The sequence below is a fragment of the Lathamus discolor genome, chromosome 3 (assembly GCF_037157495.1).
Source record: "Lathamus discolor isolate bLatDis1 chromosome 3, bLatDis1.hap1, whole genome shotgun sequence".
Taxonomy (NCBI): Eukaryota; Metazoa; Chordata; class Aves; order Psittaciformes; family Psittacidae; genus Lathamus; species Lathamus discolor.
In genome coordinates this window covers 1,398,985-1,509,848 of record NC_088886.1, presented here as the reverse complement: position 1 = coordinate 1,509,848, position 110,864 = coordinate 1,398,985, and the positions used below count along the sequence as shown (strand labels likewise).

At 45.4% G+C, this 110,864-nt stretch overlaps 4 protein-coding genes across 7 annotated transcripts; 2 read left to right on the top strand and 2 right to left on the bottom strand.

The window, feature by feature from the left end:
• Nucleotides 1-1,665: 1,665 nt before the first annotated feature.
• LRRC40 (leucine rich repeat containing 40) lies at nucleotides 1,666-19,095 on the bottom strand. Its single transcript, XM_065673051.1, is given in 16 exon segments — nucleotides 1,666-2,368; nucleotides 3,163-3,348; nucleotides 4,125-4,202; nucleotides 5,397-5,507; nucleotides 7,691-7,798; nucleotides 8,689-8,797; nucleotides 10,349-10,394; nucleotides 12,820-12,910; nucleotides 13,191-13,363; nucleotides 14,954-15,096; nucleotides 15,902-16,025; nucleotides 16,451-16,580; nucleotides 17,471-17,544; nucleotides 18,049-18,230; nucleotides 18,829-18,982; nucleotides 18,985-19,095. Coding segments are annotated over 16 exon segments (1,911 nt in total). The 5' UTR covers nucleotides 19,081-19,095; the 3' UTR covers nucleotides 1,666-2,262.
• Nucleotides 19,096-20,955: 1,860 nt separating this feature from the next.
• Nucleotides 20,956-43,775, top strand: SRSF11 (serine and arginine rich splicing factor 11). 4 transcript variants are annotated; one of them, XM_065673041.1, is made up of 13 exons: nucleotides 20,956-21,016; nucleotides 21,156-21,293; nucleotides 29,294-29,427; nucleotides 33,413-33,522; nucleotides 35,495-35,587; nucleotides 36,886-36,935; nucleotides 38,038-38,165; nucleotides 39,143-39,224; nucleotides 40,358-40,489; nucleotides 41,032-41,121; nucleotides 41,686-41,781; nucleotides 42,231-42,369; nucleotides 42,482-43,775. In XM_065673041.1, the coding sequence occupies exons 2-13, from the start codon at nucleotides 21,166-21,168 to the stop codon at nucleotides 42,674-42,676; spliced, it is 1,377 nt and encodes a 458-aa protein (XP_065529113.1). In that variant the 5' UTR covers nucleotides 20,956-21,016; nucleotides 21,156-21,165; the 3' UTR covers nucleotides 42,677-43,775. The 4 variants fall into 4 exon arrangements, with proteins under 4 accessions (XP_065529113.1, XP_065529112.1, XP_065529114.1 ...); XM_065673040.1 differs by having other exon boundaries at nucleotides 42,479-43,775; XM_065673042.1 differs by lacking the exon at nucleotides 41,032-41,121 and having other exon boundaries at nucleotides 42,479-43,775.
• Nucleotides 43,776-46,112: 2,337 nt separating this feature from the next.
• On the bottom strand, nucleotides 46,113-78,119 carry ANKRD13C (ankyrin repeat domain 13C). Its single transcript, XM_065673038.1, has 14 exons — nucleotides 77,454-78,119; nucleotides 70,231-70,272; nucleotides 66,258-66,362; nucleotides 65,012-65,097; nucleotides 63,753-63,798; nucleotides 62,644-62,710; nucleotides 61,047-61,191; nucleotides 59,904-60,035; nucleotides 59,012-59,173; nucleotides 58,181-58,260; nucleotides 56,850-56,948; nucleotides 51,389-51,489; nucleotides 50,132-50,274; nucleotides 46,113-49,894 (listed from the first exon to the last, which is right to left on the bottom strand). Exons 1-13 carry the CDS (start codon nucleotides 77,803-77,805, stop codon nucleotides 50,144-50,146), a joined length of 1,548 nt encoding a protein of 515 aa, XP_065529110.1. The 5' UTR covers nucleotides 77,806-78,119; the 3' UTR covers nucleotides 46,113-49,894; nucleotides 50,132-50,143.
• Nucleotides 78,120-81,901: 3,782 nt separating this feature from the next.
• Nucleotides 81,902-98,498, top strand: CTH (cystathionine gamma-lyase). Its single transcript, XM_065673037.1, has 12 exons — nucleotides 81,902-82,137; nucleotides 83,977-84,058; nucleotides 84,575-84,670; nucleotides 87,816-87,925; nucleotides 88,721-88,852; nucleotides 91,344-91,401; nucleotides 92,345-92,422; nucleotides 93,432-93,584; nucleotides 93,785-93,906; nucleotides 95,480-95,532; nucleotides 96,806-96,944; nucleotides 97,768-98,498. Exons 1-12 carry the CDS (start codon nucleotides 81,976-81,978, stop codon nucleotides 97,786-97,788), a joined length of 1,206 nt encoding a protein of 401 aa, XP_065529109.1. The 5' UTR covers nucleotides 81,902-81,975; the 3' UTR covers nucleotides 97,789-98,498.
• The last annotated feature ends 12,366 nt before the right edge of the window (nucleotides 98,499-110,864 follow it).

Sequence of the window (110,864 nt, the reverse complement as noted above, 5' to 3'; positions counted from 1 at the left end):
ATCAGTGCAATCACTTCTCTGGTGGGTTAATTTGCACACGCCGGTTGTATCCACCCCGTCCCCCCCTCCATGTATGACACCCCCCGTAAGGTGCATATTGTGTTTCGAATGCATTTTGCAGATGCTGCTGTACATAGAACAACTACAGGGACTAAACCAATGCTGTGCAGTGTATAGCAGAGCCATTTTTCGGCTTTGGTGTACCCAACTTTTTCAGTATTTAAAGAAGTGTTTTGAATAACATTAAAAAGTCTCTTTATTGTATAAATAATAAAAATGTCACCTTATTGTAATTAAGCTTGTCATTTTTACTGCTGGAAGGGAGCTGAGTTCTCAGAGAAGGCTGTTGGGAGCGAGTTGTTTGGGGGTGACCCATCGCATGGCAGCCCTGTGCCTTCCCCCTCAGCCTCATCCACCAGCAAACCGAGTGGAGGCTGAGGGAGAGACTCTGCAATTACCAGAGCCTTGGAAATGGAGCAGCTCCCCTCGTCAGTCACAGCTGCAGGTGAGACATCAGATATGAAGAGGGGGCTGCTGCACGTGTGTGGAGCAGCTCAGCATTCACTGCTCTGTAGGTACAAATGCTGTAGGAGAGATGGGAGAACAAGAGAGGCATGAGGGTGGGAAAGCAGCTGCAGTTCCATCCCCCAAGTAACCACAGAGCATCTCCTGACATGTCTGAGCTCAAACCCACCATCATTCCTTCTGCACGCAACACTAGCGGGTATTTCTCACAGGAAACTCCTTCCTCTTCCCTCTCTGCAGCCTCCCAGCCCCTTTTGCTCTGGAGCAGGTCAGTACCTGCTGCAGGTCTCTGGCTCCAGCCATGCTGGCCTGGTCTGGTCCATCTCTACCAGCCACGGTCAGTGTAGCCATGCACAAGGTACATCAGACCCTCTCACTGAGGTGCTGTTAAACCTGAGGAGGATCAGGTCACTGTATTTTATGTTACCTCTGAACACATCCAAAACCTGGAAAGCTTAATGTTGAATGACGTTAATTCTGCTATTATAGAGAGGTTGGGTGGAGAAAGGAAAATGCTTCCATAACCTGCATTTTTCCCTTATAAACATGTACCACAGACAGCAACTCCATTCCACATCAGCCCTTCAGCCTTCATACAGCTGAAGAGAGAAGTGAGGTGTAATTCTGCTTCTAAAGCTTCACTTAAACACTTGTTCTTCATTGCACAAAAGTCAGCAGTTCGCAGTTAGAAGTAGTAGTCATCCACAGGGACAGCATTAAACAGTCTGCTGGCAGCAAAGGACAGGGCAGTACTGGGAAGACAGAGATGATGCTGCTCAAGTGTCAGCAGCAAAACAGGTACCTTGGCATCTACACCTGACATAGGGCAACACAGCCATGGGACAGGTGCCTCTTCCCCCTTGGTGAGCTCAGCCTGAGAAACAACCCCCCCCCTACAACAGCCCCTCTGGTACCTGCTGCCTCTTCCCATTCATCCGCCTGGAGCTGCCTGATGGAGAAGCAATGGATCTGCTGTCCCAGAACAAGCAGCCCTCCCACTGCCATTACTAACAGCCGTGATGCGTTACTGTCACCACTAAAGGTATTGCTTTCAGGACATGGAAGCACATTTAAAGAGAAAATGAAAGTATCTATCTGAACATTACCAGCTACACAACTTAATTACAGTATATACTCAAATTAAACCAAACCAAACAGCCACCAGGGAGTGTTTATTGGTCAGTGTAGCTACCACCATCGACCACAGTCTGCTTATGTTCAGGTATGGCACACACAGCCCACAGCACACCTCAAATATACCTTCACTGCATAGCTGCAGGGCTGAAGGCCTTTATCACATACAGATTCACCACTGAGGCAGCAACGGAGAGAGAGACTAAATACCTTGGGGGAGGTTATAAAATAGGCATACAAAAGCAAAGTGGTTACTTCTGGCTTTTGTTCAACTACTTGGATGTTGACAATTCCATTTAAAAATCAGCTTGATTGTAGAAAAAAAATTGTCACATTACTGAAGGCAGCTCGCAGTGGCATCCTTTATCACAAAAAGTGTAAACATGTGGTGTAGTACTTTAAAATGCACTCTTGAAACATGCAGCTCAAGGAGAAAAGAGTTCATAGACGGTTCCTGCTACAAATGCTTCCTGGCACAGGCAGGGTAACAGGGAATTGACAGAGGAGAAGGAAGGCAGGAAAACCCCATGGCATTTGGTCAGATAGGGCAGTGCTTCAGTTGCACTGGGATGGCCCAGGCTGGCCAGCGCCTGTGCTGGTGCATCAGGTGGGAATGCGGCTCCGCAGGTACTCCAGCACCGCGGCAGTTCCTTTGGCCAGGATGGCTGCCCGTGGCGTGCGGAAAGGATTGCCCTCCAGCAGGAGTGTCCTGGAACAACAGAGGGAAACCCAGCTACTGCTTGTACCAACACAGTCACACACTCCATATGGATCTGAAATGCTTTTGAAATTCTTAATTCCTCTTCTATAAAAATAATTTTAGTTCCTGCTTCCCTTGTTCACACTAACCCCCCTGGCAGTTTAAAGCCATTCCCCCTTGTCTTGTCCCTACAGACCCTTGTCCAAAGCCCATCTCCAGCTTTCTTGCTGGTCCCTTTAAGCACTGGGAGCCGCTATAAGGTCTCCCTTGAGACTTCTCTGAAGTCTCTCCAGTGTCCTTAAAGGGGGAAACCCCAAGGACCAGGATTGTGTTGTTCTGACAAGACAGACTGCTTACGCCTGTTATCTTTGAGGTGTATTATGCAGGGACATCCAGAGTCATGACTCTTCATATGTTATTCAGAGGCTATCATCCTGCCTCTTATACCAAGTTGTATACAGAGCTAAATGTATAGGCTGACAGTGCAGCAGCTCCCTGCCTGGCTGGTCTGTAGGTGCACCACCAGTGTGTCTCTACATAACCACCTTAGGCTCTAAGACGAGATTTGCACAGACCATCACACTCTTTCCATTGTCATTAAAATCATGACACAACTCCCCCCCTATTGAATAAACACGGAAGAAATTACACTGGTTTACAAGCGGTAAGAGAGCCCCTTTTTGTGCACTGAGACCTACACAATAATACACTGCCAATTAGTGCCTTTTCCTCTGATAACACATGCCCTGAAGAAATGGGTCAGAATCTGTTTCCTAAACCATGTCACCACCCACACAACACACCTCAGCATTTCACAGTTTCCAAGCTCTGGTGGCACCTGAAGGAGGTCATTATTCTGAAGGTCCAGTGTTCCCAGCTTGTCCATCTTCTGTAGCTGCAGAGGGTCTATGGCCCCAACCTGATTGTTAGCTAGCAGGATCGTCTCCAGCGCTGGGATGCGATATAGGACACTGGGAAATACTTTAAGTCTTCAAGAAGCAGAAGGAGGCAAAACAATGAAAGTCAGAAGTAGGGCATTAAAAATATTAGCAGCCTTTAAAATCAGACAGCATTGAAGGTTGGAACTAGATGATCTTGAGGTCCTTTCCAACCCTAACTATTCTATGATTCTATGATTCTATGAAATGGTTAAGGTTGCTCTGAAAGGAGACAGCATCCATTATCTTAGCTGGCACACAGGGAAAGAAGTCAGTGAAATGTGTGCAGTGGCAGCTCAGCACCTCTAACGGTGTCACAGGCCAACCGTGGTCACTGAGTAAGGTTGGTGTGCCTCACAGAACATGACCCAGGGGTGTACCACCATCAGGAGAACAGTCAGCTCCCTCCATCCTGCTGGGGCAGGGGCAGAGGGCTCCAGTCTAACCCAGCCCAGCCCTGTCTGGGTAGCAGCAGTGAAAGCAGATGCTCTCCAGAGCACCAGTCATCTGCTTCCTGCAGCCCATTCCCCTCCTGTTCCTCCATCCCAGGGTCCTGCTGTACTCTGGCTGCCAGAGAGCAGTCCAGTTGGGGTCTGTGGTGGGATGCACTGATCACAAGATTCTTTAATTCCTTTTTCAACCAAAAAATTTCTGTGACAGAAAGTTCCAAAACTACACTATCCATTGTGTAGAGAAGCAGATTCACTGCACCAGTTTTAACCCCACAGCCAATTGATCAAGTGCCCCCTCACATCACAGGAAAATCATATTCAATTCAGCCCACTTATTTTAGTTATTATATTAAAAAATATATAAATAGTTCTCACCTATTAAAAGAAAGATTTATTATTTGCAATCTTGTCAGTGCCTCCATTGCCTCAGGTAGAGATGTCAAGAAATTATTTCTGTGTATCAAATAAGGACAAACAATAATCACTAACTTCTACAAAGTTTTAGTTAAGGATCCACCAAGACAGAATGTGTACATTCCTCAGTGCCAACATAGGGTCTCATAAAGTGGTTAAGACCATGCCCAAGTACAGATGATTGCTAACACAAGTCAGGTTTCCGTTCTCATTCCTGTCAGTAGGAGACGCAAAGTCTATCCTCTAAATACTCCCAAGTATTTCAAAGCATCTAACAAACAGCTCCACAAAGCTGCCTGGCAAGTCTGCTCTGGGGGTTCAGAGGACAGCTGATGAAACTGCGCAGGTCCTGGTGCCAAAGTGAAGCAGCAGAATAATTCTAAACTGCTTCAAAATTCATTTACCCTGGTATCCCATTGCTGTAGCAATTTCTGGCTATGGTTACTATGGTGTTTTCCACAGCAGGAAGCCATTTGGAAGCTTCTTAAATACAAGGGGTTTGTAAGGATAAAGAAGGTCTGTCCTGAGTTTGACATCAAGAGCCATTCCAGGACAATAAAGACCACTCACTAAAAGATGCCCAAACGTAGACCTAAATTCCGAGACTTAAGACTCTCATCATAGCAGAGATGCTCCTGTCCCTTTGTCTTGGTGGCGCCTCACTCTCTCCAGGCACAGGCAGGATACATTATATTAGGCCAAAGCAAATGCCTGTCTCTGCAACTGAGCTTTGTGAAATACCAAAGGTAACAAACACCAATAAGCTAATCCTGGTGTCTGCACAAATGCAGTGAGCATTTTTCAGGAGTTAGAGAAGGTAAAATGACAGTAACTCTCTCTTGCAAACAAAGTACCCACAGCCAGCATGACAAGCTTTGTACCGTCACTGTCCTACTTCCCAGCTGCCCTCCAGGATTTCCTGGTGTGAGTTTCTTCTGTGGGGTGGTGGGGGCTGTTTTTAAATAGCAACTTCACATCTCTCAGAACTTTCTAATGACTGAAGCCAGACATTTCATCACAGCAAGGCTCAGAGCTTGTCCACTTGGGTTGTGTGGTTTTCTTTAACCAATGCCTAAATCTAGGCCACTTGATGCTTCCGATTTGCCAGGCACCCAATGCCGTGGAGGCAGTTCGGGATACGAAGAATTATTTCAGTACTGCTATAACAGATGGTTGTTTAAACAGGCATGAAAATGAGTTACCCAGAAAGGAAGTCCAACACACGTCACAAACCTGATATCCAAATGTGTCAATTTATGGAGCATGCAAAGCTCAGGGGAAATGGAGGAGATTTTATTGAAGGCCAGGCTGAGATCACAAACTGAGTCTTTCAGCTCCACAATCCTGAAACCAAATATGAGTATGTTTTTATTATGCAAGCTCAGGTTTGTATTCTATTGTCTAAGTTACTGAAAAAAACCCAAACCTTGAGGTATTCTACAACTCCAGGACACTCTGTGCTTCCTGACATTTCAGGAGCAATTCTCAGCGAAGACAATGGAACCTTCACCTGTGAAGGCTGCCTGTCCTGGAGCCTTCACTTGATGTGAAGACAGAGCTCATCTGAAGCTATCAGAACGGTAAATTTTCTCTCAGTGATAAACAGAGCAAATTTTATTACAAAAAACTACTGACTTCACTGCAGCTGAGAGGTACTGCAGAAGCCATGGCAGAGATGACCATCACTGCCATCTTCTGCCCTGGAAGTGTTTTAACCCATGTTCTTCAGCAGTCAAACAAACAAAATGAGATTGTTCTTTTAGAAGCATAGAATGGTTTGGGTTGGAAGGGACCTTAGAAAACACCTAGGTCTTTCTGTTCCACTCTTCTGCCATTACAAATCCCAGGAAACAGCATTTGCTGCTTCTTGTAAAAAGGTATTATATTCAGACGCTTTGGTGTACAGTATTTAACAGATCCAAAAGTCAGCTGCTGAATCCCTGTAACAACCTCCGCTTTAGCGCTAAACCCAGAAGATAATTAAATGAGAAAATACTCATCTCTCCCACCTGGATGCCACTGAATTCTCTGGCATCCAGCAGCTGCACACCCACACCTACCCCAGTGAACACAACAGCCTCCAGCACAGGGAAAAGTGTGGGACGCACAAGCACCACCTCACTAAATTGATTCTAGAAACTGAACTGAAAAGAGTTTTAACTGTGAGAATGAGATCGCATCTCTTCAAGTTCTATGTGCTAAAGGTTAAATGTGCAGCACACTTGTGTCCAAGAATGGAAATCAGTTCCACCCACAAATGTGTTGCTAGCCTAAAAAAAGTTTTCATGATTTTCTTGGGCTACCAGAGATGAAGTAACCTTCCTCCATAAACAAAAATGCTATTTATTCCCATTTGTGCCAAGAGAAACCTTTTCCCTGACTGTGATGACATAACAAGTGCAATAACACAGAATGCTGTGTGATGGGACACAAAACCTAACAAGAAGAAAGGCACAGAAACTGTTCAGGCATCCTTAAAAAAAACAACCAAACAAACAATTATGCTTCCTGAAGAAACTGAATTTAAATAGAACCCCAGGTACAGTACAGTTATTGCTCAGTAAGACCAATCAAACCCCACTTGCAACACTGTGTGCATTTCTGGTGTCCTCAACGTAAGAAGGACATGCAGCAGTCAGAGCAAGTCCAGAGAAGACCACAAGGATGATCAAGGGCTGGAGAACCTCCCATACCAAGACAGGCTGAAAACATTAGGGCTGTTCAGCCTGGAGAAGAGAAGCTGCGTAGACACCTCAGAGCAGCTTCCAGTGTCTGAAGGGGGCTACAAGGATTCTAGAAAGGGACTCTTCATTGGGGATTGTAGCAATAGGACAAGGGGTGATGGGTTCAAAATGAAACAAGGGAGACTGAGATGAGCTCTTAGGCAGAAGCTCTTCCCTGTGAAGGTGCTGAGGCGCTGGCACAGGGTGCCCAGAGAATCTGTGGCTGCCCCATCCCTGGCAGTGTTCAAGGCCAGGTTGGACAGAGGGGCTTGGAGCAAGCTGCTCTAGTGGCAGGTGTCCCTGTCCGTGGCAGGGGTTGGAACTAGATAAGCATTAAGGTTCCTTCCAACCCAAACCATTCTATGGCTCTATGACAAAGAAGTGGTGGATCCACACATATTATCTTCACATAGGAAAAAAACTGCTCCGTAGAGAAAACAATCCCCCAGTGTGGTTAAGCACCAGCACATTGTGAGAGGTCACATCCACCCCCCTCAATTCACCTCAATAATGCTTAGCAAAGCGAGATGAAAACCAGTATGCAATGAAAGCACCACTGAGTAGAACCAAGCTTCTTTTTACTGCCATCTTCCTGTCCATCAGTGACCCGCAGCATGCTACTCATACTAGAAACATGAGTATATTATCCAGCATCTCAATTATACTTTTGTTTGTGTGCCTGCGGGTCCACAAACAAATGCATAGCATGAAGCGTAAATACACTTGATGAGGAATACCACAGGATGCTGAGGAACAAAAGTAGGAAAGAAAGGCATGCAGAGAGAATAACCTTCACAACAGTACCTTGGAGGAACTTCACTCAGCTGGTTTTTGCTGAAGTTGACTGTGGTGACAGGATTGCTTCTGACTGCATTGAACATTTCATCAGGAATCACAGCTGCCTGTTTCTCACTGAACAATGGAAAGCATTTCGCTGAGTAACACAAACAAGTCAAATGTTTCCTGTTTATTAGCCAGACATTTTCATCTTTCAGAGGATGAATAGTAGAATAGATAAATATCTACAACCTGAAATTCTTGAAAAGCTGTTAATCAGAAAGCTACTAATCACTGTGCCATGTTATGGGGCATCTGGGTGACATATCATTTCACATTGGTGCACTGATCTGATACCATACTTAAGAAAAGTCAGTAAGAGCTGAGTTATGCCACTACCTCAACAAACCTGTGGATGCTGCATGTTGGGCCAGAAAGCATGGCAAGATTGGCATGAAACAGGCTTCCCCCTCTCAGCTAAGGAAACACCCCCAGCACAATGACAGGTAACTACTCACTGTGGGGCTCTTAAACATTTGTGGTGACCAAAGCCACACCAGCCCTTTCACCACTGAGGTCCCTGCCACGTCCAGCCTTCAGCAGCACTTTGCATTTCACTCAGCAGTTCTCAGCATATCAGGTTTTCTTCCCCCTTCCCAACCTAACAACTCACGTTGCTGGTTACATTTAAGAACTAACTGGAGAAACTCACGTACCACATGGTGTTCTGATACTTAATGGAAATTGCTAAGGAAGTTTAAAAGGTACTAAAAGCACCTGAAGGTATGAAGTGTTTCAGTGATTTAAAATTAATATTACTGTGGAATATTTGATAATACAAACAAATAATTAAAACTCTGCAATTCAAACCTGTCTATTCCTGAGCATACATATTGAAGTGAAAATTGCACAAATGCAGCAGGATTTGCACACAAGTTGATATATGTCATAAGGACTCAAAAAAAAGGAAAAAAATACAAGTGTTCTTATAACCTTAGAAATAGGCAGTATTTCAACACACATACCTGTATTCCAACAGTTTCAATGTGGTTATGGCGTGCATGTTAATCCTGGACTCACTTGGAAGTGTCATGGCTGTCACAGGAGGCTCCTCATTTGAGCTGGTTACATCATCTACAGGTAACAAACATGTACAGTCACACAGACTGCAGCCTGCAGGCAGATGTGGTGTCCTAGACAGAGAGTTTTCATGCCCCTAGTCACCTGCCACCACCCCTTTTAATTCTTCCTGTATTCCTGCTCAATTGGATATTAACTGATTCAGAATATTTCCAAGTATTTTCTAGTAAAGGTTCTCTGTAATCTCGGGTTTCTGGTTTGTTTGGTTTTTAGGAGGGGTGAGAAGGAGAGGGGTTGATGTGAATTTTAAAAGATAGGCCAGGGAGTAATGGAAATGCTACACTAGTAAAGAACTTGTGTAGGCAGCTGCCTCCATGGGGGAGGGAGCTAGAAGCAAACAGGGAATTTGGGCTAGAAATGATGATCTAGATCTACTGTCTCCAGAACAGCAAATCTGGCCACAACATTAATATTTATAAACCATCATCACACCCTCCTCTGTTACAATCACACAGAAAAGCCCCTGGTGTTGCAAGGGCTACTTGGAATATTTAAGAAATGCAGTTTAAATGTACTGGCTCTGCACACCTGAGGTGCGCCCTCACATCCTAGGGACTCACACGCGTAGTCAGGGTGAAGCGCAGCTGGAAGTCTAAACCAGTGATAAATCCAACTTCCACTAAAAGAAGTTGAACAAAACTCCTTGGAAACTGGCAGCAGTCACTAACAGGAGTCTACTAACAATTGTGCCTAACCACAACTAGTTGTCCTTTCACTAGGGAAGGTCAAAAGGGTCAAACCCAAGCTTTCTTCCCCCATTTAAACCTCTACAGAAACAGCACTCCTACTGTTTTAGCTCCAGCTTAGATGCCATAGCACACAGAATAAACTCATAAGCATTGCTGTTGAGCAGGACATCAGCTAATTTTATTACCCACAATTACATTATCTACTGTACTTCACCAGATAAGCTTCTGAGCATGTACTCTGGCATTCAATTAATTTTTGTCATGTTAATATGTCACATTTGCATGGAACCTGATGTTCTGAAGCAATTTTACATGCTGCAGTAGCCTAACTAATACTGCCATCCTCTGGCAGAGGGAGAGAAAACCCATTGAACCAAAAGGAAAATTCCCACGTACCATTTTCAATAAAGGCTGCTTGCATGAATTATCAAGGCCCTTTCTAAATTAAGAGGTTAAGCATATTTTGCCATTTAAGTGCAGCACAATCACTTCCATATGATATGACCCGTGAACTCAGTCGTTTTGCCTTATGTAAACTTGCCATCATGTTCAGAGACGAAATAAGAGAAGCTACTGGAATTCTGCATGTAAAATGCAAAAAGGAACCAGGGGAAAAAGACTAAACATTATTTTTCTAAATGATACTCCTCAACAATGAATGTCTGCCAGTCAGCATTATCTAATAAAGTAAAAGGAACAGCACAGAAATGTAAGAGCAAACTGCTGAGTAAAGAAAACTCAGAGTAATTGCAGGGTAACTGGAGAAACTTGGATTTAAACAGACACCCCCAGTAGGTTCTAATTCATTTTAATTTCTTAGATTCTCTTCAAAATGTAATGCAACAGAGCAACATACCTTGGATTTTGCTTCTCAGGTATTTCAGAAGCTCCTGGGTGCCTTTCTTCAAAATAAAGAAAAAAATAAAGTCAGGAAAGTCTTTGCCAGGCAGTGTCTATGTAGCTGTTCTGACAGTGAGTAATGACAATTCCAGTCACACATGTAGAGCCCACAGCACTGGTGACTAAAACCCACCTAATGCTTCCCACAGAAAATCCCTCTTCGCAGCAACTTTGAGCTTGCTTATTTACAAGTTTGGTTCCATACTCCAGCCTGACCTCAGGCTCCATAGTTTTAGCTCTGTGTCTGAAGCAGATAGGCAGTTCCAAGCGCAAGGAAAAATGTTCAAATGAACTTAATCTTACATTTACAAAGGTCTAGCATAATTGTGCTTTGGAGCAGACATGTAAAACTTCTCAGGGAAGCTGACTGTTCAGTGTTCTGCTAACTTTTTATGTCCAAAATGATAAATACTGGGAAAACACTGTGGCTGACATCATTTGCATAGATTTTTAACAGCTTAGCTCTCCAAAGGTTTGACTTTCAGTCCTCTCGTAACATCTTCTACTGGTCAAACACAGCTACTGGCTGCACAGTCTACTAGTAAGTAAGCATAACCTCCTCTAGCCCATTTGGTTTAGGATAAAGCTATGTTTTCCTTATGATTTTAAATGCTTTAAAACCAGGGACTGAACTAAACTGCTGAATACAAATTAACATATTCCCTTCTAGCTGACATCTGTGTTACATGCAGTAAGAGACTGGTTGATCTGAATGCAGAGGGAACAAAGAAAACGTGGAAGCTGGAAAGGAAGGAACTCTCACCTGGGATCTGATGAGATGACAGAAACAGGAGATAAAAGACTGAGAAAGAGAGACCTGAGGAGACCAGGAGTGACTGCAGACATGTACTGAGCAAGTAGAGGGAAGCCAGTATAGAAGAACCAGGAAGCTTTTAAGAAAAACCTGAAGGTCAAAGGGGAAGCTGAGTAACAGTCACATGGCTTGCACGGAGAGAAGAGTAGGTAAGACACAGCTCAACAGCCAGGTGATGGTAAGTTGTGCAAAAAGGAGAGACCAGAATTTAACAGAAACTGACTGGAAATGCACCAAGAAACAAGAATAAGTTTAGGACCAGAACAAGAAGCCTGAGAAACAGGGACTGATGAGCTGGAGCAGGGATGGACAAGAGGAGAATAGGTGCCTGCGAGACTGTTCTTACCCCTAGGCCCTGCCAATCCATAATCTCAGCATTTCCCTGCTTCTAAGTGCCTGTGGAACCGCACAAGCTTCAGCAATTACTCCTCTAAATCAAGTGTAAAAAATCTAGATAACCATTTAAAATTGCAGTTATATGAAATTACGGTGTTGGTAATGGATCAAGACAGTGCAAGTATAAAACACTGTGATGGAATCCATGTACCTCTCATTGCTACAAATCTGAAATACACACAGGAAGTTACACACATCTGTGCTCCTACATTTGAAAGACAGTAAACCCTTGGAAGCCATGGTACCAGAAGTTAAGTAACCAGGAATCCTAACTCACAATCCTTTGCACGTACATTTTAAGCCAACTTTGAACTCTGGAATCATGTATGACTTCATCCACTGAAGCCCTGCTCGTCAATTTAGTGCATACAGTGCTCAGTTAATCAGATACACGTTTTCTCTCTTCTGACAGATACTACAAAATTCCCTTTCAACAGTCTTCAGTGTTGCTTATTTTTAGAGAATCCCAAAGCTTTGTAAGCTTTTACTTTATAACACTGGTAAAACCACAGGAACATATGTAACTCCTATGAGAAGAGGGGCCTGCTGGGGAACAAAGAGGAAATTCTATAGCAGCACCAGTGCCTATGCTCCAGCCTCCCTCCTGCCCTATGTACTCGTTTCCTCATGCACATCTCACACCTTCACTCTCGGCTGGTTACCTACACAAAGAGCACAGGTCTGAGGTGCAGGTTATCCTAAACAAAAGGTAGTACATTAGATTGTCATTGCCCAAAATGCATCTGCCATCGAATACTTTGGAGATGGATTGTAGAATCTTAAATCAGGTGAGTAGGAGATGAAGAACAAACATCCACACTCCTCTAGGAAAAGCCTGATGTATAGTACTCACATAGCATTGCAAGGAACTGTGACTGCTGCAGATTAGGCAGGAGACAGCTGAACTATCCTTCTTTTCCCAGACATCCATTGTTTCATTTGCAATATATATTACAACTTCTGAGGCAAATCTGAAACAGGTCTTATGATGCAACAACCTCCTTTACTCCACAGTCCTCACAGTCTTACGCACTGCATCAGACTCCAGTGGAAACAGCACCCAAATCACAATATGCACAGACAAGAGGCGGATAAAAGTTTCAAAGGCTATGTGGAATCTGGATGTATTCTGATTGTTTCTAATGTTCTGGCTACACAACCAAGATAATGTACATAAGCAACAACACCAAACTTTATATGCTGTCTCTAGTGCTTACTTGCAGAAGGTCTCTTCGAATAGTCCTCAAAGGATTTCCTTCTAATGCCAGGAATTTCAACTGGGGAAGGTTCCCCAGTGTGTAAGGCAACCTGCAAATGGAAACATTTCAGAGCAGCCTCAAAACAATTTCTAAGAGGATTTGGCAATCGTCTGTCAGATGGCATGGTACTCTGAAGCTCAGGCTCAGGTAAAGAGATACAGAACATATAATTAATAAATTACACAACATAGAAAGGGCTCCTTCATTTTATGATCAAGTCCTTTTTTAATTACGTATCACAAAGTGCAATGCAGGAGCTACAGAATGAGCTGTCATCACATGTCATTAGCTGCGCCTCATCACAGCCACAATGCAGTTTTTAATATTACCTACTGATATCATTGTTGGAGAGGTCAAGTCGCTCCAGCTTCTGAAGCAGAGTGATTTCATCAGGAATTGATTTTATCTTGTTGTCTCTGAGTTCCAGTACAGAAAGGGAAATCAGATGCTTCAGATTCTCTGCATTTACTATTTCAATCTGATTTTCACCAGCATGCAATTCCTATGGAAACAAAGATCACCCACAATTATGTTACTCTATTAAAACTATAACTTACTGATCTCCTAAATCATGACATTGGCAAAAATATGCAGTGATGTGGAGAAAATTTAGATCTCAATTGCCTTTCATCTGCATATGAAATATCAAAGTCTCCAAAGATCCAGGCACACTAGTCTGAACTTAGCTTTTTGACACCACCCTGGAACCCCCAGCTTTGAGTTCCAAGCTAGGAATAAATTTGCTCCATCTTCAAGAACTTGACAATGCTTTTACTCAAGAAGCTTCTTAATTTCCAAGTTATTGGAAGTTGAGAGGGTAGCTCCCCTTCTCCCTATTGGAAATGTAATTGGAAATAATTTCGTTACAAAATGCTGAAAAAGCTTGGAATTTCAACTACTGAGTTCAGAGTTATGCACAACTAAAGCATGTGCACTCTGTGATTGACGTTGGCATTGGGAACAACGCAGTGGTATAGGCATTCACTTGGCCCATTCATTTTGCTGTTATTAGTTGAGTAACCAACTTCTGATGTTCTGAAACAGGCAATTTTCAATTTTAAACATACTGGGAATTAAGGCTGCAAAATATACGGAAGATCTGATTATCCTAAAAGGAGAAATAAAAAGTATACTTTCTCTGCAGTTACAAATGAAGAAAATGATTATGAACAAAGTAAATTTATCTAGAAAATGTTCCTAGAGAGAAAAAATAACTGTAGCAAGGCAACACTAGATCCAGTTTTCAGTCATTCCTCTTCTAAATATTTCTTTTCTTTCCCAAATCTGAAGAGTACTGCTGCAAATTTCTCTCCCACATGATCTCAGGATTGACCAATTGTCGTGGTTTAAACCCAACCACAAACCTCTTTTACTCACTCCCCCCCCCCTTCTTGCCCTCCCCCTGCTTCTGGAGGGACGGAGAGGAGAATCAAAAAGAATGCAACTCCCACGGGTTGAGATAAGAACAGCCCAGTAACTAAGGTATAACACAAATCACTACTGCTACCACCAACAATAATAGTGCTAAAGGAAATAACAAGAGGAAAGAATACAACACCAGCCGACCAATAACTCACCCCACTCCCCCCAGCCAAGCACCGACCGATACCTCCTCCAACCCTGCAGTCCCTCTACCCCTTCCGGGTCACTCCAAGTTACATCCTGGGCATGACGTGCTGTGGTATGGAATACCTCTTTGGCTAGTTTGGGTCAGGTGTCCTGTCTCTGCTTCCTCCCAGCCTCCCCTCCTCCCTGGCAGAGCATGAGGCTCAGAAAATCCTTGGCCAGACCAAACATTCGAGCAGCAACTGAAAACATTGGCATTATCAGCACTGTTCCAAGGCCAAAAGATCAAAACACAGCACTGTACTAGCTCCTAAGAAGGAGAAAAATGACTGCTGCTGCTCAACCCAGGACACCAATATGGACTATAAGAGTAACTGCAGATAGGGATGTATTTAACAGAGTTTTAAACATAACTTTTGATCACAGCACTTCACAAGAATTTATGTTTAAATTGTTATTTTAAGTTTACAGAAAATATAATATTTTCTGTACCAAAATACGTCATACCAACCATTTCAGACCTTACCTTCAGTAACTTGCAGGAGGGAAATTCTGGTAAGGAACGCAGTTTATTCTTTCTCAGATAAAGTTGTTCCAAAGATGCCATAGTTGCAAGTTTAGAAGGTACCGTTTCCAGGTAGTTTTTAGTACAATCCAGTTGTCTCAAGCCTACAGAAAGAAGTGTGCAGTGACAAACAGAAAAGTAACAGAACATAAAAATTGCATTGTATGGAAGCATAAATATCCTGGGGTTTAAAATAAGCAGAAGAACATTTTGCCAGACAGAATTTTGGAAGATATCAAATCAGTCAGCATCAATGTTTCTGAAACGAAGGCATCTGCTTTTCACTTATTCTTCACAGAACATTCTGGAATGCTTTCGGTGACACTGCCAAAACCTCACTGTTGTCAATAAAGGGTCTAAGCATTGCAGACCATCTCAGAAAGATCTGCAAGTCATTTCTACAGCACTTATAAAAGCTGCTCCTGTAAAGCTGCCTCAGCTATTAAAATTTGCATTTCATATCAACCACTACTCAGCTTGATATTTAACATTCAAATGTTACAAGTCAACTTTGTCACTCCAATTTATGTATTTTCCTCTCCAGTAATTTTAACTCTCTCTCATTTATGCCTTATTTTCCACTCAAACTATGCATTAGAGAAAAAAAAAAAGTCAGATTCCTTATTGCAGCCATAAGGCTAATAACCTCTAAGCAAAACTACATTAATCCTTATACTTTACACCTTTCTGATTATTCCACACCCCATTTATCAAGAAATACGAACCATAAGAGGACTCAACTTGAATATACAGTAGCTGTAGGTGACTTTTTTAAATCACTCTGAACTAATACTCTTGAGAACACAGTAACTCTTTAAGCACGTATTTCTTAAAACCTGAATAACATGCACTACATTTCTGAACACAAGTACAGAAAGGGCTGCATGGCATCTGGGGAAACTGATTTACTTTTCATGGCACTGAGGTCAGCAGGCAGGCTCTGGAGCTGGTTACAAGCCAGATTGAGTCGCACCAAGTTAACGAGCAGAGCAAAACTTGTTGGAATGTCCGTGAGATGGTTGTTGGACACATCCTGAAGATTAAAAAAAAAAAAGAGAGAAAGAGGCTAGAAATATAGTTGTTTAAAATATCCCATGAGTACGACTACTGCAAAGTTAATTACTGGCAGAACATTAAAATGAGACGGCTGACATCTTCAGGATCAACCTGGTAGGAATGTGAATAGAAGAAACAAGTCTCCTGTGACTAAGAGATCACAAAGGATTTGATTTTTCTTACAATATTTGGCAAACCAAGAGCAAAACTTGGTTTCAAACAAGGAAACAGCAAACCAACAACCCACCATGTAGTAACTGAAACTGACAACCTACGTAAGTCCTTAGAACATTCACAAAGTTCTGTTACCTTAGATATAGAGGGTTTTAATCAGCAGTAACAAAACGTGGGTAAATCAGCCCTTCTGCACAAATAAACATTTTTCAAAGAGTTGCAACTTACTAATTCCTCTAAACTGACAAGTTGGCCAAACCCATCTGGCAAGATGCTCAGCTCATTGTGGTGAAGAAGGAGGCTCTTCAAATGTGACAGCTGCAGCAGCTCTTCTGGGATACTTTTCAGTTTGTTGTGGCTAAACACAAAGGGAAAAGCAACTACTGAGTTTTCAGGAGGTAACTGGATACAGACACTCCTGTTACCTGATCCTACCATCACCGCTATCAGCAGGGTGATCTCAGGCACCCATGGCCTGTTGAAACACAAACTCTTCAGAGCCTAGAGCACAGAACATGGAGCACACCCAGCACGGGGAATTACGTGCTGGCACAGACTATTAATTCCATCCAGAGGGAGAAAGGCTTCTGCGACCCACTCCCACGCTGCAGCCTGCACTTGTACTTGCTGCTCAGGATACCATCACCTTGAAGAAAAAATCTGTCTCCTACAAATGCCACAGCCTGCCACAATGGATTAGTTTCCTGGAAGAAATTAATTCTGTTTATTTCTTCAAGAATCTCTTTTATCCTCATCTGAATTTGCTGTATCCCAGCAGGATCTTTGTTTGATGTATTTCACATACACAGAGGCAGCATACTCTCCTTCTCCTTGTGCACTAGTTTACAAAACTACTCCAGCAAACAGAAGATGATGAACTTTCCAGCATGAATGAGAAAAATACAATTCTTTACAATGTATATTTTTCATGACAAAAAGTATGTTTATACTCAAAGCTGCCAGAACAAAGCAAATGAATGCAGATACCGCTTTTCTGTGCTTATTCAAAATATCAGTTTTCACCCTCCAAGTGAGACCATGGCTTTGCATATCAGTGAAAATAACTTTAACAAACCTAAGGTTATCATTTTAGATCCAAAACTTACAATTCTCAATCTACTAATATTCTCTTGTTAAAAACCTGAAATCAGTATCTTAAAGAATACTTGATATCCTGCAATCTCTTATTCACCCTGTCAAAGTAACTGTGGAATTTCTCACATTCCAGTTTTATAACATGTAATTTACCTGACATCAAGTTTCTGAAGATTCTCTAACTGTCCTAAAGCAGAAGGCAGTGATGTCAGTTGATTATCATGCACCTGGAAAAGAAAGTTTTGAGCATACAGTTACTAATTTGTACTGTGTAGGTGTCCTTTCCCTACCCCAGAAACAAATCAAGCTAACCTAAACACAGAGTAATTTTAGAATCATAGAATAGTTAGGGTTGGAAAGGACCTCAAGATCATCTAGTTCCAACCCCCCTGCCATGGGCAGGGACACCTCACACTAAAAAAAGTGTACAGTAAAAGCTATGTGCATGCCTCAAAGCAAGTATCAACAGCAGCACTGCAACTGCCAAGTTGCAAAATTCTACTTAATAAAACACAGAGTAGATATGATCTTTCTACAGAACAGCACCCACTATCAGCGTATAAACTGATATGAGTGATCTGAAACAACCTTTTCTGTACCATGAGAATATACAAGTGCACTTCTACACATCCACTGCTGCAGGGAAATGAAAAACAAAGATCTAAGGCTCTGTTTACTCCCCCTTCTACAGGGAGAGCACAGTCCTACTGTAATGGTATCACTGTACTTACATCCAGAACAGTGAGTGCAGGCAGAAGTTTGACATCCTCTGAAAGACATTGCAGCTTGTTTGAGGCCAGTATCAGCTTGGTCAGATCTGTTTGCTCCCACCAGCGATCCGCAGCACCGAAAGAGAGATTCTGATGAGCTTCCTCTGGAGTATCCAAATTTATCCGCCACACATGCTGAGGCACTACACAGACAAACACACACGTGTCAACCGAAATCTTCAGGTGCTTACTCTCAAATTTACACCATTATAATGCTTTTCATACACACATATGGGCAACTGGGTTTCTACAGACATTTTTCCAGACCTGACAATAACAAGGTGATGCAAATCTGTCAGAAACAGCCAAAATTAAGTTCATCTGCAGACGGCAGGAAGCATTCATTGCTGTTGCTCCCTCTGTACCTTTCCTGTCCTGCCCGGATGGCACTGCCTAGCGTAAACCAAGGCACAGAAGGCACATAAGCCCGCGGGATCGCCCAGCACACAGAGCACATGATCCCACAGCTGCGGCTTTCGGAAGCGCCGAGGGCCCGGCCCAGGAGCAGCCACTCTCCCCTGGGCTCTCACCCCTCCGCAGCAGGCCCCGGACCCCCCGCAGCACCGCCGCCTGCAGTGAGACAGCAGCCCCGGCTCGGCGCGGCTGAGGTGCGGGACGGAGGGCTGGAATCGCCCGCTACAGGGAGAACAAGGAGCGGTGCGTTCCCGCCGCAAGCCGCTCCGCCGCTCCAGGCGGCAGCGGCGAGCTCCCCGCGGGACGAGCCCGGCTGCCCGCGCTCACCCTCACTGAGGTTCCGGCCCGACAGGTTCAGCTGCCCGCTCTTCCGAGCCGCCCGGATCAGACCCTGCGGCACGGCGGGGCCCGGCTCCGCCACCTCCCGCATGAACACAGAGCGGGGGTCCGCAGCCCGCGCTCTCCGCGCCGCCGCCATCCCTCGCCAGGGCCGCGCCGGCACCGCCCCAACGCCCGTGAGCAGGCGGGGCCGCGGCTCCGGCAGCCGCCCCGCGGTGTCCCGGCTCCGGGCGCCGCCATTTCCCTCCGGTAGCGCGGGTTCCGGGCACGGCACCGAAATGGTGCCGGACACGGAGCGGGGCCGGCCAGCGGGAGCTCAGCCCGTCCCGGGTCCAGAGCGCCGGCTGCCCCTAACCCCGCAGCCGGGCTGTGCCCCCGTGCGAGACCAGCGCCGCCATTTCCACACCAGGCTGGCCTCAGCGCTGCTCTGTGTGGTTTGCATCCTCCAAATCGACATGAAGTCCTGTCCCTAGCTCCTCCAACAAGTGGGATGACAGAGAAATCCCGTCCCCTCGACAGCAGTGATGTATATTGTACATCTGGTATAGTTAATGTACATACTAGGATCTTGAACATGGGTCAGCATGGCCTTCATTGACAATAAGGAGTTCATGAGTAAAACCAGGACTTGATTCTGTTTAAAAGATCAAAGGAGCACATCCAGGATGGATTATACCAAGAACGAGTTACCTGACAGCTGGGCAAAGTGACCGTTTGATTAACCAGCTTGGCAATGAAACTGACTTTTAAGGTGTCCTGAAGTGAACTGTCTTCATTATAATACTAAAAATCACACCCACAGGTCAAAAAAGACCCTGGCCCAGGTGAACACCCCGCCTCTGAGCTTATGCAGTGATTGGAAAGAGTAGCACAGCAAGTATTGTAATTATATGGCACTTTTATATCAACTTGCTGTTTTTCATTCCCCCTTTAGTCCACAGCTTGCAAACTAAATAGGAATATTAGAGTGAACAATCCTACCAATACTAGAGGTTAACAGGGACCAGTCTGCTGTTTATCCACAACTCAGAGCAGTATTTCCTGATTCCACCAGTTTCTCCTGGTGGGAAGGATGGGAAAGGACTGTCTCCGCCTCAATCACTAGCGAATTTAGCTGTGGCTCTTTTTACCTTTCACAAACACAAGGTTTGTGTTCCAAACATTTGTGTTTCAAACTAGCCTTTTTGAAAACAACTTCTACTAACAGTGCCAAACAAGTTGAAAGCAACTAGCTAAGGACTGAATATGTTAGATAAATAAGTATGTGACTCAAGAATCTGTCCTGCTAAAGGCACTAACACCTGAGGAAGGATTTTGGCATCATTGGCTTTCTACTGCTGCTCTTTAATTCCCTTTTTCTGTCTCCTCTCTCTTTCATCTGAGTATTAAAATAAAACAGCTGCAAATCCCAGAGTTTTGTATGAAGTCTTCAAGTAACCATCCCTGGCAGTGTTCAAGCCCCTGGAAGGGGCTTAGAGCAAGCTGCTGTGATGGACGGTGTCCCTGCCTGTGGCAGGGGTTGGAGCTGGATGAGCTTTAAGCTCCCTTCCAACCCAACCCATTCCATGGTTCTATGATTGTTTTATTTACAGTATATTGCCAGAGCAGAACACAGAGCACTCGGAGCACATTCATCTCAGTGAAGCCAGGCAACAAAACACCTATTCCATTCATCTCTATGTGAATACAATTCATGTACCGATTGACCTAGCCTGCCAAAGTCAGGTCAGTTTTCAGCTTACAGCTCTGAAGGAACAAGCGGCATTACCGAGCCCATCTGGAACACCTTGTACAGTGCACTGTTAGCAACACAGCAGCCTCCGAGACCCCCCAGCTCCTCTGAGGACTAACCAGGGGCGCTCTGGGAGCCGGGGAGCAGTCCGGATGAGCTGTTGTGCTACCGGCGCATGGGACGGGCGATGCTGAACGCTCCCTGTCCCCATAAGAGCCCAAAGAGCTCCATCAAAGCCGCTGAGGTAACAGCCTTTCCCGCCAGCCACCGCCACCGCTCCGCGCATGCGCCCTCCCGCCCCGCGCGCTCCCGAGGGAGGCCGGGGACACGCGCCTGCGCGGCTGCGCTGCGCACGGCGCGGGCCGGGGGGCAGTGCGCCTGCGCGGTGGGGCGTTGGGGGGGCAGAGGCGGTGCATTGTGGGATACTGCGGCCCAGGCAGGCTGGTGAGGCGGCGGCGGGTGCTGCGCGGCGGCGGCGGGGTCGGGCCGGGTCGGGTCGGGCTTGGGGCGCGGCAGCGGGCGGCTGCTCGGGCCTAACGCGCTCTTCCCCTTCCTCCTTTCCCCGTCCCCGCTGTGTCTGTAGCGGCGGCGCGATGGCTTCCAGCAGCGGCACCGACGTGATCCAGGTCACTAACGTCTCCCCCAGCGCCAGCTCCGAGCAGATGCGGACGCTCTTCGGCTTCCTCGGGAAGATCGAGGAGCTGCGCCTCTTTCCCCCCGAGTGAGTGCGGGCCTTCCCCTCCCTCCCTCCCTCCCTCCCTCTCTCCCCGGCGGGAGCAGGCCTCTTCCTCCGCCTCCCCGCGGCCTGGCCGCCGCCTCCGCCTTCCCCTCCCCCAGCGCAGGCCAGCGCCCGCCTCCCTTCCCCATGGCTGCCGGCCCGCGGGCGGACAGAGCCCGCCTCGGCTGGCGCCGCGGGCATCGCGGTGAGTGGAGCGGGGCGAGCCGCGGTCTCGCCCCCCTTCGGCTTGCGGGGCACTAGTAGGAGGTTGTGCTCTTACCACAGCTACGAGTATTCACCTGATGCGTTAGGTACGTGTGTGGGGTGAGGGCAGTACTTTACATATGTCATTCCAGGCGGGATTCTCCCTGCCACGTGCCCATTTCTATCTAGGAGCTGTTCTTTTCTTGGCCGGCCAGCTGACCCCTGCTGCCTGCTTAACTTCCACGACCGTTTATAGGCAGTTGGCCATAAACCTTCATTTTTAGATACAGAATTCTGTGCGAAGTGAGCAGGTATTCACTAATATACAAATAATGCAAATTTATTCATTAGGTGTTAACATTGGTTTTGGTCATGTGAGTTTCATGTGATTTACAGACCTTAATGTCATATGTTGGTCTTTTGCATATGTATTATGTCATGATGAGTGAGCATTGGGCGGAGAAAAATCAAACAAGGAAGCAGTCAGTTATTTTTAATACCCAAAACTATTTGGATTTTTTAGGGGGGGAGTGGGGGGGTGGAAGCTATTGCTAAGCTTTGTCTTCCTCATCACTGAGCTTCAATCCCTTCTAGCACAAGCCCAGGAAGGCGCACCCATCCTGCTAGCTGGTTATGTACGCACGTTTTGAAATGGCATTTCTGGTGGTGTGGCAGTTTTGCACTTTGGGTTGGATTTTGGTGGTTTCACATTGGAAATTGAACCATGGAAGGAAATGGAATGTATATGTGACTAAAATGGAGGGACACTTACAGGCATGAGAGCTGTGATACTAGCTGGGATAACTTAAATGGCAGAACTGTTAATGCTTGGCAGCCAGCAGAGTAATTAATCTTTAAACAGATGCAGTTACTTGATGTGCTGCTCTCTATTTTAAGGAATGTTGTTCTAGGTGGATTCTGTTTCTGAAATGTTGTAGTTGTAGATACATACTAATCAGTCTGTTAGAAGATTACTTTTGTGGTGTTGGAATGAAGTACGCTACAAAAAAATCCCCATATCCAAAGCTCTCCTCCTACCATCCCCCAGACTGTCTGTACATTCTTAGTCTGTCTCCTTTGCACGAATGAGTAATGAAATCCCAGCCCCATAGGGCCCTACTCAGTGCAAGCGATGGATCTGTCTTGGGCTGTGTACTGGAGAGAAGCCTGTGATGGATGGATGTGTTGTAGAGATGGGTTATGGGAAGAGAAGAGATGGCTATACCCCTGTAGCTGTAATGCTTGATACTAGCAGATACCAGTTTTTCGGCATACCTGCTGGTTTATATAGAAAAATACCAGCTGGCTGACTTATAGCTGTGTTAGTGAAGGTGGTTTGCTAAGGGAGAAAAGGCAATGAGATGCAAATAACTCCATTAAGCCAGGTGCCAGATACCGCAAATTGGGTGACCAAAAATTACTTGAAACATTTGGTCTTTTGTATTTCAAAGCCCTGAATGAGAGAGGAGGATGATACTTATTTGTCTTGTAGGGATATTGTGAAGATGTCTTAGTAAAGTTAGTACTGTGGAAAGCCACTGAATAACTCAATAAGGAGCAGGAAATACAGTGCAACTAAATAGGCCTTGCACAGAAGATGCAGAAAATACTGAATAGCTGTTGAAGTGAACATTATCATATATCTTCATTGCAGAATGTAGGTCTTGGTGGAAAAATAGCATTTTTGAAAACCGTATATAAAGGTTGTGCAGCTGATCCTGGACCAGGCACTTTTTTGGGACAGGGGTTAATTTTTAGCCTTGTTTTTGTAAGGAGGTTTTGTGTCATTTCCTTTGTATTGCTGTCCATACAGAGATATCAGGGGCACTTCTAGACCCGCTGTGGGTCTCCACTGAGGCGCTCAGGGATCCGAATTTGGGATGCTTTACAGTCTCTGATTTAATTTCATATTGAAGAGAGTTGCATTTTTAATAGTGGCAGGTTCTTTTATCTGTTTCTCCTAAAGCCTTTTTTATTCCTTCTCCTTTAAACTTCAGGTCCTGACAGTACCCTGCCCTTGGTGTTCATCTTTTTTTTTTTTTTTTTTTAGGGGGGGGGGCGGCGGGGAGTTACAGGATATAAATTATAATCTATAAATTCTCTCCATAGTCTGAATCTATGTCCCAGGTTATAGTGGGATTCTTCTTTGCCGCAGCGTTTCTGAGTAACCAGTGCTATTGCTTTACTTCTTTATTTGATCTTTCTCTTGGTCAGTCTGATTCTGCTGTCCTCTGTAGAAGTTCCTTATTCTCCTGGCCTTCCAGATCAGATATGACTTCCTGAGCTTGTCTACATTTCTCTTTCTCTTCCCTCATCCATCTCCTTATCCCAGTTTATTTAATCAGTTATTACACACTTTATGTACACCTCAGCTTCCTATCACACATTTAATCGACAACCAGCTCTGTGATTTCTTCCATTTTTCCTCCTCAAGACCTTTCTTCCCTCCATCTTCTGCTTTTTCCTGACTCAGTTGCCTGGTTTGTGTCCTTGTTGAGTTCCATATGGCTCATCTTCGTGGTAGGCGGAATGGAAAGTGGAAGGTATGGATTTTTGAGAGTGTGGGTTTTTTCCTCTTAAAGCAGTGTATGTATACACACGTATATATACATAAGCTGTTTTCTGTTTAGCATATTGTCCTGGTTTCAGCTGTAACAGTTATTTTTCTCCTTCCTAGTAGCTGGTGCAGTGCTGTGTTTTTGACTTCAGTTTGAGAGCAGTGCTGATGACACACTGATGTTTTAGTTGTTGCTCAGTAGCAGTTACCCTGACAAAAGGACTTTTCAGTCTCATGCTCTGCCAGTAAGGAGGGGCACAAGAAGCAGTGAGGAAGCAGAGACAGGACACCTCACCCAGACTACACAAAGGGGTATTCCATACCACAGCACATCATGCCTAGTATAGAAACTTGGTGGAGTCACCCAGAAGGGATTGCTGCTTGGATCAGGCTGGGTAGTGGTTGGTGGGTGGTAAGGAATTTTGTATTGTGCATCGCTTGTGGTTTTTGTTGGATTTTTTTTTCCCCTTATCATTGTTACTAGTAATAGTAGTTTTGCATTATACTTTAGTTATTGGACTGTTCTTATCTCAACCTGTGGGGTTCACATTCTTTCTGTTCTCCTCCCCATACAGCCCAGTCCACTAGACCACGTTGCTCCAAGCCTCATCCAACCGGGCCTTGAACGCTACTTAGAATCATAGAATAGTTAGGGTTGGAAAGGACCTCAAGATCATCCAGTTCCAACCCCCCTGCCATGGGCAGGGACACCTCACACTAAACCATTCCACCCAAGGCTTCATCCAACCTGGCCTTGAACACTGCCAGGGATGGAGCATTCACAACCTCCCTGGGCAACCCATTCCAGTGCCTCACCACCCTAACAGGAAAGAATTTCCTCCTTAGATCCAACCTAAACTTCCCCTGTTTAAGTTTTAACCCGTTACCCCTTGTCCTGTCACTACAGTCCCTGACGAAGAGTCCCTCCCCAGCATCCCTGTAGGCCCCCTTCAGGTACTGGAAGGCTGCTCTGAGGTCTCCACGCAGCCTTCTCTTTTCCAGGCTGAACAGCCCCAACTTCCTCAGCCTGTCTCCATACGGGAGGTGCTCCAGTCCCCTGATCATCCTTGTGGCCCTCCTCTGGACTTGTTCCAGCAGTTCCATGTCCTTTTTATGTTGAGGACACCAGAACTGCACACAATGCTCCAGGTGAGGTCTCACGAGAGCAGAGTAGAGGAAAGGGGCAGGATCACCTCCTTCGCCCTGCTGGTCACGCTCCTTTTGATGCAGCCCAGGATACGGTTGGCTTTCTGGGCTGCGAGCGCACACTGAAGCCGGCTCATGTTCATTTTCTCATCGACCAGCACCCCCAAGTTCTTCTTCGCAGGGCCGCTCTGAATCTCTTCTTTGCCCAATCTGTAGCTGTGCCTGGGATTGCTCCGACCCAGGTGTAGGACCTTGCTCTTGTCATGGTTGAACTTCATAAGGTTGGTATCAGCCCACCTCACAAGCGTGTCAAGGTCCCTCTGGATGGCATCCCTTCCCAAGATGTTTTGCCTTGTCTAAAACTGCTGATGAAAGCTATACGAGGACTCTTCTCAGAATACTGGCATTACTTGTAATTGCCACATGTAGTTAGTCTGCTGGGAAAAGGGGGACAATTTCTGTTGCCGAGTAAAGCACATGGGTTGGGGGTTTATTGGTTTCTGTGTTGCTTTTCATCCAATCAACATAGTGATATGGAAGAACATCTCTTGCATGTAGTATCTTTTCACTCTAGCCTGGTTCTAGCCTGATTTTATGTAAGTAATAGTGTGTATGTATTGGCTGAAATATCACTTAACCCAGGTTTAAGGAGCTGGCTGCAATAAGGGAAGTGAGTATTTTAGAGACTATAGGTCGAAGATCGGGCTTCCCTGTGTATCTGCTGTGTTTCAGCATTTCCTGTACTTCAGGCTTAGTACCTTGTTAAGACACCAACCCCAGTAAATCGTATGCCTTGGCATTCAAAGGCATGGTACCTGAGAGAGAATTACTCAATTTTTACTCTCTGGTGTATTAGAATAACGATGGCCTTTTTTTGGTAACTGCTGAGAACATTCTGTTCTGCTGAATTTCACTCAGCCACAGCTTGGATTTTTGAGTGACTGGAAATACATTTATAAAAATGAAATACAGTGATTTATATTAAATGTCAGGCTGCATAAGCATAGCCTTGTGTGTGTTCAGTTGGGTTCGTGTGTTCAGCTGGCTGCATAGGTTAGTACCTGGTAGTACTCATGTCTACAAACAGCATTTTTGTAAATGTAAATGTTGTAAATACTCTGTTACAACAGACATTTAAGAATGTTGAAAATATTGCGTATTGCATTTATGTAATAAATTGGGGGGTTAGACCTTAGATTAATACATAATTCAGACATATGGTAACTCCTTGATTTACTTTGCTTTCAGACTTTAATACTGTGGTTCTGTTAAACTCCTCTAATGCTTCTTTGGGTTTTATGCAGATGGTTAAGAAGAGGCACCATGTTGGCAAGCTGCTGTGTATTTGTGGATACAAAAGAGCTAAATGGTTTCCATTTGTCTCTCTTTGTGTCGTTTATCACTATAATGTTACTTTCCAGTATATTAAGTCTGCAAGATGTTGGATGAGATGGATGTTTCTAATTTTAAGATTTTAAAAGCTGCCATACACTGGCTCCAATCTAGTTTTTCACATCTGGTTAAATTTAAAGTGCATTAAAGTGATCTGTAGACGTTGAGGGCAGGTCTTGAGTTTGTGTAACTTGCACGTTGGGCTGAGCCTATGGTGGTGAAGCTTAGAGAGGTTTTGGCATTTGCACTAACAAAAATAGATCTTGGATATCTTTCTTGTTGATGTCAAAGTCATTCTCCTTTCTCAGTGCTTTTAGTCATAAAGACTCGATTGGGGTTCTTCAGCCTTAGTTGATAACATTGTTTTGGCAGTGGGCTGCAGTTTGAAGAGCTAGTCTTGTAACTGCTTCTGGGAATCTAGTTAGCAAAGGGAGATCTTTGTCATGAAGGTTAGTGACTATTTTTCAGAGCTACTTCTTTAGGCTAATTTGTACCTCTGGTACCTGAGGGCAACACTGAATAGTGCATGCATCCTGGACACTGAACTAAGGTCTTAGGACTTGCCACAACTTTCAGTGCCTGCCCTGTACCTTCTGGAGGCAGCTTTTAACTCCTCTGCTACAAAGTTGTGTCTGTGTAACAATTTGTCTTGCTGTCTTGTAGCTTATATGTGTGATTAAAGCAAAATTTGCACCATTTAAAGGATATATGGACTTTGAAACCCATTTTGGACCTTTACCAGGTTGATTCTGCCTCTGATTTGGAGGGTTTGGTTTGGTTTCAGGAAAGGAGGGTTTGGGGTTCTCAGTTATGTCCTACAATTCTCTCCTATTGTGTAAGAAGTAGATATTTCTGGGTTATTTTCAAGTAACTTGGAACCTTTGCATTCTCTTTTGGGATTTTCCGTGTCTGGGGATGTCACAGAATCACAGAATCACAGAATCCCAAGGGTTGGAAGGGACCTAAAAAGATCATCTAGTCCAACCCCCCTGCAAGAGCAGGGTAACCTACAGTACATCACACAGGAACTTGTCCAGGCGGGCCTTGAATATCTCCAGTGTAGGAGACTCCACAACCCCCCTGGGCAACCTGTTCCAGTGCTCTGTCACTCTTACAGTAAAGAAGTTCTTCCTGATGTTAACGTGGAACTTCCTATGTTCCAGCTTACACCCATTGCCCCTTGTCCTATCACTGGATATCACTGAAAAAAGCCTAGCTCCATCATCCTGACACCTACCCTTTACATATTTGTAAACATTGATGAGGTCACCCCTCAGTCTCCTCTTCTCCAAGCTAGAGACCCAGCTCCCTCAGCCTCTCCTCATAAGGGAGATGTTCCACCCCCTTAATCATCTTTGTGGCTCTGCGCTGGACTCCTTCAAGCAATTCCCTGTCCTTCTTGAACAGAGGGGCCCAGAACTGGACGCAATATTCCAGATGCGGCCTCACCAAGGCTGAGTAGAGGGGGAGGAGAACCTCTCTTGACCTACTAACCACTCCCTTTCTAATGCACCCTAAGATGCCATTTGCCTTCTTGGCCACAAGAGCACATTGCTGGCTCATGGTCATCCTCCTATCCACCAGGACCCCCAGGTCCCTTTCCCCTTCGCTACTTTCCAGCAGGTCAACCCCCAACCTGTACTGGTACATGGGGTTGTTCTTCCCCAGATGCGAGACTCTACACTTGCCCTTGTTAAATTTCATCAAGTTTCTCCCCGCCCAACTCTCCAGCCTGTCCAGGTCTCGCTGAATGGCAGCACAGTCCTCTGGTGTGTCAGCCACTCCTCCCAGTTTTGTGTCATCAGCAAACTTGCTGAGGGTGCACTCAGTTCCCTCATCCAGGTCATTGATGAAAATATTAAACAGCACCGGTCCCAGCACCGACCCCTGAGGAACTCCACTAGTCACAGACCTCCAGCTAGATTCTGCCCCATTGACCACAACTCTCTGCCTTCTTCCCTTCAACCAGTTCCCGACAGACACTTGTTTTGAGCTGTGGAGTAGGTACAGACTTACCTCTTGTAAGGTACAGGCCTCTATTTTGTAAAGAGGTCTCTGCAGAGCTGCTTGAACTTCTTTGTGTTTAGTTCTGTTACTGCTGAATGACAGATGTGCTGCATCCCTTCAGAATGAACTTGACAGTTTCTCTTGTGTGAGAAGCAGCATGAAGTTGGTCTATAAGCTTTTATGAAAATGTGTTAAGTAAAATCATAGCGTTTTTTAAATCATTGCCCTCTTTGTTTCATCATTTACCTTAATGAGTAATTTGAGGTTTAAAGCAGAGAGTGTAAACCCACTGGTTTTGTTAAGTGGTATAGATGATATAAGTTGGTTTACCTTTCTTGAGCAAAGTTTTCCTTTGTCTCCTTCCCTTCTCACAGACAGGTCATGAAAACTAATTTGCATTTAGGTGACCAGTCATAGTTGCATTGTGCACAATAGAATTAATGTCCAGTTACAAACGAGGCAGTAAAAATGTTCCTGCAATTTTGCAGTGAGTTGGCTTCATGCAGTGTAATTTTATATCTGGGGGCAATCAAAATGGTGCTTGGTACAAAACCTGAAGTTGTGTTCTTGCATAGAGAAGTGCCCCATGGTCCCTTGTGACTTCCTGGATTGGTCAAAGTGGGGAGACAGTAGAGGTTACAAGCTTCATACTGTCAGATTTCCTTCCACCTCAGTAACTGATTTCCTTCTCTTGCAGTGATTCTCCTTTGCCTGTGTCATCACGTGTGTGTTTTGTAAAGTTCCATGACCCCGACTCGGCAGTTGTGGCGCAGCACCTGACAAACACTGTATTCGTTGACAGAGCCTTGATAGTCGTACCGTATGCAGAAGGTTTGTGAATTGTTTAATGGCCTATGAAGCCCCTGTATGGGGGCATTTTATTCCAGTATAGTTCACAAAAATGAGGATTAGTAAAAACGTCAAGCATAAAAGATAATTAATGTTTTGAAACCCTTGGTATATTGCCATTGGCCCATGGATTAAATAATTGTTTTTAATTTAATGACACTGAATGAAAGTGGAAAGTTTAACTCTTAACTGCTTTTGTGTGTCTTTAAGTTTAGAACATGAACGTTTTAGGCAGAATTATTTGCAAATTTTGCTCTTTATCAGTCTCAATGAGACATTTCCCTAAACAGACTTATGCAAACAGGTCCATGTTATAAGGAAATTTTTTCTTAATAATTATTTGCCACTTTCACATAGATACAAATCTCTTCATGAGAATGGCTTCTCCCTCCATGAGAGTGCATGGAAGAGCAGAGTAATGTTTCTCTGAGATACTCTGCCACTGCATTTATTTGGGAACTTCCTGAAAAGGCAGTCACTCTCCTTGTAAGTCCAGTATACCAAGGGTTTGAATAATTATGGTGTAATTTGAAATTAGATCTCCAAGAGGTGCCAAATGGGCACTGGGACTAGTTTTTTTATTCCAAGTTTTCTTGTTCATCCTTGATATATTTTATAGAATTTCACTAAATAATAAACTCTTCTCTCTGTTATTTGTGTGTGTGATTTTTGTAGTGGAGAAGGCAAATGCAAAGCCCTTCCAGATGACTGAAAAACAGTGGGTCCTCTGCAGCTACAGGGGATTCTAGACATTAACTAAAGGCCAGCAAGCACTCAAGTCCCCAAGTGTTTTCCTGGTGTAACCACTTGTTAACTACATTTTCTCTTCTTCTTTTTATTTTTACGTTTTAGGGTGTTACAGTAATTTGAAAGGCAATGAGCAGGGTTTTTGGAACTTACCTTAAAAACAAAGTGCTGAGAAGACACCTCTTCTTGCAGAAGTCTTATTAAACTCTTCTAGACTTGCTTTAGAAGTAACTGATTTCCATTGTACTGTTTCTTGATTTACTTCTGAGTTAATGGATTTTCCCTGATTGCTTGAGTTAAATAAAATCTCTGTAGATTAACTGGTGCTACAGCAACAAATCTGGTACATGGCCTGGGTTCAGACCTATGCTCAAGACATTGTAATGCTGTAGGCTGTCTTTTGAGGCCTGGGGAGCTGTTTTATCTTTGTAATTCCTTGAACTTAAATGTTATGGAAACTTAATTTATGGAACATAGGACTTTGCAGCATGACCTTTTGTTGAGACATGCTGCTTTTTGAGAACACAGAACATGTTCTGAAATTACCACTGAGTTACTGCTTCTGCTTTTGCTAGTTTAGGTGTAATAACGTAGTTGAAAGGCATCTTGTCCTTGTCTTTGTATTAAAACATGATATAGCAACAGTCCATTTGAGTCAGAACTGAAGCAATCACCAAGGCCTGTGGGGCAGAACGTTGGTGTTTTAACTTGACCAATAAGAATAAAACCAGTCTGACTTTGTCTGTCATTCTCGGTGGTGTATAAATCTGGCACATAGAGAAATCTGCCCAGTACTTTTGGTTCAGATTGTGTAAAGAAAATAAAATAATGAACAAATAGAATATTTAAACGGGCCTGTTTAAATCCAGGAGCTCCTCATGGCCTATTTCCTCTGGTGCTCTAGTGGTGCAGAATGATGTGGTGTATCACAAGAGATGCACTCAGCCAGTAAAGTTATACCCCTTGGTTTTGTAACCATATGCTCCTGTCCATGTATTGGAGTATAGTTTTCCCTGCCAATGCAAATTGCCAGAGTCCCAATTCAACAAGCTACTTAAGCACGATACAGCAAGATTCTTAACACCATGGTGAAATTGCTCATGTGCTTAAAGCCAGGCGTATGCTTAACTACTGTGCTGAACTGGGCCCTTTGATCTTCTATTTTCTGTTGTGATAATTCTGTATGAATATTGCCTGTCACTAAAGTAAATGTTTATTATCTGTTTAGCGCAATAATTATCCCCTATACCACAAGCGCACTCCAGTTTTAGCATACACAGTTTGGTGTTGGCTGTTGCTTTGTGTTATAGAACTATACACAAAGTCTACGGTAAGGTTTAGTATTTGTCATTTTCACTGTGCTATTCCTACATTTGGAAGGAACTCTTTAAGGTTAAAGGTGGCTGGGGGGGATATTTAGGTTCTTTGGTTAATGTTTGTTTCTTTTGTCTGTTTCTTTTTCTTTCATTTCTACACATTCATGCAGTATTTCATGGTTCTAACAAAGCAGCAGTATAAAAAGCTCTTGAAGCATGAAAATTAACTGGTGAGGGGCCTCATTGCTTTTTTTTTTTTTTTTGAACTGTAGTTTATTTATTTCTAAATACTTTTTAAAGAAAAACAATTAGAGGATCAGATGCATGATTTTTTTTTTTAATGGATGCAGATCTTCTATGAGGTGTCTCAAGATAAGTCTGAGGGTTTATATTTAGATGCCAGAAATGTTGTAGTTGCACTAATTTGAAATGTTTAGCTGTAATTTATAAATATCCTCTGAGCCATAATTTTGCATGCAAAATTCCCCCATAATCTCTCTGTAGGTATGTTAATATATTGATGCATTAATGCCCTTTATCTAAATGACCTTTTTCCCCCCCTTTCCCTCCATAACTTTGGGTATCTAAATTGATGACCGCTCAATGACACAAGCAAGATAACAGTGCTGTGTATTATACATTTGTTTATATTATCGGCACTTCTCAGTATAGGTGGAAGGAACCATTACCTTTATTTAACAGTGGTTTTTCTTTTTTGTTGTTGTGTTTTACAGTTCTTTTCCCTGGTTCAGCCTGAACTATATACCAGGCCCTGCTGAAAATACCACCCAACAGTTTTCTTCTGCAGCTTATCCAGTTTCTCTTAAGTGCCCTGTACATATTGTATGTTTTATGATGAGATGCAGTTTCTTAATGTGTATTACAGAAACACTACTGGTATTTGCAAATATATAGTAAAATTGTTTTATTGAACTCTCATTTTGGGGGCTTGGGCACATTAACAAATTAATCCATCTGTATAGGGCTTTTGCTGTTGGATAGAATAAAAACCACCTGCATAATGACTTGTTTCATGCTAGGACCCTTAAAATTATATGTGCAGAGCAGGCAGTAAAATAAGACACTTGTCTTAGTTGGCTGCAAGATTTTGGGCCAGAAGTTTCTTCTGAAATGGCAGTATGTAGCAGCATTCTTGGTACAATAAGCATGGCACATACTGGAACAAATGCATTTTACTGCACAGGTAAGGAATGTGCCACAATATCCTGTATGTATGCACCCATCCACCCTCAGACACACACACAGAGCGTGTATTTGGAGATCTGCAGAGACTTTCATTTTCATTTGACAAGTCAGCAAAAGCCCTACGCTTGATTCAACCAAAAAATATTTCCATACCTTCTCTTTTAAGTTTTACAAAATTTATATGGTAGGTGTAAAAGCAAACTTAGTGAACTGTACCATATTATTAACCCCTAAATCAAACTTTTTTTGTCTTGTGTATCTTGATTTTTCTGTGTGCTTTATAGTGAAGCAGCCGACACGAGTCGTTGTTCATAAAACAGCTTTTGAAAGTTGAGAGCACACCCCTGGAGAACCGACTGTGCTTGCTTACGTTTGGTTCATGACTTAAAAATCGAGTACAGGTGATGAAATCTTGGCAGTGTTAACAAAAAAGTAGTGTGTATTGTGCTATTTTTTTGCTCTAGAAACTTAACCATTTGTAGAGAAAAAGGAACAGTCAAATTGTCACACATTGAAGTTGCATTCTGACAAAAAAATTTAATGATAAATATTAATAGACAACAAGCTTTGTATTTTAGCCAGCATAAGTACTTTCAACAAACTCAGGTGGTGTATCAGGGAGACATTTTCTGGGTGTTTTTGTGTATTTTCTGCCTTTGAAATAGAATGCACTCTAATGCAAGGCTGTTTCTCTGCAGGAGTTATTCCTGATGAGACTAAGGCTTTGTCTCTCTTGGCACCAGCTAATGCTGTGGCAGGTCTGCTGCCTGGAGGTGGACTCCTGCCTACTCCTAACCCACTTTCTCAGGTAGGCTTCCCCTTTCCCGTCAGGGTAAAGCTAATGGGAATGATTAGATGTATCCTGGTTGATTCTAACTTCTGTTGGTTTTTTTTTTTTTTTCAGGACAAATAGACTGATGTAGTTCTGTGATTCTGTGTACTAATGCCTGTTCCTAGAATGTTTTAGTTTATGTGTCTTGGTTCGTTACAGCTGCCTGATGTGAATTGTGGCTAAATTATGATAGTTGGTAGATGGGATACTTTTATTTCCCTAATATGATGCCTCTGTTTTCTCAAGGGCTCTGTGTTTATATCTCTTTCTTATCCTTTGGTTTTTTTTTTTTTTCTCCATTCTGTGCTTAAAGACAGTTTTGACAAGCAGTAGAGATCTTGTAGGCTTTACATTTGTGAAATTCAAGGGGGTTGACATGCTGTGGAGATACAGTTTTTCCCCTCAGCAGGAGTATTAAAGGTATTTGCTTGTTATCTAAATACACAAGAATTCATGCGGAAGATGAACATTAAGAATAATACATCACGGAAATAGTTTCAGTCAAAGCACATATCTTATTAGAGACAGAAAATCAAAGTACAAGAAGCAAATTAATAAGAATAAAGCTTCATTAATTCAACAGTTCCCAAATCTACTTCTTCAGCTTGTGCTTATGTTTTCTTTGTGTAGCTTCTGTTAGGATTTCTGATTGCACGGAAGATACATTTGACATTGAGTTGTTCAGATCTCTTAAACCATATATGAATGGAAAAGTCTAAAGTTTAGCTTTGAAACTTGAGGAAAGGCATGGAAGAAACAAACATCATCTTAAAGATGAGTTTCATCAAAACCTGTATATGTAAATTCCTGAAAATGATCGTTGAACCACCTTAATCTTAGCTCTGTCACCTGAATCCTAGCCTACTACCAATCCACTTAATGGCAGAATCTATTTAACATGCATTTTATGGATAATTGCGGTGGATGGTTATTTTTTTCACATACATCTTGAAAGCTGGTTATGCAGCTCCTCTTGACTGTTACTGGGAGCTGGACATCTTGCTCTCAAACTGCAGGGAGGAGCCAGTACAGTTGCAAGAGACCAGCTAACTGGAAAACTCCCTGTCAGATAGGGGAAGGTTCCACTGCTTTGTTCCTTACTACATGCTCTTGCTGCTGCTTTTACACTGGCTCTGCAGCTCATCAGATTCTTTAGTGAGCTATAGTGATAGTGGGATGTAGCCACAAAAGTATGTTCTCTGACTCCTCAGTGGGTTGAATTGGTTGACAAATGAGTCTCAAGTGCCATAGCTGTCAGGAATGAAGCAGTGAGGAGGAGGGAAGGAAGGGAGAGCAAGCCCTCACAGTGACAGCGCAGCACTGTTTAACATGGGATCACCTGGCTTTAATCTCACTGTATGTTTTGATCATTTCACTTCAAATGGCCAAAAATGAGGTTCTTTTTGAGGCTTCTAGATTAATGTAAGGAATTCAGACCTGTACCATCATCCTACTTACTCTTCTAGTAGTTTTTCAACCCATTTTCTAGTTTTAACCTAACTAGAGAAATTTGCAGATATGTAATAATATTATATTGTCTTTTAATATAAAACATGTTCATTTCAATCCTAAATTGATTTAGATATGTGGTTGTTGGCTCAGTAACTTGAATTTTCATTTTAGCCCTGGAAAACAGCTTCATTTTAAACTATTTCCTGACTGTACTGGAATGTTTTGCTTTTTTACTTCCCTTGACTCACCTATTGTGATGCAAAGGAAACAGAGCTTCATTTTGGAGTATTTATAGGTGCAAGAATCTTTCCTATACTAGCTTTGGAATACCTGGATAGGGAAAACTGAAATTCTCTGGCTAACCTTAGTATAATGTTTCCTGTAGCTAGAAGCCTGAGGAAACCCACATTTTCACATGTCTGATGCTTGGGAATCTTGATCCAGCAGCTTTTTATCATTTGAATATGGCTTTGTCTAATTGCTATCTTTGTTACAGATTGGTGCTGTTCCTTTAGCTGCTTTAGGAGCTCCTGCTCTTGATCCTGCCCTAGCTGCTCTTGGGCTTCCTGGGGCAAACTTAAACTCTCAGGTATGTCCCACTCTCTTAACATTTTCTTTATTGTTTCTTACATAATTCAGTTATCATATGTGATGCCCTTAGGGTTCATCAGTATATTAAGTAACAAGCTGAAGATCTGGAAATGCTATACTTAAATTTGAAAAAGTGCTAAAAAATACTACTTTTTATGAAAGGCTTGGCCGAATGTAGTTGCACAGGCTGTGGGTTCTTTAAACTCCTTAGAATTGTTATAGAATGCAGTCTGTTTCTTGGCATAGCAGGTCTGTGTATGAACACTTCTCTTTTGCTACCCTCTTCTGTTGTAATTTTCATTTGTATCAGTTTAACAGCCACTGTCTGAAAACTCCCGTGTTTGGAGTAAGTAGTATCTGTAGGAGTATCAAATTAAATGCCAGAGGGACCTAAAAAATAGTCTGGGGCTAGTAGTGAAACACTTCAAATGTATGTCATTATCAAGCTGTGAAACTGTACTTATAGTAAAAAAAGACTTTGAATTTTTAATGCTGTAGGTGTAGAAAATACAGAGGAGACTTTGTTAGGCTGTAGTCTTTAAAAAAATAAATAAAAGCAGACTTTAAGTACTAAGTAATAATGAGTTATATTGGGTTAATACTTAAGATATAAGAACCAAATGGTGTATGGGGAACGAACATGTTTTACAGGTACAAGAATTAGTAATAATTCAGTGTATTGCTAAGAAATACATCATTTAGCATTGTCTTTATGCATGCCATGTGTAGTAACAAGCAAATAAGGTGATAATGACATAAAAAATGGGGAAAAAAAAAAGCGTTCAAAATGCTTATTAGGAAAATACAGCTGTATGAGGAAGGGTTCTTTCCCTTGTTCATTAAGCAGCTGAATCTAACAAAGTGCTTGGGTTCAACGCAAGGCAGCTTCCGTACGAAGAAATTAGTGGGGACTAAACATATTGTTACAATGCCACTGGTACAGGAAGTGACCAGTTGTCATAGAATTTTTAGATTAAAGAAGCTTTTGCTTATAAATTGACACTGGGGACTTCCCATGGGCAGGCAAGTTTGTTTTTTAATGAGATTTCCATTCTCTTGAAGTGACAGATAAATAACTCATAAATACCAGGAGTGCATTTTTATTTTCAAGTGCTTTGATTCTATCCAGGAACTTTTTGTCTGGAACTTGTCTGGGGAGTATTTTGGTTTGGTTTTTTTATCTGTAGAGACCTTTTGCTTTAGCTGCTGCTAGGGATACATTCAGAGAAGATGATCCTCTTAAGCACATACATCTTCCAACATGGTTTTAACTGTTGTTTTTGTTTCCCCTCACAGTCTCTTGCAGCAGATCAGCTACTAAAACTTATGAGCACAGTGGATCCAAAGTAAGCATCAGTGTTTACAAATCTTTGTATTGCAGTACACTGGATCTTGGGAATGTCTGTTGTGATGCAGTATCCAGTCTTTGTCCTACTGGATCTAATTAAGGTTGGAGAAAACTCGTGACTTGGGAATCTTGTGCAGACTCTTCTCTGTGGTAGAGAGAAGAGGGGGAGGAAATGAAGATGATTCAGCCTTGCATCTATGGAACGATACCAATTAATATGCCAGAGAAAAAAGCTGTTAGACAAATGAGTAGATGAGAAATGTTCTAAAAGCAAAGAAACCAAATCTGCCTCAGAAAGCCCTCGTACTGCAAATTGCAGGGAGCTTTGGAGAGAATTCTTTCAACTCTCGGCTTCAGCAAGTATTGCTTACCTTGCTGCTCTGTTAGCTAAACAACTTCTAGCCCTGTTTGGCTGTTGGTGTTGTTAAATTGCCAGAGCCATCTCATCTAAACCAGGAGATAAAGCTATATGTCTTGCAGCCCAAACCGTTCTCTGATACGATTCTATGATAGGTGACCCATCTTCTTTTTTTAATACTGTTCTGGCATATTATTCCCTATTGTAAGTTGGTATTTCTGTAAGCAGAGATTGTATAGCTGATTGAGCAAAACAGTTAACGAAGATAATGGATTAGATACAGCCAGTACACCTGACTTCAAAGCCACCTTGTAGAACACATCTTCTGAATTGCAGCTTTCATCACTGTAGATTTCCCAGTGTGGCTTATAAGAATGGAAGCTGACGTTCTGCTGTGTTACACACTGTTACCCATGGAGTTCTTCTTTCAGGTGTTAAGAATTGAAATTGTGTTGTACAAGTGTTCTGAAAGGTGTCATTAGAAACTTACCTGTGCAAGCCAACACAAAGCTTCCTGCTCTTTACGGCTGACTGGAATTCTAAGAGCCATAGGTGCTAGTATCTTGTGCTGCTGTTTTCAGCACAGATACCACATCTTAGGCTCATTACCTTCTTATCTAAGTGGTGACAAAGTGTGGGCAGGTACTGATTCGCTTAGATCAGTCACTCTGAATAGGCTTTGGGCTGTATTTCTTTGATTCATTAACACTGAGTTACTAAAATCCCTTTTTTTATTTCCCAGGTTGAACCATGTAGCTGCAGGTCTTGTTTCCCCGAGTCTGAAATCAGATACCTCCAGTAAAGAAATAGAAGAAGCTATGAAAAGAGTACGAGAAGCACAGTCATTAATTTCTGCTGCTATTGAGCCAGGTAATTTTAAATACCTCATTTACTTCAAGAGGCAGTTTTGATGTAGTATATGATAAAAGCTCATGGTCTGCAAAATATTGGCTTAATGCTTTCATGTTCTATAGTGACTTAATGTATGGTTGACAGGTTTTTAATTGTCCCATAGTGTGAATGCTGCGTGTGTCCTGCCGAATGTTGCAGGGAATTAATGGTGTCTTAGTTTTTCCCCAAATACCCATTTTCTGAAGATGGAGAAATGCTTGAGCTTCCCCTGGTGGAAGTTCATAGTGCCAGCTCTGAGACTTCATTGGAAGCAGCAAGTGGCTTAACCACTTGGCATCCTGGTGATTCTTGTGCTTGGGGATGATTTCCTTTCTCTAATTCCTGATCTGTGGAAGTCTGTAAATTATTCTTCTTTCTGTAGCTGATTTCAGTAGGTTTTATTTTAGAACAAGATGCAGCAGTCCATCCACAAATGTCAGACCCACCACATCTGAGAAGCAGGAACTTGAAACACTGAAAATAGTTTTCCAGCCTCCTGTTTGCTTTCAGGAAAGAGCAGAGCTCCTATTCTTCTCTTACACCAGAAAACCGTGCTGATTGCTTTGTTTGAGGTTTTCTGTGGGAAGTTCAGAACAGTGATTTGAGAGGTTCGTTAGCCCTTCACAAAGTGGCAGATTCTGAGATCTTACCAAGGCTTTTCATTGCCCTGCAGCTCTTACCTTTCAACTTTGTTAAACATCTTCTGAATTTTGGCTTCTTCAGTTTTGCATAAAGCATTATGTTGGTTTTATGTCACACACATCTTTATCATGTGAATTCTTTGTGTTGTCTTCTGAGGAAAAGGATAGATAAGCCTTACTTTCAAAATATTCCTTATGTTTTCTATATCTTGGTTATTTCTATGGCATGAAGCTCAACTTGTTCTTTTATAAAATCTCTTTGAATACTAAAATAACGCTGTGGTTTTTACTTTGCTTTCCCTTTTTAACCTCCAGACAAAAAAGATGAAAAACGAAGGCATTCAAGGTCGAGGTCACGCTCCCGGAGGAGGAGGACACCTTCTTCATCTAGACACAGGTAGTCAGCTTGTTTGCCTTATAAAAACCCCACATGGCTGAAATAGTGCCTTCAAAAATCCTTCTTGGAAAGTGACACTTCACTCCTGGAGGCTGACAGATGTTTGGAGAAAGCTGAAGCCATGATCTGGCTAGACTGTACTGTGGGATGGAGGCCAACCCCTGGTTTTGTAGGGAGGGTGGGAGAGAGGTGATGGCAAAAAATACCTCAGAAGTACCTGAAAGTACTGTAGAAGGACCTTCAGGACATCGTGCAATGCTTGGACTGATTTCATTTAGCAATCAGTTGCTGCTTGTATTAGATAAGAAACACCTTAGCCCAGAGCCTCGGCTTTACACAGCCTTCACTACTGTGAACACCTAAGCTGTTGTCCTTAAACCTCTGTTCTGTCTTCAGTCTCTTTCCAGTGTGCTCATGTGGTCGTTATAATTTGTCTTAAAACCAAGTCCTAGGAGGCTTCTCTGAGCACTGTTTATTAGGTACATAGATGTTTACCTGCTGGGCTTTTGCCTTTAGTATGTGCAGCACATTTACCTTAGTGGAAATGTGGGACCAAAGTTTTCCTTACGGCTTTCTAGGTTATGATTTACTTGGCGATAGGGCTGTTCAGGTGCTCTTACTAGAGATCTTAACACTGTTCTAATACCCAAACTAGAAGACATATGGCTCATTTATGCTGTTGGCTTGTCAGCTCCAATCAGGCAGCACATGCCAGTGGTCTGTGCAAAGCCATTATAACCATGGCTTCCCCATCTGTACTTTGCTATTTACATATTTAGTAACTGGCTTGTATTTGGTTTGGTGTTCTAAAAATTTCTTCACATTTCAACACAACAGACCAGTTTTCCTCTACAATAGGCCTGATATTTTCTTATAAGAAGTGTAAGAAGATATATTCTTACAAGGAGAGTTAAAAAGAGATGATAGAAGCATCATTCTTCTTTGCCTTTTCACATTTGCACACTTCCTTTTTCCTTGGTGGACTCAATGCAACTCTTGCTGGTTTTTGTATTCTATATCTTTATTCACGTAACATTATGCATTATGATAATCTGAGCACCAGGCAGATGGATTTTGAATAGTATATTAAAATTCCCTGTATTTAACACACATGTACAATGTGCTGCTTGTAGACGGTCAAGAAGCAGATCAAGGAGAAGGTCCCATTCAAAATCAAGAAGCAGGAGGCGGTCTAAAAGTCCAAGGCGAAGAAGATCTCATTCCAGAGAGAGAAGCAGGAGGTCCAGGAGCACATCCAAAACCAGGTAATTGCTTCAGTAAATCTGTTCTAATTGCTAGCAGGGATTTACTACATTTTGTGCTTAATTTAGGGAAAAAAAAAGCCCAAACAAGCAAACAAAACACACCCACAAAAACCAACACTAGGGCAAGATTAAAGTCACAGTCTCTTGTGATGCCTTACAGACTAATAACAGACCTCTACATGTGCACAGGCAGTTACATGAAAACACATAACCTGCTTTTCCTGAGAGTCAACAGATGCAGCAGGCATTAGCTGAATCCCTCAGTAGCTGCCTCTGGAAAGCAGGAGCTGTGAGCATCTGGGCTTGCAGATTCTTCTGCTGTTCATACACAGAAGCTGTAAGAGCTATGATCGTATTTAGCTGTAGGTAACTGAACTGCGTTGCCATCATTATAATGTGACTGGCCTCAGAAATAGTAAACCGTGTACACTATCCCATGTTGTTACCAAGTCTGCATTTGTTTCCTACATAGCAAAAGGAGAGGCTGCTACTTGAATAGTTTGACAATGACTTAAACTTTAAAATCTGTATTTTACTAAAAGGGATAAAAAGAAGGAAGAGAAAGAAAAGAAACGTTCTAAAACTCCCCCCAAAAGCTACAGCACAACCAGACGGTCAAGAAGCACAAGCAGGTACAGTGACACGACAGCTTTCCTTGCTGTTTCCAGCATTTTTATCCACTTTAATCAAAAGACCATTATTGTGAGTAGCAGGATGAGGATTCTGCTGTGGGTATATTGGGTGTATGCACAAATGCACACGTGCTCTCTACCCATGTTGATTAGATGATTTATTTTTTCCCTAATACTGACTGTAGTTTTCTGGAGGTGCTGTTTGGGCTTAGAACAGTTTCTGCTTGCTCTGTGTCAGAGAATGTGATTCTTTGAGGTCACTGTTTAACTCTTTCCTCATTTATGGAATAAATACAAGCAAAATGTGTTCTGTTCTTTTTTAAAACACTTCCAAAAAGAACTTGCAATAGTAACAAGGACAAACAGTTTTGTTTCTGGTTGCAAAAAGAGCCAGGGTCCCCAATACAGTCTAAGAGATTTGTTCATGAAGATGAAGGTAGAACAGGAGATGACTTTGCTGATCTGGAGGGCTTTGCAGGGCTGCCAGGAGTAAATACCCATTATTGAGCCAGAGGTGTATTTGTAGCTTTAGAGAGAAAAAGCCTTGGTCTCTCTTTCCTGCAGAGAAAGACGACGTAGAAGAAGCCGGAGTGGAACACGGTCACCTAAAAAACCCAGGTCTCCTAAGAGGAAAATGTCCCGGTCCCCTTCTCCAAGAAGGTCAGTTGATCTCTTGGCTACAGCATAAAATGGTGTCTGGGTGGAAGATTCCACAGCTGGTAACTGGAGCGGGGGAACTCCAAAAGGGAGGAATTCCAGGAGGGATGATAGGTGGTACCGAGCATTCCCAGCCCCTTTGGCTCTGTACCATAGGGCCAGCTGACCTCTGGGTGGGCCTGGGCATTCTGTGGTCCTCTCTTCCCCAAATGAGGAACTTTGAGATGCTCCTTCATAACATGCTGGTGTGTCGCTGTTCTTAGACTCTGCTTTTGGGTGGTTGGGTTTGCTCCAGAGCTGGGAAATGGGGCTGTTGGGTTATTTTCTGAGAGTTAATGGTGTATTGTAGTTACACACTGCTGTTCTCCCTTTAGATTTGTAATGGACTGTGGGTGACACCTATGGATGGTGTGGTTGTGGCTTTAATTCTTCTCCATACTTTATCACTGTAGACATAAAAAGGAAAAGAAGAAGGATAAAGACAAGGAGAGAAGTAGAGACGAGAGGGAGCGCTCAACCAGCAAGAAGAAAAAGAGCAAAGACAAAGAGAAGGATCGAGAACGGAAATCTGAGAGTGACAAAGATGTGAAAGTATGTTTCCAAACCTGCCCGGCTGCAGGGCCCTGCTGCAGCCCTGACCTGGAGCCAGCAGGGACTTGGAAGGCAAGTTTTACTCTTCCTTTTTTTTCTCTCGGCAAAGCAGGTCACAAGGGATTATGACGAAGAAGAACAAGGATACGACAGCGAGAAGGAGAAGAAGGAAGACAAGAAAATGTCAGAGTCTTCCTCCCCTAAAGCAAAGGAGTCCACTGCTGATAAAGGAAGTGGGGATGCAGCGAGGGAATCCAAAGTGAATGGGGATGATCACCACGAGGAGGACATGGACATGAGTGACTGAGCTCTCTGCCTGTGCAGTGGCCACGGCTGCAGCCGTGCATCAGTGTCATTCCTGTGTGATTCTTTTACGCTGTACTCGTTAATCCTAAACCTCGATGTATACAGCTCTGAGCTACCCCTGGTTTGTAAATCTCCTGATACTAACTCACACGAAAGCTTGGTAGAAGGGTAACCATCCTTGTTCTGGCTGAGGGAGCGCGGAGCCAAGCCATTTCTACTAACTTGGTGATGCTTCAAGCAAAAGTAAAAAGCTGCATGCATCTACAGCAGGCATGGACTGTTTGTTGTCTGATCTCCTGTAGTAAATCAGCTCACCTCCGGTAGTGTCTCTAGAATTTGATTCATTGCAGTAATAGGGAAGTAGAGGGAATGCACTGACTGCATGGGGATGGGGCAGAAACATCCTCCCTCTTGGGACGTCCTGCAGAGCGGCGCGAGGGTCCAGCGTGGGGCTACACACACCCCACGGTGACAGCACAGCTGGAACCAGCGCTCTCATAGAGGTAGCTTTGGGTTTTGGTTTTGTTTATTTCTTAAAGCCATGGGGCTGGGGTTGGTTTTGGTTCTCCCGGTGGGTTTTGTTTGGCTTTGACAAGGTTAAAGTGCACTGACCTTTTTGAGGGCTTCCTTTTTAATCCTCTGTAATGGTTCTTTAGCTTTTCCTCCTGAGCCTTGGGACAGAAATCCTCTGCTTGGCCAGCGCCCAGTGATGAAAGGTTGATTTGTGCAGTTCTCCTAAGCCAGGTTCTTTTATTTGTTACTGAGCTGAACACTTTGCAAAGAGGTAGTAGTGCATTTTAAATCAACCTTCGGATGCTTTTAAAAGCAAGTCTACTTGATAACGTACTTTTTACTTGATCTCAAGTTGTATAAACTAATACCTTTGTGTTTACTGTCACTGCAGTAGTACTCTTATGCACACAGTGATTCCATGTTATCCGCAGAGTAGTTAGGCAAAGCTGTTTCCTTAGTTACGGAAGTTCAAGAGCTCTCACCTTTGTGCAGGTCCGAAGACAGAAGTAGGCCACGGTCTGTGCCATGTCCATGTACAGTTTCTGAAATTGTTTTACAGAACTTTGATAATAAAACCCTTAAATTTACTCTCTGCTGCTGGTTATTTACATGGAAATGACCTCAGAACCAACTCGCTCTGCTCAGAACCTGGGCTAGCGCTAGGCCAGGGCGTCACACTGAAGAGTTGCTTGACTTCTGAGGGGAATGAAGGGAAGGGGCTGAACCAGAGGCGGTGGGGGACAAGTGCTGCTGCCAGGAAATGCGTATTTGTAAAAGTCCTTGTGTTTTCATTGAACTATGACCATTCACCTCGCTGGAAGAGCTGCAGACAGGGATGCAGGGGGGGCTTGTGCAGGTAAAGCTGCTGTCAGCTCAAAACTCACAGGGTTAAAGGAGGCAGTTTGAGGATGAATTGAGAAGTGGTGCTTGAACTTCTGACCAACCCCTTCTTAAACTGTCCCGTCACCCCAGGGCAGGTTACCTTCCCCTTGCAGTGCAGAAATGGGAATTCTTACCAACTTTGGTGTATTTTGTTGGTAGAGGCTCATATTGCACAGCTGGGCCCTGGCTTCAGTTCCTGGTAGGGAGAGAGGGACAGTTCTGGTCAGGAAGTAAAACCAGGCACACACCAGCTGCGTGATGACTTCAGGGCTGGTTGTTGTCATCAGGGTATTTGTGAAGGGCCAGAGCATAACCAAAGAGAAATAAAGGAAATCTTTATGTGGTCCTGCCACCACATTGGTGTGGGTCATTCACAGGTCAGGGCATGGAGCCCACCCTGGCACATCAAGGGCTGGGTAGAATTAAACTCGTTTCTGGTTTATTGTACAGACATCCCCAGCCTGTGCTGTGCCTCTGGCCTCCCTACAGGCAGCTTTAACCATGACCCATGCTGGAGGGGGCTGCAGTTGTTAAAGCCCCTGCCCTGTGTTTCAGTAGTTATTGCTTGTAGCTACCCCCAGCAGTTCCTGGCCCATTACAGCAAGCCGATGGCTGCAGCAGTCACGGTACCCTGAACTGGGGATATTTTAAGCACTTTCTGTTTCCCTCACCTTTAAAATCTATTTATAAAGTCAGCAAAGCCTCGGCTAGAGCGGACGTCGTGGTGGCTGCTCCGCAAGCTCAGCCTCTGATGCAGTTCTAAGTGAAAAAAACCCAAACACTAAAACCCCCCAAAACCCTCTTCAAGGCAAAATGAAACTCCTGAAGTGCCAGGTTTTGCTTTCCAAGCCATCCACAGCTCTTCTGAGAGACTGCAAAGAGACCAAGGCTCACATCTTGCTATTTAAATGAGTACAGTGCTGGATTTAGGAGGTACAACTGTCATTCCTGAACTGCTTTCCTTCCCTCCCTCCCAGGAGCTATTCCTGACGCCATAGCGCTCAGTAAGTGCTAGAAGCCACCATCCACATCATAGAACATGGAAAGGGCCTCAAGATCATCCAGTTCCAACCCCCCTGCCATGGGCAGGGACACCTCGCACTAAACCATCCCACACAAGGCTTCATCCAACCTGGCCTTGAACACTGCCAGGGATGGAGCACTCACAACCTCCCTGGGCAACCCATTCCAGTGCCTCACCACCCTAACAGGAAAGAATTTCCTCCTTACACACAATCTAAACTTCCCCTGTTTCAGTTTTAACCCGTTACCCCTTGTCCTGTCACTGCAGTCCCTGACAAAGAGTCCCTCCCCAGCATCCCTGTAGGCCCCCTTCAGGTACTGGAAGGCTGCTATGAGGTCTCCACGCAGCCTTCTCTTCTCCAGGCTGAACAGCCCCAACTTCCTCAGCCTGTCTTCATACGGGAGGTGCTCCAGTCCCCTGATCATCCTCGTGGCCTCCTCTGGACTTGTTCCAGCAGTTCCATGTCCTTTTTATGTTGAGGACACCAGAACTGCACACAATGCTCCAGGTGAGGTCTCACAAGAGCAGAGCAGAGGGGCAGGATCACCTCCTTCGCCCTGCTGGTCACGCTCCTTTTGATGCAGCCCAGGATACGGTTGGCTTTCTGGGCTGCGAGCGCACACTGAAGCCGGCTCATGTTCATTTTCTCCTCGACCAGCACCCCCAAGTCCTTCTCTGCAGGGCCGCTCTGAATCTCTTCTTTGCCCAACCTGTAGCTGTGCCTGGGATTGCTCCGACCCAGGTGTAGGACCTTGCACTTGGCATGGTTGAACTTCATAAGGCTGGCATCAGCCCACCTTATGTCCTTCCACTCCTCCCACCCCCTGGAACCCGGACCTTCACAGAGGGCAAGGGGCAGTTTGTAGTGAAAGTGCAGGGGGTTATTTAAAGGTGACCAATGCAATGCCCTTGCAGGCAGCGCGGGGCCGCTCGGCCCAGGGGCACATGGACCCTGCAGGGAGATGAGGACAGTACCGCACCAGGGGAGCCAAACCTCGACGCTCACACGTGGAACATGTTCAGAATCCAACAGCGTATTTTGGTCTTTATTCTAACAAATGATACAACCAAAAGTCACGATTAGTGAAGGAAAGTTAAAAACATGGACCCGGACAACTGGTAAAATGCAAAAAAGTGACATTTGTTTCCATGATCGTTACAAATTGTAAGGAAAAGAAAGGTGAAACTGCAGCATTACAGGTTTGTTAATACAGGTTAAATAACGCAGTTCTCCTCGATGGGCTACGAACCAAGAACAAAGACAGTTAAAAAACCCAGACACTTGCTTGGAATATCAGCTCCCCACGGCGGGATCCCAGCACCCGTCTCTCCAGAGGGGTTTGGAACAAATCCTTTCAACACACGCAAACCAAGATTAAAGTGAGTACAGTGACTGGAACAGCAGCTCCTTGGAAGGAAAAAGAAAGCACATTCCCTTTGCCACCAATTAAAGCACAAGTTTGGAAGACCAGGAAAACAGTTTGGTCAAGAGAGAACCCTCGGGATGCTTTTGCCCTCATTTCTGACTTGTTTAGCAAAATGCATGGCTGGTTTTTAGTATTTGCTCATAGAGAAACCCTGCAGCCATCAGGGAAGTGGAGAGGTCAGAGCAATGCTTGGACTCAAGGTGGCTCCCCACCAGCCCTGCTTGGAGGCTTCCCTCTCCAGAGCCATCACTCAGCACCGTGTCCGCTTCTCCTTGCGCCACCCTGCATCTCAGCTGGGTGATGCTCACCCTGTGAGCTCCCTTCTCCCCTCGTGTTAGGCTGGATGGCACCAGGACCACCGCATCCACAAAGGTGGTTCTAAGCACCCAGGTCCTTCTCCCATTCCAGGCACCCGGTTGCAGCAAGTCCCTAATCCCTGCACAAGCCACATTAACAGGTTAAAGCTGACAGGCTCCTCGTTAGGCGGTGATGAGAAGATACCCAGTGTCCAGGGAACCAAACCTTCCCCCAGCGCCCAGCGTGGTCTTAAGGAAAAGGGGAAAACCAAAAGTGAGGTTCTGCCAGCCCAATCCTGCCCGAGGGAATACATTTCCATTGGATATCCCAGCAGGAGATGGGATGAAGTGGAGGAAGCGGTGCCCACAGCACAGCTGCAGACTGGGGTTCTCTCCACACTCCTCACCCATCCGCAGTGCCGGTGCGCGGACACATCCACACTGACACACACTGCCCAACAGCACAAACCCCAGCAAGCAGAACAGATCCAAGTGGAGAAATGGGTCCTACAGCCCCGGACACTGCCCTGAGCATCGCTGCGCCCGACGGCGCAGAGCTCAGCACCGGGGGTGCTTCAGACACAAAACATCAGCCAAAGTGAGAAGGAAAGGTACCGAGAGGCAGGTGCCCGAGGCTCACCGCGTGCGCTGCCACAGGGCCCCAGCAGGCACGGAGCACAACGTGCCTGGAGTCAGATTGCTACAGCAGGAGGGGGGATGCGCACCGCAATGACCTAAAGGCTGCAGCCACCCAGCTCTGTGCCTGCTCTCACTCCACGTCAGAGCGAGCCCTAACAAACACGGCAACCGCTGTAAAACGTGTCTGCAAAAGGTACCAAAGTTGTTCATGGTGTGACCGGGAAGGTCAAAAACCCCCAAGCCTGCAGCCGGAGGCCTTGGTTGGCACAGAAACCATTCCCACCCTGCAGTGGGCTCCAGGTCAGACACCGCCTGAGGCCACGGGGTGTTCCTCAAAGGCAAAGGGACACACACGGAACCCTCCTCTCGCGGGGCTGCACAAAGAGCTTTGTTCGTGCTCTAGAACCTAGGTCCAGGCCATGGCAGTCACTGCAGCACCTGAACAGCCCCAGCTCCGAGCACTCCCTCCTCTGCCAGCGAGCTCTGCGGGGCCCTTTGGAACACCCGAAGTACGGACATGCCTGCTCCCTCCCCTGCAGCCCAGAACAGGACTCCTGACATTCACCTCACAGAGAAACCTCCTGCTGCCACCGCAGCGCAGCGCTCCTGTGCCTGCTCCACTGGTGTCACCCAGCACAGCCCTGCACGGGGCTCCTGCAGAAGAGGCCACAGCAGAGCCCAGGCTGCAGCCCCACCGCCCCTGAGCCCTGACAGGGTCGCTCAGCCTCTGCCTTGCAGCCTGGCCTCTCCCTGTGAGCTCGGCTGAACCCAGCAGGAGCACACGGGGGGCGCTGGGTCATAGCACAGATGTGAGCATCTCAGGAATTCATAATCACTTGGAAGAACAAGTTCCATCATTCCTACCGAATGCTCAACATCTGCTGCCGGTACAGTACGTCAGCAGGTACTGCAAGCCTGCACTTCCCTTTGCTTTTTTCCCCTATTTTCCATTTGATTTCGAACTCCAGAGCATTGTTTGCAGCATTACCCACCCGTCCGACCCGCAGGTTTCTAGTGACGCTGGAAGAGGCTCAGCCTCTGTTTCCATTCTCAGCTCATCTGTGCTCTGCTGACAGCGGTTCCCTGGGACTCCACCTAAGGTGGATCCTGCACTTCCCTAGAGCTGCCTCTTTGGGTTCTACGCAGATGGAGGCCACAAGCTTTGAAGGAACATCTGCCTGGGATGGGTGTTCCCTGTCGTGTCGATGCACTTCACAAGCCAGCTCCTATTGCCCTGCAATAAGCCACCTCCACTCATGACCTGCATGGTTAGTTAGGTCGGGTACCTCTACTAAGCACGGCTGGAGCTCTCTGTTATGAAGTTTGATACTTGACTCTATGATTTCCAGAAAAAAGTTTTAACTACAGTGCACAAAGAATATAATTTTGGAAATATTTACAATTTTGTACAATTACACCACAGCACTTTAAATGTCTCAATACAAACAAATAGCACCATTAGCCTTTTGCACAAGTTCTTTCTAACAAACCAAAAAAGCTGGATTATTGTCAAATTAGGAGACTGGAACCACTTGGAATGAGAATAAGCTCAAGAGGCTGGGGTACTGAAGCACCTATCTACAAAATATCAAGAGGAAGGAAATTAAATCTGGAAACATCCTAAGCATCTGCAAATGAAGTCTTCCAACGTGAGCCCTATTCAATGTGCACTACAATTAAACTAACCTCAAGAGAAACAACTTCTTGTATGAAGCTTTAATGCTCGAGTGTACTGTTCTAGTAACTCTATGCACCCCATGGTTCTGAGTGGCGCTGAACACAGACACAAGATGACCTCAACCATTATGGAGCAAGTCTCCTACGTGGATGTGAAAAGAGAAGGAAAAAGGTGACAATCTCTAGCTAAGAACCCCCCCAAGCATGTTCATCAGCACAGCATCATGGGCACAGCAGGGATGTCCAAGCCAGTGTGATGAAGAGAAGGTGAGCATGAAGCCAACACAAGAAAGGTCAGTGAAGAAACAAAGGGTTCAGAGACATGGATAGCACCACAATAGACCGCACTAAGGTGCTAGAGGAGGTACCTTATTCCCTGCAGAGCAAATGCTATCTCTGAAGTGTATTGCAGTGTGAAAACCCAACTGTTTAATGGTTACCATTTGGTTCATTCCTCTACAGAAAAAGCATTCCTTCTAATATACGTTCAGCTAACATTCAGATTACTGAACTATACATTGTGATACGTAGTTTACAATCCATGAAAACAAAGCTTGAAAGAATACAATATGGTCAATCGTAAGCACGGTGGGGTGATGCATAGGGCTAAAATCCAGCTAAGACATGTCAACCTGTACGCTAATGGTCCGAGAGTGCTTTTTGTATCACCAAGAAATGTATAAAATTTAAAAACAGATGATAGTCCTCACAGCTGCTCAGTGTCCCCAGGGCCATCGGGGTGGCACCGCCACGCTGCAGACCTGCGCGGAGACAAGTGTGAATGACACATCAGGAGACTTGCTGGAAATCAGGAACTACATTAGACGCCCATTATAGTGAGTACAGTACATCAGTCATTTGATATATGTTCCCTTTTCTTCTGAGTTATTAAGTTTATCCCTTCCTTCATGACCCACTTTTTCTAGCTCTATCTGTGGGCTCTTTTTGCAGCCTTTTGCTTTCACTGTGGTACGCTGGTATTGGTATTCCCCATTCACCTTCCAGTTTAGTTAGAGATCAGGGAAACGGCTGGGGTCCTCCTTGTAGTCATCAGGAATAGTGAAGATGGATTCATCAAATTCATCGTAACGGAACTCCTGAAAAGTCACAGTGGCTGTGATGGTGGGAAATACAGGAATATCTGGACAGGAAGCAAAATGGTACAGGTGAAGGGCAAAGAAATGCAACCCTGCCAAGAAGCACCTACTGTTACTCAGGGATGTAACTTCGGACTCGGTGGAGACATGAAACCTTGTTTGGTGTTCAAAGCTCTTTAAGTAAGGGGTTTAAAAGGAAGTTACTTCAGAATATACCCAGATACCCTGAGCAAAGAAACAATAACCATCTTAACACACCCTTCCAGGAACTCTTAGTAATATAAATCCAGTGGTTTTCATTTCCTGCTGCAGACTGACATGGAAACCAAGGTGCTGTGAACATACAGATTAATCTGATAAAATAGAGGATATTGGCCTCTAAGATAACCTTGCCAAAGGTAGGCTTCCCTTGAGCAAATGCACATGAAAAGATGAACCTTTCCCATGTTTGCTTTGACAACACCACCCTTTTCCAATCTGGATTGCGCTTGAACACTTGAGTTATCCTCAATAAAACTGTTCCTGCCCAGACATTAACTTTATGAGCTCAGCAAAAATTCAATCCTCAATAAACAGAGCTGTGCAAATGGGATAGGAGCAGAAGAGTCTGCTCAGGCTTGTTGAGCTTAAACAGCTTACAGGGATGACAGAAATCCTGTCACGCTTAGAAAGGTGTTACACGTATTACTTCCTGGCAGTTTATGCTGTGATAATCTATACCATGACTAAACTGCTTTACACATTTCCACTTGTTAGAAGTGTAATAGTTTCCTCTATTTTTGTAAGTGAAAAAATCAGTAATCACCAGTAATCCCTGACAAAAAAGAAACATGAAAATGCTACAAAATGCTTAACTCATGACTGAGATCAGCTTTTAATGCAAGGACAATTCAGCAAATCTGCATCACTCTTAGAGCAAACATAAGGAAAAGGTAAATAACCAAGCTCTCTTCCTGACTAGGACTAGCTTCACCTTTCAGGTGCACATTTCCTACCTAATGTTACTTCCACAAACTTAACTCTTCCTCCTTAAGTCTACAGCAACAAAGTTTTTATGTAAGCGTTCTTTTCCAAAACTCAGCAGAAGTTGTGAATGTATTGTATGAATAAATACACCCGTTTGGAAATATAAAGCCAGAGCTGTTGTAGTTATCTTACCTAATTTTACAGGAAAGCCTGGTGGAAGCTTCATTTGAACAAATTCCCTAAGTTTGTTAAAGTGCTTGAAGGGTGCAATTACTTCTAAAACATTCAACAATCTGAAAAGAAAAACAGATTTCATTATAAATTCCCGTTTCACAGCTTTTCCTCTAGAGAAGAGGACGTGACTCTGTGCTAAGACTTGTTACAGACAAATACATTCTAGAATTCTGTACACACAGGCACATCTGTATTGTGATGTTAGTAACAAAAGAGTTTGGGTTGAAGAGACCTTAAAGCTCATCCAGTCCCAACCCCCTGCCATGGGCAGGGACCCCTTCCACTGGAGCAGCTTGCTCCAAGCCCCTGTGTCCAACCTGGCCTTGAGCACTGCCAGGGATGGGGCAGCCACAGCTTCTCTGGGCACCCTGTGCCAGCGCCTCAGCACCCTCACAGGGAAGAGCTTCTGCCTAAGAGCTCAGCTCAGTCTCCCCTCGGGCAGGTTCAAGCCATTCCCCTTGGCCTGGCCCTACAGGCCCTTGTCCCAGGCCCCTCTCCAGGTTTCCTGCAGCCCCTTTAAGCAGTGGAGCTGCTCTCAGGTCTCCCCTTCAGGAGCCTTCTCTTCTCCAGGCTGCCCCAGCCCAGCTCTCTCAGCCTGGCTCCAGAGCAGAGCTGCTCCAGCCCTCGCAGCAGCTCCATGGCCTCCACTGGGCTCAGTCCTACAGGTACATGATAAACGTGGTCAAACCTCTCTGGTCTGGTATTAAGTAAGATAAGCACTCAGCTCTTCTAAAAACAGGCACCCCAGCACTGAGGTCACTAATTTAGCAGTGTATTTGCTTAGCAGCATGACGGCCTGCAACACCGGAGCGGAGAGGGGAGAGATCAGCGTCCAGGAGCCTCACCTCAGAGCGACAAGAGCCACTGAGGAGGGAGCCTCAAGTCCTCAACAGGACTTGCCCAGGACTCGGAAGCTCAGCTCCCGCGAGGGGCTGACTCACAGGGGGCGGAGCCAGGAGGAGTGGCACCAGCTGGGAGTGGCTAAAAATCTTTCCCAGGGAGCGCGGCGACCAGGAGCGCGGCGAACAGAGAGCGTCGAGGCAGAGGGTCGAGGCAGTTTGCGCGGCAGTTCGCGCGGGCAGGCGAGCGGGCAGGGAAGCGTTCCAACCGCCTCATCGAGAGAACTCGCCTGGAGTACAGGAGGGGGAAGGAGTGCTGAGAGACGTAGACGGATTGATTGACCAGATAGATCATGGTTACAACACGATCGAAAGCTGTAGTGAGTACTAATGTGGGTATCCAGACTGAGCCTTCCTGCAGACATGCAGCTGTGCAGGTCTCTGGCTGCAGCGAATGCCTGAGCCTGGCACTTGTATTGGAGGGAGCCAGTGATACTGCTTGTGTTCGCTGTGAGCAAATAAATGACCTGCTCGGGCAGGTGGCTGAACTGAGGGAGGAGGTAGAAAGGTTGAGAGCCATTAGAGAGTGTGAAAGTGAAATAGATTGGTGGAACCACACCCTAAGGCAAGGGCAGAGGGAAGTGGTTCAACAAGCTATGGATCCCCTTCCCTCCTACCATCAGACAGAAGGAGAGAGCTTAATGGACAAGGATGGATGGAGGGAGGTTCCTCCTCGGAGAGGTAAGCGAAAACCCTCACAATCCCTTCCTCCCTCCCAGTTGCCCTTGAATAACAGGTATGAGGTCTTGGAAATTCAGGGCCAGGTGAATGGAGATGGGGAGGCAAATCTATCTAGTGAGTCACCCAGGGCTAGTCACTCACCCCCATGCCTCAGAACTTCCCCAACCAAGAAGAAAAGAAGAGTAATTGTGGTGGGTGACTCCCTTCTGAGGGGAACAGAAGGGCCCATTTGTCGACCGGATCCACCCCACAGGGAGGTCTGCTGCCTGCCTGGGGCTCGGATTAGAGATGTTAAAAAGAAGCTCTCTGAACTGGTGCAGCCGTCTGACTACTACCCACTGCTGGTTTTTCAGGTTGGCAGAGACGAAATTATTACGAGGAACGTAAGGGCAATGAAGAGAGACTACAGGGCCCTGGGACGGCTGGTTAAAGGGTCTGGAGCGCAAGTGGTATTTGCCTCCATACCTGTTGCAAGCGAGGGTGAAGGGATATATAAGAAGACTCTGCAGGTTAATGTATGGCTACGTGACTGGTGCCAAAGGCAGGGGTTTGGGTTTTTCAGTCACGGGCTGCTGTATGGGACACCTGGTTTGCTGGTGACAGGCGGGATACACCAGTCCCAGAGAAAAAAAAGGATTTTGGGGCAGGAGTTAGCAGGGCTTATTGACAGGGCTTTAAACTAGTTAGGAAGGGGGGAGGGGATTTAACTGGGCCTGTTGGGGACAAGCCGAAGAGGAACATGCTAGGGATTGAAGGATGGCGGGCTAAGGAGGACTATCAATCTCTTGTTTCACTTGTGGGAAAGGATAGCTCTTTAGACCCTGTCCCGCAGGGGAAAAAGAGTACTAGGACTGGCTCCCTGAAATGCCTGTACACCAATGCACGCAGCATGGGGAATAAACAGGAGGAGTTAGAAGTCTGTGTGCGGGCTAAAGGTTATGATCTAGTGGTGATTACAGAGACATGGTGGGACACTTCACATGACTGGAATGTGGTCATGGATGGCTATGTCCTTTTTAGGAAAGATAGGTCAGCGAAGCGAGGTGGTGGAGTTGCTCTTTACGTGAGAGAGCAACTAGAATGTATTGAGTTCTGTCCGGGGTCGGATGAGGAGCAAGTGGAATGTCTGTGGGTACGAATCAAGGGGCTGACTGGCACGGGTGATACAGTTGTGGGGGTCTATTACAGACCTCCTGATCAGGACGAAGGAGTTGATGAGGCTTTCTACAGGCAACTGGAAGTAGCCTCGCGACTACATGCCTTAGTCGTCGTGGGGGACTTTAATTACCCCGATATTTGCTGGAAGACTCACACAGCCAGTCATTCACAGTCTAGGAGGTTCCTCGAGTGCATTGATGATAATTTCTTAATGCAAATGGTGGACGTACCAACTAGGGGAGCAGCGCTGCTAGATTTAGTACTCGCCAACAAGGAGGGTTTGGTCGAAGTGGTGACGGTCAATGGCAGCCTTGGCTGCAGTGACCATGAGATGGTGGAGTTTAGGATCCTGTGTGGGAGGAATAGAATACCTAGCAAAGCCACAGTTCTGGATTTCCGAAGGGCCAACTTTGGCCTCTTCAGTCAACTGCTAAGGGAAGTCTCATGGGAAAGTGTACTAGGCGGTAAAGGGGCTCAAGATAGTTGGTTAGCATTCAAGGACCGCTTCTTCCAAGCTCAGGATCGGAGCGTCCCAATGAGTAGGAAGTCAAGTAAGGGATCTAGGAGACCGGCGTGGTTAAACAAGGAGCTGCTGGGCAAACTCAAGTGGAAAAGGAGAATCTATGGATTATGGAAGGAGGGGCTGGCCGCTTGGGAGGAATATAGGACAGTTGTTAGAGGATGTAGGGAGGCAATTAGGACAGCTAAGGCCTCCTTGGAACTCAATCTTGCTAGTCGGGTTAAAGACAATAGAAAGGGCTTCTTCAAATACATAGCAAATAAAACTAAAACAAGAGGCAATATAGGCCCACTGCTGAACGAAGTGGGTACCCTGGAGACAGAGGATATAAAGAAGGCAGAGGTGCTGAATGCCTTCTTTGCCTCTGTCTTTACTCCTGCAGACTCTCCCCGAGGGCCCCGGATTTCTATAGCCCCAGAAGGAGTCAGGACAAAGGAGGAGTTTGCTTTGGTAGATGAGGATTGGGTTAGGGATCAGCTATGCAAACTGGACATCTGTAAATCGATGGGTCCGGATGGAATGCACCCACGGGTGCTGAGGGAGCTGGCGGAGGTCATTGCTAGGCCACTTTCCATCATCTTTGGTAAGTCGTGGGAAATGGGCGAGGTGCCTGAGGATTGGCGGATGGCAAAGGTCACACCAATCTATAAGAAGGGCAAGAAGGAGGACCCGGGTAATTATAGACCGGTCAGCCTTACCTCCATCCCTGGAAAGATGATGGAACAACTTATTCTTGACTCCATCACTAGGCATATCAAGGATGAGGGGGTCATTAAGAACAGCCAACATGGTTTTATGAGGGGGAAGTCATGTATGACCAACCTTATAGCCTTCTATGAGGAAGTGACTAGGTGGAGGGATGATGGTAGAGCGGTAGATGTGGTTTTTCTTGATTTCAGTAAGGCATTTGATACTGTCTCCCACAGCATCCTCATAGATAAGCTGAGGAAGTGTGGGCTTGACGATCAAGTAGTGAGGTGGATCGAGAACTGGTTGAAAGGAAGAAGGCAGAGAGTTGTGGTCAATGGCGCAGAATCTAGCTGGAGGTCTGTGACTAGTGGAGTTCCTCAGGGGTCGGTGCTGGGACCGGTGCTGTTTAATATTTTCATCAATGACCTGGATGAGGGAACTGAGTGCACCCTCAGCAAGTTCGCTGATGACACAAAACTGGGAGGAGTGGCTGACACACCAGAGGACTGTGCTGCCATTCAGCGAGACCTGGACAGGCTGGAGAGTTGGGCGGGGAGAAACTTGATGAAATTTAACAAGGGCAAGTGTAGAGTCTTGCATCTGGGGAAGAACAACCCCATGTACCAGTACAGGTTGGGGGTTGACCTGCTGGAAAGTAGTGAAGGGGAAAGGGACCTGGGGGTCCTGGTGGATAGGAGGATGACCATGAGCCAGCAATGTGCTCTTGTGGCCAAGAAGGCAAATGGCATCTTAGGGTGCATTAGAAAGGGAGTGGTTAGTAGGTCAAGAGAGGTTCTCCTCCCCCTCTACTCAGCCTTGGTGAGGCCGCATCTGGAATATTGCGTCCAGTTCTGGGCCCCTCTGTTCAAGAAGGACAGGGAATTGCTTGAAGGAGTCCAGCGCAGAGCCACAAAGATGATTAAGGGAGTGGAACATCTCCCTTATGAGGAGAGGCTGAGGGAGCTGGGTCTCTTTAGCTTGCAAAAGAGGAGACTGAGGGGTGACCTCATCAATGTTTACAAATATGTGAAGGGTAGGTGTCAGGATGATGGAGCTAGGCTTTTTTCAGTGATATCCAGTGATAGGACAAGGGGCAATGGGTGTAAACTGGAACATAGGAAGTTCCACGTTAACATCAGGAAGAACTTCTTTACTGTAAGAGTGACAGAGCACTGGAACAGGTTGCCCAGGGGGGTTGTGGAGTCTCCTACACTGGAGATATTCAAGGCCCGCCTGGACAAGTTCCTGTGTGATGTACTGTAGGTTACCCTGCTCTTGCAGGGGGGTTGGACTAGATGATCTTTTTAGGTCCCTTCCAACCCTTGGGATTCTGTGATTCTGTGATTCTGTGATTCAGTCATGTTTTAAGCTGTTTTCCCTATTTGAAGACATGAAGAATTTTGCAGTTCATAAACACATTAAAACATTTCCTACACATTAATAACATTCATGGCCACTTATTTTGACTTACGATTCAATTCCTAAGGGAAATTCCTGGCTCATAGCTATCGTGGCTTTAAAGGTTTTCTTGCTTTCTTTGCACACCAGCTCTCTACCCAGATGAGGAGCTCTGTAAGGGGAGGGGAGAAAGCCAAAGTCAGTTTTCCTCTCGATGAAACCTCAGTTTTAAATGAAAGAAGACAGGCTCAGGTTTGAAAACATCAGTAAAGAATCTCTTCGCTAAAGCAAATACTTTAAAAGTAAAAGCTGGGCATAGTAAAGAATAGTCAGTAACCAGCTTAATTCACGTTACTGTGAGCTCTGCTAAACCAGGAGACAAGACAAAAGCAGTGTGGAGAATGACTTAAAAATCTTCATATAATTCCTCATGAACATTGCATTAGTAAGCTCTACAGAAAGACATGGCAGATACCCAGAAACACATACAGCCGACTTCAGGTGTGAATTCAAACAGGCTGTATGTGAACAAAGAATCCGGTTGAAGTAGAAAAAGGGTCATTTTATTTCAGCCTAAAATGCAATACAATTTCAGAAAAAAAAGTTACTCTACAATCACTGCAAGGCAATACTGGAAAACACAAGACTGCTGCAGGACAGGTAACAAACACCATAACCAATCTTTTCCTCTTTTGTTTTATAGTAGCTAGAACCCTGGTTTTCCCATTAAACTCCCTCCAGTTTATCAGATTATTAAAGAAAGCAAAGTCTTACATACATATTTCTGCCCCAGTAGAAAGAGCTGTTCAAGCATAGCCTATTTATTCTGCTTGAATACTGATTCCATCTCAAATATATTCAAAATTAGTTAAAACCCCCAAAACCCCACAACAGATCCATCTCAGTCTCCCCTCTGGTAGGTTAAAGCCATTCCCCTTATCCTGTCCCTACAGGCCCCTGTCCAAAGCCCCTCTCCAGGCTTCCTAGAGCCCCTTTAGGCACTGGAGCTACTCTAAGGTCTCCCCTTCATGCAGCAGAGGGGCAGGATCCCCTCCCTGAGCTGCTGCTCACGCTCTCGGTGTGCAGCCCAGCACATGGGGGAGTTCTAGGCTCAAGCACTCCCTGAAGCCAGGTCTTGGGGAGCTTCTCCTCAATGAGCACCCCAGGTCCTTCTCCTCAGGGCTGCTCTCAACCCATCCTCTGCCCTGCCTGTCTCTGTGCTCAGGGTTACCTAACCCAGGGACATAATATAAATAGAATATAAATACATAATGTAAATAGAATATAAATACATAATGTAAATAGAATATAGTTAACAACAAACCAACCCAAAACCCCACAACCCAAACCCAATACTCTAACAGTGTCTATGGACGTTAGTGCCAATAAAGCAGTAATACTCACTTTCCATTTTCAGCAGATATGTACTCTTCCCATGTAATTGTATTGGGTGATGGAGGAGTAAGGGACTGCCGTCTGACAGGCTGTTCAGAAAAACAGGTCTTAACTCTTTATCTTTCCTTACATGCTCTAACAATTTTGCCATTCAAAAGATACAACTGTTCTTCCACTCTACACAGAACAGCAATATAGTCTATCCAGTCTGTGGCTGATACTTCACTGGGCTTTTCAATCTCTTGCTCTCGCTCTCGTAGTCTCCATTTAGGTATTTGGCCTCAAACTGTATTTTACATAGATGTTGGCTGGTTTAATACATCAGTTAATCAGTCAATTCAAGTGTCAATGACAAGTAACAAAGAACAAGCTAATACAGACATAAATATGTCATTTTTAAAATGCACGATCCCAGATGACGTCTGGCTCGTTCTGAATAGCTCTTGATTTCATGGTGATAATAACATGCTTAGCTCCATTTTAATGAAGCTAAAGAAAAACATGATTGAAAGCAAAGCAGAAAGGGATTCTGAACCATAAACATTTCGTCTAAAAGAAGTTAAAGTGATCTGCCACAGCCAAACCCATCATTATTTACTAAACGCCAAATTAAGACTGAAATATCCAATATAGTCACAGACATTCCTGAATGTGTGCACTAATGAGGATAATTCATTAATGTATCACCATGATTATACTTGTAAGTCATATTTATTATTATAAAGACAGTGAATCAAAATGGAATAAAACCATTATCTAGAGATTCTGATAAATGACTGGTGTGAAGGATTATTCTCCTATGCACAAATACACATACTGTGAAGAATTACTTGATTATACCTCAAAATTTTGCTCCATTAAATTGCCACCTTTGCTGAGGCTCTCCATGATAGCTTTATTTCGAAGAATATCCTCCTCACTGAGATGTTCTCTTCTTTTCCTTGATTCTAATACAAGTCCATTAACCAAATAGAAATCTGCCAAAAAGTTTCCTACTCTTTCCTGCAGGAAAGGAATTAAACATTATTGACTCACAGGGATAAAATAAAACCATTTAAATTCTTGTATATCCAAATAATTGCACATTAGTGCAATAACTTCAGGACTGAAATGCTGTCATTCACACAACCAACCACATGAACTCTCAGTGGACAATCCCAGTAAGGTCTGGACAGCACAAACACAAGAATTCCATCATGAGCAGGTATTTTGTACCAATGGCAATTTTAAGACAGAAAGGATTGCTTAACAATTTAAGAGTGGCCAAGGGGAATCTGACTGAAATCCCCTGCAGCAGCAAGCTGTGTTTAAGGATAATTTACAGGTGTAGAATATGGATTTGGTATCCAAAAGGAAGAAAGTTGTGCAACATGGTGAAAACCCATGAGGAACGGCACTACCTGAACATATGCAGAAGAAACCACATTACTTTATAGTCACAAGGTAATAATTTCCTATTCAAAGAAGACACAGTGGCCATTTCAATTTCTTCACAGCTGAGAACTCAGACCTCAGACAGATGGATAACACAGAAAGGAACACGCAAAGGAAACTACCCACAAAGCTCCCACCTCCCTGCAACTCTGACACAGGAGAGCAGACTCCTCACTGCACACCCTGGAATGAATCTGCAGAGGCCTCATACTCCTACAATGAAGTAATTTTTATCATAAGGCTGTCTGCACTATTTTGTCCCCAGTAATGCAGCCTGTGAAGTTTTCTGTCTGCTTACTGTTTTGTCTTCTCGAAACAGCCATCCCGTTTGGGCACGCGTGAAGGTGATGGATTTGGTTGATAATGTTGCTGAGTAAATATCACTGCTCATCAAAATGTCAACCTCCTCTTCTGTTTCCATCTCAGATTCCTGGAAGAAAAATTCCCAAATATGAGCAGAACTTAATGATTACTCTTTTTTAATATATTTTTTATAGAAGAAAAGAAGTTAGAAGTAAATCAATCAACCACTTCATTTGGAACTTCTCCCAGAACCAGTGTTTCCTGAATTTTCAAACTCTTTTCTAGGCCAAATGGTTACCAATAGTTTCATCTTAAATATTAATGAAAATAAAAAACTGCCAGAGGGGAGACTGAGCTGAGCTCTTAGGCAGAAGCTCTTCCCTGTGAGGGTGCTGAGGCGCTGGCCCAGGGTGCCCAGAGAAGCTGTGGCTGCCCCATCCCTGGCAGTGCTCAAGGCCAGGTTGGACACAGGGGCTTGGAGCAAGCTGCCCCACTGGAAGGGGTCCCTGCCCATGGCAGGGGTTGGAGCTGGATGAGCTTTATGGTCCCTTCCAACCCAAACCATTCTAAGATTCTATAAAATTAAGCATCCAAGTGATTTATCCAGAAGCTCAGCAGCCTCTTTCTACATGCAAAGATCCACATACATAAGTGACTGGTTGGTAAAACTGCAAATTAAAACCCTGACTAAAATACAAGGGGTCCAAGGAGTCATATCCTTGTGCCTGTTAGCAACTAAACTGGGCAGAGGGTGATGGATCAGATGCCAAGCATTGGCAAGGAAGTTTGGAAAACCCACCTGGGGACAGTGGGGAGCTCACTGGAAAGATTAGAAGTAGCACACATAATAACTTAAAACAGATTTGCCTGCCCAGAATGGTAACAGATTTTTCCAAAAGGTTCACATTCCAGCTTTTTCCTCATTTCAAAGTTTGCATTCAAGAGCACTGTTTATCACAGCAAACTTTCATGTCACTTATACAGCTGAACTTATAACAGCTGAACAACAGATTCTTTGGTTTGCATTTCCTTGGAGCTTGCTGTCATCTTTCTGAGAGGCACATTTAGTTTAATAAGACTTCTGAAATGAAGTTAAAACTTGAGCTATTTCACACTCTGTGTTCACACAGGACTTTACCTCATGATGTATTCGCTGGTAAACTTTTTGTTCATTGTCTAAAACTACAAAAGATTCAGAGGGTGCGGCATCACCATTAAAAATGAAGCTTAAATCCCCTCGTTGGCACTTCATGTCGGTAAAGTCTATGAGAGTTGTGTCCAGCCTGTGAAAATACACCAACACAGGGACCCATAAACACTCAAATACACGCCTAAGTTCAGTTTTAAAGCAGAAGCATTTTGATTTCTTTAATCACAACCAAACACACCAAAGCGTAAGTTTTAATACAACATTTCGTAAATGAAGCCTGGATGCAGAAATCAAATTGCTATTAAGTTCCACATTATCACATCTCTACCATTATAAATGCATTCCAAACTATTACTATGCCAACTTCAGAGGAAAAGGTAACATCTTCTTCAGAAAACTTTACTCCCAAACTGCCAGCATGTGAAAGCGACAGAATTTATGTAGCCAGCGCTACACGACGAGAAATACAACTACTCCATGTGAGCGGCACTCTATTCTGCAAGCAGCAGCCACTGATGTAACAATATTAGGACATGACCCAAATTACAAAGAGGACTAAGAAACAGACTAGGTTTTTATTTGACTTATTTTAGTTGCTATTTCTACTTTTTCCCCTCACCAACACAAAAGAAATGTTTCTGCTGACCTGAATAACTAGAAGATGGAAGCAAGGACAAGGACCTCTCTAGCAATTTGTATCTATTATTGCTAGAATATCTAATTCTTTGACAAAGATGGTTGAAGAACCTGAATTTAGTGACCACTTAGCTCTAAGGGGTGATTGCTTAATAGTCATCATATATTGACCTCTGATTTCAAGAATCTGCAGCTATTTCCACTCAATGCCAGTCTCACAGAAGCAGAAATAGTCTCATAGCACGCAGAAATGAGGAGAAAGTGGGCTCAGTCTCAAATTTGACCTAAAAAAAACCCAGTTCCCATACCTGTGCTAACAGCTTTAAAAGAACAAGGTTTTCTACAGATTAAATCTTCTGAATCATATTATTGGGGTTTTGTCTATTTCAGATTTTGGAACCCAAAGAAAAAGCCAGAAAAGACACTTAAATCCAAATGCCCAAACTAAGCAAGTTGAAGGAGCAGAGCACGGACAGACTCCTGGAAGCACTCTATTGACCTTGTGAATCTGTCACATTGAGTATTTTAAAAAGAGAAACAACAACACTTTTTCTTACTCCAGAGACAGGAGCAGCAACTGTTCTCCACAAAATACTGAAAGCTCATTTCTTTGAAATTTTATTAAAACCACCAAATTCCTATTTTTCAACTCATCATTGTCATGTCTGGTAGATAAAGCCTTGTACAGCTCAACTGCTTTTCTTTTCCATTTCAAGTGACTCAGGAACTGAAGTTAAACTCAGATCAAGGGGGGGGGGGGCAGGGAAAGACAGTCTGAAGTTCAAACCACTTCCTGGCTCCCTAACCACCAGTGCGCACACACAAGGCTGTTTCACCAATGCTTGCACGCTCCTCTGTGACTTCTTTCAGTTCACAGTGGAATCCAGCATTTTCACTAGCACACGGAGGTTCATGACTCAGATAACACACACTGTTAAATCAGACTTACCTGATATTTATACCTTGTTTGTGTATTTTACATGCATCAGAAGGCAGAATTCGGGAAAGTAAAGGCACTGAAGGGAGGAAGAGAACATAATCAAGACACTGAGGTTCCTCTGCAAGGTATTTCTATTAAAACTACGCATCAGTTTGAATCTCTCTTTTCATTTTAATATATTGCACCCATTTTCCATTATGATCTCAATACAGATATAACTTACCAGGGTTATTTCTATTCAATACTAATACCAGGGTTACTTCTATTCAATAACTGCAAAACTGACTTGTAATTGTACAGGCTGCTTTCAGCATCAGGACATAATTGAAAGTGTCCTCAGGCACAGCTAAGTCATTTATAAATCCTAATAACTCGTCTTCTAGCAGTTTGAAACCTTAATTCTAGGATTTGATAGTTTATTTAATATATTGTTCCAACTGAAAGCCTAGCTCCCATTAAAGCTGAACACCCACAAGCAGGAAAAAAAAAAAAAACCCAATGCACTAAAACACCAAGCAAAGACAAAAGCACTGGTGGAACCAAGAGGCCATATAGAATTACAAGATGGACACATGAGACTGCAGCTCTCTTACATTTTTGCTCATTTATTTCTATTTTTCTACTCAAACAAGAGGTGGTGGAAGGTTATACACTCACATAAAAGAAGCATTAAGGTGAAGCTCAGGCTTGAGGAACATACCACACAGCTCCACTTAACTGACAGTCACCATTCAGAGTACAGGCTAAGTTCAGGAAATTAAATGCCTCAACTCAATTAAACTGTTCAAACCAATGCTGTGTAGTGACACAAATCAACCAGATAGATATTTTACTTTTCTAATAATCCATTTCTTAAAGTAAACAGCAGCTTGTCCCCCACGCACTGTGTCACTGGATTACAAAACAAAATTCAGCTCCAAAAGTGAATAAGCAAAGATACGAATAAGCAAAAATAGCTCAGAAAAAGAGCGGTCCTCTTTTCTTTGTAACTTAGATCTTGAGCACTGAATGGTGAACCTTCCAACATGCAAACCAATTGATAATTTCAGCTTGAGAGAACAAGTGTGCCGAAGACTGATTACATTATCTCCCTGTGAAGGGAATATGCAGTTGCTTACCCCAACTTTGAAAATCCCAGTGAAGCTCTAGATAGAAGTCACCTAGCTGAGATGAAAAGAACAACATATTAACAAGTTTTTCAGGCTAAATGACAAGTATGGAATCTGCTGACAGACAGGCAGAAGCTGGGCTTTGCTGACAAAGAAAACTTTCTCTAACGTTACTATTTGAATTAATACTGAACTCAAAACATTTCTGAAGCTTTAGCTAGACTAGAATCAATGCTAACATTTCACAACCCATTTGAACCACCCTTTTAAAAAAATAATTTACACAGCTATTAAGTAGTGGATTGTAAAATATTTATTGTAAATACGTTTTTAAAAAAGATCCATGGACCTCTGCTTGCTTTGACTGATCAAATTGAACCCCGGGGAATTACACGTTCTGGCTTATATTAATGAGCAAGTATTAGCTAGGAGTATTCACATATGCAAATCTCAATCTGCCTTCTGGAAATATGCTTCATTCATTATATAAAAGCTCTACATCCATAAATACCTGCCAGCCATCTCCTTTACACTGTATGTAAAGCAAAAGCAAAGGAAGGGGTGACTTGATTAAAATTAGCAAATGTTGGTAGTACACTGAGGTAGCCACATAATTCCACTCCATGCAACTCCAGAACAGCCCTTGCTCCAGCAGGAATAAGGAATGGCAGACCTGTTTGATTAAGGCTGCATCTGCTTTCTGCCTGCTCTTACACAAAAACTGAAAGCTTTTCACTCCTAGACAGACAGCAGGTTTGATTCTTTCTTGGATCAATGAAACTGGCAGAGCATATTCATAGAGCATATCACAGATGCAGTTTCACTTAACTTTTAAGATGCATGGGGTTCATTAACTTAAGACAAACAGCTGTTTTTCTATAAAGCCATTCATATTTTACCATGAGTAGGCAGGAGCAGCTCACCCCACCTAAAGGGAAATAAACACCTGTAAAAAGTCCCTCTCCAGATTTCTTGGTGGCATTATTCACCCAAACAAAAGATTTTGGGAAGCCTTAAAAATCTAATGAAATAAATACAGATTAAGAATACAGCCTTTAACTCTTGGATTGCAAAGACCAGAGGTCTGTCCTACACAAACCTTTTACTGGAACTTTTAGAAGCTGAGAAGGCTTTCAGCAACCTGCTCTAGTGGAAGGTGTCCCTGCCTGTGGCAGGGGTTGGAATTGGAGGAGCTCTTAAGGTCCTTTCCAACCCAAACCACTCTGTGATTCTATGATCTTTTGTCAACACAACTGCCTTGAACTTACCTCTTTCAGGGCTTTTAATAATCGAGGTCGTTTTTCTTCAACACTTTCCCTGGACTGCTGTTTGAGCTTCCTTAGGAGTGCTGAAACTAAACAGAAATTAACTATCAGGTAAATCTGTTCCATTTATTTGTTGGTTTATGAAAGGCTGGTGTCATTATTTGACATCTAAAAGAAAAAACAATGCAAAGGCAACATTTCATGAGACTTCAGAGAAATTAACATGAAGTTATAGTAATTATACACAGCCCTCTCTGATTACAACAGGAAGAAAAGACTACCTCCTGTATGAAGATAGGCTGAGCAAGTTGGAGCTGTTCAGCCTGGAGAAGAGAAGGCTGCGTGGAGACCTCATAGCAGCTTCCAGTACCTGAAGGGAGGCTATAGGGATGCTGGGGAGGGACTCTTCGTCAGGGACTGCAGTGACAGGACAAGGGGTAACGGGTTCAAACTTAAACAGGGGAAGTTTAGATTGGATATAAGGAGGAAGTTCTTTACTGTTGGGGTGGTGAGGCACTGGAATGGGTTGCCCAGGGAGGTTGTGAGTGCTCCATCCCTGGCAGTGTTCAAGGCCAGGTTGGATGAAGCCTTGGGTGGGATGGTTTAGTATGAGGTGTCCCTGCCCATGGCAGGGGGGTTGGAACTAGATGATCTTGAGGTCCTTTCCAACCCTAACTATTCTATGATTCTATGAATATAGTAATAGATTTCTGAGTTTTCTGCTATGGGATATGGTAATACATAATACTATGAACATCCACTAGTGAGTAGCAGTAAAATAATTTTCTCTTTACTACTTCATATCTGGAGTAAGTAATCACTGTATTTGCCCACTGGCCTGTTGAGATGCAACATGAAAGCAATATCCCATTGCCAATTGATATATCTGATATATATCTCCATATAACTGATACATATGATCACATGAAGCAGTTCTAATTAGATGATCCTATACAGCTAAAATCCATTCTGACCTTGTAACTCCAATTTTAAATACAGAATGCTGCTTTATAGCTTCTACAATCACTTCAAGCAAAATCTTTACTTAGCATTATGTATCCTAATGCAGTATCTTTCTTATCAAGGAAATAGACATGTGTAGAGCTTGTCATATCATATTTAGATAGAGAAAATATTAAGATAAACTTTTCAGAGAACTAAAATAGGCATATTATTAAAAAAAAGCATAGCTTGAAAACCTGTTTTCCTGTTCTGAATAAGGCCTTAATAGGGAAGCAGGGGCTCTTACTCATTTGTCTGTCTCCATAGCTGATGGCTTCTGCAAGAGGGCTCCATCCCTGAGCATTTTTCACCTTTACTGGAGCATTATGGGCTAATAGCAAATGGGCACATTCTGTAACAAAACAGTAATCATTATTTGCAATAAACACCAAGGATGTAGCAATATCACTCATAATAAAGGAAACAATAATAAAGCAAAAGGAAGATATTCAACATATAAAACAGTTTATCAAAGTACATATCTGGATCCCGAGTGAAACCATAGACAAAACCCATTTATGTATTTATAGCACTTCCCTGATAAACACTGGCACTAAAAATACAATTGGTGATTAACCACCAATTACACAACCACTGAAGAAACATCCCTTCTGCTTCTTGTGTTTTGCTTTTTATGAAGCTGTATGCCTGTATGTGTACACAGACAAAACTATGTAACAAATACTTCTAAAATATTACATCAGCTCTACTTAATGCACAAATCCAAGCACCAAGACACACTTTGTAAGTCTTCCACACGTGAAGTTGTGCACATGCTTCCCCCTCCTCTCCATCTCAACTCCCTTCACCCAAATGTCAATGGTAAACTGGTTTGCTAGAAATCTGCAGGGAGATGTAGACTTGGGTAAGTCCTGAGAACTGCATGTGTATTGGTAGCAGAGGAAGCTGTGGCACTAACACATCAGTGTAGACTTAGGTAAGTCCCGAAAACTGCATGTGTATTTGTAGCAGAGCAAGCAGTGGCACTAACACATCAGTGCATGCGGGGACATCCTATGGCATCTGAAGTGAGCAAATAAGCTCCCTGACCGAGGAAAGCCTCAGAGTATGTGCATGACCGGCTGTACAACAAGTAACAGGTACTGCAGGACTGACAACATTGGTATCTGGAGCACAGAGCTCACAGTCCTGTGCTCCATCAATGGACAGGCACACCTGCAACGTGCTTCATTTCTCACCAGCATTACCAGTATCACCAGTAACAGTGAGCATGAGTGCTAACCCTGAGACTCACCATGCACATGCTGTGCTGATAAAGCAACTTCCACATCTCAAAGCCGCACACATTCCTAGCGGGGACACAGCTCAACCTGCATTCCCCTCTCTGTCTATGGGTAAAAGGTGACGGAATAACAAGCAGTCCTTAAAATCAGGGAGTACAGAAAGCTTTGTTGTTTCCATGTTTTGAATAAGGTGTCTTCATATGAAACCGTTCTTCAGTTTCCAACTACAGAAAGTTTCCTCACCACGTCTCATTAAAATCAACCTGACCCATCTGCAAATGACAGAGCAGTACAAGCTGGAGCTGCAGGCTGAAGAAATGTCTCACTATGAATAGGATGGCCAGGCAGGACGGATAGAGGAACTTCCTGGATTATCCTCCTGCTATAGGTGTTACAGGAAACCATACCAGTCATTCCAGATGCATCAGTTATGAGTCACCAGAAAGCACAGCGTTTGGGAAGGAAGAGATACCTCACTGGTGAATATACTATCTTCTGTGGTAAATAAACAAAAGCCCTGACTACTCTGTCAGCACAAAGAGACATGTATTTTTATGGCTGCTTAAATACAGTGCCAAATGCAGCAACAGCACTGCACAGCGAGCAGGCAAATCAGCCTGCACTTACCAGCCAGGTTACACTGCAGTTAAATAAACAAGATGTAAGTTCACCCTGCCCTTCAGAAAACCCCGCCTATAACACTGCTACACACAGCTGCACTATCTATATGCATCACCTGGAAAGACGGAAAATAGGCCCTCAATATCAGAGAGACAGACCAATAAGGTAGGAAAGGACCCAGGGCTCTTGCTGATCAACAACTACTCAGGATTTGAAGTCAAAACAGTAAAAGCGGGAATTGTGCTGGATGCTGTGCACAAATAGCCCTGCTCTAGGCAAGTTAGACAGAGGCTTGCCACAAGCATCCTAAGGGATTTAGGGCTCTACCCACAGGATGACTGACTACATGGAAAGAGGCCAAGAGGTGAACTGCAAACTGAAATCTAAAATACGCGGTCAAGGAGAACAGGAGAAGAGGGAAGAAATGGCCCTCTTTGCTGTGCTATACAGGAGGATAACTCACTGAAGGAACCCGTCTGCACTGAACAGACTGCTCCTTATCCTAGAGCTGAAACGTAAAGTAACCGAAATTTAAGAGAGACTTAGAATAAATATTCAGCCATACAGAATTAAAGTTGGCAAATGCTTTTCTACCAGTTTTATTAGAAGCATCTTGGATCAGAATTGCTTGTACTCATTAATGTGGTATGATACTGTTGTAGCTATATGGAATGTGTCCCTTCATGACAGCTCATCACCTTTTAACCAAAACCACTCAACCTCCTCTACACCTAATGACCGTGACAAACTAAAGCCTGAAACACACACACTGCTGGTCACCACCGCTTGACAACGCAGAGTAGTTACAGAACTAAAATGTACCTTACAAAGAAAAATGCCTTATGTATGGCTGAGAAATGAAAGAGGCTTCTGCCTCTGTTTCCTTCTGTTGATCCAAGCCTCTAGCCTAGGACCACCACTGGAAAATAGCAATTCTGAAGCCCCATTTTTCACTGAAAAAACTATCTGTGACTTGTAAAACATATTTGCCTCACTGCTGTCACAAAAAGTGTTTGCATAGCTTCTTTTTCTTCCCTTTTTTACTGATTTATTTTAAAAGTACCCCAGCCTGGACCAGTATCAGCAGATTCCAGCAAGCTCTACTGCCTCTTCTTCTGCATGTCACCTCCTCCCTTCTTCCTTCAAAATCACTTCCTGCTCTCTCAATTATCTTGGATCACTTCATAGGTGTTTCCAAAACATCCTAAGACAACTTACTGCACTTCCTGCATTCCCCTCTCCAAACCTGCCAGGTGTGCTGGTTCACAGCAGCTCTCTCATGGAGCACGTACCAGGCACCGGACTCACAGGGCTGAATGACACCAAGCCATTCCTGCTGCAGCAGTGAAATTTAACTGCCACAGACACTGAACAATCATATTCCAGGGTTCTTCCCAGTCTTGAGACATGTCTACATCTATACTTCCTACTTGAAGTAAAAAATATAAATCCTTTATATTTAGAAATATAAATTCTGGTGTAAAGAACTCCTTGAAGGGAATCTGGAAAACTGGGAGCCATGGAGAATCAACAGCCCTGCACCTGTCCCATGCCCCTTACAGGGCTGTCTTGACACCTGAAAGAACAGCTAGGCAGTGCGCCAGGAATTCCAGTCCAGTGAGTGACAGAGTATGCAAAACGCAGGTGAGAGGTTCCTTTTCCACTCACAGTCATTTTATTCTAGAGGGTGTTACGCTGATTCACTTCACTGGGAAAGAGCAAAATGGGGTTATTAGACACCCCTAGTGAGCAGATCAGCAACGCACAGTGACACTAATAACCAGAACAGTGCTGACTAAAAGAAAGGGTATCACCACACAAACAGGTATTAGTGACCCTTCCATACATTAATTAATTGCAGAGTAAGATAGAGATCTGCGTGGATCAAGTCGCCTGCCTACACATCCTGAGCACATGCCTCCACTTCAGCTGCTCGGGTAGGAAAGGGGAAGCAGGCGTGCAGATGCTTGCCCCGGCTGCATGCCCCTGCTTTGAGTTGTTTCTCAATCTTCTACCATGTTCCAAATTTCCCAATTTCCTCCTAACTCTGCTAGAAGAGAGGAGCTGGGTCCACCCACTGTTGTTGTTCTAGACTCAGGAAGAGTCCAACAGCTACAGCTCCTTTCCACTGTATTACATTCACTACCAGGCTCCTGGATCTTGGCCTAAAGAACAGCTCTAACCTTGTCTCCAACTTTCCCCTTGTAAATTCATGTGGTGGCTTCTTTTCATAAAACCTCAACTTTCAACGAGAAACACAAGATCACGTGCAGGAAAAATGAAAAAACCTTTTTTCTTCCTGCCACCAGGTCTTTGAGATAATTTAAAAACCAACAAAATTCATGTTTTACCTACCTTTATGTCCCAGCATCACAGCAAGATGTAACGGAGTGTTTCCTAAAATAAATAATGAAATAAAGACGTTAAATTCAAGGTCATAGAATCCCAGCCTGGTTTGTGTTGGAAGGGAGCTTAAAGCTCATCCAGTTCCAACCCCTGCCATGGGCAGGGACCCCTTCCACTGGAGCAGCTTGCTCCAAGCCCCTGTGTCCAACCTGGCCTTGAGCACTGCCAGGGATGGGGCAGCCACAGCTTCTCTGGGCACCCTGGGCCAGCGCCTCAGCTCCCTCACAGGGAAGAGCTTCTGCCTAAGAGCTCAGCTCAGTCTCCCCTCGGGCAGGTTCAAGCCATTCCCCTTGGCCTGGCCCTACAGGCCCTTGTCCCAAGCCCCTCTCCAGCTTTCCTGCAGCCCCTTTAGGCACTGGAGCTGCTCTCAGGTCTCCCCTTCAGGAGCCTTCTCTTCTCCAGGCTGCCCCAGCCCAGTTCTCTCAGCCTGGCTCCAGAGCAGAGCTGCTCCAGCCCTCGCAGCAGCTCCATGGCCTCCTCTGGCCTCGCTCCAGCAGCTCCACGTCCCTCTTGTGCTGCTGCCCCAGAGCTGAATCAGGGCTGCAGGGGTGGTCTCCTGAGAGCACAGCAGAGGGGCAGGATCCCCTCCCTGAGCTGCTGCTCACACTCTGGGGGTGCAGTCCAGCACATGGGGGGTTTGGGGCTCAAGTGCACACTGAAGTCAGATCACAGGAAGCTTCTCATTGACCAATGCCCCCAAGTCCTTCTCCTCAGGGATGCTCCATCCAATTTCCTCCAGCCTGGGCCTATGCTGAGGATTGCCCCAACTCAGGAGCAGGCTCTTGAACTTGTTGAACTCCATGAATCCATTGCAGTTCCTTCAGGTGTCTGCACATAGAACTCAAACATGTTAAGAAACCTGTTACATGATCCATCCACGGAATACACTACAATACACCAAAACAGTTGTGTTCTTCTGAGCAAGCATTTGGATTATACTTGTTAGAATATATATATCCAAAACACATTTCATGGGCCAAGGGAGATTTCTTGGAGTGACATTTTGAAACTTGAGCCAGCCAAAGAGGCCCAACTGTATCTTCAAGACAAGAGATAACACAAACTTCTATGCTTATCATGGTCTGAAAAGTCTGATACCTTACAAAGAATGACATATCTAGGCTAAAAGCTACTCAAAGATATGATGCTGATTAAAATTTTAAGAGCCTATTTTATTAATTTTTCATAGTTTTAATACAAAACTTTCACTAATACAGTATTGGACAGATTGTGAAATAACAGTAACTTCCCTACAGAAACCCTTTTTGGTTGTTTTGGTGCCTTGTTTCCAAAGAAAGCTTCTGAGATTATCAGCAGATATTACAAACATGAGCTTGTTTTCCTAGCTACGCATATGACACATTCTGTACTTCTGCTATTAAATATGCACTGTGAGGTACAGAGGGTTGATTTTCTGGATCAGTGATGCTACCAGAATTCTGGCACATTTTATTGATGTAGCTTGCATTTAACTGTATTGCTCTGTTTAAATATATAAATATTTTCTTAGTGGAGTTAAGAGAAAAATCACTGAAAAACCAGTCATTTGCAACTACAGCAAATGCACTTGATTTTAGGGTTATTTTCCAGTATCATGTTAACTGTTAAGTACTTGCAACATGTAAAGGGTGATGTACTGTACACCTAAAAGATGCAATCCAAGAACGGAGAGGCTTCTATATGAAGTAATTGCCAGCATACTATAGTACCATGAAATGTCTGATCAAGATAGGCAAGGAAAGGCAGGTTCCAAGTGGTTTTGTATGAGCTATTCAACACAAAGCATCAAGGATTCTTGTGGGTCACTAGCAACATCACAAACAGCTCCAGCCTAGTTCATTATGCACACTCTGAGCTAACCTCAAATTGTCTATTAATAGATTTCATCACATCTCTGAGCCAATACACAATGTAGAATACTGGATGCACCCGCTCTTTGTTAAGTGACTGAAACAATGTTATTGAGGAACAGACTTGAGAAGAAGCCAAACCATGTGCTCAGGAACTTCAAATTATGGAAGCCAGGGGTAAACATCTTGCTCACCTTATCAAGCACTTCAATGGGGGATATATATATAAATGTGTGTGTGTGTTTGTGTGTGTATGTAAATTCTTCCCTGTGAGGGTGCTGAGGCGCTGGCACAGGGTGCCTAGAGAAGCTGCGGCTGCCCCATCCCTGGCAGTGTTCAAGGCCAGGTTTGGACACAGGGGCTGGGAGCAAGCTGCTCCAGGGGAAGGGGTCCCTTCCTGTGGCAGGGGTTGGAAGTGGATGAGCTTTAAGGTCCCTTCAACCTAAACCAGTCTGGGATTATATATATATATATATATATATATATATATATATAAAAATAGCTCTGCACTAAGTTTTCTCTTACATCAATACACCTTAAAATTAAAAACCCACCCCACATTTCAAAGGGTGAATAGAACAGAGCCAGACAGCTCCACCAGCTATGACAGCATGGTGTAATGGCAAGAAACACCAAACATAAAGCTAACCAGGTCCCTGACAGCTTTCCTGGGAACTCTGTCAGATCTCATTCAGCCCATAAGCAGAAAGTGCAGCTGTGCAATAGCACACATCATTTCAAAACTCCTCTGGACCCAGTTCTGAGGAACCTGATCTAACTCAGCTGTTATTGCTGCTTTGCGCAGGAGGCTGGACTAGGTCTCCTTCTGAGCAACCTGATCTAACTCCAGTGTTATCTCTACTTCGAGCAGCAGGCTGGACTAGCCCACCTCCAGAGAGCTCTTCCAGCATAGATTTTTCTTTGATTCAATGTTCTTTCAAAGTATGCAATTCAGAAACTAGACAGGAAATCTGGATAGAGCAGATGAGGGGGAAGAAGAGCAGCAGGCAGAAAACCAGACACTGCAATAACTGATAAGGTACAGAAAGTGGAATCTATAAACTCCAGAAGGAATAAAAATATAAAAAGCTATTTAAGATGAACCTGAAAAGAGGTGACATCCTGCTTGCTGGTCTTTAGCCAGAGAGTCCCTGGCAAGAAGTCTAAGGTCTGACAAACAACAGTGAGGTAACATAAGAGGTTAGCTGTGGTACCAAAGGGAAAGGAGCACACTAACAGGTAAGCCAGGAAAGCTCCTTTAGAAAAGGGGGTCAGAAAGAGAAACACACAGAAAAGGGCCATGATGAAACTTCTCACTGCCCTGATAAACTCCCCTCCAGACAGCCCTCAATCTGGACCAGCCAAGCTCAGACAGTCCATGGACTGTCATGAACAGTGCACAGACACAACAGTGTGCGGCTGCTCTGGAGAGCCCGGTGGCAGGACTGCGGATGGGGTGGTCTAACAACACTCACACAGAACACCAAACCCTGTAAGCATCACAGTAATCTCACATAGATTTCTATTCCATCAAAACTCCACAGCTACTTCGGAAGAGAACCTCCCTGACCAAAAGAAAGCAGTCTCAACAACAGCTAAAACACACTGCTAGCTTTGGGGCACCCAAAAGTCAAACCTGGAATGGCATTTTGCACAGCTCCACCACTAATCATCCATCCGATAGATCTGGGTAAGTCTTGATGCTCTTTGGGCCAAACAAAATGAGGTTTATCACTAGCAAATTTAACTCTGACTTATCAACATAAGCCATCTAAACTATGCAAGGCTGTAGGAGAAACTACAGTTGAGGAATCCCTCAACTCATAGAATGTCTCCATGCAATCTTCAGGTTCTTCCCTCCCCAGCAGAAGAAAGGGAAGAGCTGTTCAAGCAGACAGCAGCCAAAAATATTCCACACATTTAATCTCAGAAACCTGGCTGGCTCACAGACACAACAGGACAAGTTAACTTCTACTGCTTTCGGAGAGATGGGATCTGAAGGTGTAAACCCAATTCCAGCAGCTGCTGAAACAGAAACCCACCATCATGATGCATGAAGTCCCAGACTGATAAATTAATCAGGACCAGTGTTCACAGGGCTCAAAGGAAACCACTCCAATGGAATTCTATTGCACTGCAACCTCAGGATCCTAAAATACAAATGATGTTTAGTTCCTTGATCATGGCAAGAACAGCAGTGGCTCCTCTAGATGCAGCCCGAGCACAGAGAATCATTCTAGGTAAAATGAGTCTGAGGAAAACATACGGTGAGCTTTAACACTACTCTATTTTTCCCAGTCAGTGCACAGCACAAGTAGGCATTTCTGGCAGGATAGGCAAGAGGGTGGTGAGGGCAGTTTCACTTCTTCCAGTTGCACAGGATGAGGTTTTCCAAGAACCCCAGCCCAAGCCACAACAGTCAATGTTAGATTCCATAAAAACAAGGAGCTTTATACAAGACGGCTGCTGGAAAGGAAGAGGAGGGTGCAAAGATACAACTGTGTGCTTCACCTCTTGGAGGTGGAATAAAGAGGGCACTCTAATGAAGTGGCCGATGTGTCACTTTGATTACTTCCGTGCAATTTAATCATAATGACAACGTGTTTGATACGATCACTTGCAGACACTGACTGGAACGTGAATGGGCACATACTTGAGCAGCTGCAATCAAATTCATTATCTTTTGGCAACAGCTTGAGCCACCACATAAACAAATCTCACGTTTCCTTTCCATCTAAGGACGACTTCATTGACATCTATAGCTTTGGGAAATGAGCTTGTACACTTTCCTCCCCGTCACTGAGCCTCCAGGGCCTTATTCTGAGAAAGCAGTGATAAAACAGTGCCTGAAATCCTATACATGCATTCCAGGGCAGGCAAACAAAACCCATTTGCACAAAAAGACACATAAAATACAGCACTTGTCTGCACGTGTGTGCAGCTTTTAACCTTTTGTGAGGCATCTGGCACACCTACAAAGAAGCTGAGTCTGTTTTCCAAGAGTAATTCAGCAAGATGATTTGGCTATTCCAGAATACAACATGGTTTCATTCTGAGTATGTGTTAAAGTTCTTAAATGTATATTATAGTACAAGTAATCTAAAAGGGATACAGACAAGCTTCTCCCCAGAAACTCACTGGTTTTGGAACAATGATGCTGGCATTCCAATGAGTAATGGTTTTTGAGGTCAATTTAGAGTGAGCCAGGCTGCACGCCATTTACAGTCACAACCATCAGCTGTTTTATCTGAACACCAAGAGTTTAACACTCTACAGAACCTGGCTTTTCAGCACTTAACCACACACTAAATATGGGACTGAATTATAAACACTGTTACGAGCAGTTCCTTTTCCCCTCTCTCACTTCCTTATTATGCACTGGGATTCTTCTAGCTTATTTCTGAGTATAATATCTACCCCAAATAACCCACAATTCAGATACGTAAACAAGTGACAGATGGATTCAAGCAGAAGGAAAACAATAACAAGGAAATATTAGTCAGGCCTTTGGTATGTCAGGACATTAAGAAATTTGTTATTGGGGTTTATTGGAAAGCTTAATAGTAAAGAAATCCTTAAAATAAAAACTTAGAGGAGGATAATGAGATAGAAATCCCCAAAGCACTGCTACTGAGAAAGCAGAAAGATCTTCATTTGAAATGTATATATATGTGGTGCATATATATATATATGTATATTAAAAAAGGATAGGATCAGTGTTTGTGATAGACATTGAAGATGAGAGTGCAGCAAAGATGGATCAAGTAAAGATGTTAAACTTGTGATGATGAGTTACTTGACAAGGAACTGGAGGAGGTGTAGGGGAGAAGTCAGCAGAAGGAATACACCAAGTGGGAGAATTTCTTCCCCAGTCTGCTGCTTTCATTCTCCCAGTATTTGCTGCAGCCTTTGGAATGAAGATGACAGGATAAATATATCCGTAGCTATATTTACAGCAACGTACTCAGAAAAAATGTTATGACAGTTGGAAGAAATACTCCTCCCTGCCTTGATTGAGGAAACTGAGCTGTGTATTCCTCCACATACATTAGTCTGTGTTTCAGAGTGCCCAAAGTTATCATGGACATAGCTTTTAATTTCCAGTTACCCTGTTCTTCCCTTTGTGCCAATCCCAACGAGGGTTCTACCTTAACATTCCTTTTTTACATAAGACAATTAAGTAAAACAAAGGGAACATTTATCTCTTAATCAGAAAAGGAACATAACTGCACCCTTTAATCACAACTTCCCAGACACCACACAAAGGATAACTTAACATTCTTCAGCACAATGATGTTACTCTTAAAATAGGTAGGAAACCTAGAGATGAAAAACATGAAACTTAAGCTGACTTGACAGGTTGATTTAGTATTTTTAAATGTAAAGTATTTCCCAAATCAAATATATGGATGCCCCATCCCTGGCAGTGTTCAAGGCCAGGATGGAAGGGGCTTGGAGCAAGCTGCTCTAGTGGAAGGTGTCCCTGCTTGCAGCAGGGGGTTGGAACCGGATGAGCCTTAAGGTCCCTTCCAACCCAAACTAGGCTGGGATTCTCTGATATTATTTTAAGATGTCCTAGCAGGATTTAAATAGAATCATGGAATGGTTTGGGTTGGAAGGGACCTTAAAGATCATCTAGTGAGCTAAATATTTATGCATTAGAGAGTGGCACGAGGATCGTATTTCTATCTCTGCTATTGCCACTTCTATGTCCAGACCCAGCTTGGAGGATAACAGCGAACAAGATTTTGTCCCTTTCAAACCCCTGAACTAACACACTTAAAGAGGAAAAAGGAAGTTTTGGGTTTTCACCCCGGGGAAAAAAACCAAAGCAAGTTCCAGCAACAACCAAAGGAGCCACCCTTCGGGGGGCTCAGAACCTCCAAAACCAAACAGGCAACGCTTCAGACATTTGAAAAATAAGAGTATTTTTTCATTAAATGAAGTAGGTTTTGGGACACGAAGCACAGCCGGTCAGAGGAAGCTCTCCCACCATTACACTGTCACAAAAGCTAACACCGTGTTCGCTCCTATCGCCAAAACCCCAGGGATTTTGCCCAGAGAAGCTGTGGCTGCCCCATCCCTGGCAGTGCTCAAGGCCAGGTTGGACACAGGGCCTTGGAGCAAGCTGCTCTAGAGGAAGGAGTCCCTGCCCGTGGCAAAGGACTGGAGCTGAATGAGCTTTAAGGTCCCTTCAACCCAAACCAGCCCACGGCTCTACGCTTCCGGAGCGTGCAGCCGAGCGCGGCCCCGGCGCCCCACACCCCGCAGGGCAGCGGGAAGGGGCCGCCCAGCCTCCCCCCCGGCCCGGCGGCCGCTCACCGTGACTGTCCTTCTGCCCGATGCCCTGGGTGCGGATGAGGGCCGAGAGCCGCCTCACGTCCCCCTTGAAGACGCACTCGTGCACCGGGAAGTGCGCCGGGCACTTGTCGGGCTCGGCAGAGGGGCCCGTCCCGCCGGCTGCCGGGCCCCCCTTCAGCGGCAGCCGGTGGTGGTGGTTGCTGAAGATGCGGTGGCCGCCGGCCCGGCCGCCCTTCGCACTGCTCCCGCGGCCGCCAGTGAAGATGCCCCCGGGCGCGGCGGCCGCCTCCTCTTCGCCAGGCGCCAGCAGGTCCCCGTCCTCCTTACTGGGCTTATGGTCCCTGCGCAGCGAGCGCAGCTTCTCTCCGGTCATCGCCAGCGGCCGGCCCGCCAGCGGCGGGGCCCCGCCAGGAAGGCTGGCCGCAGCCCGGGGGGGTCGATGCGCTCAGAGCCGCGGCGGTGCGCCCGGGCCCGTCCGCATCCCCCGCCAGCAGCGCCCGGAGCCCGCCCGGCCGCAGGGTCCCGCTCAGCAGCCCGGCGCCGCCGCCATCTTGGTAGCTTGATCCCGCGAGAAGCGCAGCACGAGGCGAGACTTGCGCGGGCACCGCGAGACTGAGCGGGGAGCGGGCAGCGGCGGCCGAGGGGGTGGCCGCGGAGGCGGCCGCGGTGCCTCCGGGACCGCCCCGGGGCCGGCTCTCGCCGCGCTCCCCTCGGCTCGGCGGGGCCGTGAGGGCCGGCGCGCCCGTCACCGGGTCCTCAACAGGTGCAGGAGCCCGCGAGCAGCCCCTGGTGGCCGCCGCTGCCGAGGCGAGGGCTGAGGCAGAGCTTGGAGGCTCGGCGGCAGCCCCCGTGCTGGCTCTGTGGCTCCGGGCTCGGGGGCGTCCTTCGTAGGGGTTTACAGGCACGCCCGTGTGCCTGCGCTACGAATCTGTCTGTCATCTCCAGGGGAGCGTCTGTCGTTGCCTGATGGGTGTAGAGAGCGGGAGCACCCTGCGGGGCAGGCAGCTTGCCGTTCTGCTGTGGGGTCAGTGCGCTTCGCAGAGGGTGTGCCCTCCCACAGGCTTTATTCCCGTGTCTTTGGAACACTACAGCAGCTGCCGCACTGGCTGTGGCCGTTCGGAAGTACCCGTGGCTGACCAGGACTGCCGAGGGGAAGAAGCACCGTGTCCGGTGCTGCACACTGTGAGGGATGGATCCAGATCCTCAGCCTGTGGCACGAATCTGCTACAATGGCTCCTACGGATTCCTCTCAGGTTCATTTGTGAAGTGGCCAAGTGGATCCAGGAGTGCCTTGGCTTGAGGCTTAGTTACGCAAGGGTAGAGATGACGGTGCGTGTTCTGGTCGGTGCTGCGTGCCAGAGGTGTAAACAAACCACACAGCAATGAAATAAACGAGATGAGCCAATGCCCCGTGTTTGCTGAGAGAACAGAAGCTCTGGGTCTCTTCCCACATCATGAAACATCAACGGATTTCACAAGGTGACCTCAAGTCAGCAGTTGGGCATCTTCTCCCGTGCTCCTTCGGTGAATCTCTGTGTGAGCTGAGGAAAAGAAATGGGCTGCTAATGCTGCTCTGAACAAAACGCTGCCCTCTTCACCCATTTCCCTCGTTTGTGGGGGTATTTCAGTCACTGAGAGAGGGAAAGAGAAGGCAAAGACCCAGCATGATCCATGACAATGAAACAAGAAGTTATCTGGAGAATGATGGCACCTGCACAAATTGCTTTCCTCAAAAGCACACCCAGGAAAAGGGAAAGATAAGACAGTCGGCCTGTCTGTGTAGATGTGTTATCATCTCATAAAGTAACTGCATTAGGTTCAGAGTTCCCCAAGTTCCCTGCAGCAACTCCTTCAATGCTGTTCCTGTCAGTATTGACTTAACAATAGTGGGATGAATCATAAAACCATGAGGACGAGTCACAATCCAGGTAAACTAGATTCTTTTACTAGTGCTTCCAGGGGAAAGAGTCCACACCTTGTCAGCAAGACTAGATAAAAGATAAAAAACTACCCTGGGTGACCTTTTTCTTTACCTGATTTGCTTCATCTCCTCTCCTACCAAGCGGCTAAGGAGAGTTCTAGGCCTAGATAAAACTATGAAATCCAGTTTCTGTGCCTGCTGCCTTCACAGTGATAGCACAGCTGCTTCCCACATGGATATTTACAATTTTAAATGATTACAGGGGAAAAAAACAAGTCACCTTTGTTCTATACTCCATTGGTCTTTCTGACAAGACTCTTGGATGTTCTTGTTTGTAGAGAAAACTAAGACCCATCAACAAACAGAATTTGAGAGGTTGGCACCACTGGCAAAGCTGTCTCTTGTTCCATGCTCAGGTGCTGTACAAGAGGCTGTTTGCCCTGGTGCTGGAGACATGCATGGTGCAGAGCCAGTCTTAGAATCACAGAATCCCAGGCTAATTTGGGTTGAAGGGACCTTAAAGGTCATCCAGCTCCAACCCCTGCCATGGGCAGGGACCCCTTCCACTGGAGCAGCTTGCTCCAAGCCCCTGTGTCCAACCTGGCCTTGAGCACTGCCAGGGATGGGGCAGCCACAGCTTCTCTGGGCACCCTGTGCCAGCGCCTCAGCACCCTCACAGGGAAGAGCTTCTGCCTAAGAGCTCAGCTCAATCTCCGCTCGGGCAGGTTCAAGCCATTCCCCTTGGCCTGTCCCTACAGGCCCTTGTCCAAAGCCCGTGTCCAGGTTTCTTGGAGCCCCTTTAGGCACTGGGAACTGCTCTAAGGTCTCCCCTTAAGGAGCTTTTTCCAGCCCTCGCAGCATCTCCATGGTATCCTCTGGACTCACTCCAACAGCTCCACATCCCTCTTGTGCTCTTGGCCCAGAGCTGGATCAGGACTGCAAGGGGGGGTCCCCTGAGTGCAGCAGAGAAGGAGAATCCCCTCTCTCAACCTGCTGCTCATGCTCCTGTGGAAGAGATGCAGGAACTCAGGTGATGTTGGAAACTTCACGTTGCATTTTTAATTACTGAAGGCCAGCTAAGAGGAGGCAGAAGCATGAAGTCACTGTTTACCAGCTAATTATGGAGTCCCTTGTTCAATGCAGAAGTATAATGGATGCATTACTAATGGGAACTGCTCTGTGAAAACCAGTGTTTGTGGCAAATCCATATGTCCTCCTGTGCTGTGCCTTCAACTTTGTGAGAGTATTTGGGGTCTTTTTAACATCTAATAATTAAACTTTGTCTTGCTTATATTCTCCATCTTCTTAAATTACTTAAATTGCTCTCATACACTAGGCAATTCAGCAGAAAGTAGCAGGATCAGGTATTGTGGCAATGTGGAGCTGCATTTTCTGGGCTTTGACTCTGTGGAAAATTTGCTTGTGCAGTTGTTCAAGTGGAAAATAAATAACAGAGGAGTAATTTCCAATGGGTGTGTTCCTCCAGGAAGGATGCTGATATTTTTAGTATGTAAGGGAATAGGTAAAAAAACTGGAGAGGAATAAAAACCTAAATTTGTTCAAAACCCAAAGGTAGGCAGTAAGTGAAAATGACAAGTGTCTGTCTGCATTTATCCTTGCTGGGAGCGTAACTGCAACATTTAAAGTCATGAAGAGTAACTAATAGAATACTGAAAGCGCCTTAGTGTAGAGGGATGCTCTCTCTGGTTGCCTCTCTCCTTACTTCCACAAGGCGAAACAAAAATAAATGAGGTCCTGGAGGACAGTGAATGGAATTTCCCAGCTGTGAAGTCAACTTCTGCTTCTCCCAGGCATTCAGCATGGCTGGCAGGAGGGATGCTGGATAGCAGTCATCTTACAGAGAGACAGAGGACATTTGGGGGAATTAAACTGAACAGGAAAAAGTAGGTGAGGAGTTTTAAGACATCATAGCCTCAGTGGGGAGCTTCTCCTCACCCAGCACCCCAAGTCCTTCTCCTCAGGGATGCTCCATCAAGCCTCCCCCAGCCTGGGTCTGGGTGGGGATTGCCCCGACCTAGGGGCAGGACCTAGCCCTTGGCCTTGTCGAACTCCAGGGGGTTCCCCCGGTCCAGGTCCCTCTGGATTTATGCAGATGTTCTTCACAGCCTACAAGAGAGGGATTTGTCTCCACAGGATTAAATTCCCCTGTCCCAGGTCCCAGTGTTCTCACTCGCACGTATCTCTGTTCAGGCTGTGTGACCTCGCTGCACCCCCCGGCGTTTGCCAGGCTGAAGCCCTCTGGCGCAGAGCCGGGAGGAGGCCGTTCGTTCCCCGGGATCACCGGCGGGGTCACCGGCCCCCATCCGCTGTCCCCAGAGGCCCAGCAGCCGGGCAGCCTCTTCCCGTCGGGAGCGCCTGCACCCAGGGCCGTGCCGCGGTGCGGCGGCGCCCCCCAGCGGGCGGGCGGTACCGCCCCGGAAGGCGCTCCCCTCCCGGCGGCGCGGGCGCTGCCCGGCCCCGCCCCGCCCCGCCCTTCCCCGCCGCAGCCAATGGGAGGCGGCGGTGAGGGCCCGCCCGCGCCGGGCCCCTGGCGGCGTGGGGGCGTGGTGCGGGTGCCGGTCTGTGGCGCCGCGGCAGCGGTGGCGGTGTGCGGGCGCGGCCATGGAGCGCGGCGGGCCCCGGGGCTTCCTGCCGCCCTTCGCGCACTTCGCCACGCAGGCGATTCACGCCGGGCAGGAGCCCGAGCAGTGGAGCTCGGCCGCCGTGGTGCCGCCCATCTCCCTCTCCACCACCTTCAAGCAGCAGGCCCCGGGGCAGCACGCGGTGAGTGCGGCCGGCGGCGGGGCACCGAGGCGGGCTTGTCCTCCCCGGGACTGACCGGGGGGCTCCGGTATGGCCGGAGGGGCCAGAGGGAGAGCGGCAGCCTCTGGGAAGGGGAGGGCAAGGGATAGGGACTCCCGGTTGCAGCCCGTGGAGACAGTGCCTTTATTCTCGCTCCCGAGCGGCCCTCAGACATCGTTTCCCACGTGGACGGTGGGTGGAGGAAGCTGTAACCGGGCTATAAGGTCGAGGCGCCGGTCGGATGGTTTCTGTGCAGCTGGGGCTCTCTTGAAGCCTGTGTGATGACAAAACTTTCTGCTGTCCCCAAGCAAAATCCCTTTTCCCAATTACACCGGTTGTGTAAGAGGCTGCCCTAGTTGTCCTTGCGGAACAAACAAGTGTTTCAGCAGTGTTTTGTGGATAGCATCATAGAATCAGCCAGGTTGGAAACGACCTTTAAGATCGTCCAGTCCAACCGTTCCCCCAGCACCGGCAAGGCCACCACTAAACCATGTCAAATGGTTTGAATTGTATTGTAGAAAGTGCTGGAAGCGTTGGGGTTGAACAACCATGAGGTTTCTGATGGCTGCCGCTCAAGTATGAGGGAGATGGCACAAACCTGCTGTTCACAAACCAGTTTGTTCCAAAGCTGGTGCCTGAACATCACCCTGTGCTGGTTGGGCAATCCGTGTTTGCCTTGTGATCTTTGATTCCACACATCCACTCGCATAATGCTGTGAGGGCTTCTAAGTCAGTAGCTGTTTTGAAGAAGACCACAGATGAAGCAGTCACATGCTGCTGCGTTCCTGTACTGACAAGAGCATGGCTGTGTTCCTGCTGGAAGCGCCGTGAGAGCCGTCTGCCAGATTCCTGAATGCAACCAAGTTCTCATTAAGCAGAAGTCTTGAAAGTACGCAGATAACCAGGACACTTAGCAGTTCCCTCTGTAACATGTGCATCCATGCACAGAACACCAGTCTGGTCTGTGTTGGAAGGGACCATAAATCTTATCCAGTTCCAACCCCTGCCACGGGCAGGGACCCCCTTCCACTGGAGCAGCTTGCTCCAAGCGCCTGTGTCCAACCTGGCCCTGAACACTGCCAGGGATGGGGCAGCCACAGCTGCTCTGGGCACCCTGTGCCAGCGCCTCAGCACCCTCACAGGGAAGAGCTTCTGCCTAAAAGCTCATCTCAGTCTCCCCTCTGGCAGGTTAAAGCCATTCCTCTTGTCCTGTCCCTACAGGCCCTTGTCCAAAGCCCCTCTCCAGGTTTCTTTTGAGCTCCTTTACGTACTGGGAGACTGTTCTAAGGTCTCCCCTGCATGAGTATTTTTTGTTTCTCGTTCAATTTTCTCAGTCTTCACATAAAAACTGTTGTGCTGGAATGTGGAACTTGGTCTGGTTTCATGCCAGGGAAACATTTGAGCTTTCAAGAACTTTTGATGGGTACATGTTGGTGCTGGTCAGTGCCCTGTAGCATCTTCCAAGCAGAGCATTGTGGTGATGGGACACACTCTTCCTGATAACATGAGTGGAATCTGTCAGCCTTTTCTTCAACAATGACCAGAGGTGGATATCTGGGAAAAAGCAGGGGAATGTGGCCAGCAGTGTGATACCTCCCCCAGCACACTCCTAGAAACTATTCCAAAGTTGGGGATGCCTGATCAGATGTTGTGTACAGCAGCTTGGTGTAGCCGGAAAACCAGCCTGATGGTCTTGGAGGAGGTGGATGCACAACCTCAGTGCTGAGCACAAGGGCTTTTTAAGGAACCTGGGACAGCTATTGTACACAACTTTCTCAGTGCTCTCTCTTAAGTTGTGTCTGTTTCTTGCTTTCCCGATAGGGTTATGAATATAGCCGGAGTGGAAACCCCAGCCGGAATTGCCTGGAGAAGGCTGTGGCAGCACTAGATGGAGCTAAATACTGTAAGTAATTAATAGTTTCATCAAGCAAGATGGCAGCATATGTGTTTCCTAATGGTCTACAGGAAGCATAACTTGGGGAGCAAGGACACCAAGCTGTCAGCAGCAGTCACATCACAGCAAGGCTTTCACAGCCTCTACCTGCTGGTTATGGGCAAGAGTGAAAAGAGCTCAACACATCATTCAGGAAAGTCAAGCTCAATCCCTGGGCTTCTGTAGGGCTTCCTCTTGCTGCATTTGATGTCTAAGCTGAATGGAATCTGTCCTTGTGCAGCAGCACTGAGTGCAGTGGGGAGCAGGGGACAGGCAGCAGCGCTTCCTGGACTGTTGTTCATTCTGGGTTCCACTCTGTTGTAAAATCAGGCTGCTGCTTTTACTCAAACCACTGAATGATTGGGATAGTGTGAGAGTGACAGAACAGGTTCCTTTTAAAAGCAAAGTGAGGAAAGTGAAGGCAAGTTTGACAAGGTTTTATCACATTAAAACACAGTGTCTGCCACTTACTGTTTTCTGTTTTAGGTTTAGCTTATGCTTCTGGCTTAGCTGCTACTTTGAATATTACTCACCTGCTAAAGGCAGGGGACACGATTATCTGCATGGATGATGTCTATGGAGGTATGTAAAACACAAGCGTGCTTTTGATGTTCATTGCACAAGTGATTAAATGTACCTATTTGTGATTGTCATGAACTGAATTTCCCACACAGGACCTTACTTCCCTTTACAGCCTTTTCACTTCCTGAGAACACAGAACACCCCTGTCTGATTTTGGTGTTAGGAATTCAAACACTGAAAGGGTCTGTGGCACAACATGCAGGTTTAAAACACTGTGGCTAACTAATAATAAGTAGAAAATAGCAACATCTTGGCCTTACAGAGATTTGTTTGCAAAGCAGGACCCTCCACAGTCCAACACAGCAAAGTTTCCCAGCTCCTGGTATTTTACTATCCCTTTCCCAGGCCTGACCCTTTATCAACCAGCGTTTTGTCTGGACTGTTTCAAACATCTATGCTGTCATCTTCCCTGAAAGCACAGCTTTCATCTGCTATGCACGTCTTCTGAATGCTTCAGCTGTGCTGCAGCTCACTCTTAGGTTTTGATCTTGTATAATGTCTTTTTTGATCCATTCTTCCAAGAAACTCCCCAGTAACAGTTCATCCACCTCTGCCAAAGTCCTTCAAAAGATCAATGCCACCTAAAAGTCCCTAGTAGGAAAGTCAGCTTGGATGCCCTATGACAATCAGTGTCCTCAGTCCCCAGCTCCTGTGTTTCACTGGTCAGAAAAGCTTGTCTCCCTCTGTCTGCTTCAAGGCCTTGGCACAAGGAGATCAAACCTGCTTTGTTTCCAAAGGAAGGTTAGAGAGGCCAGCAACAGGTTGTGTTTTCCCAAGCAATAGCTGGAAAACCTTTTAGCAAGAGTAATCACCTTTCTCAGTGCTGAGTGATTACTGTTTGCTAATCAGTTCTCTGTGCTTGTGCACATCAAATACAAATACACACATTTGCTTTAATGTCTTAGTTCGTGACAGATAGCTCATCTCCAAGTACATTTGGAGCCAAGCTGAGTGGAGCAGGAATCCCCAGTGACAAGCTGCTCCTTTAATACACAGCCCTCCTACTACGGAACTCAGTAAATCAAAGTCATTTGGCCAAAGTGTATTATCAGTTCCTCACTTCAGAAAGGCCCATGGGTGTATTTTTCAAGCAAAACCAGTTCATCTGCTCCTTAAAGCCTCAGCCCGTGGTGGTTTTGGCACAGATGAATTTCATGGTTTCTTCCCTGAGGGTTTTTTTTTTATACTTTTGTTGTAAAGAGACCGGCTTCCCCCCAGCCAGCCTTATTCAGCAGACCTCACACCCCATACATGGTACACCTGCAGATCTGCCACTGGACACTGTGACCAATATCTGTTTATCCCCTTCATTCCTCTTTTGGCTATTAGGGGCTCCTTGTCCCCTAAATCCCTGCTTGCTTTTCTCCTAGCTTGTGCTCTTCTGGCTCTTCCTGGTCATCTTTCCTGCTCATGATTCTAAAATCATAGAATCCCAGGCTAATTTGGGTTGAAGGGGCCTTAGAGTTCATCCAGCTCCAACCCCTGCCATGGGCCCAGGCACCTTTCACTAGAGCAGCTTGCTCCAAGCCCCTGTGTCCAAACTGGCCTTGAACACAGCCAGGGATGGGGCAGCCACAGCTTCTCTGGGCACCCTGTGCCAGCGCCTTAGCACCCTCACAGGGAAGAGCTTCTGCCTAAGAGCTCAGCTCAGTCTCCCCTCGGGCAGGTTCAAGCCATTCCCCTTGGCCTGTCCCTACAGGCCCTTGTCCCAAGCCCCTCTCCAGGTTTCCTGCAGCCCCTTCAGGCACTGGAGCTGCTCTCAGGTCTCCCTTTCAGGAGCCTTCTCTTCTCCAGGCTGCCCCAGCCCAGCTCTCTCAGCCTGTCTTTTCAGCCTTGTAGTAGCAACCTTTGAATCACTAGGTATGAGCGCTGGTATGTGCCCCTGCTCCCTCAAGGGCACACTGGCTTTGCTAAGCTTTTACCATGTTTTTCTGTAAAAGGCCAGGCTGGATAGGAGAGCAGTACTGCACTTGCTAACAGAGCAGCACTGCACTTGCTGATTCAAATGAGGCTGCAGTTTGCAAGACTGACAGAAAAACAATGAAAGAATTGAAAAGCTCTCAGGCAATGCTGACAAGTGCACTGCCTGGGATGTGTTTAAGAGTTGCTGAGTTTTGGGAGGGTGAGGAGGAGCTGTCATGTTTTGGCACCTCTGAATCCTGAGCCACTGATGTAACTTCTTAAAAGAGCTACTTTCTGTGCAACCTTTGATTTCCATCTAAGGTTTTACTGTAGTGTGTTATTACTTAAAGTATGTACAGCAACTTTCTGTTGTTTGTAGTGCTGACAGCCTATGTGCAAATTTCCTATACCTGAACATATTTCCTACAGCACAAGTGACAATATAATATACAGCTCATTGTAGAAATAAAAGTATTTCCTTTAAAAAATCATCATTCAGACATACCACCCAGCGCACAGGATCATACCCTGCACATGCTAGGAATTTATGGCTAAATGTCAAACTCGTGTTCTGTGTGAGTGAAAGTTAAACAACCTTGGCAGAAAGACTAAATGAATTAATTTTTAATCCAGGCAGCAGATAGTCACTATGCTGCACTTCTAATGAGCAACTGGTTGCTTCTGGTTTCTTCTTTTAGCCTTTCCAATGAAGGGCTTCAAAGACAGAAAGGAAGGAAATAATCACTCCTTCATGTTCCTTACTCATGTTGCTTTAATGGAATGGTAAAGAAACACAGTAGCTGGAGTTTTCCCCCTGAGCGTGTGGGAGAAGAAGCGAGGAAGCTTATGAAATAGAAAAGAGTTTGTGTGGTGGAACAAATAACTGAAAAGTGGGAAAGAGAATATGAAAGCTGGAACTACAAACTAGTGCAATGCAAAGGACTGGAGGAAATGTTAGAAGCAGGCAACATAAAAGGGATCCATTTAATTTTCTGATTAAACCAACCCCAAAGAGCTGCTAGTTGAAAGTACTTCTTAAATCACTCTGATTCCATATTCCCAGTAGTCCTTTTCCATGATCTATGACAATCTTTAAACTTTTTTGGAATAAAAAATACTAATGTGCCATTCATGGTGTACAGCATAAAATTGTACCCTCCTGACTTTCCATGGGTGAATGCAGGAGTCTGGAGATCAGTGAAGTTTTGTTTTGTGTCTCTGATTTTTTTGTTTGTTTTTTTAGGCACAAACAGGTACTTCAGGAAAGTAGCCATGAAAATGGGTTTGAATGTAGTTTTTGTTGACTGTTCAAATATTAAATGCCTGGAAGCTGCAATTACACCAGAGACCAAGGTAAGGGAGAGGGAAATTGCTGAACTTACTTGCTTAATGTCGTTAAACAATTCCATTCATGCTCTTGTTGTAATGGGTGTACGTGTAAAGCAGAGTGGACTACAGGGGTGGCTTTTGTGGGGACAGATTGGGGCAGAGCTGGCTCCAGCACATCTCCAATCCAGTCCACTTGGTGGTGGTTCCTCATTGACAACACTTAGAAGGATAAAAACAGTATGGACAGAGAGAGGAGGAGGGAAAAGGTCAGAAACAGCAGAGGGAGCAGCAAGGTCAGAGGAAGAGGGGGTGCTCCATGGCACTGGAACAGATAAATAATTTGCTCTAGTGGAAGATCACTCAGCTGGAAAAGGCTTACAAAGTTTTCTTGTGGCCTTCTTCAGATGCAATGTGCTGAGGTTTTCCAAAGCTTTGATGTTATTCCCTCGTATCAGCTATTTTTATAGAAAATATTGCCTCTCCCAAGAGCCATAGAATCACAGAATGGTTTGTGTTGGAAGGGAGCTTAAAGCCCATCTATTTTCAACTCCCTGCCACGGGCAGGGACACCTTCCACTGGAGCAGCTTGCTCCAAGCCCCTGTGTCCAGCCTGGCCTTGAGCGCTGCCAGGGATGGGGCAGCCACAGCTTCTCTGGGCACCCTGTTTCACTGCAGTAGAGATGCTGTCTTATTGCCACTCTGCAAACCTGCAGAAGAAGTTGACACTCAACAAATTAAACCACTTGTGACTTACACACGCATCATCACCAGCTCTGTACAACCTCTAAACTGACATTTTGTGTTGTTGAACTACTGCAGCTTGTTTGGATTGAAACACCCACAAACCCCACACTGAAGATCATTGACATTCAAGCGTGTGCAGATGCAGTACACAAGCATAAAGATGTTCTTCTGGCGGTAGACAACACTTTTATGTCTGCGTATTTCCAGGTAAGCACTTTGTTTACAATTACCCCATTATTTCAGTGTATTAAAAGGTGCATTTTTTAAATGGGAACACCACCGTGGGACTGTAGTTTTGATCTATGTCTTGTAAAATTACCTGTTCTGTTTCTAAATACAACCCATGTACTGTGCTATTTACATTAGTAAGGATGGTATGCACAGTACTTTGTAGCTAGCCATACCCCAGTATGATACCAGCAAACCCAGTACAGCTCAGCAGTCCAATAAACACGCTGAATCGGGTAAGCCATTCAAAAATCATGTTTTTTTAGTTTTCACTGGTGGAAATCATAACAGGCCTGTTAAAAAGTATCCTGTTTCCTAACTTTGGCCTTTTTATACCAATTCTTTTGTATATGCTGTTTATAAGCTGTTCTGAACCACTTCATGTTCTGAAAAGAGCAGTGGAAGAAAAAGTTAAACCAAGCAAACTTTGTTTTCTTTGGGACATTCAGCTTTCCTTTTTCTTCAATATCTTGCTGAATGTGTGGCTTAAAAGTTTGTCATTTTGATCTCAAACAACTAACATGACTTTTCTGCTTGGATAACTAGAATACATGAAGTGAAGACTATTAAACTTTGACATCTGGTTCATCTTAACATGGGCTAGAAATATTCATTTGTATTTCCCAGGTGACGAAGCTGATCCCCTGTGTTTTAAGTCTAAAGTAAAACCTTTTTATGAGCGCAAGGCAAGGTGTCTGTTTCTGTTAAGGTCACTGAGATCTTTATAAATTAAGACAGCTTTATAGAAGGTGTTAATGCTTAGCTAAAGCAGCACTTGAGTTTGTCTTCTACATACCAAAGGCTTGATGATTTCACCTTTGCAACATATATTTCTTTGCAAGACAAGTTTGAAAGAAGCAAAGTGAGCATCTGGATATATGAGCTAGTTAATGTGGCTTTTATTGGCCTGGTGCTAAGAGAAAGTCAGTTGTAATGATTAATTCTAAGTAATAGGTAATGCCTTTAAACCCCTCCATACTGCTGCTGATGCACTGTGCTGAGATCCTAATTTGAGGGTGATTTGTGCAGCACTGTTGAGTGTAAGAGGCACTGGTGTTTATGCTGCTGCTCTCCTGGCTGCGCACTGAGAATGCACATCATCCACGTTCCTTGACTAGGTGCCCGTGTTTAAGCTGACAGCAGCAGCCTTTCATTCTCAATCTGCTTTGTTACCTTTTAACATATTGATGCTTTTCAGCCTTTGAAATGTGTTTATATTATGTGCAAAGTCCTTTGCTTAGTGACTGATTAAAAATATTAGTCGTTACTTCTCACCCATCAACATCTGCCTTTGCTTCACCTTAGAAAGGCTTCTGGGAGGTCAGGGAAGAGAGACCTGGCAAAGAAAACCTCTTCAGGTTTCAGTTGCTCTTTCAGTGCTGTATCACTAATACTGGTGTCACCAGTACTGATATCACAGAATCACACAGAATCACAGAATCCCAAGGGTTGGAAGGGACCTAAAAAGATCATCTAGTCCAACCCCCCTGCAAGAGCAGGGTAACCTACAGTACATCACACAGGAACTTGTCCAGGCGGGCCTTGAATATCTCCAGTGTAGGAGACTCCACAACCCCCCTGGGCAACCTGTTCCAGTGCTCTGTCACTCTTACAGTAAAGAAGTTCTTCCTGATGTTAACGTGGAACTTCCTATGCTCCAGTTTACACCCATTGCCCCTTGTCCTATCACTGGATATCACTGAAAAAAGCCTAGCTCCATCATCCTGACACCTACCCTTTACATAGTTGTAAACATTGATGAGGTCACCCCTCAGTCTCCTCTTTTGCAAGCTAAAGAGACCCAGCTCCCTCAGCCTCTCCTCATAAGGGAGATGTTCCACTCCCTTAATCATCTTTGTGGCTCTGCGCTGGACTCCTTCCAGCAATTCCCTGTCCTTCTTGAACAGAGGGGCCCAGAACTGGACGCAATATTCCAGATGCGGCCTCACCAAGGCTGAGTAGAGGGGGAGGAGAACCTCTCTTGACCTACTAACCACTCCCTTTCTAATGCACATATCTAGACAGCAGTGCAGATCTTTTGCTTTGCAGACTGTATTGAGGCCTTCATTTCCTAAACAAACACACCTTAGAGTAAATAGGATTACTTATCCCTGCCTCAGCTAAGCAATAGAACTACTTTTTCACGAATATGAATGTATGTTGGATGTATTCAATCACTCCTCCCCATGAAGCTGGTGGGAATTAGACAAGTGCTTTCAAATTACGTCTTATTTTGGTTTTTTTTTATTGTGCTTTTCTTGAACTCAGAGTGCTTTCCTGTACTATTGTTTTTGTCACATATCCTATCTTCATTCTCAGGGTTTTATGTTTAAGGTCTTAAGTTTTTGTGGTTTTTAGTTTCTTCACCTATTGTTACTTTCTATGTTGGATCACAGCCTTTTGGGTAGCTTGAAATGAACCACAGTACACATGAGCTTTAATTATACCTATTGTTTTCATTTCATTTCAGCGTCCTTTGTCTCTGGGGGCTGATATTTGTATGTATTCTGCCACCAAATACATGAATGGTAAGTGTGTTACTTTGACACAGCTCAGGCTGGCTGTTCAAGAGCCATTCTGCCTGTGGGCAGTTCATAGAATCAGACTGGTTTAGGTTGGAAGGGACCTTAAAGCTCATCCAGGTCCAAACCCCTGCCACGGGCAGGGACACCTTCCACTGGAGCAGCTTGCTCCAAGCCCCTGTGCCCAACCTGGCCTTGAGCACTGCCAGGGATGGGGCAGCCACAGCTTCTCTGGGCACCCGGTTCCAGCGCCTCACCAGCCTCCTAGTTCACAAAAACCAGTGTGCCTTCTAGTAATTCTTATATGGATCGTTAGAGGAGATGGACCATTGAATAGACCATTAGGCTTCATAGCTCCTAAACTCCCTGGGAGAAGGAATATTGACCTGACTTCAGGCAATAAACCTAGAGGTGTTTATAGCCATGCTGGTTTTAATTTTACTACAGTAAAGCAAGTGGCTTCAGTAGAAGGTAGTGGCTAGAAATTACATTAAGGTTCAAAGGAGGTTTCATTCATCTGTAGTGGAGCCTGTCCAAAAGCACATTCACTGTGTTGTGTCCCAGGCAGCCCAGACATGGAGCTAATGTGACTGGATGTCCTTGGTGGTGTGGGTAGAAGGGGAAGCTTTCTGGCTGGTGTTCACCCTTGCTAAGACAGCTCAGCAGGACACACCTGATTCCTGTGCCCTGGAATTCCCACTTTCTGGCAGTTGGATTGGGAAGTGTCTGGGGACACAGGGCAGAGCATGCTGCTCACTGGAGCTTTAGAAAAAGCTGAAATCTGCCTTACAATCCTTGTACTGCACAGGAAGGACAGATGTAGCAATGACAGTGTCTTGCAAAAAAGGGACTGTATTAGCAACAAGACTGAGAAAATAGGGGGTTATGGCATAACCCTGGAGCTGATGGAGTGGCTAATTCTGTTCTTGTCTTCTCCTTGTGTTTTTAGGGCATAGTGATGTTGTAATGGGACTTGTTTCATTAAACTGTGATGATCTCTACGAAAGGCTTAAATTCTTACAAAACTGTAAGTAGTCAATGTAGGAAATACTTTGAAATCGATTGTGTTCAAATGTACCAGCTTGTAATGGAAAGCATGTTGCATGCACACAAGTATGAAACCTACCTAGAGACGTAGCTGAGGCATTTAAATGTTCAGAAGTGTAAATGGCCAGAGAGGAAGTGGTAACACAGATGTAAGAATCCTGAATTCTCTTCCCTGCTTTTCACTGGCCTTATACGAACCCGACAGCTTTTGCTGGGCCTCCCTGGCTTCTCTCTCAAATAATGTTAACAACACTGGTCTGCACTTCCTAGTGTTTCTAACACTGAGAGCAGGGTGGGTTGTTCTCCATTTGTTCTTCAGGGGCTGCTGTGTGGAATGAATTACCTGGGGCAGGGGCTTGAATGGAGGCAGCACTCTTGCCATCAGGACTGTAATTCCTTCTGTCCCTGCTTTCCTGAAAGCATCAGATGCTGTCCCCATGGGCAGCACCTGGAGTTACATGGGACACGACTCCTTACCAAGCCCCTCTTTAGGTTGCAGTTAAGACCATGGCAGAAAGCACCATCATTTACTATATTATCTTGACATTATATATGAAGATGCATATAAACATTTAAATTATGCCTTTATTTAATTCCACCTACCTCATATCAAGTACATCTGGGTTTTTAAACTCATTCACACATCAGAGCATATGCCTAATGCAGTTTTCTTATGTAGGTTGATTTTAACAATTTTACTGCCTCTTAATTGTAATGAATACATTTCTGTGTAGTATTCTGTCTGCCCTCTGTCTACAACGGAGAGACTAAAGGTATATTGTGTCTAATTCATTTAGTCCTTGAGTCTTCATCTTGTTAATCCAGCTCATTAATTGGCTGGGTTACCATGTGTGTATGGTGAGGAAGGCAGATTGTATCAGATCTCTTTCCACTGGTCTTGTTCTAACTTTAGGGATTTGGAAATTAGGACTTTATGAAATTTTACTAAACCCTCCCCCCCACTTTGTTGTACGTTTTAATTTCTGTAGCTCTTGGAGCCATTCCATCCCCCTTTGACTGTTACCTGTGCAATCGTGGTCTGAAGACACTGCACATCCGGATGAAGCAACATTTCCACAACGCATTGGCTGTTGCTCGGTTCCTTGAGTCAGATTCCCGGGTGGAGAAAGTCATTTTCCCAGGTACGCTGGCAAGACTTCAGAGTGGGTGACGTCTGGAGTTGAGCACTGCAGTACTACGTGTAGCTTGTACACTGTTCATGTTGGGTGACTCTGGGTTGGGTGTCCACCTCAGCAGTGGCTGTTTCTGCATTGCTGTGAGTGAGCTGCTCTATCCTTTGAAATGATGGCAATTAAATTAAAGCAACTTCTCTGGATTTCAGGTTTGCCTTCACACCCTCAGCATGAGCTGATCAAACGGCAGTGCACTGGCTGTCCTGGCATGATCACCTTTTACATTAAAGGGAGTCTCAAACATGCTGCTGCCTTCCTCAAGAATTTAAAGGTAAATGATGGTAAATACACGTTGCTTTAGAGGGACTGAGACTGTGCGTCTGAGAATGATAAAGGAAGTGGTTTTTCTTGGGGTGGGAAGAGTCTTTCTCTGGACTTGCAAAGCTCTTGAAGTCTTTTGGGTGTAGCCATCCCTAAATAATAGATTATTTGTAAAGGGAGGCTAATGAGAGGGAAGTAAAAGATGCCTAGGCTCAATTTAAGTGTTTGTTTACACAGTAGGGTGTAGTATATCCAGGCCTACAAAGGGCCTGCATACCTGCCTTCTGCAGAAATACCTGTAGGATTTGAAAGCAGAGGAGCTGGGGCTGGTGTAATACTGTTGTAATATTTCAAAACACTCATCAGGGCAAAATCCCATTGAGAAATGACATGAATCATGAAACAAAGAGGGAGTCCCTCAGACTGGAGAAGACTTGTTTGTTTATTTTACCTAAACCATAGGCTTTTGCCTTTGTCTTTGCCATGTATTTATTCTACCTGTACTCTTTAATGTGTTAGCTAGTCTTGATCTCTGGTTAATTTGCTTCCTGCACTTGTGCTTTTGCTGATTTGTTCTTGGAAAACAAATCAACATATAATAATCAACAAAGGAAAATTAGAACTTCCTTCTCCTCCCTGTCTTACTTACTTGCCACCTAATGTTATCAGCTGAAAATTAACTTACTAAAGACATGGTTCCCATAAAACACTGTTTTACATGAGAGAGAGCATTTAATCCTGGCACAAGAGATCTGCCAGCTTGGACAGAAGGTGTCAGGAAATATATTCAAGGAGAAGCAAGTTCTTGTGAGTATACTCAGCTCAGCCCTTTGACTTGGATAACCATCAGCTTGTCACTAGGTTGGTACAAAAGTAAAGCCATTTCCTTAAACCATGGTGAGAAGAAAGTTATTTAGTTGATAAGTTTAGGGTTAGTTTGTTTAAAGGGGAAAAAAAGTGAATATGAGCAGCTGGAGCAGCAGAGGAACATTGAGGGCAGTAAGTGCATTCACAGCAGACACACTGGGAATCTATGTGTGATACAGCTGGCTCTCCAGAGGGCCCTTTGTCACCCAGGAATGCATGCCCATAATTCAGAGATCACTGCTGAAAGAAGGGGATGTAGGGATAGGGTATAATCACTTAAACCTTAGCTGAAATTTATGAGATCTGAGGCTTTGTTCAGGCAGCCTGCTGTATCCTCTGAACAGAGTGAACATTGGTGGTGCCCAGGCAGAGCTGCTCCCTCCTGTTGTGCATTTTTCCTTCTGCCCTTCCTCCATGCTGCCCATGTGTTGCACTGTAGGAGCTACTCCTGAGTTACATTTGATCAACACGGGCATATTTTAGTTTCAGCTTTGCATCAGTGTCTCTTCAGAGCCTTTTTAGGACAAGTCTTGTTTAAATCTGAGTACCTCTTACCTGCTAAATTTAGAATTTGTACCCTAATTACAGGTAATACCTTTTATAATATAAAAATTTTCATAGAAAAACTTAGAAAAACCCCTAAACATTCCTTTTCCCTTAACCATCTCTTTCCAAGCATTCAGAACCTTACACTTGTTGACTTGATTTTCCCGTAGGTTTTTACGCTGGCTGAGAGTCTGGGTGGCTATGAAAGCCTTGCAGAGCATCCGTAAGTCATCCTTCATCTTAAAAACCTAAAACCAGCTGCAGGGTAACAATGAATTGTTATGGGAGTTCTAAAACTTTCAAGTCCACAAAGCCAAGGTATTTGGCATATAATTGAGATCCAAGGATAGAATGTCGTATAGCACAAACCCCAGAGGCTACTCCAGAATGAGCTTGGCTTTAGTCAATATGAGTGTGATGTTGAAAGGATTTCCACATTTCCTTGTCTTAACTGGGAACTGAGGTGTGATTTGTTACTGTGATGAGAAGAAATCCAAGAAATCAGCATGTGTTTGAGTAAGCAGTGAGCAGATTTGGTCACGCTGTTGAGGAAGGAGCTCTGCTGTTCTGCGGGCTTACACAAGAGGGCATGGTCAGTCTGCTGCATGCTGCCCAGACTGTCTCCATGTCAGGAGAATTTTGTGGGGAATTTAGTAACGCTTAGGTGCCCCTATCTAGGTTAAAAGGCTAAAAAGTAGGATTTTTGTGGAATTAGATTATTTCACTTAAATCTAATGTGCTTTTCAAAAAGATACACGGAAAGTTATGGCTAAATTTATATGCTCAGTATTTTCAGTTATTCATTTTAGAATAACAGCAAATCTTGAAACATTCGAGCAGTTCCCTGCCTGTGGTAGGGGGTTGGAACTGGATGATCTTTAAGGCCCCATTCCAACCCAAACCATTTTGCATTCTATGAGTTGAAAGGTAATTGTGAATTGGTGAATGTCAGTGACTGAGCACATGGGGTAAATAGCTCCTTACCTATATCCTCCATAGCAGATGGAACAAACTCTTCACTGTTAGTGGGTACAGTTTGACAAATGACCCAAATGACCAAAAATTAAAAGAAAGTCAAAGACTCGGGAGGTTTTACTCTGGAGATTGTCTATTGCAGCTGTTTCTCCATGTGCTTAAAGCAGAGCTTTTAGGTACCCTTTTCTAGAAAATAAGATAGAAATCAAATATATCTGGGAGGAAGAGGAATAGGACTTTCTCCTTTTTCAGGTCCAGATTAAGTATCCACTTGTTATTCATCAGCAGTGGCTTTGAAATACTGTACTGGGAGATACAAGTCACTGACTTGTCTGCAGTTCATGTAACTTATAGTAGTTGGGGACATGATCTCTTTGCATCTGTGGTTTAATCAGCAGGTGGGACCCAAAAGGTGTAAAACCTTCATGGATTTTCGGGGGATGCTGCCAGGAAACCAATTGGTTTTGTCTTTAATGATAAAACTAAAAACTTGTTAGAAAAAAAGTTGTTTTTTCCTCCAGGGCCATCATGACTCACTCTTCAGTGCCTAAAGAAGATAGAGAATCTCTTGGAATCAGCGATACATTAGTTCGCCTGTCGATTGGTTTGGAAGATGAAGAAGACTTACTGAAAGATCTAGATCAGGCCCTGAAAGCTGCAGTAAGTGGGTTGTTACCTTAGTGCCACCACTCTCAAAATGATTTCCCCTCTGGTCCTCTGCCTTTCTCCCTAAATTATCTGCTGGTAATTCTTGCTTCACTTGATTTAATCATAAGGGTACCTTGCAGAGTGTGTGTAAAGCTTTTGTTGTTAGGTTTCTCTGTGCGCCAAGGTTAAACTCCTTGTCAGCCACCATCTGAGTTGACATACATTCAGACAGGATGTCCCTGACTCAGTGATGCAGCTATCCACTAAAGTCAGGCTGAGGGGAGACTCTCACGTAGGCATGGAAGTGCCTAGTGCGTGCTTCAGATGTTTCATGTCACAGTTTTAGAGGGCTGAAATATATTAAGGAGCTCCAAGCGAAGAGCTTCTATCAGACAGTAAGTCCAATATTGGAGTAATCTATTTCATTTATAAGCACTACTTCTACTCCCCTACCCAACCTTCTGGATTTGAGACAGTAGATTAAAATTGTTCTTTATTCGTGGTAATGAATGTGATACTACATAGTGACTTCATTTCTCAAGGCAGCTCACCTAAAGTGCATGAGGTGTAGATGTGTTTGTGTATGAGTACACACAAACACAGAATCATAGAATCCTAGTTTGATGTACTTTTTGTCCCTCTATTTTTCACTCTCTTTTTGTTTGGTGATAGGGAAAATAAACCATAGTAAGGGCATGTATTTTTATATGCCAGCACAGAGCATGAAGATAATCTAATGCTAAAACGTGCCTTATTTATGAAAAGGAAGCCAAAACCAGCACAGTTGATACAGGTGCTTAGCATAATTGTCTCTCATTTTTCCTTCTTATTGCAGTTTGCAGAGTGTAAAGCTTGAAGTTTAAGGCCAGAACTTGGAATTGAATGTGGAAATGCCTAAGGAAGATGACATGGAAAGCCAAATTGCTAACGATTTTCCTTTGATTTGTCTCTGAGAATTTGAATCTGTTCAATGGAATCCCTGGATCCCTGGGGATCCTTGTGCTGTAGGTTTATTCTGCTGCTGCCAGGCTGTGCATGGACCGTGCACTGTGACACACAGCTTGGGCTCTCCTGGGGCTCCCTTCCTGTTCTATTGTAATCCCTTGGGTTTGGAATTCGTAGAGTCAATAAACTGTGTCTGAGAGCAGCCAGATGCACACTCAGGAATATTATCCTGGCTCTCTCAGTGAGGGTGGTGTTTCTATTTGTCACACTGGTGCTGCAGGGCTGTTCTGTCAAAGGGTTGGTTGTTAATGTGGCTGCTCCTCAACCTGCACGAGAAGTTTTCCTTGTCTCTTCTAACCCAACAGCCCAACTTGAGAACTGCTGATTTAGATATTTGTTGCTTAATTAGGTTGGAAATGTGGTGAAATGTTTTCTCTCCTGTTGATTTCTTATGGAGCATTGAAAATGAAGCGAGATCCAATACCTGGTAAACAATGGGAACTTTTTAAAGAGGATTCTTGCACTTAAAAAGTACAAAATCATCTGATGTCAATTATGGTAACGATTTGATTTATATTTGGAACTGGAATATTAAATAAAATATGCTTTGAATTTTCCTAATGTATTGATTTGATCTTTTCCTGTACCAGCATTCCAAATCAGCTGATGAAAGGACCCTGGATTTGTGTAAATTTTCCTATGGGAGATTGATGTCACTGATGTTTTTACTTTTGTCAAGAAAAAAGATATAAATTCTCATGTATGACAACTTATCCTGCAAAATGCAGTGTTCAGGCCAGGAATATTCAGGCGTCTCAGGGTGCTGCTGGCTTGGGGTAGGTGGTGGGTGGCTGCAATGTGTCATCTCTGAGCAGAGCTTGCCCACAGCTTATGAAATACCTGTGCTGAAGAACCATAAAGGAGGTGCAAGTACAACAGGCATTCTCACTGACTGCTACAGGTATGACTTATAAAGTACTACAGGCATTTCTCACAGAGTACTTCTTGTTACAAGTCTGATTGCACAGATCTGTCTTGGTAAAAGCATTCAGCTTTACCAAACTAAATAAAAATGAGATTTCCACAGGTGTCTTTTCCTCTTGTTTCTTTCTCAGATGAAGAAAGCACAGTGTCTGAGTGCAAGCAGAGCTTTAAACAGGTAAAAACTTCTATTTGTTGTAATTAAAATACAGACTGTGCTTTCCATCCCAGATCAATACAGCATTTCGGTGTGAAAGTACAGAGTAAAAAGGCAATTCTATCAGCCAGCCTTGGCACTGTGCCTTCCAAGCAGTGAACAAGTGCATATATTCACATGAAAACAGAATAGAATCACAGAATCCCAGACTGGTTTGAGTTGAAGGGACCTTAAAGCTCCTCCAGCTCCAACCCCTGCCAGGGGCAGGGACCCCTTCCACTGGAGCAGCTTGCTCCAAGCCCCTGTGTCCAACCTGGCCTTGAGCACTGCCAGGGATGGGGCAGCCACAGCTTCTCTGGGCACCCTGTGCCAGCGCCTCAGCACCCTCACAGGGAAGAGCTTCTGCCTAAGAGCTCAGCTCAGTCTCCCCTCGGGCAGGTTCAAGCCATTCCCCTTGGCCTGTCCCTACAGGCCCTTGTCCAAAGCCCCTCTCCAGGTTCTTGTCAGCAAGTTTAGGTATTGGAAGACTGTTGTGAGTTCTAATAGTCTTGATTATCTGGAATGATGAACTCCTGGGAAAAGTGAACTGAAGGTATGCACACCCAGCAAACAGCCCTCCAGAAGTGGGGACAAGAATGTACCTTATAGCAAAATGAGTCAGGCACAGTGACTCCTTGTTCACCAGGACCCTGCAGCACCTCCTTGCATGGGAGTATATTATAAAAGCAAACTGAATAAGATGCTATAGGGGATGTAGGTGGGTGGGTGGTATGAAAATGAGGAGCTCTTGTTACTTTCAGAAAGCCCAAAACTGGTAGTGAAAAGCCTCAAGAGCATTGGGGGTTTATTGTGTGAGTTAGTACCTCTCCTCTTCCCTGTAGTAAAAACTATCTCCTCCCTGTTAATCTCTTTGAAATTATCATGCTTGCAGTTACAACGTTTTTTGGCTAAATATCTGATTTAATTTCTGTCTTCCCAATCCTGCTGGTTTCTGTCATGTCTTCATTAACAAGGAGGTAACTGAAGGAAAAAAGGGCAGTTTTAGGAAGGATAAACTGCAGAGGAAGATGTGCCTGCGCCTGCGATCAATTGATGGGGAGCTGTGAACATGCTGTGTCTGTAGGTGCGCTGAGGCCACAGTGGTGGGCTGGAAACCCCCTGCTCCACAGAGCGAGCAGTAGGTGAGCAGCTCTCATCTGTCCCCTCCCCAGGAGATCGGGAACCAGGAGTAATTTTTCCATTATTAATTATTCCTCTGAATACCCTTGATCAGTGTTTGCAAATCAGATCACAAATGCCCAAATAGGATTTCACTGAAATGCCGAATGCAGAGCTGCTAAGTAATGCCTGAGCTTGGTGCATGGCTGGGTGGAAAAGGACAGCCGAGCCCCGGAAGGCTGAGCTGCACTCTGAGGATGGATGAGGTGAGTCCTGAGGGTGCCCAGAGGAGCTGTGGCTGCCCCATCGCTGGCAGTGCTCAAGGCCAGGTTGGACACAGGGGCTTGGAGCAAGCTGCTCCAGTGGAAGGGGTCCCTGCCTGTGGCAGGGATTGGAGCTGGAGGAGCTTTAAGGTCCCTTCCAACACAAACCAGGCTGGGATTCCATGACCATTTGTGAGGATGGTCCTTGACAGAGCTGCGATTTGAGGGGAGACCTGGTTTTGCACTGGGTCTGCTGGTCCTCTCCAGGTCAGGACGCTGCAGCTTGCGGTGGTTCTGCTGGGCACTGTGCGCAACGTGTTGGTGTCTGGTTTAGTTCTGATTCCTCCAAAATGTGGGTTACTGGGGGCAGCAGGTCAAAAAGTAAAGGCCCATCCATAGGAAGTCTCTCAGATACCCACATTTTCAAGTGCGCAGCCACGATGCTGTGCAATGAGCTCCAGGTCCTGGTGTGGGAACGGCTGGTCTTTGCCTGCTTGCAAAAGGGCACAAGTGTCTGGTTTCTGTCAAAACAATATCCACTATCACATGAACAGCTTGTGCGTTTCTGTGCTCTCCAGCCACTGCCCTCTGCAGATGTGGATTTCTTCTGTGCCGTTTATATGGAGAAAGGACAGATGAAACTGCCAGAGCTGAATTCTCAATGAATTGCCCAGTGATTTCCTTAACACACTCCCTACAGGTCTGAAGCTGGCTCTGAGGTTGTCCTACCCAAGACTGGGGGCTTGGCCTCACATTGGACATGACAGAAACCCATCTCTTTGTGAGGAGGGGTTGAAGTGAATGGCAGGATGCAACATCTGATTATACATCTGAGCAGAAGGAACCCTCTGGGATCGTCTCTAAACATCCATTCTTTCTATGGCTTTCCTGGAGTCATCCCAGCTGCCCCTTCCAGATCTATCACGTATTTCACATCTTGCATTCTTTCTGAAGTTAAAAGGGCACGTTTCATCCTTTGATTAGATTTTGCAGCCGTGGATTCGGATTGCATTACACTTCAAGGGGAATTTCTCTTTTCATGTTGAGGCGCAGATCACACTTGCATTGACTCGAGATTGCATCTTGTTCCCTGGGAGATAATTGTCTCACACTAAGCCCGGAAGTAGGACTGATCAAACAGTGTCTGTTGTGAGGAACCGCAGCCTGAGGTGGCTCAGCAGCGCTCAGGGGACAGGGATGTGATGTGGCACAGACCCAGCACGGAGCTCTGCTCCTTGCCCTGTGAATGTGCTGTGCTCTGAACCTGCATGGTGAGGGATGCCGGAGGCAAAACAGCCCTTGTCCTTACACCAGCAGGAATCTGCCTTGGGAATCAATGAGAGCAGAGCTGGCTTTTGATGCTGAGAGCTCTGGCAATGCTTGTCCTGCCTCTTCTGTAGTACAGCAGCTTGCTGGCCAGGCCAGGATCCCAGCCTGGTTTAGGTTGAAGGGGCCTTAAAGCTCCTCCAGCTCCAACCCCTGCCCCGGGCAGGGACCCCTTCCACTGGAGCAGCTTGCTCCAAGCCCCTGTGTCCAACCTGGCCTTGAGCACTGCCAGGGATGGGGCAGCCACAGCCTCTCTGGGCACACTTCACCCGAGCACCACAGCACTGACACGGAGGTGGTGCGTTTTGCACTGAAGGCAGATGTGGCCGTGAGCCTATGCTCCACAGTCAGGAGGGGTATTTGGGGAAGGGAACATGCGGGTATCTCCATCCGGAATCACCCATGAGGATGCCTGGAGCAGCCAGGAGGTGCCGTTGGATCTGCTGAGCACGGAGGCACCAGGTGGGTGGTGCCATCCTCCATGATGGGACCTTTTTTCTTGGGATCTTTGCTCCCCATCCCTGCAGCGCTGAGCAGAGGAGGTGCAGCGCCTGGCTGCTGGCTCCCAGCATTACCAACGGCAGCGGGTGCAGCAGTCAGCACCCCCTGCTCTCTCCCAGTCTCAGATTCCCCTCACTGGATCTTGCTTTGGCATTGATCAGCTGCAGTCGCAGTTACAGCCCTATGATGAAGGGCTTTTCTGTTTCCCGGCCATAGCACAGCCAAGAGCCGGACCACATTAGTCAGAAGGGTTCTTAGAAACTCCCAGCTTTTACTTACAGGAAAGTTGCTGTAACTGAAATCCGCTATTTGTCATAATTACATAAACTCGTGTATGCAGGGGCTGCCAGGCGGGGCTGTGCATACTTTCCATCTCAGTTGCCCACTGCGCAGAGCTGCAGACTGGCCCGTTCTGTCACCCCTGACCATGAGCACAGAAATGTGAAGGTGCTTCATCTTACCCACTGCTCTAGATCCGTGCTGGAGAATGAACTGGGAATGGCAGCTCAGCATCCTGCACATGTAGGGATTTAGTAGGCTCAAAGGCATTGATCCAGCAAAGCAGATGCGCTATCATATTGGTACAGGCTCCTAAGCATCGCAAGTATGTGTTTGTGAAACACTGAAATGAGTCTGAGCCTGATAAAGTGCTTCTTAATTTTTTATCTGCTGCTGTGCGCAGGAGCTGACAGACAAATGCGATTTGTGTTCCTCCCTTCTGTCGTCTTCCATTAGGAAACTGTTGATTCTCCCATGTCTTGCTAAGAAGCCCAGTGGTGTAGGATGGAGACAGAGCCCTGCTGCACCCTGTGCCAGCGCCTCAGCACCCTCACAGGGAAGAGCTTCTGCCTAAGAGCTCAGCTCAGCCTCCCCTCGGGCAGGTTCAAGCCATTTCCCTTGGCCTGTCCCTACAGGCCCTTGTCCCAAGCCCCTCTCCAGGTTCCCTGCAGCCCCTTTAGGCACTGGAGCTACTCTCAGGTCTCCCCTTCAGGAGCCTTCTCTTCTCCAGGCTGCCCCAGCCCAGCTCTCTCAGCCTGGCTCCAGAGCAGAGCTGCTCCAGCCCTCGCAGCAGCTCCATGGCCTCCTCTGGCCTTGCTCCAACAGCTCCACGTCCCTCTTGCGTTATGGTCTCACCCAGGAGTGCTGCTTCCTCCAAGCGCGTGTGTTCAATGGAAACCCCGACTTTCCATTTCTGGGTCAGACTGGGGCTGCCGAGGCATTGCCAAGGGCAGAAGCGGAAAGAAAGGGAAGGATCTGATGAATAAAAGGGATGTTTTGAACTTGACACCATTCTCTGAGAAACAGCCAGTTCTGTGGGGCTTTTTATGTTGCTGTGGAGCACGGGCAGGCTTCTGCAGCTCCATCACCGCCATGAAACTCCCTGCCAGTCCCCCCTGCACCCAGAACCCCCCCGCCCCAAGCATGTCCCCTGTTCTAAGGGCGAGTGATGCTCTTGTTTCTCCAGCACAGGCGTCAGAAATGGGACAAGAACAGATTCTCTTACAAAATGAGATCTAAGCACAGGGACCCCTGGCTCACAAGGACCCAGCAGCACAGAGCCCAGTCCTGGCATAAGAAACAAATCCCAGGGCATCCCTCCAGTGCACAGTTCAAGGTGGTGCATCCCGGCAGTGCAGCCCTGCCAGTTCTAGAGAGTGAAGAAAACCCAGTTAGCAACTGTTATTAACTGAGAGTATTTGATCTATTAACAGCAAAATTCATTTGCTGATCGATGCGTAGTGCTTAGGAGAGTGAATCTGGATTAGTGACTGTAGGTATTGATGTCTTTGAAATCACAGAGGATTCTGCAGTCGTTTCCTCTCACTCTTTTAATTAGGTTGGTCAATAGACATTTGGGTACATTTCTTGCATGTGGAATGCTGAGAAGCTGCTCTTACAAGCCTAAAAATCATAAGTCTATACTAGTGTCTAGAATTACTGAAGAATCTGGATTGCCTGGCTAGAATCCCACCTGTGTCTTGACTAAATAGCAAGGTTATTTGGAATGAATACATTAACTCCAAACAGCTTTTTAGTTGGATGCTGCAGGTGGAAGAACTTGAAGCTGTGCTGAAGTGGAGATGGCCGCAACTGGGGTTCATTTTTCTGCTCTGTCGCTAGGGAATGCTGTGTTAGTTGGAACTGAAAATACTCATTTCCCCCCTGCTCTGCCCCCCTGGGTCCTCATCCTCTCAGGTACCCCACAAACCCACCTAAAGCACCAGGGTGGGATGGCAGGGATGCTGAAGGTGTGACTCCTTGGAGGCCTGAGGTTGCAAAATGCAAGTCTCAGGTGATGCTCCAGCTTCAATGCAGTGCTGCATCAGTACTGAAACAATTCGTAAGCTACCAACCCTCCTCCTGCTTTTCTCCTGATTTATCATCCCTGCAATTATTAGAACTAGACATTTATTTACACGTATTTCTAAAGTATGTAGAAATATCTGTTGGCTCCAAAATCTGCGCTTTCCGGAGGAGCACAAGGTTAAGATTGCTAATTCCCTGAGAAATCAGACACCTCCATTCCCGAGGATGATCAGTAAATCCCAGCCTAAACTGCATTTCACTCTTAGGAAACGAGTCGCAGTTCTTAGTGGCAGCAGTATATCTTTAAGGTACAGCAGTACCACATTCAGATTGTCTTCCACATTCAAGACCAAGCCCCATCTGCCTCCTCAGACAAACATTTGTCTTAAATTCCTCAGGTAACTGTCCGTGATCAGTCTATTTAGCTTCGCAAAGTCCTCAATCTGGACACTACTATATATAGCTGAGATGATCCTGCTGGCAGCAGCAATTTCATCCTGAATTCATCCTTTGGCAGATGAGCTGGAAAGGATCCTCTGGGGTCCCGTATAAGGAGTGGGAATATCCACTCTGCTCCGCAGCTCCCCTCTGTGATTTACAGCCCCGCTGTGAATCTTGTTTAGTGAGAGGTTTAGGTCAGTGCCACCACCCCACTGCATGCAAAGTCTTTCATCGCATACCCGTTGGCTCTGAGTGTGTGAACTCTTTGCATTTCTCTTTCTGTCACATCGGTACCTCTTTATCCCCAACCCTGCTGTGCTGCTGCCCTGGGGGTAAAGCAGAGGGGACCTGTGCTTGGTCCTGCCAAGATCATGAAGAGCAGTCCAGGTCTCGGACCAGGTCTCTGCATGAAGCTGGCCTCAGCAGGGCTGCTTTCAACAGCTCAAAGCTGTGAATCAGAGAATCACAGAATCCCAGCCTGGTTTGTGTTGAAGGGACCTTAAAGCTCCTCCAGCTCCAACCCCTACCACGGGCAGGGACCCCTTCCACTGGAGCAGCTTGCTCCAAGCCCCATCCATATCATAGACTCCTGAGTCGGAAGGGACCTCAAGGATAATCTGGTCCAATCTTTTTAGGCAGAGCATGACCTAGACTGGATGTGCCAGCACCTGTGCAGCCCAGTCTTAACAGTGTCCAACGTTTGGGAGTCACCACTTCCCTGGGGAGATTATTCCAACGGCTGCTTACTCTCATGGTGAATAATCTCCTTCTAGTGCCCAGTTCAGAACCTCCCCAGCAGTAACTTGTGCCCATCAACCCTCGTGTTTTCCATGGGACTCCTTGTCAAAAGGGAGTCTCCACCTTCTTTGTAGCCCCCCCCTTAAATGCTGGCACATGATGATAAGGTCTCCCTGAGCCTTCTCTTCTCCAAGCTGAACAGTCCCAGCTCTCTCAGCCTTTCCTCACACGCTTCCCAGTCCTTGGATCATCTTTGTGGCCCTTCTCTGGACCCTCTCCAGCCCATTCACATTTCTTTTGTAGATCAGGGACCAAACTGAACACAACTAATATATAGCCCCTGGTTAATACATTTCACGCAATGGACCTTCATCCAGATCATCTGCAGAGTTTGCATAGGAAAGCTGCATAATAAGGTTGGGTTTTCTTTAGTATTTCCATGCCTGTCTGTATTTCCAGGATGCCTGTTGTGTCCTCACCAAGACACAGTTATCGGCATCGTAATTGCTGGCTTTAAAAGGCTTCATGAGTTTCACAAGAGCAACATGAAGTCTGAAGAACAGAGCGAAATTCCATTTCAGTTGGGAATATTTCCCAAGAGAGTGTGTCACAAAGGCTCAAAGAATGAGGAAAATCTTTATATTTAGATTATGTTAATCATTTATCTCTTGTCCTTCTCTCGGCTTTCATGAGGACAGATGAACGTAAAAGGAATTCTTTGCTTGGACACAGACAGAAGAGCAGAAACAGATCGGTTCCAGCCACAAGTCGTGTTTTCTGTTCCCAGGCTTCGTTTCAGAACCAGTTCGCCTGCTTTTGGTAAGTGAATTCAGCCAAGAAGCAAGCCCACAGCCAGCTCCAGCAGAGTGTTAAGATGGGGAAACGGGACGTCTAGATTTGAGATGCAGAAATAGTGACACGTGGTACACCGAAGCAAACAGTTATCCAAGGAAAGATGCATCCCAGAAAGTCAAATTAAGATGCTTCTACTTGTAGGCAAAATAGAGAAGGGAATGATCATGAAACGAAGCAAAGACAGAGCATAATACAAGTACAAGCAAAAGTAATCACATATCCCAAATCCTAAAACTTTCCCCACATTCCAAATATTTGTCTCATTGAACTCGATTTGATCTTGCTTTTTAGAGGTGATGTGGTCTCCTTGGGCTCATCTTGCAGCCGCTTTCCTTCCCCAGGCTCTGGACTGGGCCACATGGGAGCTCCAGGCCACCTGGAAAGGGGAAGGCTTCAGCACTGGGGTGCTTATTGGTGAGGCTGGGGGCTTGGGAGGACCATGTGAATTCAGTCAGGTCCATGCTGGGCGCCGCTGTCTTGCGGCAGCAGCACGTCCCCACTGGAGCTGGGTCCCAGCTCTGCCTCCGCAGGCAGCCTGCACGCAGTGCCTATGATTTTCAGGGGTACTTTTTGGGTGGTAAAACTCTTAATCCCTAATGCTGGAATATGTTGTTTTTTCTCTTTGATATGAAAATCCTGCTGAACCTTTGGCTCACTTCTTTTCCTTGGAAACAAATTTCTTGCCAACTTGGCCGTTGGGCTCAATATAATTGATGAAAACTGCCCCTGAGACACGGAGAAACAAATGCCTCCCTTTTCAGCAAAGCTTCAATTCAATTTACTCCACATTAAAGCCGTTCTTCAAAGAAAACCCCAGACAAAACCACTGCAGGACTTTCAGCACAGATGGCTGGTGCCGTGCCTTTCACATGTCCCCCATCCACAGGGTCAGGCAGCTGCTGCCATCCCAGCCGAGGATGGTGTTTGTCCAGCCGTTCGCCTGTTCCTTACGGTGGCAATGTTGCCTGGCTGTTGGGAATGGTGCCATCTGCTCCAGTATTTGCGGCAGGGTATTGCTGACACGAGCCGTCCATGGAGGGATGTGCCTGTGCTGGGAACTTTATAATGAGGTCTGCAGGGACATGCAGGGGAGGACGAGCTGATTCCATTAACTACCTGCATTACTCTAAGTGGACAGGTACTATTTCATTACCTATTGAGAAATGAGCTTTATAGATCCTGTTAATAAAGGAGATGGGGCTTTCTATTAGGAGGCTGTGAAGCAGATAATGAGGCAGCGGCTCTCCTCTGCCCTCGGATATTCAGGCACATCGCTTTGTGCCACCTTCTCGAGTGCTGATCATTTTTGACACCAAATTTCCCCCTTCAGAAAAAAACACGAACTTTATCTCATCAAACCCTGTCTCCTGCAATCTCCCTGCATGTCTTGTGCTCTCATTTACCTCTCTGCGCCACACAGAGCATCCTTTCTACCTTTGAGGCTTGAACCAGAGCCCTTTAATTTGACGACCGCTGCAGCAGCTGATAAAGCTGGAGCCAGATTTAGCCCTTGCAAGGCTGCCGTGAGCAGCTGAGCCTGGTATGGAAGCAAGAGCTCTTTTGTGGTTGTATTTTGGAGCTGCTAAAAGCCGGGGTGGGTGGCCAGCCCGGGGGTGCAGGGGTTTCGTGGCCCCTATGATCTGGTCAATGTGAGAACCCCTAAGCAGCAGCCTGCACAGGACCCCTTTGCCTGCCCGCCTGTTTTCCTGGCTCTGTTTCCATCCTGCATGAGGTTTGTAGCAATAGCAACACCCCATTGCCGTGTTCCTGCTCCCAGGGGTGGCCAGGCCAGCAGCGGGGTGGCCTTGGGGACTGACACAGGGTGCAAGGGGCTCTGTTTGCAGGGACAGCACAGCACTGTGCCCTCAGTGCTGCAGGGGTAACCCCAGCCCGAGCAGCAGCGCCTCTTCTTGCTGTGTTCTGCTCATCCTGGGTGTGCACGAGCAGGCAGCTCCAATACTGATGCACAGGCTGTGCTGACAGCTCCAATACTGATGCACGGGCTGTGCTGCCTAATGGTGGCTCAGCAAGAGCATATTGAATAATGTGGTACTAAATCACTAACAAGGATGAGTGCAAGAGTCTCGTGAGCCTGTTTGGCTCCTTGACTGGTGAGTGAATCATAGACTCACAGAAGGGTTTGGGTTGGAAGGGACCTTAAAGCTGCTCTCAGGTCTCCCCTTCAGGAGCCTTCTCTTCTCCAGGCTGCCCCAGCCCAGCTCTCTCAGCCTGGCTCCAGAGCAGAGCTGCTCCAGCCCTCGCAGCAGCTCCATGGCCTCCTCTGCCCTCACTCCAGCAGCTCCACGTCCCTCTTGTGCTGCTGCCCCAGAGCTGGATCAGGGCTGCAGGGGGGGTCTCCCCAGAGCACAGCAGAGGGGCAGGATCCCCTCCCTGAGCTTCTGCTCACGCTCTGGGGGTGCAGCCCCACACACGGGGGGGGTTCTAGCCCATCCCTCCATCAGGCTCTGTGAGATGGACGGGGTTGCTCCATTGGTGCTGATGCCTTTGTGCATCAATCTGCAGCTGTGCAGCTGACAAACACCAGCGTGACAAACGCTTTGTGAGCCCTCCGCATTAAGCCCATTTTTCATGGAATATTGGAAAGCTGATGGTGGCTAGCACCCTGCCCGAGCCATGTTTGGGATCCTGTTTGCAAAACATCCCTCCACATTTGGGAAGGTATGTGTGAGCCCAGGCTAGGGCCTGCCTTGTCCAGCTGGGGCTGTGGCACAGATGTGGCTGTCCAGGGTGTATGGCTGAGGTGGGGACACGTGAGCTGCAGCCCCTCCATCTGCCCGCCGGGGTTTTGGGTGCCTGACATTAAGTGACCCAGCTGAAGGGTGCCCTGCCTGTGTGGGCAACTGCCTGGCACTGTTCTGGTTCTGTTCTGTTTTCAGGTATTAAGGGATATTTGCAGTGAGGGTGCTGAGGCGCTGGCACAGGGTGCCCAGAGAAGCTGTGGCTGCCCCATCCCTGGCAGTGCTCAAGGCCAGGTTGGACACAGGGGCTTGGAGCAAGCTGCTCCAGTGGAAGGGGTCCCTGCCCATGGCAGGGGTTGGAGCTGGAGGAGCTTTAAGGTCCCTTCCAACCCAAACCAGTCTGGGATTCTATGACTCTATTTCCTTGGTTTCCTTCTGGGAATGGCAGTCATTGTGCTGCCAGTAGAAGAGAAATAGCTGTTAAAAGATGAATATTTAATATGTAGCTTAGTGTTTCTTTGTTGAACTCACATTTTAGGAAGCTTTGCCCACTGACTGAGGAAAAGCTCTTCAGCCCCCTCATGCTATGGAGCCCCATGGCTGCAAACCCAGCTCCTGGCCATGTCCCAGAGACCCCTCTGAGGTCCCCTGATGCAGCTCCAAACCCAACAGGAGCTTCCCTGCTCCTGAACCAGGCAGCGAGGTGAAAAACTCCCTCTCCATCTCCAGGGATCCCTCTTTTCCCAGCGGCTGCAGCATCCCTACCCAGAGCAGGTGAATATTCAATGGGAGGCAGATAAATCCTTATCCTGGCATCTTTAATATACAGCCTGTCCCTTGTATTTGTTTTGCTCCATCATGTTTAAATGAGAGCTGTGAGTGAGTAGGAGACTCACATGAAGTCTGTTTATTCTAATCTCTCACTGACACCTAAAATTTGCAAACTATTATTTCCACTCCTTCCATTTGCTTTGTTCTAGCTCCCAGTTTATGTTTCCCTTGGAAGGTTATGCTAACACCATCAATAGCCCCACCAGTCAGTTTGCAAACTGTGCTGCCAGCCCATAATGACCTGCTAAAAATACGGTGAATGATTCATCTCCTGATCTATGGAAACGGTAATTTGTTCTTGGCAGCTCCCCTGGGTTTGCTCTGGGCTGCAGGAGATGACAAGTACCAGCAGATCAAGGGACACTGAGGGGTGTTTCTTCCTCGTGTTTGAGGGGCATGAGAACGTTTGCCACAAGGCGGGTGTTCCATGGATGGGGGGATATTCCCTGGGGCAGGTCTCGGGGCGCCTCAGACCCGGGCTCTCAAATTTGGCCATGGACAGCCAATACCAATAATGGCATTTTTGACAGAAGTGGTTAAACAGAAATCGTCTTCAACAGAAATACACTGAACGGGGTGCTTAGAAGCTCTCCAGTGCTCAGTAGTTTCTAATATTTTAATAGGAGCTGCTTAAATGCCCTAATAATAAGATAAGGGCTGTTGCAATGCCTTCTTTTTAACTGAAATCAATGCATGGAGTTATTAAATTCGGGTCTTATTTAGGTTTATG

What these genes read in the sequence shown, in the direction of transcription:
- CTH (XM_065673037.1), top strand. Translation starts at nt 81,976, where the DNA reads ATGGAGCGCGGCGGGCCCCGGGGCTTCCTGCCGCCCTTCGCGCACTTC. An exon ending in TTATGTCTGCGTATTTCCAG is followed by an intron (nt 88,853 to 91,343) that starts GTAAGCACTTTG and finishes ATTTCATTTCAG; the next exon opens with CGTCCTTTGTCTCTGGGGGC. An exon ending in CCTTCCTCAAGAATTTAAAG is followed by an intron (nt 93,907 to 95,479) that starts GTAAATGATGGT and finishes ATTTTCCCGTAG; the next exon opens with GTTTTTACGCTGGCTGAGAG.
- ANKRD13C (XM_065673038.1), bottom strand. Translation starts at nt 77,805, where the DNA reads ATGACCGGAGAGAAGCTGCGCTCGCTGCGCAGGGACCATAAGCCCAGT. An exon ending in CGGGCAGAAGGACAGTCACG is followed by an intron (nt 70,273 to 77,453) that starts GTGAGCGGCCGC and finishes TATTTATTTTAG; the next exon opens with GAAACACTCCGTTACATCTT. An exon ending in TAATGGAGCAAAATTTTGAG is followed by an intron (nt 58,261 to 59,011) that starts GTATAATCAAGT and finishes TTTTCTGAACAG; the next exon opens with CCTGTCAGACGGCAGTCCCT.
- SRSF11 (XM_065673040.1), top strand. Translation starts at nt 21,166, where the DNA reads ATGGCTTCCAGCAGCGGCACCGACGTGATCCAGGTCACTAACGTCTCC. An exon ending in CTGCGCCTCTTTCCCCCCGA is followed by an intron (nt 21,294 to 29,293) that starts GTGAGTGCGGGC and finishes CTTCTCTTGCAG; the next exon opens with TGATTCTCCTTTGCCTGTGT. An exon ending in GGGCAAACTTAAACTCTCAG is followed by an intron (nt 35,588 to 36,885) that starts GTATGTCCCACT and finishes TTCCCCTCACAG; the next exon opens with TCTCTTGCAGCAGATCAGCT.